At 44.7% G+C, this 144,179-nt stretch overlaps 2 protein-coding genes across 2 annotated transcripts; both read right to left on the bottom strand.

The window, feature by feature from the left end:
- Positions 1–50,615: 50,615 nt before the first annotated feature.
- LOC142210716 (sialate O-acetylesterase-like) lies at positions 50,616–67,459 on the bottom strand. The gene is made up of 10 exons (XM_075280082.1): positions 67,343–67,459; positions 61,044–61,205; positions 52,982–53,157; positions 52,765–52,903; positions 52,346–52,541; positions 52,071–52,183; positions 51,679–51,812; positions 51,448–51,599; positions 50,995–51,190; positions 50,616–50,840 (listed from the first exon to the last, which is right to left on the bottom strand). Exons 1-10 carry the CDS (start codon positions 67,359–67,361, stop codon positions 50,616–50,618), a joined length of 1,512 nt encoding a protein of 503 aa, XP_075136183.1. The 5' UTR covers positions 67,362–67,459.
- Positions 67,460–93,361: 25,902 nt separating this feature from the next.
- Positions 93,362–105,908, bottom strand: SIAE (sialic acid acetylesterase). Its single transcript, XM_075280081.1, has 10 exons — positions 105,818–105,908; positions 100,595–100,756; positions 99,147–99,322; positions 98,931–99,069; positions 98,435–98,630; positions 98,012–98,124; positions 97,615–97,748; positions 97,384–97,535; positions 96,930–97,125; positions 93,362–94,334 (listed from the first exon to the last, which is right to left on the bottom strand). Exons 1-10 carry the CDS (start codon positions 105,870–105,872, stop codon positions 94,110–94,112), a joined length of 1,548 nt encoding a protein of 515 aa, XP_075136182.1. The 5' UTR covers positions 105,873–105,908; the 3' UTR covers positions 93,362–94,109.
- Between the last annotated feature and the right edge of the window lie 38,271 nt (positions 105,909–144,179).

Below are 144,179 nucleotides of genomic sequence, written 5' to 3'. Positions count from 1 at the left end.
CCTACATCTGTTCCCACAATTTACCATAATAAAAACACTGATACTCACCTCTCCTCACTCCCCTGCTGCTCTATAGAGGTCTGTTCTCCTGAACTGTTCAGGGAGCTGCAGGTGCGATGTGAGTGACATATACACCTTCAGCTCCCAGGAACGGGACACACTGGGATGTGATTCACACACAATGGTGAAGTAGGAGCTATCTGTCAATGGCTCCTGGCTCACCATTGTATTTGATCCATTTGCATCTCAAGAGGACACAGATGAGCTGAAAGCGGGGCATAGTTTCCGCCAATCACGACAAAGGGACAGGACCCGAAATCTGGAACGGTTGGAATGTATGCGGCAGGGAAGACTACCCAAAAGTGTATTACTTTACCTATGAGCCTCATGGGGTTTTTTACCTTCCCCTGGATCAACACTGTAGGGATTGTAGGGTTATAGGTTGTACTTCATGGACTAATGTCTTTATCCAACCTCATCAACTATTTAACTATGTATGTGACTATGACCCTAGCTAGCAACAGAGTGTAACATGGCCACACCTGGCTATAAAAGGCACTGCAGCAGGGTGTCAGCTATATACTAACAGTGGCACCAGTACTCTGATTTTTATTATTTTTCATTGCAGCAAGTCAAACTTGTTCTTTACCCATATTTTCCAATTATAATCACAAAAGCAGAAATGTTCTGAAAAACATTTTTGGTTAAGGCCACACATTGAAGAAAAGCAGTTTTTTTTAACCAAAGGGTGGAATGGCAATGAGAATGGCAATGAGAAATATAAAGGAAGTTCTTCTCCCTTCTGTTAAATCTACTCTTGGCTTTGGTTCAAAAAGTCACAGCAAAATCTGCAAAAAACCACAGGTTTTCAGCAACATGTGGCCTTAGCCTTATTGACATGAGCAAGTTTCCATGAGTTGGCCGGAGAGGGACTCCTAGCATAATTTAGGAGTCCCTACTTCTCAGTGACATACTTCCCTGTACTGTATCGGTGTTGAACCACATGGTGACATGAATACCATACAGCCAGTAATTATATTTAACTGAAATTATTTGGTGTTTCATATAGGCTGGGTGTACACACCAATTTTTTATTGGAGAACTAGGTGTGGTATTTATTTGCAGTTATGAGTAGCTCATGTTATTGTGCAGCACACCTATATGCCAACAACCAGTAAACCAGGAATTTTCTGGCAGCTATCATACAGGTGGAATGTATAGCATGCATAGCATTTAACATGTGATACTCTTTACTGAAGCCACATCTAGGTACATTGTGCAGCACCACTCTTAGGCTAAGACCCACGTTGCGGAAAGGCAGCTTTTTTTGTTGCAGATTTTGATGTGCCAAGGCCCAGAGTGGATTGATCAGATAGGAGAAGTGTAAGAACTTCCTATGCATTTCCCATTCCCTTTGTAGTCACTCTTTGCTTTGGCTCAAAAAACCTGCATTTCCACAATGTGGGGCCTCAGCCTAAGGGAAAAATCGCAGCGTTTTACAGTATTCGCAAAGTGGATGGGACTCATGCGAATCCCATGCCCACTTTGCTTTTAAAACCGCAGCGCGGACACGGTACGATTTCCAAAACCAGCGTGGTTTTGGAAGTCGTGGCATGTCAATTATATCTACGGAAATGCCGGTGGCATTCCCCTTATATATAATGGTAACAGAAAGTCTGAGGAAGAAAACTCATTGAACTTTCTGTTCAGAGCGCTGCGGGAAGAACTGCGATGCGTTCCTGCCTCAGTTGTTCCCACAGCACTTTAGCGCTGCCAACCATCCCGTGGGGCCTTAGCCTAAGGCACCAAGTTGCAGAAAACCTGCTTTTTTGCTGTAGTTTTTTTAGCCAAAGTCAGGAGTGGATTGAGCAGAAGTGAGAAGTATAAGGCCTTGTTCACATCTACGTTTGTTAATCTGCTCGGGGAAACTACCGAACTACCGAATGCACTGGCAAGCGGTGTGCAGTGAAAGCACATGGACTATAATGGGATCCGTGTGTTTTATGCACGATGTCCGCATGGAACATGGAACCTCATTATAGTCTAACATATCACTGCGGTGATATGTTAGACGTTTTAAAGGCAATGGTTACACAGTTGGAGGGTAGGGTGCCTTCGGTGTATCCTCCAGGAGTGGTTGTGCCGCAGCCTGAGATGACTCACCCTTCTTCTGGGTTATTATTTAAGGATTCTTATTTTTGTGCAGTGGTTCCTTTGGGAACACATGTATCAGTTGACTGTAGGGAAAAGATAATTAAAGGGGAATTTGTGGATATATGGTCGCTGATATCCCAGGACCAGCTTACTGTCGATAAGGGTCAGACTTTTGGTAGAGGTGATGATAAAAAGCCGAAGGTGGCTAAAACATTCGCTAATTGGCTTCAGGCATTTTCTACCTTGTCTTGTAATTTGTGCCAGGCCAAGCCTTAGAAGTCAGCCGACCTTTTTGTTTATTTGGAAACTATTTTTTCGGCTCATAAGCCATATGGGGGTACCGCCTGGTGGAGATATGATGAGGAGTTCCAGCGGCGGTTGGCACATAGTCCGGAGGTCGGTTGGACAGCCAAGGCTACTGACATATGAATACAGCTCATGCTGACGCCAAAGCTGTCAGGGCCTCACTTTCCATCAGCAGCTCCTAGAGATGCAAGATTCCCTTCAGCAGCAGCCTGCAGGCCTGCTGGATGTATAACGAGGGGCACTGCCGGTTCAAAGGGATTCTATCATTAAAATGACTTTTTTTGTCCCTAACACGTAGGAATAGCCTTAAAGGGGCTCTATCATTGGGAAAAGTAATTTTTAACTAATCACATCCTTGCATAGCCTTTAGAAAGGCTATTCCACACCCTCTTTGCTATTGTTTCCTATGGCTGTAGACAGCATAGCCTGCTGCTGCTGCTGACTCAGCTTCCTGTTTGCACACATGCATAGGAGAAAATAGCAGGGACGAATGCTGCTGGGAACTTCCTGTGCTGGCTGGAAGCTCATTAGCATATGAATAAAAACGGACTTATTCAAAAACCACTGAGGCAATTTACATACTAAAGGAAAGTGTGGAATAGCTTTTCTAAAGGCTATGCAAGGATGTGATTAGTTAAAAATGACTTTTCCCAATGATACAGCCCCTTTAAGAAAGGCTATTCTTCTCCTACCTTTAGATGTCTTCTCTGCGCCGCTGTTCAGTAGAATTTCTTCGGTATGCAAATTAATTCTCTCACAGCACTGGGGCTGTCCCCAATGCTGTGAGAGAAATCTCCAGAGCTGCCTCTATCTTTTTCTGGAGTGGCCTCTCTCCGTGTCTTCTTCCGGTGCTGTGGTTCGCTTACCGAACGGCGACGTGGAGAAGACATCTAAAGGTAGGAGAAGAATAGCCATTCTTAAGGTTATTCCTACGTGTTAGGGACAAAAAAATGCCATTTTAATGACAGAATCCCTTTAAGCACGAGTGTTCCATATGTGGCAGAGCGCATTCAGCCTTGCGTTGTGCCAAGAGGGGTCGAACATCTAAACCCGGAGCGAGTAAACCAGAGGATGCCAGTCAGAGTAATAAGGATGTTTCCCTGGCTCAACCAGTACCCCAGGAGGCAGGAAGTCAAACTACTTCTTAATGGTTTTACGGTGGGCTTCTATATTCCCCATTTTACTAGTTCAGTTGTTGTGGTTGAGAACCTTCGTTCAGTTCAGAGAGATTTGGTTACAGCCCAAGAAAAGATTAATAAGGAAGTACAGTTGGGCCACATAGCTTTCCAAACTTCAGGGTGTCCCCTCTTGATTTGGTCCCTAAAAAAGAGGAAGGGAAATACAGACTGATCCATCACCTTTCCTTCCCTCTGGGTAAATCGGTGAATGATGGTATCCCCATGGAGGAAATAGTGGTGTCCTGCGTCTCATTTGATAGAGCTGTATCGCCGGGGGTTCGAGCTGATCGTGGCGCTCTACTAGCGAAGTCAGACATCGAGGTGGCTTTCTGCCTATTGCCAGTACACCCTGCTTGTTATCATTTTGTTGTCAGTTGTCAGTTTATGAGTTTGTCAGGTTGTCAGTTTATGAGTATGTTTCGTTATGATATGTGTTTGCCCATGGGTTGTTCCATTTCCTGCCGTTATTTTGAGATGTTTAGTACATTTTTGGAGTGGGTGATGGTTCCTCATCGGTAATTCATCATTTGGCTGATTTTCTGTTTCTTGGTTATGCTAATTCTGAACGTTGTGAATATTTGCTTAACATGTTCAGTTTCTTTGCAGGTTATTTTGGTGTCCCTTTATCTCGGGAAAAAACTGAAGGTCCTGTTATATCGCTCTCCTTCTTGGGCATTTTGATTGACATGGACATGGACGCTTCTTCAGCTTCTGCAGGATAAGTTGTCTCAGCTGCATGCGGATGTGGACTTCTGTTTGTCGGCCAGGAAGATTCCGTTGTCCTGGTTGTAATTGCTGCTGGGTCAGTTGACCGTCGCTTGTAAGGATTTTTCCTATAGGAAGAGTTTTCTCCCATCGTCTGGCTATAGCCACAGCGGTAGTTCGCATGCCGCAACATTACGTTCGGATAATTAGTGTTCTGTGGGATGACCTGAAGGTATGGAAGTCTTTCTTGTTAGATTACGCAGGTATATATGGTTTCCCGGAGAGAGAGATGAGTAACTCGGTCCTTCAGCTTTTCACGGACAAGGCTGATTTTGCGGGCTACGGGGTTGTTTTTAGTGAGCATTAATCCACTGCTCTGTGGGCTCAGAGCTGGGTCGTTTCTGGAATCACCAAGAATCTTACTTTGCTGGAGTTGTTTCCCATTGTGGTTGCCCTTGAATTGTGGGGCTCCACTATGGCAAAGAAGAGGATTTTATTTTAGTGTTACGAGAGTGCGGTGACGGCTATTAACTGCTTGTCATCTAGTTCTTTGCCCGTTATAACTTTGTTGCAGCACCTTGTGCTTTGGTGCCTTCAGTTTAACATAGTGTTTAAAGCTCGTCATGTTCCAGGGGTTGATAACGTTGTCACTGATGCTCTTCCTCATTTTCATTTGGATCGCTTAAGGGATTTTCACCTAAAGCGGATTCAGCTGCCTGTGCCCTCCTTCCCTTTGGGACATGGTTCAGCTGTTTTGACCCCTTTATTGAGGAATTCGGTTTCAGTGGCGACATGGTCCGCTCATGGTAAGGCGTGGTGTGCGTGGTTGTCTTTCGGTTCTCTGGAGAGGGTTTTGGATGTGGATTGTCGTCGGGAGTTGACTTATGCATTCCTTTCCCTTTTAAAATCAGAAGGTGTATCCGCGGCTACCGGGGTTAAGCGGGTGTCCCGTGTGTCCTTTGGGTTAAAACTCTTAGGCCTCTTGGAGGTTACTAAGGATTTCTCCTTCCAGTTAGTTCTCAGGGGATGGAAAAAAGCTGCAAAGACAGTTGATTTTCGTAGACTGATTTCTTTCCTACTCTTATGGCGTCTGATGGATGCCTCCAGGACTGCTTGCTCTTCGGAGTACGAGGCAGATTTATTGGGTTGTTCCTTTGTTTTAGCATTCTTTGGTGCATTTCGGATAGGTGAGTTGGTTGTACCGTCCCACGGTGCCGAGGATGGCGGAGGATGTAGTCATCCTTCCGGATGTCCTTCGGGTCAGGGTTCGACGTTTGAAGACCAATGTGTTAGGGCAAGGTACTTGGTTATCCATAGCTTGTTTCGAGGGCCCCTTGTGTCCAATGGAAACGGTATTCCGTCTTGCAGCTATCCGACCCTGGTCTGTTCAGTACCTGGTACACAGTGATGGCTCCTTTTTCACAAGATTTCAGTTCGAGACCTTGTTCAAAAGTTGCCTTGAGTTTGTGGGGGCTCCTCCCTCCAAGTTTGGGACCCATTCCTTACATATAGGGGCAGTCACTGCGACAGGTTTAACGGAGGAGGAGGTTAAGCATATAGGCAGATGGCGCTCAAATTGCTACAGACGTTATGTTAGGCTTGGTCTTCTTACTGTTTAGTGCTGCCAGTATTTTAAAAATAAAAAAATTAAAAAATTCTTCTGGCTAGCCCTTTTTTTTTTTTTCGCTTCTGTATTTATCTAATTTCTTTTCTTTTGTCTTTACTTAGGCATGTCTCTTTGGATTTTGGGCCACTCTTACATTTATTGGGTGGCACGTCATGCGGCGGTTCGGCAGTTAGGATTTGAGAACGCTGGATTGAGGTGGCACGGTGTGCGTGACTTGAGTTGGTTGCAGGTGTTGCCGCAAATCTTGTCAGCCAGCGGTTCCTCCCAGGCCCCTCTGGTGCTGGTGGTGCATGCCGGGGGAAATGAGTCAGGAGTGGTTCGGCTGTTGGAACTCATATCCTTGATACTCTCAGACTTTGATCGCTTTCCTGCCTATTTCCTTGCATTAGTGATGGTGTGATTGGTGATTGTTCCTAGGGCTCGGTGGTGCGACACCCATGACCCAGTGGCATTGGAGAGGGCGAGGCAGTTACTGAATATGTGCCATGTGCGGTCTCGGGATGGTGTGGTAGTTAGACACCGTCAACATGAAGAGGATAATCGCGGTTTGCTCCGCAGGGATAGGGTTCACTTGACTGACATCGGTTTGGACATTTTCTTGTTGGGCATTCAGGATGGAGTGGGAAGGGCTTTGTTCTTTCTTTTGGTTGGGATCAGACCCCAGTGTAGGTTTACACTGTGTTCCGGTGGCATATCTGCAGGACTTTGTCCCCCTTTCAGTGTAAAGAAGAGGACAGACACGTCACCCGTGGAACATCTGAAACAGGCACACAGCTGTCTGCAAGGAGACCTAAAACTGTGATGTCCCCATCAATGAAAAGAACCTGGAATGTGAGTTAGGGTTACCCTAATCCTGGTGGGCAAAATGACAAACAGTATTAACCCCTTAAATGCATTTTGCACCAGTAATCTATATGTTTCTGTTAGGAGGTGTGTGACTGCCAAGTAAAACATGGAACTGAAAGTGTTAAATGTTAACAACACAAAAGTAGTCCAATAATATGCCATGGTAATTATTCTAATTCATGATAATCCTATTAAATGATAGAGTGTATTAAAATTCTTAGGCTCTCACATCAGCGGTAAGAAGGGTTAACATGGATCAGGTGCTCTTCCTCATCTGTCACAAGACACCAGCTGTGATTTTTCCTCCACAAAAGCTGGGACTGATGATTTATAGAGATGAGCGAACAGTGTTCTATCGAACTCATGTTCGATCGGATATTAGGCTGTTCGGCATGTTCGAATCGAATCGAACACCGCGTGGTAAAGTGCGCCATTACTCGATTCCCCTCCCACCTTCCCTGGCGCCTTTTTTGCTCCAATAACAGCGCAGGGTAGGTGGGACAGGAACTACGACACCGGTGACGTTGAAAAAAGTAGGCAAAACCCATTGGCTGCCGAAAACATGTGACCTCTAATTTAAAAGAACAGCGCCGCCCAGGTTCGCGTCATTCTGAGCTTGCAATTCACCGAGGACGGAGGTTTCCGTCCAGCTAGCTAGGGCTTAGATTCTGGGTAGGCAGGGACAGGCTAGGATAGGAAGGAGAAGACAACCAACAGCTCTTGTAAGAGCTAAATTCCAGGGAGAAGCTTGTCAGTGTAACGTGGCACTGACGGGCTCAATCGCCGCAACCCAGCTTTCCCAGGATCCTGAATGGAATACACTGTCAGTGTATTCCCGTATACCCGATATATACCCCGATACCCGTTCCAACGGTGTGCCCCCCCACCTTCACCCCAGAAATACCCTGCAAGTCCCCTAGCAATAGAATTGGGGCTATATACACCCACAATTTTTACTACTGGTATACAGTGCCATTGTCTGACTGGGAATTCAAAGAATATATTGGGAATACAAATACCCTCATTTCTTGCTACTGCCATATAGTGCCAGTTTCTGACTGGTAATTCAAAGAATATATTGGGGTTACGTGCACCCACAATTTTTACTACTGGTATACAGTGCCATTGTCTGACTGGGAATTCAAAGAATATATTGGGAATACAAATACCCTCATTTCTTGCTACTGCCATATAGTGCCAGTGTCTGACTGGGAATTCAAAGAATATATTGGGGTTACGTGCACCCACAATTTTTACTACTGGTATACAGTGCCATTGTCTGACTGGGAATTCAAAGAATATATTGGGAATACAAATACCCTCATTTCTTGCTACTGCCATATAGTGCCAGTGTCTGACTGGGAATTCAAAGAATATATTGGGGTTACGTGCACCCACAATTTTTACTACTGGTATACAGTGCCATTGTCTGACTGGGAATTCAAAGAATATATTGGGAATACAAATACCCTCATTTCTTGCTACTGCCATATAGTGCCAGTGTCTGACTGGTAATTCAAAGAATATATTGGGGTTACGTGCACCCACAATTTTTACTACTGGTATACAGTGCCATTGTCTGACTGGGAATTCAAAGAATATATTGGGAATACAAATACCCTCATTTCTTGCTACTGCCATATAGTGCCAGTGTCTGACTGGGAATTCAAAGAATATATTGGGGTTACGTGCACCCACAATTTTTACTACTGGTATACAGTGCCATTGTCTGACTGGGAATTCAAAGAATATATTGGGGTTATAAATACCCTCATTTCTTGCTACTGCCATATAGTGCCAGTTTCTGACTGGTAATTCAAAGAATATATTGGGGTTACGTGCACCCACAATTTTTACTACTGGTATACAGTGCCATTGTCTGACTGGGAATTCAAAGAGTATATTGGGAATACAAATACCCTCATTTCTTGCTACTGCCATATAGTGCCAGTTTCTGACTGGTAATTCAAAGAATATATTGGGGTTACGTGCACCCACAATTTTTACTACTGGTATACAGTGCCATTGTCTGACTGGGAATTCAAAGAGTATATTGGGAATACAAATACCCTCATTTCTTGCTACTGCCATATAGTGCCAGTTTCTGACTGGTAATTCAAAGAATATATTGGGGTTACGTGCACCCACAATTTTTACTACTGGTATACAGTGCCATTGTCTGACTGGGAATTCAAAGAATATATTGGGGTTATAAATACCCTCATTTCTTGCTACTGCCATATAGTGCCAGTTTCTGACTGGTAATTCAAAGAATATATTGGGGTTACGTGCACCCACAATTTTTACTACTGGTATACAGTGCCATTGTTTGACTGGGAATTCAAAGAGTATATTGGGAATACAAATACCCTCATTTCTTGCTACTGCCATATAGTGCCAGTTTCTGACTGGGAATTCAAAGAATATATTGGGGTTACGTGCACCCACAATTTTTACTACTGGTATACAGTGCCATTGTCTGACTGGGAATTCAAAGAGTATATTGGGAATACAAATACCCTCATTTCTTGCTACTGCCATATAGTGCCAGTTTCTGACTGGTAATTCAAAGAATATATTGGGGTTACGTGCACCCACAATTTTTACTACTGGTATACAGTGCCATTGTCTGACTGGGAATTCAAAGAATATATTGGGGTTATAAATACCCTCATTTCTTGCTACTGCCATATAGTGCCAGTTTCTGACTGGTAATTCAAAGAATATATTGGGGTTACGTGCACCCACAATTTTTACTACTGGTATACAGTGCCATTGTCTGACTGGGAATTCAAAGAGTATATTGGGAATACAAATACCCTCATTTCTTGCTACTGCCATATAGTGCCAGTTTCTGACTGGGAATTCAAAGAATATATTGGGGTTACGTGCACCCACAATTTTTACTACTGGTATACAGTGCCATTGTCTGACTGGGAATTCAAAGAATATATTGGGGTTATAAATACCCTCATTTCTTGCTACTGCCATATAGTGCCAGTTTCTGACTGGTAATTCAAAGAATATATTGGGGTTACGTGCACCCACAATTTTTACTACTGGTATACAGTGCCATTGTCTGACTGGGAATTCAGAGTATATTGGGAATACAAATACCCTCATTTCTTGCTACTGCCATATAGTGCCAGTTTCTGACTGGTAATTCAAAGAATATATTGGGGTTACGTGCACCCACAATTTTTACTACTGGTATACAGTGCCATTGTCTGACTGGGAATTCAAAGAATATATTGGGGTTATAAATACCCTCATTTCTTGCTACTGCCATATAGTGCCAGTTTCTGACTGGTAATTCAAAGAATATATTGGGGTTACGTGCACCCACAATTTTTACTACTGGTATACAGTGCCATTGTCTGACTGGGAATTCAAAGAATATATTGGGGTTATAAATACCCTCATTTCTTGCTACTGCCATATAGTGCCAGTTTCTGACTGGTAATTCAAAGAATATATTGGGGTTATGTGCACCCACAATTTTTACTACTGGTATACAGTGCCATTGTCTGACTGGGAATTCAAAGAATATATTGGGGTTATAAATACCCTCATTTCTTGCTACTGCCATATAGTGCCAGTTTCTGACTGGTAATTCAAAGAATATATTGGGGTTACGTGCACCCACAATTTTTACTACTGGTATACAGTGCCATTGTCTGACTGGGAATTCAAAGAATATATTGGGGTTATAAATACCCTCATTTCTTGCTACTGCCATATAGTGCCAGTTTCTGACTGGTAATTCAAAGAATATATTGGGGTTACGTGCACCCACAATTTTTACTACTGGTATACAGTGCCATTGTCTGACTGGGAATTCAAAGAGTATATTGGGAATACAAATACCCTCATTTCTTGCTACTGCCATATAGTGCCAGTTTCTGACTGGGAATTCAAAGAATATATTGGGGTTACGTGCACCCACAATTTTTACTACTGGTATACAGTGCCATTGTCTGACTGGGAATTCAAAGAATATATTGGGGTTATAAATACCCTCATTTCTTGCTACTGCCATATAGTGCCAGTTTCTGACTGGTAATTCAAAGAATATATTGGGGTTACGTGCACCCACAATTTTTACTACTGGTATACAGTGCCATTGTCTGACTGGGAATTCAAAGAGTATATTGGGAATACAAATACCCTCATTTCTTGCTACTGCCATATAGTGCCAGTTTCTGACTGGGAATTCAAAGAATATATTGGGGTTACGTGCACCCACAATTTTTACTACTGGTATACAGTGCCATTGTCTGACTGGGAATTCAAAGAATATATTGGGGTTATAAATACCCTCATTTCTTGCTACTGCCATATAGTGCCAGTTTCTGACTGGTAATTCAAAGAATATATTGGGGTTACGTGCACCCACAATTTTTACTACTGGTATACAGTGCCATTGTCTGACTGGGAATTCAAAGAGTATATTGGGAATACAAATACCCTCATTTCTTGCTACTGCCATATAGTGCCAGTGTCTGACTGGGAATTCAAAGAATATATTGGGGTTACGTGCACCCACAATTTTTACTACTGGTATACAGTGTCAATTTCTAACTAGGAATTCAAAATGCGCAAGGCTCCCGGAAAGGGACGTGGACGAGGCCGTGGGCGAGGTCGGGGGAATGGTTCTGGGGAGCAAGGTAGCAGTGAAGCCACAGGGCGTCCCGTGCCTACTCCTGTGGGGCAGCAAGCATTGCGCCACTCCACAGTGCCAGGGTTGCTTGCCACATTAACTAAACTGCAGGGTACAAACCTTAGTAGGCCCGAGAACCAGGAACAGGTCTTGCAATGGCTGTCAGAGAACGCTTACAGCACATTGTCCAGCAGCCAGTCAGACTCTGCCTCCTCTCCTCCTATTACCCAACAGTCTTGTCTTCCTTCCTCCCAAAATTCCGAAGCTTTACAGAACAATAACCCAAACTGTCCCTGCTCCCCAGAGCTGTTCTCCGCTCCTTTCATTGTCCCTCAACCTGCCTCTCCACGTCACGATTCCACGAACCTAACAGAGGAGCATCTGTGTCCAGATGCTCAAACACTAGAGTCTCCTCCATCTCCGTTCGATTTGGTGGTGGATGACCAGCAACCCACCCTCATCGACGATGATGTGACGCAGTTGCCGTCAGGGCATCCAGTTGACCGGCGCATTGTGCGGGAGGAGGAGATGAGACAGGAGTTGGAAGAGGAAGTGGTGGATGATGAGGACACTGACCCGACCTGGACAGGGGGGATGTCAAGCGGGGAAAGTAGTGTGGATGTTGAGGCAGGTGCAGCACCAAAAAGGGTAGCTAGAGGCAGAGGCAGAGGTCAGCAGCTTAGGCGAAGCCAGGCCACACCCGGAATCTCCCAAGATGTTCCAGTTCGTACCCAGCCCCGAAAAACTCCCACCTCGAGGGCACGTTTCTCGAAGGTGTGGAGTTTTTTCAAGGAATGCGCCGAGGACAGATATAGTGTTGTCTGCACAATTTGCCTCTCGAAATTGATTAGGGGCTCTGAGAAGAGCAACCTGTCCACCACTTCAATGCGCCGTCATTTGGAATCCAAGCACTGGAATCAGTGGCAGGCAGCAACGGCAGGACAAAGGCCGCCTGCCGTTCACGCCACTGCCACTGCCTCTGCCACTGCCTCTGCCTCTGCCACTGCCACTGCTGACTGTGCTGGCGATGCACTCCAGAGGACGAGCCAGGACACCACTTCATCTGCCTCCACCACTTTGTTGACTTCTACCTCATCCTCCCCTGGTCCTGTCTTATCTCCTTCTCCTGCACCATCAAAGGCACCATCAGGCGTTTCTTTACAACAACCCACCATCTCTCAGACATTGGAGCGGCGGCAGAAATACACTGCTAACCACCCACACGCGCAAGCCTTGAACGCCAACATCGCTAAACTGCTGGCCCAGGAGATGTTGGCGTTCCGGCTTGTTGAAACTCCCGCCTTCCTGGACCTGATATCAACTGCGGCACCTCGCTATGCCGTCCCTAGCCGTCACTACTTCTCCCGGTGTGCCGTCCCCGCCTTGCACCAGCACGTGTCACTCAACATCAGGCGGGCCCTTAGTTCCGCGCTTTGCACAAAGGTCCACTTGACCACCGACGCGTGGACAAGTGCATGCGGACAGGGACGCTACATTTCACTGACGGCACACTGGGTGAATGTAGTTGAGGCTGGGACTGCTTCCCAAACTGGCCCGGTGTACCTCGTCTCCCCGCCTAACATTCCTGGCAGGGACACGAGAAGAACACCCCCCTCCTCCTCCTCCTCTACCGCCTCCTCCTCCGCCACCGCCTCCTCCTCCGCCACCGCCTCCTCCTCCGCTGTTAGATTGACCCCAGCTACGAGTTGGAAACGTTGCAGCACTGGCGTTGGTAGACGTCAGCAGGCTGTGCTGAAGCTGATCAGCTTGGGGGACAGACAGCACACTGCCTCCGAGGTGAGGGATGCCCTCCTCGATGAGACGGCAATATGGTTTGAGCCGCTGCACCTGGGCCCAGGCATGGTCGTTTGTGATAACGGCCGGAACCTGGTAGCAGCTCTGGAGCTTGCCGGACTCCAACATGTTCCATGCCTGGCCCACGTCTTCAACCTAGTGGTGCAACGTTTCCTAAAGAGCTACCCCAATGTTCCAGAGCTACTGGTGAAAGTGCGGCGCATGTGCGCCCACTTTCGCAAGTCGACAGTAGCCGCTGCTAGCTTAAAATCTCTCCAGCAACGCCTGCATGTGCCACAACACCGGCTTTTGTGCGACGTCCCCACACGCTGGAACTCAACGTTTCAGATGTTGAATAGAGTGGTTGAGCAGCAGAGACCTTTGATGGAATACCAGCTACAAAACCCTAGGGTGCCACAAAGTCAGCTGCCTCAGTTTCACATCCATGAGTGGCCATGGATGAGAGACCTTTGTGACATCCTACGGGTCTTTGAGGAGTCCACAAGGAGGGTGAGCTCTGAGGATGCGATGGTGAGCCTTACAATCCCGCTCTTGTGTGTTCTGAGAGAATCCCTGATTGACATCAGGGATAACTCAGATCACACAGAGGAGTTAGGGATAGCATCCGATCCGTCACAGCTGGAGAGTAGGTCCACACATCTGTCCGCTTCACTGCGTTTAATGGAGGAGGAGGAGGAGGAGGAGGAGGAAGAAGAGTTGTCCGATGATGTGATGGTGATACAGGAGGCTTCCGGGCAACTTCGAATCGTCCCATTGTTGCAGCGCGGATGGGTAGACATGGAGGATGAGGAGGAAATGGAGATTGAACTTTCCGGTGGGGCCAGAGGAGTCATGCCAACTAACACTGTGGCAGACATGGCTGAGTTCATGTTGGGGTGCTTTACAACCGACAAGCGTATTGTCAAAATCATGGAGGACAACCAGTACTGGATCTTTGCTATCCTTGACCCCCGGTATAAAAACAACATCTCGTCTTTTATTCCGGTAGAGGGGAGGGCCAATCGCATCAATGCTTGCCACAGGCAATTGGTGCAGAATATGATGGAGATGTTTCCAGCATGTGACGTTGGCGGCAGGGAGGGCAGTTCCTCCAGTAGGCAACCAAGTTCTCACCGGTCCACACAAACGAGGGGCACACTGTCTAAGGTCTGGGACACCTTGATGGCACCCCCTCGCCAAAGTGCCGCCACGGAGGGTCCTAGTGTCACCAGGCGTGAGAAGTATAGGCGCATGTTGCGGGAATACCTTTCCGACCACAGCCCTGTCCTCTCCGACCCCTCTGCGCCCTACACGTATTGGGTGTCGAAGTTGGACCTGTGGCTTGAACTTGCCCTATATGCCTTGGAGGTGCTGTCCTGTCCTGCCGCCAGCGTCCTATCTGAGAGGGTGTTCAGTGCAGCCGGTGGCATCATCACTGACAAGCGCACCCGTCTGTCAGCTGAGAGTGCCGACCGGCTCACTTTGATAAAAATGAACCACCACTGGATAGAGCCTTCATTTTTGTGCCCACCTGTGTAAAGCACCCCAACATGAAACTCCATGTCTGTACTCAACCTCTCCAATTCCTCCGCATCCTCATACTCATCCACCATAAGCGTTGCACAATTCTGCTAATACTAGGCTCCCTCCAACATGATTTCCCCCAACTCTGCTGGTTAGAGGCTCCCTCCACCCTGATTTCCACCAACTCTGCTGGTTAGAGGCTCCCTCCACCCTGCTTTCCCACAACTCTGCTGGTTAGAGGCTCCTTCCACCATGAATTTGCCCAAACTGGGCTGTTTAGAGGCTCCCTCCACCATGAATTGGTCCAAACTGGGCTGGTTAGAGGCTCCCTCCACCATTAATTGGTCCAAACTGGGCTGGTTAGAGGCTCCCTCCACCATGAATTTGCCCAAACTGGGCTGTTTAGAGGCTCCCTCCACCATGAATTTGCCCAAACTGGGCTGTTTAGAGGCTCCCTCCACCATGAATTGGTCCAAACTGGGTTTTTTAGAGGCTCCCTCCACCATGAATTGGTCCAAACTGGGCTGGTTAGAGGCTCCCTCCACCATGAATTGGTCCAAACTGGGGTGGTTAGAGGCTCCCTCCACCATTAATTGGTCCAAACTGGGCTGGTTAGAGGCTCCCTCCACCATTAATTGGTCCAAACTGGGCTGGTTAGAGGCTCCCTCCACCATGAATTTGCCCAAACTGGGCTGTTTAGAGGCTCCCTCCACCATGAATTGGTCCAAACTGGGTTTTTTAGAGGCTCCCTCCACCATGAATTGGTCCAAACTGGGCTGGTTAGAGGCTCCCTCCACCATGAATTGGTCCAAACTGGGGTGGTTAGAGGCTCCCTCCACCATGAATTGGTCCAAACTGGGTTTTTTAGAGGCTCCCTCCACCATGAATTTGCCCAAACTGGGCTGTTTAGAGGCTCCCTCCACCATGAATTGGTCCAAACTGGGCTGGTTAGAGGCTCCCTCCACCATGAATTTCCCAAAACTTGGCTGTTTAGAGGCTCCCTCCACCATTAATTGGTCCAAACTGGGCTGGTTAGAGGCTCCCTCCACCATGAATTGGTCCAAACTGGGGTTTTTAGAGGCTCCCTCCACCATGAATTGGTCCAAACTTGGCTGTTTAGAGGCTCCCTCCACCATGAATTGGTCCAAACTGGGGTGGTTAGAGGCTCCCTCCACCATTAATTGGTCCAAACTGGGCTGGTTAGAGGCTCCCTCCACCATTAATTGGTCCAAACTGGGCTGGTTAGAGGCTCCCTCCACCATGAATTTGCCCAAACTGGGCTGTTTAGAGGCTCCCTCCACCATGAATTTGCCCAAACTGGGCTGGTTAGAGGCTCCCTCCACTATGAATTGGTCCAAACGGGTTTTTAGAGGCTCCCTTCACCATGAATTGGTCCAAACTTGGCTGTTTAGAGGCTCCCTCCACCATGAATTGGTCCAAACTGGGGTGGTTAGAGGCTCCCTCCACCATTAATTGGTCCAAACTGGGCTGGTTAGAGGCTCCCTCCACCATTAATTGGTCCAAACTGGGCTGGTTAGAGGCTCCCTCCACCATGAATTGGTCCAAACTGGGGTTTTTAGAGGCTCCCTCCACCATGAATTGGTCCAAACTTGGCTGTTTAGAGGCTCCCTCCACCATTAATTGGTCCAAACTGGGCTGGTTAGAGGCTCCCTCCACCATGAATTGGTCCAAACTGGGTTTTTTAGAGGCTCCCTCCACCATGAATTTGCCCAAACTGGGCTGTTTAGAGGCTCCCTCCACCATGAATTGGTCCAAACTGGGTTTTTTAGAGGCTCCCTCCACCATGAATTGGTCCAAACTGAGCTGGTTAGAGGCTCCCTCCACCATGAATTGGTCCAAACTGGGGTGGTTAGAGGCTCCCTCCACCATTAATTGGTCCAAACTGGGCTGGTTAGAGGCTCCCTCCACCATTAATTGGTCCAAACTGGGCTGGTTAGAGGCTCCCTCCACCATTAATTGGTCCAAACTGGGCTGGTTAGAGGCTCCCTCCACCATGAATTTGCCCAAACTGGGCTGTTTAGAGGCTCCCTCCACCATGAATTTGCCCAAACTGGGCTGGTTAGAGGCTCCCTCCACCATGAATTGGTCCAAACTGGGGTTTTTAGAGGCTCCCTCCACCATGAATTGGTCCAAACTTGGCTGTTTAGAGGCTCCCTCCACCATTAATTGGTCCAAACTGGGCTGGTTAGAGGCTCCCTCCACCATGAATTGGTCCAAACTGGGTTTTTTAGAGGCTCCCTCCACCATGAATTTGCCCAAACTGGGCTGTTTAGAGGCTCCCTCCACCATGAATTGGTCCAAACTGGGGTGGTTAGAGGCTCCCTCCACCATTAATTGGTCCAAACTGGGCTGGTTAGAGGCTCCCTCCACCATTAATTGGTCCAAACTGGGCTGGTTAGAGGCTCCCTACACCATGAATTTGCCCAAACTGGGCTGGTTAGAGGCTCCCTCCACCATGAATTGGTCCAAACTGGGTTTTTTAGAGGCTCCCTCCACCATGAATTTGCCCAAACTGGGCTGGTTAGAGGCTCCCTCCACCATGAATTGGTCCAAACTGGGGTGTTTAGAGGCTCCCTCCACCATGAATTTGCCCAAACTCTGCTGGTTAGAGGCTCAATCCACCCTGATTTTCAAAACAAATGTTGGTGCCAACCTCAACTTACTACAAGGGCCAAATTCACTGCTGGTGACAAGCTCTCCTCACTGCAAGTGCCAAATACACATGTTTCAAGGTGTTTTCCTACTGTCAGAGAGGTGGTATTGAGTGTGTAAAGTGTGTAGTTGTTAGGCTGTGATGTTGGGGTAATAGAGGGTCTTTGGTGTGTTAGATGCCCCCAGACATGCTTCCCCTGCTGTCCCAGTGTCATTCCAGAGGTGTTGGCATCATTTCCTGGGGTGTCATAGTGGACTTGGTGACCCTCCAGACACGGATTTGGGTTTCCCCCTTAACGAGTATCTGTTCCCCATAGACTATAATGGGGTTCGAAACCCGTTCGAACACACGAACATTGAGCGGCTGTTCGAATCGAATTTCGAACCTCGAACATTTTAGTGTTCGCTCATCTCTAATGATTTATCAAGACATTGTATAAATCATTGAAACTTTCCATTTACTTAGCTCCTTCCTTCAGAAGAGCTTAGGGGCGTTCACACTTGTACTGCTGTCCGCCCGCCGTGATTCCGCTGAAATGGCAGGGAAAACAGGTTGTGGACGGCTTGCTGACGGTTAGTTTAAAAGCCCAATAATTTCTATAGGTTTTTAAAGCAAACCAACGGTGTCTGTATGCAGCTGCTGTGAAACCTTTTTTTTTGCAAGGACATGTAGGACTTTGTGTTCTGCTTGGGCGGATGCGGCACAAGTGTGAACGCTCCCTTACAATTTAAGATGCCCTCTCTTTGTCTGATGAGGAAACCCATATGCATTGTACTGTAACGTTCCTATGCACTGATTTCCTACTGCAGTCAAGGTTTGCCAGTGATCTAGATATCGCAGTTTTTCAGAGCTGTCAAACTACCACGCCTAACATGTCCCCACATGCTCATGTATATATAAGTTATAATAATGGATATATTCAGAATTCAGTACTGTGCTCCTGAACGAGCCCCAGACAACTACATGATCTGCTGTAATCCTGTATCATGTGGTTCAGCTACAGCAGGGGTAGGCAGCCTTCAGCACTCCAGCTATTGTAGAACTACAACTCCCAGCATGCATACTTGCTCTGTTGTTCTTGGAACTCCCATGGAAGTGAATGGAGCATGTTGGGAGTTGTATTTTCACAGCAGCTGGAGTGCCAAAGGTTTCTGACCTCTGTGCTACGATGTATTACCCAGGAAAGTGAGTGATGGGTTAGTACCTGCACTTGTGTACAGCAGCAGTCCTTGCAGAAGTAGCAGTCGACTCACAGTCATGTTGCCGCTATTGGAGTTTCACCAGGAAGTGCAGCTTATAAATATAGATAGGAGGTGGAGTCCTACACAGGGATGACACAGTCCAAGATGCTACGATACTATATCATACCTCCCAAAAAGAGGGGCAAAATGTGGGCATGCTGCGTCAAATTTAGCTCCACTCACTTTTAAATTGACTCCGCCCATTCCCATCCATTTCTCGTTGGGTACATCCTGCACCCCACCTCATAGTACACCCAAGCACTCCACATTTCACCCCCCACAGTATATCCATGCACCCAACACCTCTCCCCCCCACAGTTCACCCCTCAGTCAACCTTGCACCCCACATCCTCCCACAGTACACCCATGCACCCCACATTTCACCCCCCACATAACACCCATGCACCCAACACCTCTCCCCCCAAAGAACACCCATGCATCCCACATCTCTCTCCCCACCTACAGTCAACCTTGCACCCCACATTCCCCCACACTCCACCATGCACCCCACAGTATACCCTGAACCTCACAACTCTCCCCCACACACAGTTCACCCTGCATCTCACATTTCCCCCACACAGTCCACCCTGCACCCCACATCTCTCCCCCCCCCCCCACACACACACAGTCTACCCTGCATCTCACATTCCCCCACCCAGTACCTTACACCACACATCTCTCCATCTCTTCCAGCACTGCACGGGATACAAAGACACGGCTACCTAGTCACGTGATCATCTGATGTCACAGAGGCCCTTCTGAGTACAGTAGTCAAGCTTTCCCCCAATCACCATTTGCTCTTATCCCAGTTACAACCTTATTAACTGTTATAAGAGCGGGTAGTGATCAGGAGAAAGTTTGGGACATGCGGTAAGCTGTGCGGGACAGCAGTCTAAAATCGGGACTGTCCCGCGGGATGCGAGACAGTTGGGAGCTATGCAATGCATATGGGTTTCCACATCAGACACAGAGAGGGCATTTTAAATTGTAAGGGGGCGATCACACTTGTGCCGCGTCCACCTAAGCAGGACACAAAGTCCTGCATGTCCTTGCAAAAACACGGTTTCAGTGAGGCTGCATACAGATAACATTGGTTTGCTTTAAAAAACAATTGAAATGAATGGGGTTTTAAATTGACAGCAAGCCGTCCACAAGCTGTTTTTCCCGCCATTTCAGCAGAATCACGGTGGGCGGACAGCAGTTCAAGTATGAACGCCCCCTCAGCTCTTCTGAAGGGAGGAGCTAAGTAAATGGAAAGTTACAATGGTTTGTACAATGTCTTGATAAATCATCAGTCCCAGTCTTTGTGGAGGAAAAATCACAGCTGGTGTCTTGTGACATATGAGGAAGAGCACCTGATCCATGTTAACCCTTCTTACCGCTGATGTGAGAGCCTAAGAATTTTACTACACCCAATCATTAATCATTTAATACACTCTATCATTTAATAGGAGTATCATGAATTAGAATAATTAACATGGCATATTATTGGACTCCTTTTGTGTTTAACACTTTTAGTTCCATGCTTTACTTGGCAGTCACACACTTCCTAACAGAAACATATAGATCATGCCCAGTACAGGGGCAGATGACCAGTGTCCAGCCCATGTCCATCTGCAAGGGGCCTTATCCTCCAAGGAAATCAGGAGTTCACACAGTGTTACAGGTATAGACATGGTTGGCAGTGGCCCTTATGCTAAATACACTTCTGGCCTTAGCTCAAAAAAAAAAAAAAAACACAGTAAAATCTGCAACAAAAAATACAGCCTTTCTACAATATGTGGCCTTAGTTTAAGACTAAGGCCCCACATTCTGGAAAGCTACTTTTTTTTTTTTTTGAAGATTTTCCTACTTTGTTTCTTTTTTTGCCAAACATAGGAGTTGCTACAAAAGGAATCCTACTAATATTATAAATGTTTGGATGTTTGTTCCTCATCACACAAAAAATACTGAACAGAATTGAATGAAATTTGGCACATAGTTTATAACCTTGATTAAAACATAGGCTACTTTTGATCCCGGTAAATGACATGGTCTCATGACTGTTATGAATTTATGTTCACATACTATATTAAACTGCTGCTGCCAGCAGCTTATCTCAGGGAGATAACAGACCTGGCTTTATCAGAAGCTATGCGCAGGGCCAGTCTTAGAAAAAATGGGGCCCTGGGCAAAATTAAAAGTGGGGGCCCACTCGTACATACAACATAGTCACATTCTGTTAATTCAATGTGCCCAAATGCTTATCACTGGTATTTACAGGGATGTTCATAATGTAAATTTGTAAGGTTTTTTTTGCCTAGGCAAACTAGTTACTTCTGTGCCTTATTTTTAAAGATCAGGTGCAGAAGCAACAAGGCACATGCCCTTCCCCACACTAAAAAATATTTATATACATACATCGAGAGTTATCAAATAAGACCGCTATACAAGTCTAAATACTATCACATCACCCGCTGACCACTATGCAGGGACTAAATACTGTCACATCAGCCGCTGACCGCTATACCAGGACTAAATACTGTCACATCACATATTGACCGCTATACCAGGACTAAATATTGTCACGTCACCCACTGACCGCTATACAAGAACTAAATCCTGTCACCCACTGACCGCTATACCAGGACTAAATACTGTCACATCAGCCACTGACCGCTATACCAGGACTAAACACATTGAAACGTTTTATACATTGGTCTAGAACGAATTTAGGAACATCCCTAGGAGACGGTCCAACCAAAAAGGCAATGTCCGACTCTGTGTCCAGTTTAAAAAAAAAAAGTTTAGCCGGGAGAGCATAAAACACTCACCGGCACTCACAGCCGGACACTTTTCAAACCCATTCCCAAATGAATGGGTTTGAAACATACCTGCAGGTTTCCGTCTCCTGCCCAGGGCAGGAAACGGAAACCTGTATGAACGGAGACCGGGCACAGATGTGAACGAGTCCTTAGATATGTGACGTCAGAGGGGGCACCAGAGGATGGCTGAGGGAGTTGAAGGTGGTGAATAGCTGTTTGGGGTTGCAGGATAGGGCAGATATGAGTGTGCTTTGCAGAGGTGAGGTGAGTGTGAGCTGTCTCTTTGTTTTTGAGGAAGTCTTCCTGGGAGTGGCTTTTCTTCCAGAGGTGTTCTGCAACCTGCGAGGCACGTTTCAGTCTTTTAGTCAGGTCGGTGTGCCAGGGTATTCTATTGAATGGTCGGGTTCTAATGGTTGTGAAGGGGCCACAGAGTCAAGGGCAAGGGCTGAGGTTATGGTGGTATTATAGAAGGCAGCAGCGGCATCTGCATCCTGCAGTGAGGATATGTCACAAGTGGTAGGAGAGAGTCTGAGAGCGTAGGGATGTCAAGGCGGTTGAGGTTCCTGCGGGGGCGTGTTGGTCTAGAGGTTGGGGTGTCTATTAGAGAGGAGAGGGTCGAGAATGAAGCAGAGGTGGGTGTATATGAGGTCTAGTGTGTGCCCCTTTATGTGGGTGGCAGAGGAGGACCATTGGGAGAGACCAAAGGAAGCGGTGAGGGACAGGAGACTGGAAGCGGGGGGGTCTGTGTTAATGAGGTTGTTGAAATCGCCCATGATGGAGGGGGTGTCTGTGGATAGGAAGTGTGTGAGCCAGGTGGTGAAATGGTTGATGAAGGAAGCGGTAGGTCCTGACAGTCGATATATGATGGGCAGTTGGAGGTTGGAGGGTGAGTAGATACGAATAGAGTGCACTTCAAAGGAGGGGGAGTGAAGGCAGGTAGCACTTGGATAGGGGTGAATGAGCAATTGTCTGACTGGAGGACGCCTACAACTCCACCAGGTTTATATTTGGGGCGTGGAGTGTGCGAGAATTGCAGACCCCCATAGGAGAGGGCAGCGGGGGAGGCGGTGTCTGAGGGTGTCAGCCATGTTTCTGTGATACCAAGAAATGTAAATTAATTTGGAAATGAAAAGGTCGTGGATGTAGTCGAGTTTATTGCGTGTGGAGCTGGCTTTCTATAGTGCGGCGGAGAGGACAGGGGGAGGGGCAGGAGCGAGTGAGATAGGTTTAAGATTTGAGGGGTTCCGTGCGCTGATGCCAGGTGTGGGGAAAGTAGGGGTTTGCTGGGGGTGGTCCAGGATTAGGAGATATGTCTCCAGAAGTAAGGAGTAGCAGGGAGAGGGACAGCTGGTATAGGTAGGAGCGGGTGCAGGGGGGTTGTGTGTCTGGGGCGGAAAGCCTGCAGGTTTGTGAGTAGCTGTGCAGTGAAAGTCAGATGGTGGGGTAGGATAGATGGAGAGATGAGGATTTTGTTACTGACATGGCTGTTTTGGGGTGGTAAAGTGTTTTTCATAAGTATAGGAAAAACAACAGTGATTACATTGAGAAGCATTTCTGTTAGACAATAGATAAGTTTGAAGTAGTTGGTCTGTGTTCCCTTCTGTTCCCTTCTGGCCTAATTCTGAATGCATACTTAGATTCCACACTTTGATTGTACGCTTGGATTGCACAATGACCTAAGGCCACAATGACCTAAGCACTTACATTTATACAACCCAAGGTTTGTACATTTTCTTTGTCTATTTTAATAATATTTATTTATTCAATTTTTAATTGAACCGGCATGTTCGTTTTATGGTATGGACCATTTATTTATATATATTTATTAATTTTATATTAATTTATCCAGGTATTCATTTACATTTTAACCCCTTAGCGACCTTTGACATACTATTACGTCATGGACGCGAGGTACTTCGCGCACCATGAAGTAATAATACGTCATGGTTATAAACAGCCTCCGTGTCTCAAGACACGGAAACTGTAAGAAGGTTGCTGCTGTCCATGACAGCAGACAACTTTCTTTACATGAATCGGAAGATTTAACCCCCTCCCTGCCACGTGGATCGCTGCAATTGGACGATTGCTTCGCAATGTCCAATTGCAGCTTGCCGGCACAGATCCAATGATCTGTGCCGACAGATCGGTACAAAAGTGACAGTGATTGGAGCTACACCTTGCACCAATCCCTGTCGAGTGTTTGGGGGGCGTACAGTGGTGCGACCCCCTCCAGATGTTTTAATTGGTCAATCTGCCAGCATCATGGCAGATTGACCAATCAATGGCATGCAGGGCAGTGTAAACTTCGGGCATTGCTCTGCTTACATCACTCCCTCTGGGAATTGCGAGCAGAGCAGAACCCGTGCTGCCCTGTGAGCCCTGTGCGTGAGATTGCTGCGTTACCGCTGCGTCATACCTCGATCAGATTCTGCCAGACGTCCTAGGTCCTCTCCCAGCCAGCCCTCTACTGCCCATCTCTCCCCTCTGCCGTCTCCCGTCCCCCCTCCCATCTCCTCTCCACCCTTTCCTGACCGAGGCATCTGAGACTGTCTGGCTCCTCCAGCTTCTGGGTCCTAAACTCTGCATTCTGTGCAGAAAAGAGACTCACTTCCCTCCCCTTTTTGAGAAAGCCCTTTTCTCCAAATTTTTTTTTTTTTTTTTGTTAGGTTTTTTTGCATTTTTGCATTTTTTTTCCTTTTCTTTTTTTTTGTTTGTGCACAAGCTTTTTTTTTTTGTAAAACTCGCCACCGCAAATTGACCAGTAATAAAATATACGTTACTGGTCACATTTGTGATTTTGGGGGCAGTTTTTTTTTCTAGTAGGTAGAAAAGAGAATTTTGTTTGTGCACAAGCTTTTTTTTTTTGTAAAACTCGCCACCGCAAATTGACCAGTAATAAAATATACGTTATTGGTCACATTTGTGATTTTTGGCTCAGTTTTTTTTTCTAGTAGGTAGAAAAGAGAATTTTGTTTGTGCACAAGCTTTTTTTTTTGTAAAACTCGCCACCGCAAATTGACCAGTAATAAAATATACGTTATTGGTCACATTTGTGATTTTTGGCTCAGTTTTTTTTTCTAGTAGGTAGAAAAGAGAATTTTGTTTGTGCACAAGCTTTTTTTTTTGTAAAACTCGCCACCGCAAATTGACCAGTAATAAAATATACGTTATTGGTCACATTTGTGATTTTTGGCTCAGTTTTTTTTTCTAGTAGGTAGAAAAGAGAATTTTGTTTGTGCACAAGCTTTTTTTTTTGTAAAACTCGCCACCGCAAATTGACCAGTAATAAAATATACGTTATTGGTCACATTTGTGATTTTTGGCTCAGTTTTTTTTTCTAGTAGGTAGAAAAGAGAATTTTGTTTGTGCACAAGCTTTTTTTTTTGTAAAACTCGCCACCGCAAATTGACCAGTAATAAAATATACGTTATTGGTCACATTTGTGATTTTTGGCTCAGTTTTTTTTTCTAGTAGGTAGAAAAGAGAATTTTGTTTGTGCACAAGCTTTTTTTTTTGTAAAACTCGCCACCGCAAATTGACCAGTAATAAAATATACGTTATTGGTCACATTTGTGATTTTTGGCTCAGTTTTTTTTCAATCTATATACACTCACCGGCCACTTTATTGGGTACACCTGTCCAATTGCTCGTTAACACTTAATTTCTAATCAGCCAATCACATGGCGGCAACTCAGTGCATTTAGGCATGTAGACATGGTCAAGACAATCTCCTGCAGTTCAAACCGAGCATCAGTATGGGGAAGAAAGGTGATTTGAGTGCCTTTGAACGTGGCATGGTTGTTGGTGCCAGAAGGGCTGGTCTGAGTATTTCAGAAACTGCTGATCTACTGGGATTTTCACGCACAACCATCTCTAGGGTTTACAGAGAATGGTCCGAAAAAGAAAAAACATCCAGTGAGCGGCAGTTCTGTGGGCGGAAATGCGTTGTTGATGCCAGAGGTCAGAGGAGAATGGCCAGACTGGTTCGAGCTGATAGAAAGGCAACAGTGACTCAAATAGCCACCCGTTACAACCAAGGTAGCCAGAAGAGCATCTCTGAACGCACAGTACGTCGAACTTTGAGGCAGATGGGCTACAGCAGCAGAAGACCACACCGGGTGCCACTCCTTTCAGCTAAGAACAGGAAACTGAGGCTACAATTTGCACAAGATCATCGAAATTGGACAATTGAAGATTGGAAAAACGTTGCCTGGTCTGATGAGTCTCGATTTCTGCTGCGACATTCGGATGGTAGGGTCAGAATTTGGCGTCAACAACATGAAAGCATGGATCCATCCTGCCTTGTATCAACGGTTCAGGCTGGTGGTGGTGGTGTCATGGTGTGGGGAATATTTTCTTGGCACTCTTTGGGCCCCTTGGTACCAATTGAGCATCGTTGCAACGCCAAAGCCTACCTGAGTATTGTTGCTGACCATGTCCATCCCTTTATGACCACAATGTACCCAACATCTGATGGCTACTTTCAGCAGGATAATGCGCCATGTCATAAAGCTGGAATCATCTCAGACTGGTTTCTTGAACATGACAATGAGTTCACTGTACTCCAATGGCCTCTACAGACACCAGATCTCAATCCAATAGAGCATCTTTGGGATGTGGTGGAACGGGAGATTCGCATCATGGATGTGCAGCCGACAAATCTGCGGCAACTGTGTGATGCCATCATGTCAATATGGACCAAAATCTCTGAGGAATGCTTCCAGCACCTTGTTGAATCTATGCCACGAAGAATTGAGGCAGTTCTGAAGGCAAAAGGGGGTCCAACCCGTTACTAGCATGGTGTACCTAACCTTTTTGATAGAAGGGAAGGTTTTTTTTTTGGTTTTTTTTTTACATAAAATACACGTGTTAAAGCACAACACACACCCCACACTGAAAAAGTTTCAAAGAAATAAAGTTTCAAAGAAATAAAGTTTCAAGAAATAAAGTTTCAAGAAATAAAGTTTTATATACTCAAGTAAAACACCACACACACACAAAAATGTCCCAATCATCCCAAAGAAGGTTTTCAGTAGAAGAGGCGTACTCCATACTGGCCTCTGACACTGATACCGCCAGCGAGGGAGAAGAGGAAAATGCCCCATTCCTTTATTTTTCCTCTTCTTCCTCCTCCTCCTCCTCCAGTGATGAGAAACCCCAAAGGAGGCGCCCCAGAACAATTGCTGAGTTAGTTGCCCCACCTGTAGAGCCCATGTGGACCCCACCCCCAGAAAATTATGAGCCTCAGCTTCCTGACTTTGTTGCCCGGTCAGGAATACAAATTGAGACTGAGGGCTTCAGAGAAAATGACTTTTTCAAAATCTTTTTCTCTGATGAGTTTGTAGATCTTATGGTGGCCCAAACGAATTTGTACGCTGAACAATTTTTGGAACAAAATGCCACCTCTTCCTATGCCAGGCCACAGAACTGGACCCCAGTAAATGCAGCAGAAATGAAGATTTTCTGGGGTCTTATTCTGCATATGGGCATAGAGAAAAAACCTAAAATTCGTCAGTATTGGAGTACAGACGTCTTGCACAACACTCCAATCTATCGAATGGCTATGTCCAGGAAGCGGTTTGAAAGTATCCTAAAGTTCATTCATTATAATGATAATTCCCAGTGCCCGCCCCAAGATGCCCCAAATTTTGACCGCTTATACAAAGTTAGGCCAGTCATTGACCACTTTAGTTCCAAATTTGCAGAGTCCTACATCCCTGATCAGAACATTGCAATTGATGAGTCTCTGATCAGTTTCAAAGGGAGGCTAAAATTCCGCCAATACTTGCCCAGTAAGCGGGCACGGTATGGCATTAAAATGTATAAGCTATGTGAGAGCAGTTCAGGATACACTTATAAATTTAGGGTGTATGAAGGAAGGGACACAAGGATTGAGCCCCCAGACTGCCCCCCAATCCTAGGAGTTAGTGGGAAAATTGTGTGGGATTTGATGCACCCACTGCTGGACAAGGGTTATCACCTCTATGTGGATAACTTTTACACCAGCATCCCACTCTTTAGGTCCCTGAGTTCTAGAGGAACTGCAGCTTGTGGGACTGTGCGCAGAAATCAAAGAGGCCTCCCTAGGGCACATATTGAGCAGCGCCTCAGAAAGGGTGAGAGTAGTGCCGTCTGCAATGAGAATATGCTGCTGGTCAAGTATAGGGACAAGAGGGATGTCCTTGTACTGACCACAGCTAATGGCAGCGGCAGCACCTCTGTCCCTCTGCGTGGCACCAGTACCACTGTCTCCAAGCCAGACTGCATCCTGGCATACAATAAGTACATGGGAGGGGTTGATCTATCTGATCAAGTCCTAAAGCCCTACAGTGCCATGCGAAAAACAAGAGTGTGGTACAAAAAGCTGGTCGTGCACATGGTTCAGATGGCATTGTATAACTCTTACGTGCTATCACGATGTGCAGGCCACACAGGAACTTTCCTTGAGTTTCAGGAGGCAATTATCAAGTCCCTGATATTTGGGGACCTAGAAGTGCCAGGCCCCAGTACTTCTGAAACTCATGGTTCCCGTATTGTACCAGGGCAACATTTTCCCGGTGAAGTCCCCCAAACTGCTAAAAAAGGGAAAACTCAGAAAAGATGCAGAGTGTGTTACAAAAGAGGAATAAGGAGAGACACCATTTATCAGTGTGACACCTGTCCTGATAAACCTGGCCTGTGCATGAAGGAGTGCTTTAGATTGTACCACACTTCCATGGAATATTAATTTTAGAATTTATTTTCCATGGAATATCGCCTCCTTATACCATCACGTACTCTGCACACAATTACTTTCATCCGGTTATGCAGTAATTTCTGGATAATAAATTATTGCCATACAAGCTGCATCCAAATGTTTGCTATACTTCTTGGTAAATTTTTTAAGAGGTGTAATTTAACACTAACGTCACTGAAGTCAAGGGGTCTAGTTTCCAAAATGGGGTCACATTTTGGGGGTTTCCACTGTTTTGGCACTTCAAGGCCTCTACAAATGTGACATGGTAACTAAAACCAATTTCAGCCAAATCTACCCTCCAACTATTGTTCTATCCCACTGTGTGACCATACATCACTTTACGTCCACATGTGGGGCATTTCTGTAGTTGGGAGAAAATGCTTGACAATTTGTGGGGTGCATTTTCTCTTTTAACCCCTTGTGGAAATGCATAATTTGGGGTTAAAGCTATATTTTATAGCAAAAAAATGTCACTTTTCCTTTTGTTGGGCCAATTCTGTTACACTCCTGTAGGGTCAAAGGGCTCACTATACCCCTTGATAAATTCCTTGAGGGGTCTAGTTTCCAAAATGGGGTCACATTTTGGGGGTTTCCACTGTTTTGGCACCTTGGGGGCTCTGCAAAAGGAACATGGTGCCTGCAATCTATTTTAGCAAAATCTGGCCTACAAAATCCAATTAGCACTCCATCCGTTCTGAGAGCGACCGTGTGCCCGTACATTAGGGTACCAGCACATATGGGGTATTGCCGTGTTCGGGAGAAATTGCGTAACAAAATGTGGGGTGCAATTTCTCCTTTAACCCCTCGTGAAGATGAAAAATTTGGGGCTACAGTGACATTTTATTATAAAAAAAGTGATTTTTCATTTTCACTTCTCAATGGTAAAAAAATCTGTGAAGCACCTGTAGGGTTCAAGTGCTCACTATACCCCTTGATAAATTCCTTGAGGGGTCTAGTTTCCAAAATGGGGTCATTTTGGGGGGGTTTCTACTGTTCTGGCACTTCAGGGGCTCTCCAAATGCAACATGGTGCCTTGTACAAACTCAAGCTAAATTTGCCCTCCAAAATCCCAATAGCGCTCCTTCCGCTCTGGACCTTACAGCGTGCCCATAGATCACTTTACATCCACATGTGGGGCATTCCTGTTTTTGGGAGAAAATGCTTGACAACTTGTGGGGTGCATTTTCTCTTTTAACCCCTTGTGGAAATGCATAATTTGGGGTTAAAGCTACATTTTATAGCAAAAAATGTCACTTTTCCTTTTGTTGGGCCAATTCTGTTACACTCCTGTAGGGTCAAAGTGCTCACTATACCCCTTGATAAATTCCTTGAGGGGTCTAGTTTCCAAAATGGGGTCACATTTTGGGGGTTTCCACTGTTTTGGCACCTTGGGGGCTCTGCAAAAGGAACATGGTGCCTGCAATCTATTTTAGCAAAATCTGGCCTACAAAATCCAATTAGCGCTCCATCCGTTCTGAGAGCGACCGTGTGCCCGTACATTAGGGTACCAGCACATATGGGGTATTGCCGTGTTCGGGAGAAATTGCGTAACAAAATGTGGGGTGCAATTTCTCCTTTAACCCCTCGTGAAGATGAAAAATTTGGGGCTACAGTGACATTTTATTATAAAAAAAGTAATTTTTCATTTTCACTTCTCAATGGTAAAAAAATCTGTGAAGCACCTGTAGGGTTCAAGTGCTCACTATACCCCTTGATAAATTCCTTGAGGGGTCTAGTTTCCAAAATGGGGTCATTTTGGGGGGGTTTCTACTGTTCTGGCACTTCAGGGGCTCTCCAAATGCAACATGGTGCCTTGTACAAACTCAAGCTAAATTTGCCCTCCAAAATCCCAATAGCGCTCCTTCCGCTCTGGACCTTACAGCGTGCCCATAGATCACTTTACATCCACATGTGGGGCATTCCTGTTTTTGGGAGAAAATGCTTGACAACTTGTGGGGTGCATTTTCTCCTTTAACCCCTTGTGGAAATGCATAATTTGGGGTTAAAGCTACATTTTATAGCAAAAAATGTCACTTTTCCTTTTGTTGGGCCAATTCTGTTACACTCCTGTAGGGTCAAAGTGCTCACTATACCCCTTGATAAATTCCTTGAGGGGTCTAGTTTCCAAAATGGGGTCACATTTTGGGGGTTTCCACTGTTTTGGCACCTTGGGGGCTCTGCAAAAGGAACATGGTGCCTGCAATTTATTTTAGCAAAATCTGGCCTACAAAATCCAATTAGCGCTCCATCCGTTCTGAGAGCGACCGTGTGCCCGTACATTAGGGTACCAGCACATATGGGGTATTGCCGTGTTCGGGAGAAATTGCGTAACAAAATGTGGGGTGCAATTTCTCCTTTAACCCTTAGTAAATGTGTAAATTCTAGGGCTAAATGAATATATTAGTGATAGAAATTGAAAAATGTAAATTTGACCTCCATTTTGTTTTAATTGCTGTGAAATGCTGAAAGGGTTAAGAAACTTTCTAACTGCTGTTTTGGATTCTTTCAGGAGTGCAGTTTTGAGAATGGGGTGACTTATGGGGGTTTTTACAAGAGAGGCCTCTCAAGTTCCCTTCAAAACTGAACTGGTCCCTTGAAAAATGTGTTTTGGAAATTTTCTTGAAAATTTGGAAAATCACTGCTTGACTTGTAAGCCTTATAATATCTGAAAAAAATGAAAGGGTGATTAAAATTTGACTTCTACATAAATCAGAGACATGGTTAATTATATTTATCAAAAAATTTGGGTAGTATGGCTTTCTATTTGAAAGGCTTGCAATTTCAAAGTTTGAAAACTGCACTTTTTTTCCAAATTTTCATCAAATTTCCTATTTTTTCATAATCAAAGGCAAAAAATATCGACAAAAATTTTCTACTGACATGAAGTACAATATGTCACAAAAAAACAATCTCAGAATCACTTGTGTAAGTTAAAGCGTCTCAAAGCTATTGCCATTTAAAGTGACACATGTCAGTTTTGAAAAAAGAGGCCTGGTCCTTAAGTCACTTTTGGGCTGTGTCTCTAAGGGGTTAATGCCTATTTAATACATGTAGTACTCTTGAGTGAGATCCTTAACGTCAATAAATATTTTTTCACTCATGTAATCCTACCCTATATATGTATTTACTGTCTACTAAAGCTTTTTAATGTTGGTATACTGATTAACACCTCTTACACCATTTCTTTTATTCTGATAATTCAGTCTCTGAACTAAATTAATTTACTGTGCCGCATAGATATCCTTCAGTGAAGTGTGGCAACAAGTACATATCATTAAGACCTCTGGGACTCATAGCGGGCACTGGTGCGCATGCTGTGGTTTTTTGCAGATTTTGCTGTGACTTTTTGAACCAAAGCCAGGAGTAGATTTGACAGAAGGGAGAAGAACTTCCTTTAAATTTCCCAGGTTTGACTTTGCTGTAATGAAAAATAATTATAATCAGAGTACTGGTGTCAATGTTAGTATACAGCTGACACCCTGCTGCAGTGCCTTTTATTGCCAGGTGTGGCCATGTTACATTCTTCTGCCAGCTAGGGTCATAGTCACATAAGTAAAGCAATACACTTTTGGGTAGTCTTCCCTGCTGCATCATTCCAACCGTCCTGGATTTCGGGTCCTGTCCCGCTGTCCTGATCGGCAGGAGCTATGTCTCGCTTTCAGCTCATCTGTGTCCTCTCCGGACGAGATGGGTTAAATACAATGGTGAAGCAGGAGCCATCCACAGATAGCTACTACTTCACCATTGTGTGTGAATCACATCCCTGTGTGTCTGAGTTGTGGGAGCTGTAGGCGCATGATGACGTCACTCACATCGCACCTGCAGCAGTTCAGGAGAAGAGACCTCTACAGAGCAGCAGGGGAGTAAGGAGAGGTGAGTATCAGTGTCTTTATTATGTTATGTTATTATGTTAAATTGTGGGGAAGATGGAGGAGAGACATTAAACTGAGGGCAGATGAATGGTGACATTAAACTGGGGGCAGCTGGCGGGAAACATTAAATAATGGGGGTCGCTGGGGTCACACGGTTTAATGTTCCCCTAAAGATGCCCCAGTTTAATGTCCTGCTCTAGTTTCCCCCAGTTTAAACTGGGGCACCAAGAGAGGAACTTCATACTGTGGGACAATTGGAGGGAACATTACAGTGTGGACGCATATAATGTTAGGGTGACTGTAGGAGCATTATACTGTGTGGGAGCACAAAGAAAAATGGATGGGAATGGGGGAAACAATTTAGAAGTGGGTGGGGTTAAATTTGCCGCAACGTGTATAGCGCGCCGCACATACTATCCATCTTTCTTTTTCTTTTTTTTAAATGTAGATTGTGCATCCTATTATGGAGATCACATAATACTGGGGTTTATCACCTCGCACAACACTGGTGTGACCACATTCACATTAGACAGGACTACTAGTTTAGTATCACCAAGTATACTATCCGCGCTCCCCCCCAAAGTCCCCTGCCTTGTGGCCCCTTCCCCCACCCTAAACACACCACCCACGGCATAGGTTGCAGAGCTGGAACACCCGGCATACTGACAAAGTCTGTGTCTACGACACTGTGTGAGCTGGCAGACAGAGGCTGTATGGTCGCTCCATCCCGGAGTGTTGTGCAAACTCCGTAGGCCGCATCTGCCAGCAGCCGCTGTGACACAGCAGGCGGAACGGACGTTGCCGACAGCGGCGCAGGTGACCCCCACCCTGGCAGAGGTGGAACACTTCAGTCCCCCGGTGTGTGTACACAGCCAGCACAGCCGAGGAACTTCTCGCGTCCCCACACCACGGCCGCATGCTCCGGATGCTCTGAAGCTTGCAGTAGGCGCCATGTTCTCCAGCGTGTGCAACGTCCATAGCGTTGCCCACAGAATTCCACAGTCCTATTGGAAAGCGGCTCAAGAACAGTGGATGAAGTCATCTCGGCTCCGTTAGCCTTGCGGTACGGCGAATACAGGATTAGCGGTCGCAAAGTGCAAGCATTTACCAGCATAATATGTAGCCTTTGTTTCATTCCAGGTTCGAAGGTATGTATGTGCCAAATGTCAGCCGAATCCCTGCAGCCGTTTTTGCGTGATTGAGGAACAAACATCCAAACACACAAACCCACAAACTTTAATATTAGTAGGATTAGTAGGATAGGATAACCTTTATTAAAGCATCTAAAAATCCTAACGTCAAATAAAAAAAATGATGACCAACCCACTTATGTGATATACAGTAAGCTAGTGCATGTAGTTGCTGCTCTTTCAGTCCATAACACTCAATCTTTCGGATCCCTATATTATTTTGTGAACAAGATGAAATAAGCCCATCTGGACCCTAACCACGGTGACTGTATATTGGTTAAATATGCATCAGCACTAAATATCACATTGCTCAATTATACCTAATGTTCACAATCGTGGGTGTTAAACAAACAAAAGGAAGGGATAAACAAACTCTCCCAACCCTGCCCATGTTCAAAGTAAATGTTTAGATATAGCGGCTTCCTGATACTTTTGACCAATTACCTAAACAACGGTGGTTCAAATCTGATAAACGTACATGTGAGCATTGTGAAAGGACCAGGGTATAAATGAATGACCAGCCCTTGGCCTACACAGAGTGGATCAATGTATCAGAATATGGATCATTACCCTCTTATCCTATTAACCATAGCCTTAGCTAGCAGACACTGCTTACAGCCTGGCTGAAAGACTGAGATGGGGGAACCCTTTTACGGCACACAAACAATGCAAAAAAACGTTGCAGGCTCAAGAGTATACAGCTGTCTGTTGGCAATTTTTTAATTAAAAACAAAACAAAACATGTTTTCCAGCTTAAATTAATAAAGCCCTGCACTACATACAGGATCAGTGAATGGATGGGAAAGTCATGTGATCAACCAAATGTATCATGTGTTTAACCAGTGGTTAACAATGATTATTTTATTTTGTCTTTAAGGCCGGGGCTCCACGGGATGGAAATTCTGCGATTTGCCCGCGTTGCCGTCACAGTTTTTCCCACAGGACTGCTGCGGAAAGTCCCATGTAGCCTTAAACTAAAGGTTATATGTTGAGATGAGCGAACGCTGTTCGATCGAATAGGTATTCGATCGAATATCATGGCGTTCGATGTATTCGTTCACAATCGAATACAAGGCCGCATACGCAGTAAAAATTTGTGTCCCCTCCCACCTTCCTGGCACGTTTTTTGCACCAATAACTGCGCAGGGCAGGTGGGACAGGAACTACGACAACGGAGGCAGTGAAAAAAATTTAAAAAACCCATTGGCTACCGAAAACATGTGACCTCCCAATTCATTAGAATAGTGTCGGCCATCTTCGTCTCATTCTCGTTTTGGAGTGATAGGGAGAGCTTGGTCTAAGGGCGATACAGTGCTTTGGTTAGGCAGGAATTGGAAATAACAGCTCTTTTCAGAGCTCAATATAAAATCTATCTGCAAATCATGCAGCGTAGCAGCAGGGGACGTGGGCGAGGACGTGGACGTGCATACCCAGCTAGGTGTGTAGTCCACAGTCCAGGTACTGGAGAGGGGCTGCCAGCATTGCCTCTCGTCAGTAGCAGCAGGGTACGTGGGCGAGGACGTGCATACCCAGCTGTATATCCATCCCACAGTCCAGCTACTGGAGATGGGCTGCCAGCAGTGTCTCTCGTCAGTAGCAGCAGGGGACGTGGGCGAGGACGTGGATGTGCATACCCAGCTGGGTGTGTAGTCCACAGTCCAGGTACTGGAGAGGGGCTGCCAGCATTGCCTCTCGTCAGTAGCAGCAGGGGTCGTGGGCGAGGACGTGTATACCCAGCTGGGTGTGTAGTCCACAGTCCAGGTACTGGAGAGGGGCTGCCAGCATTGCCTCTCGTCAGTAGCAGCAGAGGATGTGGACGTGCATACCCAGCTGGGTGTCTAGTCCACAGTCCAGGTACTGGAGAGGGGCTGCCAGCAGCAGCAGGGGACATGGGTGAGGACGTGGATAACCAGCTGGGTATCCACTCCATAGCCCAGGTACTTGAGAGATTCAGTCAGCACACAATTTACTCTTCCTCATCCTTCTCATCCTCCTCCTTCTCCTCCTACAACCCCAGCCCCTAATTCTGCGTGTGAATTTATTTATTTATTTATTTATTTATGTTATGTAAAAAAAAAAAAAAAATCCCCATCACCTCCCCCCCCCCTCCCAAGGGGTTGCAACTCAATTTTTTTAGGGCTCACCCCTAAGGGGTTGAAATCTAATTTATTAGGGTTCCCCCAAGGGCCTGAAAATTAATGTTTTAGGACTCACCCCAAGGGCCTAAAAATTAAAGTTTTAGCTCTCACCCCCAAGGGCCTGAAATCTCATTTTTTAGGGGTCACCGCAAGGGCCAAAAAATGAAACACTGCTGCTGCATGGCTCTAGTCACCCCAAGGGCCAAAAAATAAAACACTGCTGCTTCATGGCTCTAGTCACCCCAAGAGCCAAAAAATGAAACACTGCTGCTGCATGGCTCTAGTCACCCCAAGGGCCAAAAATTGAAACACTGCTGCAGCATGGTTCTAGTCAACCCAAGGGCCAAAAAATAAAACACTGCTGCTGCATGGCTTTAGTCACCAAAAGGGCCAAAAAATAAAACACTGCTGCTGCATGGCTCTAGTCACCAAAATAGCATAAAACACTGCTTTTTAACCCCTTCCCGCCGATGTCATTTTTTGATTTTCGTTTTTCGTTTTTGACTCCCCTCCTTCTAAACCCCATAACTTTTTTATTTCTCCGCTCCAAGAGCCATATGAGGTCTTAATTTTTGCGGGACAAATTTTTCTTCATGATGCTACCATTAATTATTCTATATAATGTACTGGGAAGCAGGGAAAAAATTCAGAATGGGGTGGATTTGAAGAAAAAATGCATTTCTGTGACTTTCTTACGGGCTTTGGTTTTACGGCGTTCACTGTGCAGCCAAAATGACATGTCCCCTATATTCTGTGTTTTGGTACGGTTCCAGGGATACCAAATTTATATGGTTTTATTTACATTTTGACCCCTAAAAAAAATTCTAAAAGTCGCCATATTCCGACGGCCGTAACTTTTTTAAACGTAAGTGTACGGGGATGCATAGGGCGTATTTTTTTGCGGGGTCGGGTGTACTTTTTAGTTCTACCATTTTCGGGAAATGTTATTGCTTTGATAACTTTTTATTCAAATTTTTATCAGAATCAAAACAGTGAAAAAACGGTGGTTTGGCACTTTCGACTATTTTTCCCGCTACGGCGTTTACCGAACAGGAAAAATATTTTTATAGATTTGTAGAGCGGGCGATTTCGGACGCGGGGATACCTAACATGTATATGTTTCACAGTTTTTAACTACTTTTATATGTGTTCTAGGGAAAGGGGGGTGATTTGAACTTTTAATTCTTTTTATATTTTTTTATGGTTTTTTTTAACTTTTTTTTTATTTATTTTTTGCATTTATTAGACCCCCTAGGGGTGTTGAACCCCAGGGGGTCTGATCACTAATGTAATGCATTACAATGCTAATGCATTGCAATGCATTGCAAAAAAGCATCCTTTCTTTTGCAGGCTGCATAGACCAGCCTGCAAAAGAGAGGCTTTGCAGACAAGCCTGGGAGCCTGTATAAGGCTCCCGGCTGTCATGGCAATGGGACGTCAGCCCTGGAGCATGCTCCAGGAGCCGGCGATCCCGGCCAAAATGGCGGCGCCCATGCGCCGCCGGGAAAATGGCGCCTCCGGCGCCTTTGCCCGCGGTGCCGGAGGGGTTAATGCCTCCGATTGGTCCGGGGACCGATCGGAGGCATTAGAGCCGGTTGTCTTGTCTGGCTCCCATCCTGACACTTTCTGCTGGGACAATCTGCTAACTCTGTGAGTACTCCCTGCTGTTTTTTGGACTTTCTTACCCTCTTCAGAGACCTTTCTAGCAGGGAATTTTTTGTTGTCGTGGGCTGCAGTGGTGTGAAGGGAGTGCTGAGCCCCTACTCCACCATCAGGGGGGGCTCCTCACCTTCCTCCACTTGCTGTGTGTTATATGCTCTGCAGTGTATCCCCACGGAACTAGCACTTCTCCCATTGCTCCTTTTGCACCTCATGGGTACCGGGTTTGATTATGGAACTGTGTGACCGCCTCATGTAAGGCCTGGTGATACTGCGAGTGTACCTTCATTGCCTTCTCTGGTCGCTTCCCACTGTGATATGTCCAGAAGACGTCCTAACACCTCTACTGCTCCTTCCCGCATGCCAGGCCGCTCTCTTACTCACTCACCATCAATCTCTACCTTCCTGTCCCGATCTGGAACCTCGGCTACTGGGTCTGGCACTGATGACATGGCTCCTCCATCTCCTCCGCTTCGCCAATCGCAGCCACCTCCTTCAATGTCTGCCACCCCCCCTGGACATGACATGCAATCCTTGGATTCAGCCTCCCTTCCCTGCTCGGCAGCCCATATTGCCTCTGCGGACTTTCAGCTACTTCGGGACCTTATTCAAGCTTTGCCCACTAAACAAGATCTGGATGCTGTAGTTTCCCGAATGGAACAATCCCAAGCACAGGCCCTCAGTGCGATCCAGTCTGATGTGTCTCAACTTACTACTAGGGCTGACGCTACTGATCAAACACTGTCCTCTTTGGAACAACACCTGTCCGCGGTGGAGAGCAATCAAACCCACTCTGAGGCCCGCCTTCAACAAATTGCTTTGCTCCTGGATGACCAGGAGAACCGGGGTCGCAGAAATAATATTCGATTACGAGGAGTGCCAGAAAAAGGCCCTCAGGATGATCTGATCAGCTGTATTAATACCATTTTCAATATGGCGACTCAACGCCCGATGGATGCTACCTTCATGATGGACCGTGTGCATAGAGTCCAACGTTCTGGCCCGCTTGACCCTGCTAACCCTAGAGATGTTCTGTGTAGACTACATTACTTCACGGACAAGGAACATATCCTGAGGTGTGCCTGGGATATGGGATCGGTGCCTTTTGAGAATGCCTCTGTCAAGCTCTATCCTGACGTCTCATCGCGCACATTGGCTATGCGCCGTGCCCTTCAGCCGGTGTTGACTCTGATTAAGGACTGTGGAGGTTCCTACAGGTGGGGTCATCCCTTCCATTTGATTGTTCGTGCTGGCTCGTCTTCGATTGTTGTCTGTTCCCCGGCGGACTTGCCTGATTTGTTTGCCTCCCTGGATGTGCGCCCTGTCTCAGTCCCGAACTGGCTTGCTCTAGATTCCTCCCGCCCTACAATATCCAGGCGCGGCCGCGGTTCCAGGCGTTCTTCTTCGGCTGCTTCCAGAGAGAGACCTCGGCGAAACTCATCCCCACAACGTCTTCCAATACCGGATCCGCCTGGGTCTCCGCTCCGTCAACCAGATCTCTCAGCTCAGCTTCCCATTGAAGCATGATCCCTCATGCCGCCGGTCTTTGATCTGCCCACAGGACAGTGTTAATATCCTTTTATGTTGAGTGGTCTTGGACTTGTTTCGCGGTTGGTGGACATTTTCACTATGTTTATTTTATTTTGTTCTGTGACTACTCTGTTCCTCTTGATCCTGTTCCTGCTGGGCTTTATAGATGGCCCTTGTTGTTGATATTGCTGTGTTTTTATACAATGTTGTTATTTGGACCTTAGAGTCACTTTGTAGCCCTGTGCTTCCTATCCCTATACATTTTGTTGGGGGTGGGGGCATAGGGTCTTCCTTACCAGGTACACTCGTGGTGCTTGCGGGCCCACTTCTCCCCCCATCTTTTCTTACTCCCTCACTCTTTCCTGTCTGTTGTTGTGCCCCTGGCCCATTTGTCTAGGGGTAGTTAGATTTGTTCTACTCTTGGTTCTTTTTTCCCTTTCCTTTCTCCCCCCCCCCCCTCTTTCTTTACTGCTCTCCTTCCTCTACCTTGTTACTTTCCTCTCTTTTTTCTTTCCCTCCTCCTTTACCCTCTTCAATTCTTTGCCCTCTACCCTCCCTCCCCCCCTTTTTTTTTTTTCCTCTGTTCCTAGGGTGTGAGCTGGGAAGGCCCGTCTCCTTCCATGCCTCCGCTTGATCGCCTTTCCTCCATCGCCGTGGGCTCCCTCAATGTGAGAGGCCTTCATAGTCCAGAGAAGCGCTCCGTACTCTTCAATCTGCTTAAAGGTAAGCGCCTTCATGTTGTGTTCTTGCAGGAAACTCACCATTGCTCTACCAAGCCATACAAGTTGACTAATGCTTGGTTTCCTCATGCATATCATAGCTCTTCTCCTGACCCAAAATCCAGAGGGACTAGTATCTTGATTTCTCGCTCCCTGCCTTGGGAACATTTGGAGACTCGCACTGATTCTGAGGGGAGACTTGTTATGGTCAAGGGTCGTATCTCCTCTCAACTTTTTACTTTTGTTTCTTTGTATTTACCTAACTCGGGACAGGGTCGTGCCCTTAGTTCTTATTTGGGGCTGTTGGACGGCTTTGTGGAGGGCTTCCTGGTGGCGGGGGGGGGGGGGGATCTTAATCTGGTCCTAGACCCTTCATTGGACTCTTCTGCTGGCATCTCTTCTCACCCTTACTCGCTCATCAGGAGGGTTAAGAGGGACCTTCATTCCCACCAGCTTGTGGACTCCTGGAGGTTACTCCACCCTAGAGATGAGCGAACACTAAAATGTTCGAGGTTCGAAATTCGATTCGAACAGCCGCTCACTGTTCGAGTGTTCGAATGGGTTTCGAACCCCATTATAGTCTATGGGGAACATAAACTCGTTAAGGGGGAAACCCAAATTCGTGTCTGGAGGGTCACCAAGTCCACTATGACACCCCAGGAAATGATACCAACACCCTGGAATGACACTGGGACAGCAGGGGAAGCATGTCTGGGGGCATAAAAGTCACTTTATTTCATGGAAATCCCTGTCAGTTTGCGATTTTCGCAAGCTAACTTTTCCCCATAGAAATGCATTGGCCAGTGCTGATTGGCCAGAGTACGGAACTCGACCAATCAGCGCTGGCTCTGCTGGAGGAGGCGGAGTCTAAGATAGCTCCACACCAGTCTCCATTCAGGTCCGACCTTAGACTCCGCCTCCTCCGGCAGAGCCAGCGCTGATTGGCCGAAGGCTGGCCAATGCATTCCTATGCGAATGCAGACTTAGCAGTGCTGAGTCAGTTTTGCTCAACTACACATCTGATGCACACTCGGCACTGCTACATCAGATGTAGCAATCTGATGTAGCAGAGCCGAGGGTGCACTAGAACCCCTGTGCAAACTCAGTTCACGCTAATAGAATGCATTGGCCAGCGCTGATTGGCCAATGCATTCTATTAGCCCGATGAAGTAGAGCTGAATGTGTGTGCTAAGCACACACATTCAGCACTGCTTCATCAAGCCAATACAATGCATTAGCCAGTGCTGATTGGCCAGAGTACGGAATTCGGCCAATCAGCGCTGGCCAATGCATTCTATTAGCCCGATGAAGTAGAGCTGAATGTGTGTGCTAAGCACACACATTCAGCTCTACTTCATCGGGCTAATAGAATGCATTGGCCAGCGCTGATTGGCCAGAGTACGGAACTCGACCAATCAGCGCTGGCTCTGCTGGAGGAGGCGGAGTCTAAGGTCGGACCTGAATGGAGACTGGTGTGGAGCGATCTTAGACTCCGCCTCCTCCAGCAGAGCCAGCGCTGATTGGCCGAATTCCGTACTCTGGCCAATCAGCACTGGCTAATGCATTGTATTGGCGTGATGAAGCAGTGCTGAATGTGTGTGCTTAGCACACACATTCAGCTCTACTTCATCGGGCTAATAGAATGCATTGGCCAGCGCTGATTGGCCGAATTCCGTACTCTGGCCAATCAGTGCTGGCCAATGCATTCTATTAGCTTGATGAAGCAGAGTGTGCACAAGGGTTCAAGCGCACCCTCGGCTCTGATGTAGCAGAGCTGAGGGTGCACAAGGGTTCAAGTGCACCCTCGGCTCTCCTACATCAGAGCCGAGGGTGCGCTTGAACCCTTGTGCAGCCTCGGCTCTGCTACATCAGAGCCGAGGGTGCGCTTGAACCCTTGTGCACACTCTGCTTCATCAAGCTAATAGAATGCATTGGCCAGCACTGATTGGCCAGAGTACGGAATTCGGCCAATCAGCGCTGGCCAATGCATCCCTATGGGAAAAAGTTTATCTCACAAAAATCACAATTACACACCCGATAGAGCCCCAAAAAGTTATTTTTAATAACATTCCCCCCTAAATAAAGGTTATCCCTAGCTATCCCTGCCTGTACAGCTATCCCTGTCTCATAGTCACAAAGTTCACATTCTCATATGACCCGGATTTGAAATCCACTATTCGTCTAAAATGGAGGTCACCTGATTTCGGCAGCCAATGACTTTTTCCAATTTTTTTCAATGCCCCCAGTGTCGTAGTTCCTGTCCCACCTCCCCTGCGCTGTTATTGGTGCAAAAAAGGCGCCAGGGAAGGTGGGAGGGGAATCGAATTTTGGCGCACTTTACCACGTGGTGTTCGATTCGATTCGAACATGGCGAACACCCTGATATCCGATCGAACATGTGTTCGATAGAACACTGTTCGCTCATCTCTACTCCACCCATTAGATAGGGATTACTCCTATTACTCTCCGGTCCATCGCCGATACTCTCGTATTGATTACCTCTTTATCCGTCACCAACATCTCCATTCTTTGTTGGCTGCGGAAGTCGACAACATTACTTTTCTCCGACCATGCTTTGGTTACTTTGTCTGTTTCCTTGTCCTCTCCTATTCCCTTCCAGCGTCAGTGGAAACTTAACGCATCACTTCTTGATGACGTAACCATCCTGGATGACGTTAAGACCCGTTTGGGGGAATACTTTGAGAGGGAGGAATTGTCGGGGATTGCTCCTCCTATGGTGTGGGAGGCTCACAAATGTTTTATCCGGGGTATCCTGTTGCAACATGGTTCCCGCTTAAACAAGGAACGCCGGGCTTGTATTGAATCTCTGCTGCAGCGGATCCGCTCGTTGGAACTCCTTCATAAACGCCAAATCACTCCTGATATTTATTCCCAGCTTGCCAGTGCCCGAGAGGAATTGCATACGCTCGTCACTGATAGGGTGAAGGGTACTCTAGCTAAATGCAGACGTCATTTTTATGAGTTTGGAAATAAGAGCGGGCATTCCCTAGCTAGGGCCCTTCGGGTTCAGCAGTCCTCCACCTACGTTCCATGCATCGGTTCCGCCCAGGGTACTCGATCACACATGCCCCTTGATATTGCGGCTGCCTTTCGGGACTACTATGCCTCTTTGTATTCTGTAGACTCTGGCCCTTCTCCTCTCCCTGAAACGGAGTTCCGAGATCGCATTCGTTCTTATCTCTCCTCCTCTGGTCTCCCGTCGTTGTCTCTAGAGGACTTGACGGCCTTGGAATCTCCTATTGTTGAAGAGGAAATTTCTTTAGCTATCTCCAGTATGGCAACGGGTAAGGCCCCAGGTGCAGACGGCCTTACTTTGGTATACTATAAGAAACTTGGCCCTGAACTCCGCCCCAGACTGTTGAAAGTTTTCAATTCTCTCACCGATGGCTCAGCCCTTTGTCACGACTCCCTGCGTGCTCACATAGCGGTTATCCCCAAACCGGGAAAAGACCCTCTTCTGTGCTCTAACTACCGCCCCATTTCGCTAATCAATGTTGACCTAAAAATTTTAGCCAAGATCCTGGCGACCCGTTTATCGCCCTTGCTAGGAAATATTGTTCACCCGGATCAAGCTGGATTTTTACCTGGCCGTGAGGCTCGAGATAATACTACCAAAGCTATCAACCTCATGTATGGGGCTAAACAGTCGGGCTCTCCTCTCGTGCTTCTTTCAACTGACGCTGAGAAAGCCTTCGACAGGGTCAACTGGCGGTTCATGGAAGAGACCCTGTTACATATTGGTCTTGGACACCGCATGATGAGTTGGATCATGGCTCTATACTCTCTCCCCACAGCGATGGTCAGGGTGAACGGTTTATTGTCCCAGTCCTTCCCTATCCGAAATGGCACTAGGCAAGGATGCCCCCTTTCGCCTCTCATTTTCGTCTTGACTCTTGAACCCTTCCTCCGCCAGGTTCGAGCCGATCCGAACATCTCAGGTGCTGCTCATTCTTCCCGTTTATATAAAGTGGCGGCGTATGCAGATGACTTGCTATTTTTTCTCTCCTCCCCGCATGTCTCTCTTCCGGCTCTGATGCTCGCTTTTCAGGTTTACTCGACCCTTTCAAACTTTAAAATCAACTTTTCGAAGTCGGAAGCCCTTAATGTGACCCTTTCCTCCTCGGCGGCCACCTCATTGAGTCAATCTTTCCCTTTTCATTGGGCCCCCACTTCTCTCAAATATTTGGGGGTTTATCTTACTCCGGACCCGAAAGATCTCTTTCGTTGCAACTTCCCCCCACTTCTGGCGTCTATCAGGGCTGATTGTACTCGGTGGTCCACTGGAGCCTTTACCTGGTTCGGGAGATGCGCGATTTTTAAAATGAACATTCTCCCTCGTCTTCTCTACTTGATGCAGACGCTTCCCATTCACATCCCTCTGTCTTTTCTTAGATCCCTCACTTCCATCCAACTGAAGTTCATCTGGTCGGGCAGACCCGCCCGAGTGAGCAAGGCTTTTCTCTTTCGTCCCAAGAGTTGTGGTGGTTTATCGCTTCCGGACCTGAAGTCCTATTACTTGGCTACCCACCTGACTCGTGTCGTGGACTGGTGTAGGCATGCTGTTTCTAAACCTTGGGTCTACATCGAACAGGCATTCTCTCCGATCCCTTTGCAGGTTGCCCCATGGTTGGACTCCTCCTCATTGTCATCTCTCTTTTCTCACCCTACCCTTGGTCCCACGCTTCGGATTTGCTCCAGGGGCCTTGTTCGCTCCACTCTCCTCCCTAAGGATTCCGCTCTTTTTCCAGTGCTGGGCAATCCTGCCTTTCCACCTGGAATGTTTGACCGAGTTTTCCGTAATTGGCGCCGTCATGGGATTTTCCGTGCCTGTCACTTCCAGGACGCAGGGGGATGGAATACACTTCTGAACTCCCAGGCCCCTCCTGAGCTGCCCCCTTTGGATGCTTGGCGGGGGATGCAACTTCGTCACTTTTTACATTCTCTCCCTGCTCCTGCAGAGTTCCGTGTCGAACCTACCCCCTTGGAGAAGATTTGTGTTGGCGCTGGCCCCCTCCGCCACTCCCTCTCGCTCACTTACCAGATCCTGGTTGAACCTCCGGAGGACTTTGTTCCGCCGTTCTTGCTGAAATGGGAATCTGACTTATCCCTTTCCCTCTCTCAGGAACAGCGTAGGCGTATTTTTCGCCTTTCTCATACCGCCTCCATCAGCTCTCGCCACCAGGAGGCCAGCTACAAAATCTTGTCCCGATGGTATAGGGTTCCTACGAGACTCCATGCTATGTTTCCTCAGGTCTCCCCACTATGTTGGCGCTGTGGCGACGAGGAAGGCACGTTGCTACATGTTTTTTGGTCCTGTCCTGCCCTTTCGTCCTTCTGGGAGGGGGTCAAGCGGATAACCCTCCAGCTTACTGACACTTCTCACCATCTGGGCCCTGCCCTGTTCCTCCTTAATCATTGTGAGTCTTCTGTAAAGGTCTTTAAGCGTTCCCTGCTTAGATTCCTGATCCTCGCTGCCCGGGCTTGTATCCCCCTTTTTTGGAAACGAGTGGATCCTCCTCCTCTCTCCCTCTGGATTTCGAAGGTCAACGAGATAATGCACATGGAAAATCTCACGTCTTTCCTGCATGGTACGACTGAGGCGTACATCAAAACCTGGTTCTACTGGTTTAGGTTTCAACAGTCTGTAGAGTACTGGACGCTTCTGGGCTCTGACCCCTCCTCTGATTGATACTCTTGTTGTTCATCTCAAGTATTTGACCAGTGGTTGCTCCCGAGCCCTTCCTAACTGGCTGTAGTATGGATGACCTGGCGACGGAGGCGCTCTCACTGGTTTCCTGACTGCTCACACTCACCCCTACCTACCCTCTCACCCTCCATATTTAGTCCTCTCCCCCACCCACCTGTCCCACTAACCCCTCCCTCCTCCCCCCCCCCTTTTTTTTCTCTTCCCTTGTTTTTTTTTATGGCTTTTCAGCTCCTTTACTCCTGATCTTTCGGGCCTTCCTAATAGCGCCCCCTTTTTTTTTTTTTTTTTTCTATGTTGCTTTCTTTGTTTTTATTTTTTCTTGTGTTGCACTGTGTGCTTTTCTGTTCGCAGGGCGGGTGTTCGCCTTGTAACTTGTCATTGTCTTTTCTTATTGTATAAAAAAGAAAATTTTTCAATAAAAACTTGAGTTACAAAAAGAGCCGGTTGTCTACTGCTTAAAGCAGTAGACACCCGGCGGCTATGGCGGCCGCCCGGCTCCCGGGCGGTCGCCATAGTTACAGACCCGACATGTGCCGTACTATTACGGCGCATGTCGGGAAGGGGTTAAAGGCTGTACTCACTCCAAGGGCCAAAAGCACTGTATTTTAAAGGCTCTACTCACTCCAAGGGCCAAAAACACTGCTGGTGCGAGGCTTTTCTCACGCCAAGGGCCAAAAACACTGTATTTTAAAGGCTCTACTCACTCCAAGGGCCAAAAACACTGCTGGTGAAAGGCTCTACTCACTCCAAGGTCCAAAAACACTGCTTTCTAAAGGCTCTACTCATGCCAAGGGCCAAAAGCAATGTAGTTTAAAGGCTCCACTCACTCCAAGGGCCAAAAACACTGTTTTTTTAAGGCTCTACTCATGCCAAGAGCCAAAAAACACTGCTTTTTAAAGGCTCAACTCACCCAAAGGGCCAACAAATCTCTGCTGGTGCAAGGCTGAACTAAGTTAAAGGGCTTAAAACTCTGCAGGTAGAAGGCTGAAGTCACCTGAAGGGCCTCAATTTCTGCTGGTAGCTCAGCTTAAGGGCCTGTAACTTAATTTGTAAGGGCTCATGTTAAGGGCCTTAAAAGTGAATTTTGGAAGGTCTTACCACATCACACTCACACACATCCACAATGACAGTTCAGGGTGGGGACTGAAGGATTTCCCATTGCCTGTTCCATCTGTGGTTGTCATGGGGAACGTGATTTAAAGGGGTGCTTGTTAATGTTTTTTTTTTAGCTTAAATTGGGGTTTGTGTCCATCCACTTGGGGAGTAAAGAAGGTTTCCAGGTATTGTCCCACTTTGATAGAGGTTTTTTTGAATGTGTAAAGTGTGTAGTTGTTAGGCTGTGATAGTGGGGTAATAGAGGGACTTTGGTGTGTTAGATGCCCCCAGACATGCTTCCCCTGCTGTCCCAGTTGCATTTTAGAGGTGTTGGCATAATTTTCTGAGGTGTGATAGTGGACTTGGTGACCTTCCTGAGTCGAATGGTGGGATCCCCTGAAACGAAGCATTTACTCCCATAGACTATAATGGGGTTCGATATTCGTTTGAATAGTCGAATATTGAGATGCTATTCGTAACGAATAATGAACATCGAATATTTTACTGTTCGCTCATCTCTAGTTATATGCACTATTGTGATTGTAAGGTGGCAAAATGTTAAAAAGTTCAAGGGGTATCAATACTTTTGCAAGACACTGTATATCATTTGTATGCCTATCATTAAAAGGTTATCTTATCTTATCTTTGCATCAGAATATTGTTGGGTCTCCTGCACTGTTTGAAGTGGATGTCCAGCTGTGTTCTAAGAATCAGAAAACCACCAATCCATGGCTCATAACCAGGGCCAGCGTCAGCACCCGCCAAACCTAGGCAAGTGACGGGGCCCTAAGTTCTTGAGGGGGTCTACTAGCCTGACGGGTGCTGACTGCATTTTTCTTTTAATAGTCAGGGGGGAGCTTCCCCAGGTGCACCCTGGCACCACCAGTAATACATCTTTTACTTCAAACTAGATTGGTGTCTGCAGACACCTATCTAGATAAAATGCTTCCTGCAACTTGCCTGTCTTTTAAACCGCAAGCCTCATGAGGACTGCAGTTTACAAGACAATGAGAACGCAGACAGATGTCTGCTTCTCAGCACAGGCACCATCATATCATCGCGCCGCCTGTGCTGAAAAAGACGTCCTGCATGTGGACAGGGAGGAGGCGGCAGCTCTATTCATCTGGATTGCAGGTAGGTTAGTAGAACTTATTTTTTTGTTAAGGGTTGTTAAGAGGGGGAATTATAACTATAAGGGAGGGGGCGTCATGAACATAAGGGGGGTTCATTTATATAAGGGTTATTGGGGGTATTATGAATACAAGGGGAAGTTATTTATATTAGGGGGCATCATTTATATTAGGAAGCATTATGAACATAAGGGGTGGTCATTTATATAAGGAGTCATTAGAGATGCAGTATTTATGTCAGGGGAATCAGGGACATAATATATATTTAAAAACTCACAGATGGTATTGAACTTCCCCTAATTGCAAGAATTCACAGACTGGAAGAAAATTATAAAATATACCCTTTATTAAAAGCATCTAAAAATCCCAACGTCAAATAAAAAAATGATGACTAACCCACTTATGTGGTATACAGTAAGCTAGTGCATGTAGTTGCTGCTCTTTCAGTCCATAACACTCAAACTTCCGTATCCCTATATTATTTTGTGAACTAGATGAAATAAGCCCATCTGGATCTGGTGGATAGTCAGGAGCAGGGCCGCACCTCTAATGAGGCGAGGTGAGGCAGTGGCCTCAGGCGGCACTTTGGAGAGGGGGGCAGCCAGGGCAATTAGATTTTTTTTTTTCTTTTCTAACCTAGCGCAGGAGAGGGCTGCCCCGAAAACAAACCGAGTGGCTGGGCAGCCCTCTCCGTGCTAGTTTAGATCTCTGCGGCTCTCTTGACCAGTCTCTTCAGTCACAGCCGTATCTACCGCCTTCCGAGGCTCACATGCTGCAGCGTGATCCGAACACTTGCTTTCCTTGGATGGGACTGGGCTGCTGAGCCATTTCCTCTTGCAACCAGGGCATGCACTTGGTAAAGAAGTCAGTCCCATACAAGGAAGGCAAGGGTCCGGGTCACGTTGAAGCATGTGGCCAGTTCTGGTGCTGTGATACTCAGGACTAGATCGGCAGCAGATAAATCACTGGAAGATGCAGGGGCTGCGGATCGTTGCTTGTAAAAGTTTCCTGCACTGAGCAGCTTCCTGTGCCGCCCCTTCCCCTCAGCATCGGAGTGTGAGGGGAGACGTCCTGTGCGATTAGCTGCTTTCTCCACTGACAGACAGCGCTGTACATGAGCCTTCCCCCATGTCCTGTGCACCCAGCAAGTCACCCAAATGTGAGTATATATTCTTGGGTATAATATGTATAGATGTGTATATTTGTGTACATTATGTGTTTTATATACTGTGTGAGTCTTGTATGTGTGTAGATAGGTGTGTGTGTGTATATGTTGTATATGAATGTATGTGTGTGAATAGATGTGTATATGTGTAAGTATATACAGCATATTAATGTCTATCTATCTATCTATCTATCTATCTATCTATCTATCTATCTGTGTTTGCTTCCATACATGTGTACCATTATACATACTATTTTATACAATGTGATACTTAGGCCCGATTCCCATCTGTATTCTGGTTTCCGTTCGTGGAGTCTGCTTGGGGACCCCCAAATGGAAACCTATACGCATAGATGGCGCTGTACTGTGAGAGCGGTGAGGAACGCCCCCTCCCCTCCTGATAGTACTTTCCCCTCCCCTCTCACAGTACAGTGCTATAGACACTACTGTGAGGAAGGATGTTCCTGACTGACTATCAGAAATGCCATTCTGACAGTGAAGAGCTACGGCACCGGCACTGATAGCTCATCACTTTAGTAATCAGCAGTGATAGGCAGTGCAAGTACATCAATTTAACAATATGATTATGTAGTAGGTAAAATATTTAAACATTTTAATTTTGCCTAGGGCCCCACTTTGTCTAAAACCGGCCCTGTATATATGTCCCAAAGGAAGAGGAGCCACAGGGCGGTCCAAAGGGAAGTGACGGGAAATGTGGAAAGACGTTCTCCTGTAAGTATTACTGCACAACATATTACTGCATTGTATTCACTGTAATGTTATCACTATCCCCCCAACCCCCCCGCTGTCTGAGGCGGACGAAAAGATGAAACCCCCTTCCCCCCGGTATTCAGTCGGGGAGGGGTGTCTTTTGATCATCTGCCTCAGGCAGCAGGAAAGCTAGGTTCATCACTGGTCAGGAGTAAATGTGATCGAAGTAATGCACGGACTCTAATAGATACAGGAGGAAATACTTACGCTTTGGAGCTTGTATGCGCTGCTTGGTTAACACTGTTAACTACGGCGATGACGTGACGATACAGGTCATGTGACAGGAATGCTGACAGAGAAACGCCCCAGGGGAGGCTGATGGGCTGGTCCTACGGTGGGGTAGGATTGGCCGTTGGACGGCTGCATCAGCAATAGGAGGCGTGGTCTCATTGGTGCTGGCGGATATATATAGCCACTGGTTCCCAGACTCGGTGTCAGTCATTCTGAAGTACTGGGGCACACCACTAGTGTCCCAGGAACTGCAGTTGTTACTGCACTGCGATGTTTAGGTAGTTAGAATGAGTAAGGAACCATATCTGCTCATGTTGAGCCTGTAAATTAGGCAGGTGAAACTTGTCAAGCTTTTTATTGTGGGGGTATGAGCCTCTTCTTAGTGAACCTGAGTCACACTAAATATCAGTGGTTAATGTAGTGGCCACAAGTGTTGGATATCGGCACGCTAGAGTCTCTATATCTGGGACTGAGGGGTGTGGGGGAGCGCTGTCACTGGACAACAGCCAAAGGCTATCTGGGCTGTATGTCTATCGATTAGGAGTTACTGGGCCTCGTAGTTAGTGCCTTTAGTACCAGTAGACAGTGGAGCTTTTGGAATAGGACTAACTGTAGGGATGGTTACATAGTATTCAACTATAATTTACCCTACAGCTTGGTGGTTAAAAAAAAAACAACAACAATCGGTGAGGATAGTCACAGACAGGCAGAGATTCGTTTCCACAAATATTAGTGAGGTTTATCCACTCACTCTGTTTCTGGCCAAGCTTGTTTGGCACGAACCATATGTGCTATTATTGTACTCTGACGTCTCTTCAGACCCCAGAATATAGTAAGTAGAAGCCCAGGGGAGATGCTTCCACATAATAAACAGTTGTACTCAGCTTGTCTCACTTCTCATAGGTCCCACAATGTCCTCTTCTGGCCTCACGAATGACATCACAGCCAACATCATGACACTTTAACACAAGGGGCACGTGATGTCACCCAGAAGGATGTGCTTGTGGAATGTAATTTTATTGTAGTTGTGGAATACCATAATAGTGGTGTAAGTGATAGGATATCTATGGCTGCCTGTTAAACAGTCAATTTGCATATATGTCATTGTGTCCACCCATTGTTTCCAGCAGTTATATTGTTATTTCCAGTATTTGATGAAAAGCGGCGCTGGCAGTCTCTGGTTGGCACTGTATATTGGACACTCCTTGTATTTACAGGGCCACTCAGACCAGGCATAGCGGACTGCAGAGATGTGACTACATCCTTTAAATGAGACTGTGACCACTTTAGAGGACTGTAATTCTGCTGGAGCTGGGATCCAGGTGTATTGTCCTTCTCCATTCATGTCACCACTGCAAAATACCTGTAAACACAAATTGATAAATCCATTATTTGTCAGGTCAGTCCCCTCCATAAACAACTGGTTGGTGAATATCACTCATAGTATCTTCTGATATCAACATCCAAGCCTGACCCACACGTCAGATAGTTCAGTTTCCCTGCCCTCTCTTAGTTACCTCAAATATGTTGTCAAAAGTATGAGTGATGATCAGCTCCTGGTTGTAGGTTATGTTCATGTATGAATAGGTGAAATCAACATCAATACTGTCTGGAAATGGACCCTGGTAATGGACATGTCGATCACCGTATGCAATGGCTTGTGCCCCCAAGTACAGTCTGTATGCCACAGTCTGCTTATCTCGTGGGTGGACACTGAGAGAAGAGACCCAACATATAGTCATCATGTATAGCAAATCACATATACAGAATTATACAGAGCTCAACAGAACATTAACAATACATCATTGCTCTGGAGTTCAGGGGAATGTCACACTGGGGTTATAGTAACACCTGGCATATACAACAGAGAGACTTAGAGGACAAATCAATGACATAACAACAACAAATGGGGTACAGGACAATATCATATTCGTACTATATTACAAATAATCATGTCCTCTGGGGTTTACCTTGCATATGGAGACGTCTCATCTCCCAGGTCCATTGCCACAGCCATGAATGTATTTGGCATCTTAGGGTTTGGGACGTAACCATAGTCTGCTGTTTGATGCCATCTGATTACTGGATAATTGTCTTGACTGGTTTTCATGTGTGTGCTGAGCTGGACAAGAGAACCAGAATGTGAAGCTTATCACCAGTGCACACCTGCCCTTTCATTTCAAACTGTTAAAGGTTGCTACCTGGACAAATCCAAAGGGGAAGTTGGGATCTGTTTGTCCCCGAGACCCCTCATGGAAGGAGCGTCTCCAATCCTGGATAAGAGCTGGGAATGTGCAATTATAGAGGTCGAGGTTCATGAAGGTATTTGACTCACCTGAATACAAGAGGACACTCGCGTTAGAATATACAGGTGTATTAGTGTTGAGCATCCATCAGATGTAGCAGAGTGGTGTGCAGCATCTAACAGATGGAGCAATTGGGTGGAAATCTATGAGAGCTGACAGCTATGTGTTCTCCATCAGATATAGAAGAGAGTATGCAACATGGCACGTAACAGATGTGCCAAGTAGGTTAGGATATAGAGCACTGTGTTTAAGATGAACTGGAGAGGCGCACAGTCGCTATATTGTACCTTGATACCATATGGCGCCCTTTATCGTCATGTTCAGGAAAGGGTGGATCATGGCATTCCACAACACGGAGTAGTCACGTGGACCTGTATTTATATCTAAATATGCATAATTTCTGTAAGGAGATAGATAAAAAGTGTTTAAGTACGGACCCAGTGACAATTTTTCCTTGCACTAAAATTGAAACCATCACATAGAGGGAAAAGTTACACAACAAATAATGAAGTTGATGAATTTTTAAAATTTCATGTGAATCTGTATTATACACTTGAGTCACCTTAGCTTCGTCTTCGAAGGGGTGTCAGAAAGTCCACATTTGGACAGTGCAGTTTTTGATGACCAAGCTTCGACTGAAGACCCTCCCCTCGTTGATTCCACCAGCCCTATTGGATACTTTAACTTTTGAGCCAAGTGTCGTCCAAAGATCCAGCAGACTGCAGAAAAGTATGTGAAATCACCTTGGCCAAGGTTTTCTGTAAAAAAAATAAACAAATTACAATGAATTTTGTTACAGTTGTGTGTAGTCCGGACATAGACATAACATAAGAAAGATTTGTGCTGCTGGTGAGTTTAATTCACAAATGAGACTTATCCTTGGATTACATTTAAAACAAAAAAACAAACAAAAAGAAAAACAAAGAATCCAGCTCTACTAACACTAACATGGCATTTGTAGTTGAATGAGAAGGTACTTACTGGATGTTGGGACTGACCACGGCAGGGCCACCTTGGCGAGGTCCAGCAACTCTGTATCAGAGTACTCCAGGGAGGCAGTGAACAGTCGGACATATGGGTATTGAGCAGCTACTGCCAGCTCTTGACTGGCATTAAAAATCTGAAAAATCAGAAGTGAAGATGTTAGTGTAAAGAGCTGACATGCAAGGACCAGACATCTGTTTTAGGATCCATCTACCTGAGATACAGTCATCCTCATATTACTCTGTCCTCCACAGAACCAGACATCACCAAAAAGGACGTCATCCAGGTGGACACTCGTAATTTCTTGCATTAAAGTTTGTTGGGCAATCAAGTGATAAGGTCCACCATAATCCATAGGGTCCAGCACTACCTTCCAGACACCGACATCACCTGATGGCAAAATGACAGGCAGAATATTAACCCCTTGAAGGAAAAGTGTCTCCAGAAATTTACCCCTTGTTAAAAATCACATTTTCATTTTAAACATGTTTTCTAATAATTTTTGATTGTTATTTTCAATTTTCATTTTTTATTATGACACCGCTGACTGGCGCTCTGACTTACACCCCCAACTCTGCTTTAGCACACTTGACAGTACAACGTGTAGTGGGGCAACACGGTGGCTCAGTGGTTAGCACTGCAACCTTCCAGCGCTGGAGTCCTGAGCTCAAATCCTGCCAGGAACAACATCTGCAAGGAGCTTGTATATTCTCCCCATATGTGCGTGGATTTCCTCCCATTCTACAAAGACATACTAAGGCCGGGTTCACATGGAGTATTGTGGCTTGTCATTTTGTATGTACACGCCATGGGATCTTTTATGGGCCGTATACGCTCCCATTGTTTTCAATGGGAGCCGGTACCGTATACGCGGCGCTATTTTGCGGCCGTGATTTTGCGGCAGACGCAAAATAGCGCCGCGTATGCGGTACCGGCTCCCATTGAAAACAATGGGAGCGTATACGGCCCATAAAAGATCCCGTGGCGTGTACGTACCAAATGACGAGCCACAATACTCTGTGTGAACCCGGCCGTAAAGGAAAAAAAAAAGTACATTGTAATTCCTATACGGGGCTCACAAAATACATTAAAACAAAACAAAGTATAAGTATCATATCAGGCACCAAATCTAACTGTATTGATTGCTGAGGAACCTTGGGAGATAGAAAAAATTTCAACCCATTCTACTGATCTGTTTTTAACAGTTGTGTGCATGAAACCTAAAAAGTCATAATTTACAGTCCTATGAAAAAGTTTGGGCACCCCTATTAATCTTAATCATTTCTAGTTCTAAATATTTTGGTGTTTGCAGCAGTCATGTCAGTTTGATATATCTAATAACTGATGGACACAGTAATATTTCAGGATTGAAATGAGGTTTATTGTACTAACAGAAAATGTGCAATATGCATTAAACCAAAATTTGACCGGTGCAAAAGTATGGGCACCTCAACAGAAAAGTGACATTAATATTTAGTAGATCCTCCTTTTGCAAAGATAACAACCTGTAGTTGCTTCCTGTAGCTTTTAAGCAGCTCCTGGATCCTGGATGAAGGTATTTTGGACCATTCCTCTTTACAAAACAATTCAAGTTCAGTTAAGTTTGATGGTCGCCGAGCATGGACAGCCCGCTTCAAATCATCCCACAGATGTTCAATGTCTGGGGACTGGGATGGCCATTCCAGAACATTGTAATTGTTCCTCTGCATGAATGCCTGAGTCGATTTGGAGCGGTGTTTTGGATCATTGCCTTGCTGAAATATCCATCCCCGGCGTAACTTCAACTTCGTCACTGATTCTTGAACATTATTCTCAAGAATCTGCTGATACTAAGTGGAATCCATGCGACCCTCAACTTTAACAAGATTCCCGGTGCCGGCATTGGCCACACAGCCCCAAAGCATGATGGAACCTCCACCAAATTTTACAGTGGGTAGCAAGTGTTTTTCTTGGAATGCTGGTTTTTTTGGACGCCATGCATAACGCCTTTTTGTATGACCAAACAACTCAATCTTTGTTTCACCAGTCCACAGGACCTTCTTCCAAAATGAAGTTGGCTTGTCCAAATGTGCTTTTGCATACCTCAGGCAACTCTGTTTGTGGTGTGTTTGCAGAAACGGCTTCTTTCTCATCACTCTCCCATACAGCTTCTCCTTGTGCAAAGTGTGCTGTATTGTTGACCGATGCACAGTGACACCATCTGCAGTAAGATGATGCTGCAGCTCTTTGGAGGTGGTCTGTGGATTGTCCTTGACTGTTCTCACCATTCTTCTTCTCTGCCCTTCTGATATTTTTCTTGGCCTGCCACTTCTGGGCTTAACAAGTACTGTCCCTGTGGTCTTCCATTACCTTACTATGTTCCTCACAGTGGAAACTGACAGGTTAAATCTCTGAGACAACTTTTTGTATCCTTCCCCTGAACAACTATGTTGAACAATCTTTGTTTTCAGATCATATGAGAGCGGGCTGTCCATGCTCAGGGACCATCAAACTTAACTGAACTTGAATTGTTTTGTAAAGAGGAATGGTCCAAAACACCTTCATCCAGGATCCAGGAACTGATTAAAAGCTACAGGAAGCGACTAGAGGCTGTTATCTTTGCAAAAGGAGAATCTACTACATGTTATTGTCACTTTTCTGTTGAGGTGCCCATACTTTTGCACCGGTCAAATTTTGGTTAAATGCATATTGTACATTTTCTGTTAGTAATAATAATAATAATAATTAGAGATGAGCGAATACTAAAATGTTCGAGGTTCGAAATTCGATTCGAACAGCCGCTCACTGTTCGAGTGTTCGAATGGGTTTCGAACCCCATTATAGTCTATGGGGAACATAAACTCGTTAAGGGGGAAACCCAAATTCGTGTCTGGAGGGTCACCAAGTCCACTATGACACCCCAGGAAATGATGCCAACACCCTGGAATGACACTGGGACAGCAGGGGAAGCATGTCTGGGGGCATAAAAGTCACTTTATTTCATGGAAATCCCTGTCAGTTTGCGATTTTCGCAAGCTAACTTTTCCCCATAGAAATGCATTGGCCAGTGCTGATTGGCCAGAGTACGGAACTCGACCAATCAGCGCTGGCTCTGCTGGAGGAGGCGGAGTCTAAGATCGCTCCACACCAGTCTCCATTCAGGTCCGACCTTAGACTCCGCCTCCTCCGGCAGAGCCAGCGCTGATTGGCCGAAGGCTGGCCAATGCATTCCTATGCGAATGCAGAGACTTAGCAGTGCTGAGTCAGTTTTGCTCAACTACACATCTGATGCACACTCGGCACTGCTACATCAGATGTAGCAATCTGATGTAGCAGAGCCAAGGGTGCACTAGAACCCCTGTGCAAACTCAGTTCACGCTAATAGAATGCATTGGCCAGCGCTGATTGGCCAATGCATTCTATTAGCCCGATGAAGTAGAGCTGAATGTGTGTGCTAAGCACACACATTCAGCACTGCTTCATCACGCCAATACAATGCATTAGCCAGTGCTGATTGGCCAGAGTACGGAATTCGGCCAATCAGCGCTGGCTCTGCTGGAGGAGGCGGAGTCTAAGGTCGGACCTGAATGGAGACTGGTGTGGAGCGATCTTAGACTCCGCCTCCTCCAGCAGAGCCAGCGCTGATTGGCCGAATTCCGTACTCTGGCCAATCAGCGTTGGCCAATGCATTCTATTAGCCCGATGAAGTAGAGCTGAATGTGTGTGCTAAGCACACACATTCATCACTGCTTCATCACGCCAATACAATGCATTAGCCAGTGCTGATTGGCCAGAGTACGGAATTCGGCCAATCAGCGCTGGCTCTGCTGGAGGAGGCGGAGTCTAAGGTCGGACCTGAATGGAGACTGGTGTGGAGCGATCTTAGACTCCGCCTCCTCCAGCAGAGCCAGCGCTGATTGGCCGAATTCCGTACTCTGGCCAATCAGCGCTGGCCAATGCATTCTATTAGCTTGATGAAGCAGAGTGTGCACAAGGGTTCAAGCGCACCCTCGGCTCTGATGTAGCAGGGCCGAGGGTGCACAAGGGTTCAAGTGCACCCTCGGCTCTCCTACATCAGAGCCGAGGGTGCGCTTGAACCCTTGTGCAGCCTCGGCTCTGCTACATCAGAGCCGAGGGTGCGCTTGAACCTTTGTGCACACTCTGCTTCATCAAGCTAATAGAATGCATTGGCCAGCACTGATTGGCCAGAGTACGGAATTCGGCCAATCAGCGCTGGCCAATGCATCCCTATGGGAAAAAGTTTATCTCACAAAAATCATAATTACACACCCGATAGAGCCCCAAAAAGTTATTTTTAATAACATTCCCCCCTAAATAAAGGTTATCCCTAGCTATCCCTGCCTGTACAGCTATCCCTGTCTCATAGTCACAAAGTTCACATTCTCATATGACCCGGATTTGAAATCCACTATTCGTCTAAAATGGAGGTCACCTGATTTCGGCAGCCAATGACTTTTTCCAATTTTTTTCAATGCCCCCGGTGTCGTAGTTCCTGTCCCACCTCCCCTGCGCTGTTATTGGTGCAAAAAAGGCTCCAGGGAAGGTGGGAGGGGAATCGAATTTTGGCGCACTTTACCACGCGGTGTTCGATTCGATTCGAACATGGCGAACACCCTGATATCCGATCGAACATGTGTTCGATAGAACACTGTTCGCTCATCTCTAATAATAATACATTTTATTTATATAGCGCCAACATATTCCGCAGCGCTGTACAATTTATAGGGTTCAGATACAGACATACATAACAAAGAACGTCATTTCACACAATGGGACTGAGGGCCCTGCTCAAAAGAGCTTACAATCTATGAGGTAGAGGGGGTGACACAAGAGGTAGCAGGGGCGGCATTACTTATACAGTGTTCAGACAATTTTGTGCATTAGGAATTGTGATAGGCTTGTCTGAAAAGATGCGTCTTTAGTTTGCGTTTGAAACTGTAGAAGTTGGGAGTTAATCTTATTGTCCGGGGTAGAGCATTCCAGAGAAGTGGTGCAGCTCGGGAGAAGTCTTGTATACGAGCATGGGAGGTTCTGATAATAGAGGATGTAAGTGTTAGGTCATTGAGTGAGCGGAGAGCACGGGTTGGGCGGTAGACAGAGATGAGGGAAGAAATGTAGGGAGGTGCGGCATTATGGAGAGCCTTGTGGATGAGAGTAATAACTTTATATTTTATTCTATAATGAATAGGCAGCCAATGTAGTGACAGGCACAGACCGGAGGCATCGCTGTAGCGTCTAGCCTGATAGATGAGCCTGGCTGCTGCATTCAGAATAGATTGTAGAGGAGAGAGTTTAGTGAGGGGAAGACCGATTAGTAAGGAATTACAGTAGTCAAGGCGAGAATGAATCAGAGAGACAATAAGTGTCTTTAGTGTATCTCTGGCAAGGAAAGGGCGTATTCTGGAGATGTTTTTGAGGTGGAGGTGACATGAACGTGCAAGTGATTCAATATGAGGGGTGAAGGAAAGGTCTGCGTCAAATATGAACCCAAGGCAGCGGGCATGCTGCCTAGGAGTTATAGTAAGGCCTGAGACTGCAATGGATATATCAGGGACAGATCTGTTAGATGGTGGAAACAGTAGTAGTTCAGTCTTAGTACAATAAACCTCATTTCAATCCTGAAATATTACTGTGTCCATCAGTTATTAGATATATCAAACTGAAATGGCTGCTGCAAACACCAAAATATTTAGAACTACAAATGATTAAGATTAATAGGGGTGCCCAAACTTTTTCATAGGACTGTAACTTTATATTCCCTCTGACAGAGCTAGTTGAGGACTCCCATGACAGTATATCAGCACCTCCTGGTTGCTAATATAAGGGATCTAAGGGATCTAATCTGAGATATAGCCCTGGCACTGCAGCGGGGTGTCAGCTATACAGTAACATTAGCACCTGTACTCTGACTCTTAATTACACTGCTACACTGTAGCAAAAACTGTTGCTTGGTAAGCAACCTCATATGAATAAGGCGGCATTCATACTGCCCCGGGGTATCCGCTGTAAACCCCGGGGAAACCAGACAGCAGATGGCTTGCGAGTGGTCGGCTTTGAAACCCATTCATTTGAATGGTTTTTAAAAGGTGACCGCCCTTGAGCGTTTTCAGCCTCTCCGCCTGGAAACTATTTTTTTTTCAGCGGACACAAAATTCTGCATGTAGGACTTTGTGTCTGCTGAAAAAAAACTGGTTTTCAGGCGGAGAGGCTGAAAACGCTCATGGGCAATCACCTTTTAAAAAACTTTCAAATGAATGGGTTTTAACCTTTTCACTGCCAAGGGTCTCTGGACATTTTGCACCTCCAGTAGCCAGAGCAATTTTCACAGTTTTGAAATGGACAAATCAAATCTAAATTGCAACATTAAAAAAGCATCCAACCCCCCCATACCTATATGTGACCTGGACAATGGTAAACGTCTGGGTCACAGCACCAATAAACTTACTGGTTATGCTCAGAGGGTATAACATAAGAATACCCCTCTAGTAAAGCTCAGGGGGGAATTACATTATACCTGTATGTGACAGAGAGCAAAAGTATAGTATGCGCTCTGATAGGTGGGGGTAACAGGGACTGACCCCCCTCCTATCAATGGTATGGTATGTGTAATTCAATCTTCTCAGAGCACAGGGAACGTTTCCCCTGTGCTCCGAGCACACTCGTGTCATCTCTAATGTCCATTCCTCATGTCCCATTCCTGTGGACACCACCTTCTCTTCACTGCCGTTATTAGCAGTCTCTCGTCGGTGCAAATGAAATCTCAACATACAGCGCATGCGCCAGATTTTATTCACGCTGATGAGAAAGACTGCTGATGACAAGCAGTGAAGAGGAGAAGGAGGAGGTATTCACTGTGGAAGAAGGGGCGGTGAGGAACGTTGGTGATGATGAAGGTATGCTTGGAGCACAGGGGTAACGCCCCCATGCTTAAAGAAGATTGAATTGCATATACCAAAAACAGGGTTTTTTTTTTTGTGAAACGGGTATGTCGAGAATAGCCTTTCTAAAGGCTATATAATGTTGGCATTAGTTAAAAATAGAAAAAAAAAACAATGATAGACTCTCCGCACTGATACAAGGAGCACGAACACTGGTCTAAAATATGCCAGTCTTGATGAATTTCAGAACACTTGCACTACTTCAGTAATGTATATCATTTACAGCTAAAATTTAAGGGCTTGTCCAGGATATGCTTTTCTTTTGTTGTAAGAGATTCTATCAATCATTTAGAAAAGTCATTTTGAGATAAACATATGGCTGGATAGCAGTGGTGTAACTAGGAATGGCGGGGCCCCGTGGCGAACTTTTGACATGGGGCCCCCCCCGACCGACACCGATGACCTACGCATTCCTGCATGCTCTATGATGCCCCATAGTGGCCCCTGCACACAGTATTATACCCCATAGTGGCCCCTGCACACAGTATTATACCCCATAGTGGCTCCTGCACACAGTATTATACCCCATAGTGGCCCCTGCACACAGTATTATCCCCCATAGTGGCCCCTGCACACAGTATTGTACCCCATAGTGGCCCCTGCACACAGTATTATGTCCCACTGTGGACACCTATAAACAATTATTATACTCTGGGGTCAGACCCCAGAGTATAATAATCGGAGACCCAGGGGGAGAAAACCATAAAAAAAACCTTGTGTTACTCACCTATCTCCCAGCTCCTACGCTGTCGGCCTCCTAAGCAGTCCATCTTCAACCATGTCAGACGTCACATGACCCAGGACGCAGGCTGGGGTCATGAGACATCAGACGACTAGGCCGAAGCCTGCCCGGATCGTGGAGAGGTAAGTAACAGTGTTTTTTATGTTTCTTAACTCTCCCGGGCCGCTGATCATTATACTCGGGGGTCCGAAAAGACCCCCGAGTATAATGATAGCAGTGGTAGCGGCTCTCACCGGGCCCCTAATGTCCCGGGCCCTGTGGCAGCTGCCTCTGCTGCTACGGCGGTAGTTACACCACTGCTGGATAGCCTTTAAAAAGGCTATTCAGGTGCTGTCTCCAGTTCTGCCAAAGACCCCCCAGTTTTAAGTAAAAACGGGTAAATAGTATATGTAAATGTGGCTCACCGAGCACCCTGGGCATTCCCCAGGGCCAGCGAGCACCCCCACGCGTCATACCTTATCAAACGCCCCTCCATAGCTTGTGCTCAGTTATGCCCTCCTCTTCGAGACGTCCTTTACCACCCTGAATAACCACTTTAAAAGTTGGCAAGTAGCCCAGACCTAAAGTTGCCAGATCTAGCATTCTCATATCTTTACCTGTCACATTTACTGTCATGTTCGAGATGGTATCCATTCCTCGCAGAAGTGTCACTGTCACTATGGCCCCCACTTCTCCAAATCCCCAAACAACTGCCCGGGCCGGCCTCTGCTGCAAAACCATGTGATCGCCATAATAGGATGCAAATCTAAATGAAACATCTGAAACGAAGAGTGAATCATGTTATAACATCCCATCAGGGCCATATTCTCTAGTTTTACCACTTTTTGCACAGCAGCATACCTTCCAACTTTTAAAGAATATAAAGAGGGACAGTATGTGTGGCGCGCTATGCACGTTGCGGCAAAGTTAGCTCTACACACTTCTACTTTGATTCCACCCTTTCTCATCCCTTTTTCCTTGTGCCTCCACACAGTATAATGGTCCTACAGTCACCCTAACATTATATGCCCCCACACTGTAATGTTCCCTTCAATTGCCCCACAGTATGAAGTTCTTCTCTTGGTGCCCCAGTTTAAACTGGGGGAAACTAGAGGAGGATATTAAACTGGGGCAGTTGGATGGGGACATTAAACCGTGTGGGTAGCTGAAGGGGGGGACATTAAACTGGGGAAACTAGAGGCAGATATAGGCAAAAGAAGAGCTTCACACAGATGTATGTGCCAACCAATTAAACGTATTTATTGGTAGAGCTTAGTGGAGCAAACGTTTTCGGTCTGAATGGACCTTCCTCAGGCTCTACATAAAAAATGATATAACAAAAAGTAATACAATAATAAGATCCCAGACGATTACAATATATACAACAAAAATAACAAGCATATCTCCAAATCAAATATACAATATTTACAAAGAACCATGTTATAACCAGAATGTAGGTGTTATCTGTGAGAATATCCTGGAAATGTATGCAGACATCGAGTCAAGGTGAGTAACATGTCATATAGTAACATCATAGCATATAATAAATAACATCAAAGTTCATCCCTGACCGCACTACTAACATGTTCTGAATAACACTTTACCAGTAAGGTGCAACACGGGACAAAGTAGCATACATATAGAAGAGGATACTGAATATAAAGTATCAAATATCACAATACCTGTAAGATGTAGTAAAAAGTCGCAGGTAGCTATAGTCTGGAGGTAAGTAGGGCCAATTACCTAAGAATATCATGTGGTTCAAATTAGACCCAAATAGAATTCAAGGAGACAACATAAGACCATAGCACCAAAATGCTCGTTTCTAGGGGGTCCTTACCTCTGCCGACACCAATCCGAGGCCCGCTCTCTCCGTGGAGAAAAATGAATACACAAATGAAATATAGTGCGCGCACAGAAACCAGGCTGTCAGCCACAAGAAAACCCTTTTGGAGTTTGTTCATTATCTCAATAACATTTGGCCCGAGCTACAATTTACACGCCATTATGATTCAAACAAGATCAGCTTCCTTGATACACTCATTACCAAATCGGATGTAGGCACATTAAAATCTGACATTTACACCAAAGAGACTGATCACAATAGCATTTTACATTTCTCTAGTTGCCACCCAAAACCCACAAAAGGCTCACTCCCGAAATCCCAATTCCTTCGGGTTAAAAGAATTGTTCAGGAAGCTGAGACAAGGGAAGTCAGGTATAGAGAAATGGAGGAAAAATTTTCAACTCGGGGTTATCCTAAAAAAATCTTACAGGAAGCTCTGAAGGAGGCAAGACACGATGCCCCCATTCGTTCAACTTCATCCAGTCCATATCGGGAGGACAGAAGGATCACATTTGTACATTCCTACCACCCTTTCAGTTACAAAATACATAATATAATAAGGAGACACTGGCCCATGCTGACTAGAGCATATCCTGAGATCCCAGAATTCCAAAACACCTTTCGAGCCTGCTTCAAACAACCCAAAAATTTAAGGGACAGGTTGGTGAGAGCTGACCTTGGATCGGACATCAAAAAACCCTGCCAAACTTTTTTAAGCAGCCCACGGAACGGGTCTTTTGCATGCCTTAGCTGTCATCAATGTTCTAACATATTGAAAGGCGATAAAATTTACCATCCACATACAGGTCAGACTTTCCCCATTCGTGACTTTTTCACTTGCAATTCAAACTTCGTTGTTTATCTTATTAAATGTCCGTGCGGTCTCGCATACCTTGGGGAGACCACCCAACGTGTGCGAGACCGCATCAAACAACACAAATCTAACATCCGCTGTCGTAATTTACTTTTACCTATCCCATCACATTTCATTCAGGCAGGGCACAGTGTCTCCCAGCTCAGATTTCAAGTTCTTGAGCATGTGGAGAATCCACGAAGAGGCGGTAACAGAATTTCCCTCCTCAAAAAGAGGGAGGCATTCTGGATTCATAAACTGCAGACCATGGAGCCACGTGGTCTTAATAGGGATTACGAGATTCAGGCATATTTGTGAGCCAAGTGTTTCTATCTGTTTGGCATTCAACTAAGTTTTACATTTTCCTGTCATGTCATAATTATTACCTTATGTACCTGTATATTTTTCATTTCGCAGACTCGCTAGGCCACCATCTGACTGACTCCACCGGGCCCGCCCACCTCAGTATCCTTGCCAATTTCAGTATACTTTTTTCATTTTTTCTTATTTTTTTCATTTTTTCATATTTTTTATTTTATTTTTTATTTTTATTTTTTCTACTTTACATCTTTTTTTATATTATTATTATTATTTTTTTTTTTTTTATATATTTTTCAATTTTCATTTCCTATTAATTTTTTACCCTATATATTTTTTTTGACACTGTTTTCCTTTCCTATACTTCTTTTTCCTTATCTTTCTCACGTGGTTTTTATCTTATTGCAATCTCTATTCTTAATTCCGTTTTTCTTTTTGCTCTTATCATGTTCTATTCTAGTGTCTGGTCTCCTTTCTGCTTCGATTCTTCTCTCTACTTTATTTAGCCAAAGGCTGATTCCCAGGTCTTTCTTTGTGTCATTACATTCAGGACTTACTTACTGACTTGTCATGCACCTTGGTCATTGGGACGCTTTACCTTATCTATTGTTACTATTGCTGCTATCCATATCGCGCACGAACACAGCGCACACATGTGCCGTTCGTATCCTTTTCCCTTACTCCGTACAGTGCTTCTTACGCAATACGCGTACCCGTGCATGCGCACAGGCACTACACCCATACGGGTGATTGTGCGCATGCGCACACCGGACCAGTGACGTGTGGTCCGGCGCACTATTTGAAGACTTGAGAGGCACAGAACAGACACGCTTTCTTGTGGCTGACAGCCTGGTTTCTGTGCGTGCACTATATTTCATTTGTGTATTCATTTTTCTCCACGGAGAGAGCGGGCCTCGGATTGGTGTCGGCAGAGGTAAGGACCCCCTAGAAATGAGCATTTTGGTGCTATGGTCTTATGTTGTCTCCTTGAATTCTATTTGGGTCTAATTTGAACCACATGATATTCTTAGGTAATTGGCCCTACTTACCTCCAGACCATAGCTACCTGCGGCTTTTTACTACATCTTACAGGTATTGTGATATTTGATACTTTATATTCAGTATCCTCTTCTATATGTATGCTACTTTGTCCTGTGTTGCACCTTACTGGTAAAGTGTTATTCAGAACATGTTAGTAGTGCGGTCAGGGATGAACTTTGATGTTATTTATTATATGCTATGATGTTACTATATGACATGTTACTCACCTTGACTCGATGTCTGCATACATTTCCAGGATATTCTCACAGATAACACCTACATTCTGGTTATAACATGGTTCTTTGTAAATATTGTATATTTGATTTGGAGATATGCTTGTTATTTTTGTTGTATATATTGTAATCGTCTGGGATCTTATTATTGTATCACTTTTTTGTTATATCATTTTTTATGTAGAGCCTGAGGAAGGTCCATTCAGACCGAAAACGTTTGCTCCACTAAGCTCTACCAATAAATATGTTTCATTGGTTGGCACATACATCTGTGTGAAGCTCTTCTTTTGCCTATTGATACGGGGTGGGACCCTAGCTTCTACACTGGGACGAAGTCTGTATCCCTGCAACATAGAGGCAGATATGTCCCCCTCCAGCAACTCCCATGGATTAATGTCCCATTCCAACTTGCCCCCAGTTTAATATCTACCTCCAGCTGCCCCCATTTTAATGTCACCATTCATCTGATCTCAGTTTAATGTCTCCCCTCCATCTTCCCCCCTGTTTAATGCCCCCTTTCATCTGCCCTCAGTTTAAATGTGCCCCCTCCATCTGTTCCCACACAATTTAACATAATAAAAACACTGATACTCACCTCTCCTCACTCCCCTGCTGCTCTGTAGAGGTCTGTTCTCCTGAACTGTTCAGGGAGCTGCAGGTGTGATGTGAGTGACGTCATCATGCGCCTTCAGCTCCCAGGAATGGGGCAGACAGGGATGTGATTCACACACAATGGTGAAGTAGGAGCTATTTGTACATGGCTTCTGGTTCACCATTGTATTTAACCCATCTGCATCCGAAGAGAACACAGATGAGCTGAAAGTGGAGCATAGTTTCTGCCGATCAGGACAGCAGGACAGGACCCGAAATTTGGGACGCTTGGAATGTGTGCAGCAGGGAAGACTACCCAAAAGTGTATGCAAAGAAGAAAAAAATTGTCTCAGCCCGTATTACAAAAATGATAAATGTCTCTTACTGTTTATGCAGGAGTAGTAGATGCTTGTAGTCATCCGGATGCCCGGGACGTCATGTCCGGCACAGACACAATAGAAGCAGCAAATTGAAGTAGTCTCAGCATGCCGATGATTCGGTTTTTTTAAAAAAATTCCAAAATTTTATTGTGGAGACATGCTCCAAGTTAAAAATATATATTGTTCTTGGAAAAGCAACAGGTGGATATGTCCTTGTGCAGACGGGACAGAGGGACGTCTTACTCGTCCCTCTGTCCCATCTGCACAAGGACATATCCACCTGTTGCTTTTCCAAGAACAATATATATATATATATATATATTTTTAACTTGGAGCATGTCTCCACAATAAAATTTTGGAATTTTTTTTTAAAAAAACAAATCATCCGGCGTGCTGAGACTACCCAAAAGTGTATTGCTTTACCTATGTGACTATGACCCTAGATGGCAGCAGAATGTAACATGGCCACACTGTATACAGCTGTATACTAACATTGGCACCAGTACTTTGATTATAATTATTTTTCATGACAGCAAAGTCAAACCTGTTCTTTACCCTTATTTTCCAGTTATAATCACAAATGTTCTGAAAAACACTTTTTGTTTAAGGCCACACATTGCAGAAAAGCAGTTTGTTTGTTTTTTTTTTAACCAAAGGGTGGCTTGAATGGTAATGGGAAATATAAAGGAAGTTCTTCTCCCTTCTTTTAATTCTACTCTTGGTTTTGGTTCAAAATGTCACAGCAAAATCTGCAAAAAAAAAAACCCACACAGCTTTTCAGCAACACGTGGCCTTAGCCTTATTCACATAAGGGGGCATTCACACGGAGTAACGCCGGGCGTGTATCACAGCCGTACACGCCGGCGTTAGGGCAGACTGCCAAACACTTCCCATTCACTTCAATGGGAGCGCTTGTAAATGCCGCTGTTACGAGCGCTAGCATAATTTAGGAGTCTGTACTTCTCAGTGACATACTTCCCTGTACTGTATCGGTATTGAACCACATGGTGACATCAGTGCCGCACCTCCCATGAGGCGACCTGAAGCGAGCGCTTCAGGCGGCACTATGCCAGGGCCTCAGGGAGGGCGGCATTTTTGCTAACCTAAGCCAGTCCAGGACAAGCTGTCCTGGACTGGCTTATCACCGAGCAGTGGTTTGGGGAGGCCGCTGGAGCAGCGCTGCTCCAGCAGCCTCCCCGCACGCTCAGGCAGAGCACAGGCAGTCTCCGGGCCTACTCTCTGCCGGCGAACGGGGCTAAGCCCCGCTCCCTTCGCTCTGCCACGCCCCCGATCCACCGGCCACGCCCCCGATCCGCCCCCTCCTCCCGGTGGGGGGGGGGGGCGGCTTTCTGCAGTTAGCCTCGGGCGGCGAAAGGAGCAGGCTCACCCCTGGGTGACATGAATACCATACAGCCAGTAATTATATTTAGCTGAAATTATTTGCTGTTTCACATAGGCTGGGTGTACACACCAATTTTGCCAACAACCAGTAATCCAGGAATTTTCTGGCAGCTATTGTACAGGTGGATTGTATACAGTGGTGAACCTAGCCTCTCTGCTGCCTGAGGCGGACGACCGAAAGACGCCCCCCCCCCCCCCCAAAGACAGCAGGGGGGGGGGGACATTACAATACATACAATGCAGTAATACTCACAGGAGACGTCTCCACACATTTCCAGTCTCTTCCCTTTGGACCGCCATGACCACTTCTTTCAGCTGTGACTTGACTCTGTAAAGTTTGAAACATAGACATCTTTGACTCCTCAATTCTCCATGCACCCAACCCATATATACAGTCCTATGAAAAAGTTTGGGCACCCCTATTAATCTTAATCATTTTTAGTTCTAAATATTTTGGTATTTGCAACAGCCATTTCAGTTTGATATATCTAATAACTGATGGACACAGTAATATTTCAGGATTGAAATGAGGTTTATTGTACTAACAGAAAATGTGCAATATGAATTAAACCAAAATTTGACCGGTGCAAAAGTATGGGCACCTCAACAGAAAAGTGACATTAATATTTAGTAGATCCTCCTTTTGCAAAGATAACAGCCTCTAGTCGCTTCCTGTAGCTTTTAATCAGTTCCTGGATCCTGGATGAAGGTATTTTGGACAAACAATTCAAGTTCAGTTAAGTTAGATGGTCGCCGAGCATGGACAGCCCGCTTCAAATCATCCCACAGATGTTCAATGATATTCAGGTCTGGGGACTGGGATGGCCATTCCAGAACATTGTAATTGTTCCTCTGCATGAATGCCTGAGTTGATTTGGAGCAGTGTTTTGGATCATTGTCTTGCTGAAATATCCATCCCCGGCGTAACTTCAACTTCGTCACTGATTCTTGAACATTATTCTCAAGAATCTGCTGATACTGAGTGGATTCCATGCGACCCTCAAGTTTAACAAGATTCCCGGTGCCAGCATTGGCCACACAGCCCCAAAGCATGATGGAACCTCCACCAAATTTTACAGTGGGTAGCATGTGTTTTTCTTGGAATGCTGTTTCTTTTTGGACGCCATGCATAACGCCTTTTTTTATAACCAAACAACTCAATTTTTGTTTCCAAAATGAAGCTGCCTTGTCCAAATGTGCTTTTTCATACCTCAGGCAACTCTATTTGTGGCGTACGTGCAGAAACGGCTTCTTTCTCATCACTCTCCCATACAGCTTCTCCTTGTGCAAAGTGCGCTGTATTGCTGACTGATGCACAGTGACACCATCTGCAGCAAGATGATGCTGCAGCTCTTTGGAGGTGGTCTGTGGATTGTCCTTGACTGTTCTCACCATTCTTCTTCTCTGCCTTTCTGATATTTTTCTTGGCCTGCCACTTCTGGGCTTAACAAGAACTGTCCCTGTGGTCTTCCATTTCCTTACTATGTTCCCCACAGTGGAAACTGACAGGTTAAATCTCTGAGACAACGTTTTGTATCCTTCCCCTGAACAACTATGTTGAACAATCTTTGTTTTCAGATCATTTGAGAGCGGGCTGTCCATGTTCGGCGACCATCAAACTTAACTGAACTTGAATTGTTTTGTAGAAAGAAATGGTCCAAAATACCTTCATCCAGGATCCAGGAACTGATTAAAAGCTACAGGAAGCAACTAGAGGCTGTTATCTTTGCAAAAGGAGGATCTACTAAATATTAATGTCACTTTTCTGTTGAGGTGCCCATATTTTTGCACCGGTCAAATTTTGGTTTAATGCATATTGCGCATATTGCATATTTTCTGTTAGTACAATAAACCTCATTTCAATCCTGAAATATTACTGTGTCCATCAGTTATTAGATATATCAAACTGAAATGGCTGTTGCAAACACCAAAATATTTAGAACTAAAAATGATTAAGATTAATAGGGGTGCCCAAACTTTTTCATAGGACTGTATGTATCCCACAGTGGCCCCTGCAGCCTATATTATGCCCCACAGTGGCATAATAGAGGTTGCAGGGGGGGCTGCTGTGGGGTATAATAGAGGTTACAGGGGCCACAGTGGAACCTTCAAGCTCTATTATGCCCCACGGTTGCACACCCATGAACTATTATTATACTCAGGGGTCTTTTCAGACCCCCGAGTATAATAATCGGAGCCCCAGGGGAGATGAGGGAACATAATAAACACTGTTACTCACCTCTCCGGGACCCGATGTTAAAGAGGACCTTTCATGGGTTTGGGCACAGGCAGTTCTATATACTGCTGGAAAGCTGACAGTGCGCTGAATTCAGCGCACTGTTGGCTTTCCCGATCTGTGCCCCAGGTGAAGAGCTATTGGTGCCGATACCGTAACTCTTCACAGTCAGAAGGGCGTTCCTGACAGTCTGTCAGGAACGTCCTTCTTCCCAGCAGCGCCTATAGTGCTGTGTGAGCCCCCTCCCTCTGCTCGCAGTACTCGTCCATAGAAGAGCACTATCAGGAGGGGAGGGAGCGTTCCTCCCCGCTCACACTGTACAGCACTATAGGCGCTGCTGGGAAGAAGGACATTCCTGACAGACTGTCAGGAACGCCCTTCTGACTGTGAAGAGTTATGGTACCGGCACCGATAGCTCTTCACCCGGGGTACAGATCGGGAAAGCCGACAGTGCACTGAATTCAGTGCACTGTCAGCTTTCCAGCGGTATATAAAACTGCCTGTGCCCAAACCCATGAAAGGTCCTCTTTAATGCTGGCAGGCTTCGGGCCTATATGGTAATGCCCAGACATCACGTGGTCTGGGATATTACCATATAGGCCCGAAGCCTGACCTAGCAGTACCATACAGGCCAAAGCCGGTGTTAGCAGTAACAGGCTATTACTACTAGCACAGGCTTCGGGCCTATATGGTACTGCTAGGGCAGGCTTTGGGCCTATATGGTAATATTCCAGACCACGTGATGTCTGGGCATTACCATATAGGCCCGAAGCCTGCTAGGAGTAACATCGGATCCCGGAGAGGTAAGTAACATTGTTTATTATGTTCCCTCAGCTCCCCTGGGGCTCCGATTATTATACTCGTAGGTCTGAAAAGACCCCCGGGTATAATAATGGCGGTAGTGGGATCGCGGCCTGCCTGGGCCTACTCACTGCCGGCCTCCGCGGCCTATAGTACAAGGGGAAGCGGGGGCGGCAGTGAGCAGGTCTGGGGAGATAGATAAATAGGCCGCTACCTGCTGGAGATACTCCAGCAGGTAGCGGCCTATTATAAAACAAAAAAAGAAGTTTTATACTTACCGATCTTGTTGTTGCTCCCGCCGCCTCCCCGATCCTCTTCTCCTGCAGGTTGACGTCTGCGTAGGCGGCGTCACTAGGAAGCCTACGCACGCTGATACGTACTCAGACGTCTAGGTATCAGTGAGCATCATCACGTGATGACGCCGCCCACGCTGATACCTATACGTCTGAGTACGTATCAGCGTATCAGCCTAGTGACGCCGCCTATGCAGACGTCTGAACCAGAGCAGAGAGAAGCAGCTCTCCTGCGCTGGTTCAAAGTAAAAAAAAAAAAAGTCGCCCCTCACGAAGCGGCCGCCTCATGTCGCCTCATTAGAGGTGCGCCGCTGATATAGCATGCGCAGCATTTAACATGTGATACTCTTTACTGAAGCCACATCTAGGTACATTGTGCAGCACCACTCTTAGGCTAAGACCCCATAACTTTTTTATTTCTCCGCTCCCAGAGCTATATCAGGTCTTAACATTTTCTTCATGATGCCACCATTAATTGTTCTATCTAATTTACTGGGAAGCAGGAAAAAAATCCAGAATGGGGTGGATTTGAAGAAAAAATGCATTTCTGCGACTTTCTTACGGGCTTTGGTTTTACGGCATTCACTGTGCAGCCAAAATGACATGTCCCCTGTATTCTGTGTTTCGGTACAGTTCCAGGGATACCAAATTTATATGGTTTTATTTACATTTTGACCCCTTAAAGGGGCTCTATCAGCAAAATCATGCTGATAGAGCCCCACATATGCGTGCATAGCCTTTAAAAAGGCTATTCAGGCACTGTAAAAGTTAAATTAAACTACCCCCCCCGTTTTAAAATAATAACTTAAAAAAGAATGTTCTCTACTTACGGAACGTGCACCCTGGGCGGGCATTCAGGGTGTGTCTTCATCTTCTTCCCCGCCTCTTCTTCCTCCGATGTCTTCGGGTCCCGTCCTCCTCCGGCGCTTGCTCGCGGACACTGATAAAAAAAAATAGCCCGGGCGCATGCGCAGTAGCCGTAGTAGAAGCCGCGTGCTACTGCGCATGCGCCCGGGCTATTTTTTTTTATCAGTGTCCGCGAGCAAGCGCCGGAGGAGGACGGGACCCGAAGACGTCAGAGGAAGAAGAGGCGGGGAAGAAGAAGACGGCGCACCCTGAATGCCCGCCCAGGGTGCACGTTCCGTAAGTAGAGAACATTCTTTTTTAAGTTATTATTTTAAAATGGGGGGGTAGTTTAATTTAACTTTTACAGTGCCTGAATAGCCTTTTTAAAGGCTATGCACGCATATGTGGGGCTCTAGCAGCATGATTTTGCTGATAGAGCCCCTTTAAAAAAAATCCAAAACTGTGTTAAAAAATTTTTTTTCTAAGTCGCCATATTCCGACAGCCGTAACTTTTTTATACGTCTTGTATGGGGATGCATAGGGCGCCTTTTTTGCGGGGCCGGGTGTACTTATTAGTTCTACCATTTTCGGGAAATGTTATTGCTTTGATCACTTTTTATTCAAATTTTTATCAGAATCAAAACAGTGAAAAAACGGTGGTTTGGCACTTTTGACTATTTTTCCCGCTACGGCGTTTACCGAACAGGAAAAATATTTTTATAGCTTTGTAGAGCGGGCGATTTCAGACACGGGGATACCTAACATGTATGTGTTTCACAGTTTTTAACTACTTTTATATGTGTTCTAGGGAAAGGGGGGGGGGGTGATTTGAATTTTTAATACTTTTTATATTTTTTATATTTTTACTTTTTAAAAATTTTTTTTTGCATTTATTAGATCCCCTAGGGGTGTTGATCCCCAGGGGGTCTGATCACTAATGCAATGCATTACAATGCTAATGCATTGCAAAAAATCATCATTTCTTTTGCAGGCTGCATAGACCAGCCTGCAAAAGAAAGAATTTGCAGACAAGCCTAGCAGCCTTGTAAAGGCTCCCGGCTGTCATGCCAACATGACGTCGGCCCTGGAGCATGCTCCAGGAGCCGGCGATCTCCGACAAAATGGCGGCGCCCATGTGCCGCCGGAAAAATGGCGCCTCCGGGGACCGATCGGAGGCATTAGAGCTGGTTGTCTACTGCTTAAAGCTCCCGGGCGGTCGCCATAGTTACAAACCCGACATGCGCCGTACTATTACGGCGCATGTCGGGAAGGGGGTTAAGGGATTTTCACCCTAAAGCGGATTCAGCTGCCCGTGCCCTCCTTCTCTTTGGGACATGGTTCAGCCGTTTTGATCCCTTTCTTGAGGAATTCGGTTTCAGCGGTGACGTGGTCCACTCATGGTAAGGCATGGTGTGCGTGGTTGTCTTTCGGTTCTCCGGAGAGGGTTTTGGATGTGGGTTGTTGTCGGGAGTTGACTTATGCATTTCTTTCCCATTTAAAATCAGAAGGTGTATCCGCGGCTACCGGGGTTAAGCGGGTGTCCGGTGTGACCTTTGGGTTAAAACTCTTAGGCCTCCCGGATGTTACTGAGAATTTCTCCTTCCAGTTCGTTCTCAGGGGATGGAAAAAAGCTGCGAAGACAGTTGATTTTCATAGACTGGTTTCTTTCCTACTCTTACGGCATCTGATGGATGCCTCCAGGATAGTTTGCTCCTTGGAGTATGAGGCAGATTTATTGGGTTGTTCCTTTGTTTTAGCATTATTTGGTGCATTTTGGATAGGTGAGTTGGTTGTGCCATCACGCGGAGGATGTAGTCATCTTTCCGGGTGTCCTTCGGGTTAGGGTTCGACGTTTGAAGACCGATGTGTACGGGCAAGGTACTTGGTTATCCATAGCTTGTTTGGAGGGCCCCTTGTGTCCGATGGAAACGGTACTCCGTCTTGCGGCTATCCAACCCTGGTCTGATCAGTACCTGGTACACAGTGATGGCTTCTTTTTTACGAGATTTCAGTTCGAGACCTTGTTCAAATGTTGCCTTAAGTTTATGGGGGCTCCTCCCTCCGAGTTTGGGACCCATTCCTTACATATAGGGGCATCCACTGCGACGGATGCGGCAGGTTTAACGGAGGAGGAGGTTAACCCTATATTGTACAATTTTACTATTACCACCTTTCTATGAAGTAACCATGACACCTGTTAGTAAAGTTGTCGCTGATTGGCTATTATTTGAGTCCACAGTAGTCCAAAGATCTCAAAACTTATTATGAAGTTTGGTGCCTGAAAGCTACATCGGACATATTGACTATTTCTTAGTATGTTGCCTCAGGGCAACACTGTGCAATATAGGGTTAAGGATATAGGCAGATGGCGCTTGAATTGCTACAGACGTTATGTTAGGCTTGGTCTGTTTAGTGCTGTCAGTTGTTTAAAAATAAATAAATAAATAAATAAAAATTCTCCTGGCTAGCCTTGTTTTTTTTTTTTTCGCTTCTGTACTTCTAATTTGTTATCTTTTGTCTTTTCTTAGGCATGTCTCCGGTGGTTTGGATTTTGGGCCACTATTACATTTATTGGGCGGCACGTCATGCAGCGGTTCAGCCTGGAGGTTTACAGTTAGGATTTGAGAACGTGGAATTGAGGTGGCAAGGTGTGCGCGTCTTGAGTTGGTTGCAGATGTTGCCGCAAGTCCTGTCAGCCAGCGTTTCCTCCCAGGCCCCTATGGTGCTGGTGGTGCATGCCGGGGGAAATGACTCAGGAGTAGGGTTGAGCGATCAGGATTAGAGATGAGCGAACAGTGTTCTATCGAACACATGTTCGATCGGATATTAGGCTGTTCGATATGTTCGATTCGAATCGAACATCACGTGGCAAACTCCAAAAAAATTCGATTCCCCTCCCACCTTCCCTGGCGCTTTTTTTGCACCAATAACAGCGCAGGGGAGGTGGGACAGGAACTACGACACCGGAGGCATCGAAAAAAATCGGAAAAAGTCATTGGCTGCCGAAATCAGGTGACCCCCATTTTAGACGAATAGTGGATTTCAAATCCGGGTCATATGAGAATGTGAACTTTGTGACTATGAGACAGGGATAGCTGTACAGGCAGGGATAGCTAGGGATAACCTTTATTTAGGTAGGAATGTCATTAAAAATAACTTTTTGGGGCTCTATCTAGTGTGTAATTGTGATTTTTGTGAGATAAACTTTTTCCCATAGGAATGCATTGGATAGCGCTGATTGGCCAGAGTACGGAATTCGACCAATCAGCGCTGGCTCTGCTGGAGGAGGCGGAGTCTAAGATCGCTCCACACCAGACTCCATTCTGGTCCGACCTTAGACTCCGCCTCCTCCAGGAGAGCCAGCGCTGATTGGTAGAATTCCATACTCTGGCCAATGCATTCTATTGGCGTGATGAAGTAGAGCTGAATGTGTGTGCTTAGCTCAACTACGCCGGTGGAGTAGTTGAGCTAAGCACACACATTCAGCTCTGCTTCATCAGGCTAATAGAATGCATTGGCCAATCAGCGCTGGCCAATGCATTCTATTAGCGTGAGCTGAGTGTGAACAAGGGTTCCAGTGCACCCTCGGCTCTGCTACATCTGATGTAGCAGAGCCGAGTGTGCACAAGGGTTCTAGTGCACCCTCAGCTCTGATGTAGCAGAGCCGAGTGTGCACAAGGGTTCTAGTGCACCCTCGGCTCTGATGTAGCAGAGCCGAGTGTGCACAAGGGTTCTAGTGCACCCTCGGCTCTGATGTAGCAGAGCCGAGTGTGCACAAGGGTTCTAGCGCACCCTCGGCTCAGATGTAGCAGAGCTGAGGGTGCACAGGGGTTCTGCTGATTCTGTATACTGATTCTGTATACTGGCCAATCAATGCTGGCCAACGCCAGCGGTGATGCAGAGCTGAGTGTGTGCCGAGCTCGCACAGGCTGACCGGCACACGGTGTAGTTGAGCAGAACTGGCTCAACACTGCTGAGTCTCTGCATACCCATAGGAATGCATTGGCCAGCCTTCGGCCAATCAGCGCTGGCTCTGCCGGAGGAGGCGGAGTCTAAGGAGACTGGTGTGGAGCGATCTTAGACTCCGCCTCCTCCAGCAGAGCCAGCGCTGATTGGTCGAATTCCGTACTCTGGCTAATCAGCGCTGTCCAATGCATTCCTATGGGAAAAAGTTAACTTGCGAAAATCGCAAGCCGACAGGGATTTCCATGAAATAAAGTGACTTTTATGCCCCCAGACATGCTTCCCCTGCTGTCCCAGTGTCATTCCAGAGGTGTTGGTATCATTTCCTGGGGTGTCATAGTGGACTTGGTGACCCTCCTGAGACGGATTTGGGTTTCCCCCTTAACGAGTATATGTTCCCCATAGACTATAATGGGGTTCGAAACCCGTTCGAACACTCGAACAGTGAGCGGCTGTTCGAATCGGATTTCGAACCTCGAACATTTTAGTGTTCGCTCATCTCTAATCAGGATCGGAAAAGATCAGATTCCAATATGCGATCGAGTAAATTTCACGATCGGAATTCCAATCCCGATCTTTTTAGGCAGGATCGAGGTCATAGGTTATTTCCCACAATGCTTTGTTACTGGCCAAGCATTGTGGGAAAAGCTAACAATGTTAGCTACTAAAGATGAGCGAGTACTATTCGAAACTGCTGTTTCGAATAGCACGCTCCCATAGGAATGAATAGATGCAGCCAGCACACAGCTTGTGCTAGCGTCCGGCCGCTTAACCCCCTGCGTGTCGGCTGCGTCCATTCATTCCTACAGCATAGCAGGGAAGAAACAGAAGAGTAAATAGTTTCTACTATTCTGTTTCCTCCCTGCTGTGCCGTATACTGAACTCTGCTACATCTGCATTACTGTACATTGACTTGTCTATCTACTCTTCTGCTTCATCCCTGCTTTACCGTATACTCAGCTCTGCTACATCTGAGATGTAGCAGAGCCGAGTATACGGCACAGCAGGGAGGAACAGAAGAGTATAGTCCACTAGAAACAGAATAGTCCACTTACCTGCACAGATCCGCTGCTGCTGTCGCTCCCAGTTCTTCTCGGTCCGGTTCTCTCTCATTTACAGGCCTTCAGAGAGCCGTGCACGCCTCTAGCTCCCAGTTTAGTGTTACAAACCTAGGAAGAAGGCAGGGCTTGTGGCTTAGGAGAGTGTGTGCGGGTACTGGGAGGGGAGACGTGAGTGATGCACTCACGTCTCCCTGCCCTGTACCTGCCCACACTCTCCTAAGCCACAACAAGCCCTGCCTACCCCCGGAATCTCACTAGCCTAGGGAGGCGGGGGTGCGCACGGTGCTCTGAACAACGCAGAGTGGCAGGTAAGTGGACACCAGGGGGGACTAAGTAGCCAGAGGATTTTTTTTTTAATCACTACACAGCGTGAAGTCTAAAAATTAAACGTTCAATTTTTGGACTCCATGCTGGGTAGTGAATAGGATCGTTTCTAAAATCTGATCTTTGATTATTAAAAAAATCCCATTGACTTGGATTAGGATTGAAATTGGGATTGGAATCGGGTTCAAATGGAAAATAATCAGAAATCGGATTTTAAAAACGATCCTGAAATCTCAAGATCGGCTCAACCCTACTCAGGAGTGGTTTGGCTGTCGGAACCCATATCCTTGATACGCCCGGATTTGATCGCTTTCCTGCCTTTTTCCCTACATTAGTGATGGTTGGTGATTGTTCGTAGGGCTCGGTGGGTCGACACCCATGCCCCAGTGGTGTTTGAGAGGACGAGGCAGTTACTGAATATGTGCCATGTGCGGTCTCGGGGTGGTGTGGTGGTTAGACACCGTCAACTTGAAGGGGATAACCGCGGCTTGCTCCGCAGGGATGGGATTCACTTGACTGACATTGATTTGGACATTTTCTTGTTGGGCATTCAGGATGGGGTGGAAAGGGCTTTGTTCTTGCTTTTGGTTGGGGTCAGACCCCAGCGTAGGTTTATACCGTGTCCCGGTGGCATATCTGCAGGACTTTGTCCCCCTTTCAATGTAAAGAAGAGGACAGATGCGTCACCCGTGGAACATCTGAAACATGCACACCGCAAGCGGTGGTGGGGCATTTAGTGATGCGTCATAAAAGTCGTCATGGGGTAACAAGGTTCTGCTCATATGTTCATGTTTATTTAATAAAGCTGTGGCTGACCCCCACAATTTATCCAACATTTGGTCTGGTGTTTTCTTTATAATGTTAAGTCTAGGCTGAGGGAAGGAGGTTATACATATGGACTCAGTACAGTTGGTCTAAGGGCCACTGCCAACCACGTCTATACTTGTAACACTGTGTGAACTCCTGATTTCCTTGCAGGATAAGGCCCCTTGCAGATGGACATGGGCTGGACACTGGTCATCTGTGTGCAGCCCCTGAACTGGGCATGAATCTGCAGCCTCATTAATTCAATAAATAGGAGCTGCAGAACCATGGCCACAAAACCAGATAAGAATAGGACCTGTCTTGAGTTTTGCGGTCTGGACTGTCGGCCTGTACACTGCTCCATGTAATACACGGTCATGTGCGTGGACCTATAGAAATGAATGGGTCAGTGTGCTATCCAGGAAAAACCTGCACTGCACTCGCCCACAGCCATCTGCAAGGGGACTAAAACTGTGATGTCCCAATCAATGCAAAGGAACTGCAATGTGAGTTAGGGTTACCCTAAACCTAGTGGGCAAAATGACAAACCGTATTAACCCCTTAAATGCATTTTGTACCAGTAATCTATATGTTTCTGTTAGGAGGTGTGTGACTGCCAAGTAAAGCATGGAACTGAAAGTGTTAAATTTAAACAACACAAAAGGAGTCCAATAATATGCCATGTTAAATATTCTAATTCATGATAATCCTATTAAATGATAGAGTGTATTAAACGATTAAAGGGGCTCTATCATTGGGAAAAGTCATTTTTAACTAATCATATCCTTGCAAAGCCTTTAGAAATGCTATTCTACACCTACCTTTAATATGTAAATTGCCTCAGCGGTTTCTGAATAAGTCCGCTTTTATTCATATGCTCATTAGCTTCTAGCCAGCACAGGAAGTTCCCAGCAGCACTCATCTCTGCTATTATCTCCTATGTGTGTGTGCAAACAGGAAGCCGAGTCATCAGTGTAGTGTTGTAGTGAGGATGCAGGTCTTCTGGAATAAGTCCACTATGAGATGGTTACTCTTGTAGATCAGAACACTTTATTCCATGCTCCATCATGGCTCCCTGTCTAGCAACTCCTCCCCCTAAGCTCAGCTCCTCCTCCATTACTACCTCACTGTTGCTAGGCAGACAAAGCAGAATAAATAAGCAGAACAGAACATACAGAACATACTTATAACAACATCACAATCAGCAGCAGCAGCCTATGGTGTATACCCTCATAGGAACAATAGCAATAGCAATTAGTATATGAATAAAAACAGACTTATTCAAAAACCGCTGAGTCAATTTACATACTAAAGGATATTTATACTAAAAGAAAAAAGTCGGTGGCACTGCGGTAAGCCCAAATATAGATATTTTAAACAATGTCTTCAGGAACAACACACATATAACCGCAAATAATCAGATAGAGGTATATGTTGTTGAGAAAAAAATAGGATATACCTGTATGTGCCTATTTTAGGAGGTGCTCACACCCAAAAAACTCTTTTTCAACAGAATATATAAAGAAAAGAAAAAAATGTGGGCACTCACCAAGGCACTTTTTCATAAAAGAAATTCTTTATTCTATATTGTTTAAAAACATTGGGAGAGAAAGACGTTACAGCTGGGGGAAGAAAAAAGGCAACAGCTGTTTCGCGCTTGCAGCACTTTTTCAAGCCATGTAAATGTCCATCAAAAAGTAGCGTTTTTGCAGGTATATATAATTGAGTTAATCAGGAGAAGAGCCAATCACAAATTAGGTGTGGAATTGCCTTTCTATAGGCTATGCAATTATATAATTAGTTAAAAATGACTTTCTTTAATGATAGAGCCTCTTTAATTATAGAGTGTATTAAAATTCTTAGGCTCTCACATCAACAGTAAGAAGGGTTAACATGGATCAGGTGCTCTTCCTCATATGTCACAAGACACCAGCTGTTATTTTTCCTCCACAAAGGCTGGGACTGATGATTTATCAAGACATTGTACAAACCATTGAAACTTTCCATTTACTTAGCTCCTTCCTTCAGAAGAGTTTAGGGGGCGTTCACACTTGCACTGCTGTCCGCCCACCGTGATTCCGCTGAAATGGCAGGGAAAACAGCTTATGGACGGCTTGCGGACGCGGCACAAGTGTGAACGCCCCCTTACAATTTATGATGCCCTCTCTGTGTCTGATGAGGAAACCCATATGCATTGTACTGTAACGTTCCTATGCACCGATTCCATACTGCAGTCAAGGTTTGCCAGTGATCTAGATATCGCAGTTTTTCAGAGCTGTCAAACTACCACAAATAACATGTCCCCACATGCTCATGTATATAAAAAATTATAATAATGGATATATTCAGAATTCAGTACTGTGCTCCTGAAGGAGCCCCAGACAACTGCACGATCTGCTGTAATCCTGTATCAGGTGGCTTAGCTACAGCAGGGGTAGGCAGCCTTCAGCACTCCAGCTGTTGTGAAACTACAACTCCCTGGAGGTGAATGAAGTATGTTGGGAGTTGTAGTTTCACAGCAGCTGGAGTGCCAAAGGTTTCTGATCTCTGTGCTACTATGTGTCACACAGGAGAGTGAGTGATGGGTTAGTACCTGCACTTATGAACAGCAGCAGTCCTTGCAGGAGTAGCAGTCGTCTCATAGTCATGTTGCCGCTATTGGAGTTTCACCAGAAAGTGCAAGTTATAAATAGAGATAGGAGGTGGAGTCTTGTACAGGGATGGCACAGTCCACGATGCTACGATACTATATCATACCATGTAGCAACATTGTTGCCTTACCTGTTGTACATTTGATCGGAAGTCTAAACTTACCTCCGCCTTTGGGCCGAATGTGTACTGACCCACAAACTATTTATTGGTAAGTTGGTAAGTAGGGGGATTGTCTACAAAACCCCCGTGCGTGCTGGGAAAACAGGCCAGCATTCAACATGTTCACAACTAGAGATGGCGTCCTTCGTTACGGCACTCAAAAAAAAGTACACCATGTGCATGCGTTCAGCATCGAGGATATTAGTCAGTGCGTGACTTGCCCATAATGAGTGTGGATTCTAAAGTGCAAAATAAATCGGAGCTATTGGAGCTAAAAGCTCTTAATATAGGGCTATTCTAGCAATTGAAGCAGACATACTGCATATTGCTTGTCAATATAAATCAAATATCAACTGTCTTGGGGATATTTCATACATCCCTAAAGAATGTTAACTAAACAAACAGCAGATTCTAATATATAGATTGTGAATAAAACCACTTCAAGGAATAATGATAAATTACATTCAACATTGAACGATTGGACAATCAGTTCTTAATAACTTATTAGCAAGCACCATTAAAACGAGAAAAAGTGCGAAAAAATGCAATTTGGAGATATGGGTAAATTTAAAACTCTGGAGGATCAATTTAAAATTGAAACAAGAATCATACAAAACTAGCCTCCTGGACCACCCACAGGACTAATTTATGGCCCCCCAGAACAGTGGACAAATTAATCAGTCACATCCTCCAGTGCCTCATTGAGGCCTAGGGGGGACTAATGAATTAAGACGATAAATCCAGAACATTTCACAGCGGCGTAGTAGTTGAAACCTATTATGAAGATTGTCCGGAATATGATCCACTGGAATGACTGAAAACCCGTCAAATGATCCATTGTGTACAGTTGCAGTGTGTCTAGACACGCTGTGTTTCTGGAATTGATTTAAAACATTTGACCAGTGTTTGTTCAGACATTCACGGAGTGTTCTTATCGTGCGGCCAACGTACTGCAGGCAACATGGGCACTCTCCTAAACTGCCCATAATGCACATTAGCTTTCCACCTACGATAATGGAGACTCTCGTAGTCAAGCAGACTATTACAGTCTACCTTTTTTAAAAATGTCAATGCGAACACTCGGTCCCCTTCCCCTATAAGAGTAAGATCCAAATAATCAATACTGGATGGGCTAGATGTACCAGTAAATTTAAGCCCCCACGTATTCTGATTCAAATCTTCAACGAAACCACAGAAGTCGTTCTCAGTACCTTTTCATATTAGGATGAGGTCGTCTATATATCTTTAATAAAAAAAGAATTCTATTAGACCATTTCTCATTATTATGTATATGGACATCCTCAAACCCACCCATGAACAGGTTGGCATAGCTAGGTGCAAAACTTGTACCCATAGCCGTGCCCTTTATTTGCTTGAAGATCCCACCTTCGAACGCAAATAGATTATGTTAAGGAATAAATTGGATCCCCCTTACTATGAAGGACTTTTGGGATTCTGGCATTTTAGGATCCTGATTTAATATATGAATTATATTGGCCACGCCTTCTCTATGGGGAATATTACTGTATAAGGCTGTTATATCTAACGTTGCCCATCTAAATTCCATTCCCCAAGTGAATTCCAGCAAATGATTGATAAGATCTGGAGAGTTTTTAAAGTAAGACTTCAATTTGATCAAATAAGGCTGCAGCTGTACATCAATGTATTCCGATAAGTTCCTGCTAATAGAGTTAAGACCTGATATTATGGGTCTACCCGGTGGATCAACTAGAGACTTATGGATCTTGGGGAGGTGGTAATAGAATGCAATGGAGGGATTCTGGACCCAAAGATACTCCTTTTCTTTCTTCAAGAGAACCACTGTCCTCCTCTTCAATCAAAGCATAATACTCTATTAAATCCTCAGGGGTGGGGTCTGATGGAAGACGCAGATAATATGACTCATTGGATAAAATGCGATTAGCTACATCGACTCCATTTTCCGTGTATTGGTCTTCTGAGCATTTCTAGTTACACCCAAGGGGTGTCAGGAATGTTAGCAGCTGTTTTTCACCCAGAGAAGAGGCCCTCTGCATAAGTGGTCCCCATGCTTATATAGGAGTTGTGACCGTCCTCACAACCTCCCAAGGTGAGATATATATATCCCCTTTCTCTACCTGTTTTATCTACTTACTATACTATGAGTTGCCTCTTTTTTGTCTTTGAGTACTGATGGCAAGTGCGGCACCTCGCTATGCCGTCCCTAGCCGTCACTTCTCCCGATGTGCCGTCCCCGCCTTGCTCCAGCATGTGTCACGCAACATCAGGCAGGCCCTAAGTTCCGCGCTTTGCACACTTGACCACCGACGCGTGGACAAGTGAATGTGGACAGGGATGCTACATTTCACTGACGGTACACTGGGTGAATGTCAGCACTGGAGTGGGGAGACGTCAGCAGGCCGTGCTGAAGCTCATCAGCTTGGTGAACAGACAGAACACTGCCTCCGAGGTGAGGGATGCCCTCCTCGATGAGACGTCAATTTGTTTTTCACCGATGCACCTGGGCCCAGGCATGGTCATGTGTGATAGCGGCCGGAACCTGGTAGCGGCTCTGGAGCTTGCCAACTTCCAACACGTTCCACGTTTTCAATTTAGTGGTGCAACAGTTTTTAAAAACGTACCCCAATTTACACGAGCTACTGTTGAAAGTGCGGCGCTTGTGCACCCACTTTCACAAGTCTACAGTAGCCACTGCTAGCCTAAAAACACTCCAGCAACGCCTACATCTGCCTGAACACCGGCTGATGTGCGACGTCCGCACACACTGGAACTCAACGTACCACATGTTGAGCAGAGTGTGTGAGCAGCAGAGACCCCTGATGGAGTACCATGTCCAAAACCCAAGGGTTTCTCAAAGTCAGCTCCCACAGTTTCTGCACCATGAGTGGCCATGGATGGCAGACTTATGCAAGATCTTACGTGTCTTTGAGGAGTCCACCAAGAGGGTCAGCTGTGACGATGCACTAGTGAGTGTAACAATCCTGCTACTGTGTGTGATGCGAGAATCCCTCAGTGCCATCAGGGATAACGCATTGTACGCTGAGGAGTTGGGCATAGGAGCAGAACCATCCCAGCAGGATATTCATGGCACACTCCTGTCCGTTTCACAGCGTATAATGACGGAGGAAGAGGAGGAGGAGGATGACGAAGTGGCAGATGATCTCATTGTCATACAGGAGGCTAGCGGGGAAGTTCAGTGCATTCCATTGCTGCTGCGAGGATGGGGTAAAAGGGAGGAAGAGGAAGAAATGGAGAGTGACCATTCCGGTGGGGACAGCGAAGTCATGCCAAGTAACACTCTGGCACACATGGCTGAAATCATGTTGGGGTGCTTCTCAAGTGACAAACACATTGTCAAAATCCTGGAGAGCAACCAATACTGGATTTAAAAAAATAAATAAATAAAAATAATATCTCGACTTGACTTTTATTCTGGTAGATGGGAGGGCCAATCGCATTAATGATTGCCACAAGCAACTGGTGCAGAATATGATGGAGATGTTTCCATCAACTCTCGGTGGTGGCAGAGAGGAAAGTTCCTCTAAGAGGCTAACAACTGCCATCCGGTCCACACCCACCAGGTGAACACTCTCCAAGGTGTGGGACACATTAATGGCACCCCCTCGCCAAACTACCGCCACTGAGGGGCCTAGTGTCACCAGGGGGGAAAAGTATAGGTACATGTTGAATGAGTACCAGGACAACCACAGCCCTATCCTCTCCAATCCCTCTGCGCCCTACACGCATTGGGTGTCGAAGTTAGACCTGTGGCCCTTAAAGTTAGCCTTTTTGGTGGAACAGATTGTACACAAAGAGACACATCTGTCACTTGCTGAGCGACTCTTCTACTTGTAACTTCATAATTGAACCTGCGTGTGTATGTTTTCTTTTGAGTTCAAGTTTGATTTCTGTTTCCTATCTTGTCACAATTTTTGAAAAATGAAAACTGGTCAATGATTTACTGTAGTTATGTTTTCTCATTGTATGTTAGATTAACTATGGAATATGAATAGATTAGTTAGAGTTAGAATATCAATAAATCTGTATTTGATTTATTGAGAGTTGCTGAAGAATGGCATGTAGAAAAGTTTTTCTTCAAAGATAATTTTGGAATTTTTAAGAGATGGAGTTTTATAGTAAGTCTTCTCTTCTCCGAGCCCTTAGGCCCTTGGGGTGAGTTGAGCCTTGCACCAGCAGTGTTTAAATTTTGTGCCCCTTGGTGTGAGTTTAGCCTTGCACTAGCAGTTTTTAAATTTTTGCCCCTTGGTGTGAGTTGAGCTTTGCACCAGCAGTGTTTAACCCCTTAGTGACTGGCCTGTATTTGACCTTAATGACCAAGCCAAATTTTGGAAATTTGCCATGTGTGACTTTATCAGTGAATCATTCTGTAACAGTATAGCGCATCCAAGCAATTCTGATATTGTTTTTTCGTGACATGTTGTACTTTACTGAAAAGATAAAATTAGACTGATATAACTTGCGTAAATTTATTAATAAACTCACAAATGCTGAAAATTTTGAAAATTTTTCAATGTTTTCCATTTTCAGCTGCAATATCTCACATATACACAATAATACAGGGCAAAAAAGTTAGTAGTTCTATATTTCCAAATGTTCCTTTTGTGTTTCAAGCATATTTGAAATAATTTTAGCATATTTGAATAATTTAGACAATTTAGAAGTTTATCAAGTTTATAAGCAAATTTTGGAAATTTTGAGTATGTGATTTTTTCCTGTACCAAGCTATGTTTGCAGACAGGAATAGGTGGCATATGATAGAACCTCCCATTAAATGACCCAATTTTGAAAACCAGACCCCTTCAGATATTCTTTGAGGGGTATAGTGAGCATTTTGACCAAACCGTTATTGTTTTGCAAGAATTATTACAAATTATGAAAAAAATTACATTTTCATTTTCTTCGAATATGTGTCATTTTAAAGGGGCTCTATCAGCAAAATTATGCTAATAGAGCCCCACATATGCGTGAATAGCCTTTAAAAAGGCTATTCAGGCACCGTAAATGTTATATTAAACCCCGGTCCGGTTTTTAAATAAAAGCATAAAAACATATATGCAAATCTTACCGAATGTGCACTGGGGGCGGTGATGCATGATGCCGCGTCATCTTCGGGCACGCATACCTCTTCTTTCTTCTTGGAGCGACGCCCTCTGGTCCCGTCTCTTCTGCTGGCTTCCTATTGGTCTTCTTCCGGCTTGAGGTCTTCAAATCCCGCGCCTGCATAGTAGCGCTTCCCTCCGGAGCGCTACTACGCAGGCTCATTCGCCATTTTACTTAATGGCAGTTCGCAAGCGTGCAGTATGCTCGTGTAGTTCTACGGGGACTGGCAAGTGAGCCTGCGCAGTAGTGCTCCGGAGGGAAGCTGCTGCTTGGGTACACAGTAGGGCTCAGAAGGGAAGGAGCGCTGCGCTTTTTAGTTTTTGGGGTACAGATTTAGAGGGACTTTCTGGGCGCCATGTTGTTTTTGCAGAGCCCTGGAGTTGACAGCAAACTGGAATTCCCCAAGACGTGACCCCATTTTGAAGGGGCATTTTTAGGGTCTCTGCAAATGTGACATGGTGTCCAAAAACGAAGAATCTAAATCTACACTCCAAAAGCACATATCACTCCTTCACATCTACCCCCCGCTGTGTACCCAAATGGCAGTGTATGCCCATGTGTATGACACTGGTGTACCCCAGATAATGTACTTAATGCCATATGTGGGTAGAAACATCTGTCTGGGCATAGCCGGGCACAGAAGGGAAGGAGCGCTTTTTTTGGTTTCTGGAGAACAGTCTTGTTTTAGGACACCATGCCACTTTTTTAGTATTATTATTATTATTGTTTATTTATATAGCACCATTAATTCCATGGTGCTTTACATTTGGGGGTTACATACAATAAGGGGGGAACCTGCCCCTTTCGCCGCCCAAGGCGAACTACAGAAAGCCGCCCCCCTCCCCCGCCGGGAGGAGGGGGCGGAGCGGAGGGGCGTGGCGGAGTGGAAGGGGCGTGGCGAAGTGCAGGAGGCGGGGCTTAGCGCCGTTCGCCAGCAGAGAGCAGGCACGGAGACGACCTGCTCTCTGCCTGAGTGTGAGAGGAGGCTGCTGGAGCAGCACTGCTCCAATGACCTCCCCAAACCACCGCTCGATGCTAAGCCAGTCCAGGACAGCTTGTCCTGGACTGGCTTAGGTAACCAAAAATGCCGCCCTCCCTGAGGCCCTGGCATAGCGCCGCCTGAAGCGCTCGCTTCAGGTCGCCTCATGGGAGGTGCGGCACTGCATACAATACACAAAATATACAGGTAGATATAATACTAACAATGACCGACAGGCACAGTGGGTTAGAGGGCCCTGCCTGCAAGGGCTTACAATCTATGAGGGAAGGGGGCATAGAGACAGAAGGAGAGGGGGAGACAGTTCAGATGTCTGGTCCAGAGTGATATATTTGGGTGTCATCGGTATAGCAACAGTATTGAAAGCCATGAGATTCTATGAGTTGGCCTAGGCTGAGGGTGTAAATGGAGAACAGGAGGGGACCTAGGACGGAGCCTTGGGGACACCTACGGAGAGAGGGCATGGTGAAGAGATGGTATGCGAGTGGAGGCCCTGAATGTGCGGTCGGTGAGGTATGAGGAAATCTAGGAAAGGGACAGGTCTGAGATACAAAGGGATGAGAGAGTTCCTAGTAAGAGGGAGTGGTCGACTGTGTCAAAGGCAGAGGAGAGGTCAAGGAGGAGGAGGATAGAGTATTGACACTTGGCTTTGGCAGTTAGAAGGTCATTAGTGACTTTGGTTAGGGCAGTTTCAGTGGAGTGACAGGATCTGAAGCCTGACTGTAGTCTATCAAAGAGCAGGTTGGATGAGAGATACAGTGTTGGCCAAAAGTATTAGCACCCCTGCAATTCTGTCAGATAATACTCATTTTCTTCTAGAAAATGATTGCAATCACAAATTCTTTGGTATTATTATCTTCATTTAATTTGTCTTCAATGGAAAACCACAAAAATAATTGTCAAAAAGCCAAATTGGATAATAATTCCACACCAAACATAAAAAGGGGGTGGACAAAAGTATTGGCACTGTTTGAAAAATCATGTGATGCTTCCCTAATTTGTGTAATTAACAGCACCTGTTACTTACCTGAGGCACCTAACAGGTGGTGGCAATAACTAAATCACACTTGCAGCCAGTTGAAATGGATTAAAGTTGACTCAACCTCTGTCCTGTGTCCTTGTGTGTACCACATTGAGCATGGAGAAAAGAAAGAAGACCAAAGAACTGTCTGAGGACTTGAGAAGCAAGTTTCCTGGAGGCTCAGTAACATACAGAATTGGGGTGAGTGTGTGCATCCAGCAATCCAAAGACCTCACATTACCTGCTGTCCAGAAGGGGTATCTACCCAGTTGTACTTAAGCTCTGAGCTCCTGGAACCCAGGACCAGAGGAAATCTATTAGAGAGTTTGAGCAGCAGTGGAAGGCTGAATCATACTAGTGGTAAATGGGAAGACTGGAATCTCACTATACTGGAGCAAGGTGAATCCTGTAAAGACTGTTATCTCCTGCTGACTACAGAAGTAAACTGTAAGTGTTTGGTTAACGCCTGTCTGGACTGTATTCCTTTATTGATCATTGCTCCTCTGTTACTCCTGGAAATCTCCCCTTCTTCATCTATATCTGCATCACCACCTATTCCCAGAGGCCCTGTCTTCAGTGCCCGACTTCACCCCAAGCCGAAACCCCAACTGGCGTTACAACAAACTTTTATTTTTCTTTAATCCATTTTTGCTTAAAACTCCCCTTTTTCAAGGCGCTGCCACCCCTTGCCTGCTCACTCCGTGAATCCACAGAGGCCAGGGCGACTCAAGTGCATTCTTGCATATGAGAACTGCTTCTTTATAACTAAGGAAGTCTACCTGGGAATGGCTTTTCTTCCAGATGCGTTCTGCTCGGTTATACTCACTTATGTGTTCAACTCATCGGCATCCTCCGGACGCTGATGAGTTGAAACCGGGACATACCTCCCTCCGACCAGGACCGCAGGATAAGACACCGAATTCGAATGTCCCGCGGAATTCGGGACGGTTGGGAGGTATGGGTGTAGGTAGGAGAGGGTGCAGGGGGGTTGGGTGTGTCTGGGACGGAAAGCCTGCAGGTTTGTGAGTAGCTGTGCAGAGAAAGTCAGATGGTGGGGTAGGAGAGATGAGGACTTCCTTGCTGACATGGCTGGTTTGGGGTGGAAAAGTGTTTTTTACAAGTACAGGAAAAACAACAGTGATTATAGTGAGAAGCATTTCTGTTAGACAATAGATCACTTTGAAGTAGTTGGTTTGTGTTACCTTCTGTTCCCTTCTGGCCTAATTCTGAATGCATACTTAGATTCCACACTTTGATTGCATGCTTGGATTGCACAATGACCTAAGGCCACAATGACCTAAGCACTTACATTTATACAACCCAAGGTTTGTAAAATTGTGAATTGGGGTGTGGATATATGCAGAGATATCAAAGCTTATGTACTTACTAGAAAGTGCTTAACAACATACCAACAGAAATATAATGATAATAGCAGCAAGCAGAGATGGAGCAGAGCTGAGTTATGCTGGGAGCAGTAGTGAGGTGGATGGAGCAGAGTTGATTGTAGTAGGAGTGCTTTTAGATGATGAGTTCAGGTGGTGTGGACATACCAACAGAAATCTAATGATAATAGAAGCAAGCAGAGATGGAGCAGAGTTGAGTAAATTTGTGGTTTTCACAGGGGTGCCAATGTCTAGTGAAGGTAGTCCCCCCTTCCCCAAAACCATTTAATTGTTGTGGTCAGTATTAACTGTAGAATGCACAGGGTTATAAGTACAGCTGTCTCCAGCTTTTTGTGGGCCCTTGGGGGACAGAGTCTCAGTGGGCCTCTTTTGGCGCAACCCAGGCGCAATTGGATATTTATTTTGCTGAGGCCTACTGGCATGGAGTGTAATACGGTCCATTCCATACACGTGGATAGAAACTGTTCAGACATCAGAATGTAAAGAGGAATTTTTGGCAGACACTTGCCTCGAATTCCTTTATATCTCCCCCCTCCCCCCACCTGCTCAGCAGGCCCTTGCGGCTTTCCACCACTGATTAGGCCTAAATAAATGGGTATAATCAGGGGTGAGTCTCAAGCCCCAGCCTCCAAATCAGCTGCAGAATCCACAGCAAGATCCAGAAGGACACTTTTTTTTCCTAATTGTTTTCAATGAGAGGGTCGCCTCAACGCGTTTCACCAGACGGCTTCCTCAGGGTACCAGCAATTGTGGTGCATTTCTTACAGGGTGGTCATTGCAGGTTATGGTGGTCATTATGGCTACTTGTATTTAGTTATTCTTACTATCTTTACTACTTCAATGGCTTGTCATGCTGGTTAGTGGTGATTAGTCTAAGAGCTTTCAGCCTCATTTATTCTGAGTATATACCAGTTAGATTCACACTGTGGGGTTATATATTAACTCCTTGGCTATTGGCCTATTTCCATCTATTAGACTTTATTCTTATATTTTTTCCCCTTTTTTAGGGAATCTGATCTCTTTAACTATAAATGGAGTGAGCAATATTTCAGTGTGTCTATCTTACTTTTAGTAGGCTGTTTTCTCTTCACACTATGTATCCTCATACTCATTTGTCCAGCATTTAACTATTTAGACTGTGGATAGTTTGCGTATATATAGTTTGTAGCCTGGCATATCTGTAATTCTGTACTAATTTGTACGTTACTTTGCATGACATTTATTCATGATTGGACCTGCCCTGTATGTTCCCTGGTGTTGAACTGTTTGTTTTTTGTCTCTACCATCTGCTGCTATTTTATGAAATATTATTAATAAATATTTGGTATTTTACCTGATGTTGATTATACAGCCTAAGGGTCCATTCACACGATGTAACGCGGCGTTGATTCTGACACGTTAACTCATGTCAGAATCAGCTCTGCAAAACAGAATCCCATTGACTTCAATGGGTTCCGTTTAGCGCGCGTAACACATTGAAATCAATGGGAGGCTTTTTAACCCATTGACTGCGGGTGGGAGGAAGGATCTCCAATAACGCTCCTTCTCACACTTGGGGTGAAGCAGTCTGTCACTGACAGTACTGCCAAGTGCTGTCACAGTCTCATACATAGGTGACTGTTTTGGAAATCACTGTGCGGATTTTATTTTTACTGCAAAGTCGGGATGGGGCCCCATGTCGCAAAAACACCACAGAAAACCCCCCCCAGAATTTTACAATTCCTGCAAAGTGATTGGGATTTTACCAACTCCCATCCTCACATTGTGGAAAAATACGTGGGGTTTTGGAAATCACAGCATGTCAATTATACCTATGAAAACACCGGCAGTTTCCCTATAGGTATAATGGAAGCAGAAAGTCCACAGAGGAAACTTCTACGGACCTTCCATGAAAAGCACTGTGGGAAAAAACCCCAATGTGTTACTGCTGTGGTATTTTCTGCTCGGGTATTTTGTTGCAACTCGCAACCTGGGGCCTTAGTCTTAATAAAGCCCAAGTGCCACCCTAATTAAATTAATTGCGCCCTCATATTATGCCCCTGATTCCCCTGACATAAATACTGCATCTCTATTGACTCCTTTTATAAATGACCACCCCTTATGTTCATAATGCCTCCTAATATAAATTATGAATTCACAGACAGGAAGAAAATTATAAAATACTAGCATTTTCCTGTGACTTCGTCTGTGGGTTGGTGTTTGCGGCGACCTACGGAAATGTATGCAATTGGTGGTGGTGAGGTGCCGCATCCCGCCGCGCTGTATCTTTGCATATGTACAGTATGCCTGCCGTTCTGGGGGCCCCCGCCGTACCCGGTGCCCCCCACTTACCCACCCTGACCCGGGACCCCCTGCTCCCAACCACAAACCCTTCTCCTTAGGAGCCCCCCCTTCCCCAAAGTCCCCTTCCATGTGGCCCCCCTAAACACACCACCCATGGCATAGGTTGCAGATCTGAAACACCCGGCGTACTGACGAAGTCTGTGTCCGCGACACTGTGTGCACTGGCAGACAGAGGCTGCATGGTCGCTCCATCCCAGAGTGTCGTGCAGACTCCATAGGTCACAACTGCCAGCAAACGCAGCGGCACAGCAGGTGGAACTTGCCGACACTGGCGCAGTTGGCACCCTAGTCCTTTCACAATGCTCACATGTATGTTTATCAGATTTGAACCACCATTGTTTAGGTAATTGGTCAAGAGTATCAGGAAGCCGCTATATCTAAACATTTACTTTGAACATGGGCAGGGTTGGGAGAGTTTGTTTAACCCTTCCTTGTGTTTAACACCCACGATTGTGAACATTAGGTATAATTGAGCAGTGTAGTATCTAGTGCTGATGCATATTTATCCAATATACAGTCACCGTGGTTAGGATCCAGATGGGCTTATTTTATCTTGTTCACAAAATAATATAGGGATCCGAAAGATTGAGTGTTATGGACTGAAAGAGCAGCAGCTACATGCACTAGCTTACTGTATACCACATAAGTGGGTTGGTCATCGTTTTTTTATTTGACGTTGGGATTTTTAGATGCTTTAATAAAGGATATATTTTATAATTTTCTTCCAGTCTGTGAATTCTTGCAATTAAGTGGAAGTCCAATTACAAAGTCAGATAATACACTCAATATATTTGTTTTTACATTTCTCACTGATTACTCACTATTTGGGTGCTTGTTTTTGGGGTGGCCCCTGTCAGGGCATTTGCTACTAGAGCAACATCCCTGAGCTAGGCCTGTAGGGTCATATTCAGAATCGCACCCTGTCTAACGTATTTTTGTACTTTTTTATCTTTACTGTCCTTGTATTGTATAGCCTATCATTATTTTGAGGCTTCTCTCACTTTTGCTCCGGCTGGCAAAACACATTATACATCCTCCTATTATCCGGCTTCATCTTAAGTGGTGAGTAGGTCTTGTTTAATTTTCTTGGAGGCCGCCGTGCCTTGCCTTATGGATATATTTTCGTGTTACCTTTATATTGATATCTACCGGTCCATGTTGGTTTTTTGTTCTTATAGCGGGAGTATTTTTAAGGTTATTTAATAAAAGTTACATTTTATATATATTTCACAAGAATCTATTCAATTTGGACTTTTCAATTAGTGGAAGTTCAATACCTTCTGTGAGTTCTTTAATCTAAATTATGCCCCTGATTCCCCTGATATAAATACTGCATCTCTAATGACTCCTTATATAAATGACCACCCCCTTATGTTCATAATGCCTCCTAATATAAATGATGCCCTCTAATATAAATAACTTCCCCCTTGTATTCCTAATACTCCCAATAACCCTTATATAAATGAACCCCCCCTTATGTTCATGATGCTCCCTCCCTTATAGTTATAATTCCCCCTCCTAACAACTCCTTATACTATTAAAATACCCTCAAATAAGCTAAAACACAAACAAACAAAAATCCTGCAATCCTGATGAACAGAGCTGCCGCCTCCTCCCTGTCCAAGTGCAGGATGTTTGTTTCAGGACAGGCGGCGCGATGATATGATGGCGCCTGTGCTGAGAAGCAGACGTCTGTTTGCGTTCTCCTTGTCTTGTAAACTGCAGTCCTCATGAGGCTTGCGGTTTAAAAGACAGGCAAGTTGTAGGAAGCATTTTAACTAGATTGGTGTCTGGAGACACCGATCTAGTTAAAAGTATAAGATGTATTACTGGCGGCTCCAAGGTTCGCTTGGGAAAGCTGCCCCCTGACTATTATAAAAAAAAAATGCAGTCAGCACCCGTCAGGCTAGTGGATCCCCTCTTTCCTGCTTCCCAGTACATTATATAGAATAATTAATGGTGGCATCATGAAGAAAAATTTGTCCCGCCAAAATTAAGACCTCATATGGCTCTGGGAGCGGAGAAATAAAAAAGTTATGGGGTTTAGAAAGAGGGGAGTCAAAAACGAAAATCAAAAAATGCCATTGGCGGGAAAGGGTTGAATACAAAATGACACATGATACATTTGGTTGATCACATGACTTTCCCATCCATTCACTGACCCTGTATGTAGTGCAGGGCTTTATTAAATTAAGCTGGGAAACGTGTTGTTTTTTTTTGTTTATTTTTTTTAATAAATTGCCAACAGACAGCCGTATATTCTTCAGCCTGTAATGTTTTTTTACATTGTTTGTGTGCTGTAAAACGGTTCCCCCATCTCAGTCTTTCAGCCAGGCTGTAAGCAGTGTCTGCTAGCTAAGGCTATGGTAAAAAAAAAAAAAAAGGCAACAATCGGTGAGGATAGTCACAGACAGGCAGAAATTTGTTTCGACAAATATTAGTAAGGCTCATCCACTCACTCTGTTTCTGGCCAAACTTGTTCGGCACGAACCATATGTGCTATTATTGTACTCTGACGTCTCTTCAGACCCCAGAATATAGTAAGTAGAAGCCCAGGGGAGATGTTTCCACATAATAAACAGTTATACTCAGCTTGTCTCACTTCTCATAGGTCCCACAGTGTCCTCTTCTGGCCTCACGAATGACATCACAGACATCATGTCACTTTAACACAAGGGGCACGTGATGTCACCCAGAAGGATGTGCTTGTGGAATGTAATTTTATTGTAGTTGTGGAATACCATACTAGTGTGTAAATGACAGGATATCTATTGGACATGTCTATAACTGGTTGCCTGTTAAACAGTCTATTTGTATACTTGTCATTGTGTCCACCCATTGTTTCCAGCAGATCACCTGAAGTTTTCATTATTTCCCAAATTACACCTTCAATGAAAACAAAAATCACTGAAGAAAAATTAATTCACTGAGACCCAGAAAAGGAAAAAAAAAAAAAAAATATATATATATATATATATATTATATATATTAAATTGTCATTTAAAGTATTTGATGAAAAGCGGCGCTGGAAGTCTCTGGTTGGCACTGTATATTGGACACTGTTTGTATTCGCAGGGCCAGTCAGACCAGGCATAGCGGACTGCAGAGATGTGACTACATCCTTTAAATGAGACTGTGACCACTTTAGAGGACTGTAATTCTGCTGGAGCTGGGATCCAGGTGTATTGTCCTTCTCCATTCATGTCAGCACTGCAAAATACCTGTAAACACAAATTGATAAATCCGTTGTCAGGTCAATCCCCTCCATAAACAACTGGTTCCACCATCTAATAGATCTGTCCCTGATATATTCATTGCAGTCTCAGGCCTTACTATAACTCCTAGGCAGTATGCCCGCTGCCTTGGGGTCATGTTTGACGCAAACCTTTCCTTCACCCCTCATATTGAATCATTCGCACGTTCATGTCACCTCCACCTCAAAAACATCTCCAGAATACGCTCTTTCCTTACCAGAGATACACTAAAGACACTTATTGTCTCTCTGATTCATTCTCGCCTTGACTACTGTAACTCCTTACTAATCGGTCTTCCCCTCACTAAACTCTCCCCTCTACAATCTATTCTGAATGCAGCGGCCAGGCTCATCTATCAGGCTAGACCAGGGGTCTCAAACTCAATTTACACGGGGGCCGCTGGAGGTAGAGTCTGGGTGAGGGTGGGCCGCATCAGGTTTTCCACAAGCTATGCTTGCCGCAGCAAATTTAGCTCCACCCAATTTAATGATGACTCCACCCATTCTTATTTATTTTTCATGTGCCCCCACACAGTATAATCCTCCTACAGTCACCCGTACATTATATGTCACCACATTATAATGTTCCCTTCCAACTGCCCCACAGTATTAGGTCCCTCTCCTGGTGCCCCAGTTTAAACTGGGGGAAACTAGAGGGGACATGAAACTGGGCAGCTGGAGGGGGACATAAAACAGTGGGGGTAGTTGGAGGGGGGCAATAAATTAATGGCAGCTGAAGTGGGACATTAAACTGGGGGCAACTAGAGGGGGACATTAAACTCGGGCAGCTAGAAGCAGACATTAAACTGTAGGGGTAGGTGGACGGTGACAATAAACTGGGGACAACTAGAGGCAGACAGCTCCCCCTCCAGCTACTCCCACGGTTTAATGCCCCCTCCAGTTGTCCCCAGTTTAAGTGCCCCCATTCATCTACCCTCAGTTTCATCTCCCCCCACCATTTCTCCACCAGTTTGATATCCCCCTTCATTTGCCCCATTTTATGTCCCCCCTCCATCTGTCCCCAGTTTTATGTCATCCCTCCATCTGCCCCAGTTTCATGTGCCCCATCATCTGCCCCCAGTTTCATATTCCCCTCCATCTGCCCCAATTTCAGATACCCCCTTCATCTGCCCCCATTTTCATGCTCCCCCTTCCATCTGTGACCCCAGGTTCATGTCCCCCCCCCCCTCCATCTCTGCCCCTAGGTTACTGACACACACACACACACACTCCATCTCACATTCCTCTCAGTACTACATCTCTTCATCTTTCGGCCGGCACACTAAGACACGCCTCCAATAGTCACGTCACGTGACGTCTGACGTCACACACAGGTCCTTGAGTCTTAAACTTCAGCAGTACTAGCTTTCCACTGATCACCCATCACTTTTATTGCTGTTATAAGAGCGGGGGAGTGATCAGAGGAAAGTTTAACTGTTGTACTTAAACTTTCCTCCGATCACTCCTCCGCTCTTATAACAGCAATAGAAAGTGATGGGTGATCAGTGGAAAACTAGTACTGCTGAAGTTTAAGACTCAAGGACCTGTGTGTGACGTCAGACGTCACGTGACTATTGGAGGCGTGTCTTAGTGTGCCGGCTGAAAGATGACTATAGTGGGACATGCAGGGAGCTGCGCGGGGGCCGCAAACTTTCATCCCGAGGGCCGCAGTTGGCCTTCGGGCCGCAAGTTTGAGACCCCTGGGCTAGACGCTACAGCGATGCCTTCGGTCTGTGCCAGTCATTACATTGGCTGCCTATTCATTATAGAATAAAATATAAAGTTATCACCCTCATCCACAAGGCTCTCCATAATGCTGCACTTCCCTACATTTTCTCCCTCATCTCTGTCTACTGCCCAACCCGTGCTCTCCGCTCACTCAATGACCTAACACTGACATCCTCTATTATCAGAACCTCCCACGCTCATATACAAGACTTCTCCCGAGTTGCACCACTTATCTGGAATGCTCTACCCCGGACAATCAGATTAACTCCCAATTTCTACAGTTTCAAAAGCAAACTAAAGACACATCTTTTCAGACAGGCCTATCACAATTTCTAACGTAAACCCTTCCGTACCGTCATTAGAATCCCCAAAATTTAACCTTCCTCTGTCCCCGCTCCCACATGATATGATGTCTTTTCAGGCTAACTTTTTGTCCAAGCTCCATCCACATGTTACAGGACACCACTAGTGACGGCTCATAAAGTTTTGTTTGTGTAATGACAGTCACCTCTATTACAAAATTGTCTGAATACTGTATAAGCAATGCCGCCCCTGCTACCTCTTATGTCACCCCCTCTACCTCATAGATTGTAAGCTCTTGCGAGCAGGGCCTTCAGTCTCATTGTGTGAAATGACTTTCTTTGTTATGTATCTGTCTGTATTTGAACCCTACAAATTGTACAGTGCTGCGGAATATGTTGGTGCTATATAAATAAAATTTATTATTATTATTATAACTGGTTGGTGAATATCACTCATAGTATCTTCTGATATCAACATCCAAGCCTGACCTAACAATTCAGATAGTTCAGTTTTCCTGCCCTCCTTTAGTTACCTCAAATATGTTGTCACAGGTATGGGTGATGAGCAGCTCCTGGTTGTAGGTTATGTTCATGTATGAATAGGTGTAATAGACATCAATCCTGTCTGGAAATGGACCCTGGTAATGGACACGTCGATCACCGTATGCAATGGCTTGTGCCCCCAAGTACAGTCTGTATGCCACAGTCTGCTTATCTCGTGGATGGATACTGAGAGAAGAGACCCAACATATAGTCATTTATAGCAAATCACATATACAGAATTATACAGAGCTCAACAGAACATTAACAATACATCATTGCTCTGGAGCTCAGGGCAATGTCACACTGACTTTTGGGGTGACAGTGACATGTGCTGTATACAGCAAAGACACTCAGAGTACATATCAATGACATACTAACAACTGGGGTACAGGACAATATCATACTGGTACTATATTACAAATAATCATGTCCTCTGGGTTTTACCTTCCATATGGACACGTCTCATCTCCCAGGTCCATTGCCACAGCCATGAATGTATTGGGCATCTTAGGGTTTGGGACGTAACCATAGTCTGCTGTTTGATGCCATCTGATTACTGGAAAATTGTCTTGCTTGTTTTTCAGGTATGTGCTGAGCTGAACAAGAGAACCAGAATGTGAAGCTTATCACCAGTGCACACCTGCCCTTTAATTTCCAACTGTTAAAGGTTGCTACCTGGACAAATCCAAAGGGGAAGTTGGAATCTGTTTGTCCCAGAGACCCCTCGTGGAAGGAGCGTCTCCAATCCTGGATAAGAGCTGGGAATGTGCAATTATAGAGGTCGACATTCAATTGAGTATTCGCCTCACCTGAATACAAGAGGACACTAGAGTTAGAATATACAGGTGGATCAGTGTTGAGCATCCATTAGATGTAGCAGAGTGGTGTGCAGCACCTAACAGATGGAGCAGTTGGGTGGACATCTATCAGAGCAGACAGCTACAGTATGTGTTCTCCATCAGATATAGAAGAGAGTATGCAACATGGCACGTAACAGATGTGTCAAGTAGGTTAGGATGTAGAGCACTGTGTTTAAGATGAACTGAAGAGGCGCACAGTCGCTATATTGTACCTTGATACCATATGGCGCCCTTTATCGTCATGTTCAGGAAAGGGTGGATCATGGCATTCCACAACACTGAGTAGTCACATGGAGCCGCAGATATATCTATAAATGCATCATTTCTATAAGGAGATAGATAAAAAGTGTTTAAGCATGGAACCAGTGACAATTTTTCCTTGCACTAAAATTGGAACCATAACATTGAGGGAAAAGTTACACAACAAATAATGAAGTTGTTGAATTTTTAACCTTTTATGTGAAAAAAAAAAAAAAATCGCACGTATCACATTGAAAGCAATAGGTAAAAAAGCCTCCCGGCACCCATAGAAATCAATGGGATCTGTTTTAACGCCGCTCATTCTGAACGAGTTTATGTTCAGAATGAGCGGAGCGTTTAATCCGTGTGAAGGCTCCCTTATACTCTTAAGTCACCTCAGTATCATCCTCAGGGGGTTGTCAGAAAGCCCACATTTGGACAGTGCAGTTTTTGATGACCAAGCTTCCACTGGAGTCCCTCCCCACACTGATTCCACCAGCCCTATTGGATACTTTAACTTTCGTGCCAAGTGTCGTCCAAAGATCCAGCAGACTGCAGAAAAATATGTGAAATCACCTTGGCCAAGGTTTTCTGTAAAAAAAATAAATAAACAAATTACAATGAATTTTGTTACAGTTGTGTGTAGTCCGGACAATCTTCTGTGAAGTAAAAAGCCTGGACTGATGCATTTTATCTGCACTGCTACAATGTAACAAATGATCATAACATAAGAAAGATTTGTGCTGCCGGTGAGTTTAATTCACAAATGAGACTTATCCTTGGATTAGATTTAAATAAAAAAAATTAAAAAAAAAATACAAAAAGAAAAACAAAGAATCCAGCTCTACTCACACTAACATGGCATTTGTAGTTGAATGAGAAGGTACTTACTGGATGTTGGGACTGACCACGGCAGGTCCACCTTGGCGAGGTCCAGCAACTCTGTATCAGAGTACTCCAGGGAGGCAGTGAACAGTCGGACATATGGGTATTGAGCAGCTAGTGCCAGCTCTTGACTGGCATTGAAAATCTGAAAAACAGAACTGAAGAAGTTAGTGCAAAGAGCTGACATGCAGGGACCAGACAATCTGTTTAGGATCCATCTACCTGAGATACAGTCATTTCCATATTACTCTGTCCTCCACAGAACCAGACATCACCAAAAAGGACGTCATCCAGGTGGACACTCGTAATTTCTTGCTTTAAAATCTGTTGGGCAATCAAGTGATAAGGTCCCCCATACTCCATAGGGTCCAGCACTACCTTCCAGACACCGACATCACCTGATGGCAAAATGACAGGCAGAAAGGGTCTCCAAAAAATTACTCATTGTTAAAAATCACATTTTCATTTTAAACATGTTTTCTAACACTTTTTATTATGACACCGCTGACTGGAGCTCTGACTTACACCTCCAACTCTGCTGTAGCACACTTGACAGTACAAAGTATAAGTATCATATCAGGCACCAAAGCTAACTGTATTGATTGCTGAGAAACCTTGGGAGATAGAAAAAATTTCAACTGTGCTCTTGACTGTAAAATTTCAACCCATTCTACTGATCTGTTTTTAACAGTTGTGTGCGTGGGGCCTAAAAAGTCATAATTTAACTTTATATTCCCTTTGACAGAGCTAGTTGAGGACTCCCATGACAGTATATTAGCACCTCCTGGTTGCTGATATAAGGGATCTAAGGGATTAAAAGCCTGTAATCTGAGATATCTCTGTAGCCCAGGGCACTGCCCCTTCTTCCACTGTGGACACTGCCTCCTTTCCACTGCTGTCATCAGCAGTCTTCCTTGTCGGCTCAAATGAAATCTCAGTATACAGCGCATGCGCAAGATATTATTCACGCTGGTGAGAAAGACTGCTGATGACAGCAGTGAAGAGGAGAAGTAGGAGGTATGCACTGTGGAAGAAGGGGCTGTAAGGAACAAACGTTGGTGATGATGTGGGTGTGCTTGGAGCACAGGGGTGGCATGCTTCAAGAAGACTGAATTACATATACCAAAAATCGTTGGTTTTTTTTGGGGGGGTGGGGGTTAGTGAAACGGCAGTATTGATTTCTTTAGCACAGGTATGTCGAGAATAGCCTTTCTAAAGGCAATATAGTGATGGCATTAGTTAAAAACAGAAAAAAAACAATGATAGATTCCCCACACAAATAGAGGGGGCAAGAACACTGGTCTAAAATATACCAGTCTTGATGAATTTCCTCATAGTTTGTTAGACAGTTTATGAATACTTACACGACTTCAGTAATGTATATCATTTACAGCTAAAATTTAAGGGCTTGTCCAGGATATACTTTTTTTTTTTTTTTTTTTTAAAGATTAGTTGTATGATAGTAGGATAGCCCCAGTCCCTGTGTAGTGTCCTGGTGTAGGTACTACAGTTCAGCTTCCATGGAAATCAAGTCAACTGCTTCTGGCCTAGTGTTGTTTATAGAACATCTTAAGAATAGGCCATAAAAAATACACCCTGAATAACAACTTTAAAAGTTGGCATGTAGCCCAGACCTAAAGTTGCCAGATCAATCATTCTCTTATCTTTACCTTTCACGTTTACTGCCATCTTCGAGATGGTATCCATTCCTCGGAGAAGTGTCACCGTCACTATGGCCCCCACTTCTCCAAATCCCCAAACAACCGCCCGGGCCGGCCTCTGCTGCAAAACCATGTGATCTCCATAATAGGATGCAAATCTAAATGAGACATCTGAAACGAGGAGTGAATCATGTTATAACATCCCATCAGGGTCATATTCTCTGGTTTTAATACTTTTTGCACAGCAGCATACCTTCCAACTTTCAAAGAATAAAAAGACGGACAGTATGTGTGGCGCGCTATGCACGTTGCAGTAAATTTAGCCCCACCAACTTCTACATTGACTCCGCCCATTCTCATCCATTTTTCCATGTGCCTCCACACATTATAATGTTCTTATAGTTACGCTAAGATTAGATGCTCCCACACTGTAATGTTTCCTCCAATTGACCCACAGTATGAAGTCCCTCTGTTGGTGCCCCAGTTTAAACTGGGGGAAACTAGAGGAGGACATTAAACTGGGGCAGCTGGATGAGAACATTAAACCGTGTGGGTAGCTGAAGGGGGCCATTAAACTGGGGAAAACTAGAGGCAGACATGTCCCCCTCCAGCAACTCCTAAGGTTTAATGTCCCATTCCAACTTGCCCCCAGTTTAATGTCCCAGTGCAGTGACCCCCACTGTCTAATGTTTACCTCCAGCTGCCCCCAGTTTAATGTCACCATTTATCTGCCCTCCTTTTAATGTCTCCCCTCCATCTTCCCCCAGTTTAATGCCCCCCTTCATCTGTCCTCAGTTTAAATGTGCCCACTCAATCTGTTCCCACAATTTAACATAATAAAAACACTGATACTCACCTCTCCTCACTTCCCTGCTGCGCTATAGAAGTCTGTTCTCCCGAACTGCTCAGGGAGCTGCAGGTGTGATGTGAGTGACGTCATCATGTGCCTCCAACTCCCAGGACCGGGGCAGACAGGGATGTGATTCACACACAATGGTGAAGCAGGAGCTATCTGTCAATGGCTCCTGGCTCACCACTGTATTTAACCCATCTGCGTCCGGATAGGACGCAGATGAGCCGAAGAGTGGGACATAGCTCCCGTCGATCAGGACAACGGGACAAGACCTGGAATTGGGATGTGTGGAGCAGGGAAGATTACCCAAAAGTTTATTGCTTTACCTATGACCCTAGCTGGCAGCAGAGAGTAGCATGGCCACACCTGGCAATAAAAGGCATTGCAGCAGGGTGCAGCTGTATACTAACATTGACACCAGTTTGACTATAATTATTTTTCATTACAGCAAAGTCAAACCTGTTCTATAACCTTATTTGCCAATTATAATCACAAAGGCGGAAATGTTCTGAAAAACCCTTGGCTAAGGCCACACATTGCAGAAAAGCAGTTTGTTTTTGTTTGTTTTTTTAACCAAGGGGTGGCTTGAATGGCATTGGGAAATATAAAGGAAGTTCTTCTCCCTTCTGTTAAATCTACTCTTGGCTTTGGTTCAAAAAGTCACAGCAAAATCTGCAAAAAAAAAACCACAGGTTTTATGCAACATGTTGCCTTAGCCTTATTCACATAAGCGAGTTTCCATGTGTTGGCCGGAGAGGGACTCCTAGCATAATTTAGGAATCCCTACTTCTCAGCGACATACTTCCCTGTACTGTATTGGTATTGGACCACATGGTGACATGAATACCATACAACCAGTAATTATATTTAACTGAAATTAATTGGTGTTTCACATAGGCATGTGGTATACATGTGGTATTTATTTGCAGTTAGGAGTAGTTCATGTAACGGAGCCTTCACACGGAGTAAACACGCGTGTATTTTTGCAAAATACACATGTAAAAATACACATATAAAAATAAGACTCCCATTGACTTCAATGATATTTTTACACGTGTAAAAATACGCCTGTAAAAAATACGCCTGTAAAAAGTCATTGAAGTCAATGGGAGTCGTATTTTTACACATGTATTTTGCAAAAATACACACGCGTTTACTCCGTGTGAAGGCTCCCGCAGCTCACCTATATGCCAACAACCAGTAAACCAGGAGTTTTCAGTTTTCTGGCAGCTATCATACAGGTGGAATGGATAGCATGCATAGCATTTAAAGAGGACCTTTCACCATATCCGGGCACAGGCAGTTCTATATACTGCCAGAAAGCTGACAGTGCGCTGAATTCAGCGCACTGTCGGCTTTCCCGATCTGTGCCCGGTGTGAAGAGCTTACGGTCCGGTACCGTAGCTCTTCTATGGTCAGAAGGGCGTTTCTGACCATTAGCCAGAGACGTCCTTCTGCCTCGCGGCGCCAATCGCGCTGTGCTGTGGAGCCGGGAGGAACGCCCCCTCCCTCTGCTCACACAGCTTGTCCGTAGACTAGCATTATCAGGAGAGGGAAGGGGCGTTCCTCTCTGCTCCACAGCACATCGCGATAGGCGCCGCGAGGCAGAAGGACGTCTCTGGCTAATGGTCAGAAACGCCCTTCTGACTGTAAAGCGCTACGGTACCGGGACCGATAGCGCTTTACACCGGGCACGGATCGGGAAAGCCGACAGTGCGCTGAATTCAGCGCACTGTCAGCTTTCTGGCAGTATATAACACTGCCTGTGCCCAGATATGGTGAAAGGTCCTCTTTAACATGCTCTTTACTGAAGCCACATCTAGGTACATTGTGCAGCACCACTCTAAGGCTAAGGCCCCGCAGGCTGGAAACACAGCGATTCACACGCCGCGAAAACGCTACGGGAAAGATCGCGGCATTATACATTACTTGCAAAGTGGATGGGATTCATACGAATCCCATGCCCACTTTGCGGTAAAGTGCGGACACGCTGAGATTTCCAAAATCGGCGCAGTTTTGAAAATCGCAGCATGTTAATTATTTCTACGGAGACGCCGGTGGCTTCCCTGTAGACATGATTGTAACAGACAGTCGGCGAAGGAAAACTTTGTGAACTTTCTGTTTAAAGCGCTGCGGGAAGAACCGCAATGCATTGCCGCCGCGTTTATCCTGCAGCGCTTTAGAGCTGTGGAATGTCTCATGGGTCTTAGCCTTAGGCTGAGGCCCCATGTTACAGAAATGCAGCGTTTTTTGAGCCAAAGCCAAAAACTATAATGGGGTCCATGTGTTTTTCACACGGTGTCCGTACGGAACATGTGGACAGAAAAGTATTTCACAATCTACTTTCCTGTCCACATGACTCGTGCAGAGACAGTGTGGAAAGCACATGGACCCTATTATAGTCCTCGTGCTTTCACTGCACACCACTTGCCAATGCGTTTGGTAGTCCGTTTAGGGAGGTACCCATGCGGACTCCCCAAACAGATTACCGAACGCAGATGTGAACCGGGCCAAAGAGCTTCTTTTATATTTTCTATTCCTTTTGTAGATACTCCTAGGTTTGGCAAAAAAGAAACAAAGCAGGAAGATCTGCAAAAAAACCGAAAAACAGCTTTCCACAACTTGGGGCCTTAGTCTTAAACTAAGATCATATCTTGCAGAAAGGCTTTGTTTTTTGTTGCAGATTTTTGCTGTGTTTTTTTGAGCTAAGGCCAGAAATGTATTTAGCATAAGGGCCACTGCCAGCCTTGGAATATGTGGACAGAAAAGTACTTCACAATCTACTTTCCTGTCCGCATGACTTGTGTGTAGACCACGTGGAAAGCACAAGGACCCCATTATAATCTATGGGGGCTGTGTGCTTTCCTTGCTCACCGCTTGCCAATACGTTTGGTAGTCCGTTGGGGGGGGGGTCCCCATGCGGATTCCCCTAAACGGATTACTGAACGCAGATGTGAACTGGGCCTCGGGCCCCTTGCAGATGGCCATGGGCTGGACGCTGGCTGTAATTATGTCATCTGTGTGCTGCCCCTGTACTGGGCATGATTCTGTGGCCCAATTCATTCAATGAATAAGAGCTGCGGAACCATGGCCACAAAACACAGGAATAGGACCTGTCCTGAGTTTTGTGGTCTGGACTGTCAACCTGTATATTTCTCTGTGTAATACACGGCCATATGCATGGGCCTATAGAAATGAATGGGAAAGTGTGCTATCCAAGAAGAACCTGGATAGCACAGTGCACTCGTGCCATCTTCAAGGGGCCTAAAACTGTGATGTCCCCATCAATGCAAGGAACCTGCAATTTGAGTTAGGGTTACCCTAATCCTGGTGGGCAAAATGACAAACAGTATTAACCCCTTAAATGCATTTTGCACTTGTAATCTCTATGTTTCTGTAAGGAGGTGTCTGAATGTCAAGTAACGCATGGAACTGAAAGTGTTATGCTTAAGCAACAAGAGGAGGCCAATGATATGCCATGTTAAATATTCTATTGCATAATGTCCTAGTAAAAGGTAATGATTGGGTGTATTAAAATTCTTAGGCTTTCACATCAGCAGTAAGAAGGGTTAACATGGATCAGGTGCTCTTCCTCATCTGTCACAAGACACCACTTGTGACTTTTCCTCCGCAAAGACTCGGACTGATGATTTATGAAAACATTGTATAAACTATTTACTTAGCTCCTTCCTTCAGAAGAGCTTAGGGGGGGTGTTCACACTTGTGCCGCTGTTTGCCCGCCGTGATTCTGCTGCAATGGTAGGAAAAACAGGTTGGGGACAGCTTGCCGGTGGTCAGTGTAAAACCCCATTCATTTCAATCAGTTTTTAAAGCAATCCTCTTTGCTGTGAAACTGTTTTTTTTTTCACGGACATGCAGGACTTTTTATACTGCATGCAAGTGGTCGCGATGCAAGTGTGAACGCCCCCTTATAATTTAAGATTCCTTCTCTGTGTCTGATGAGAAAACCCATATGCATTGTACTGTAAAGTTCCTATGCACCAATTCCCTACTGCAGTCAAGGTTTGCCAGTGATCTAGATATCGCACCTTTTCAGAGCTGTCAAACTACCACCTAACATGTATATATAAAAGTTATAATGGATATATTCAGAATTCAGTACTGTGCTCCTAAAGGAGCCCCAGACAACCACATGATCTGCTGTAATCCTGTATCATGTGGTTCAGCTACCGCAGGGTTAGGCAGCCTTCAGCACTCCAGCTGTTGTGAAACTACAACTCCCTGCATGCATACTTGCTCTGCTGTTCTTGGAACTCCCATGGAAGTGAATGGAGCATGTTGAGAGTTGTAGTTTCACAGCAGCTGGCGTGCGGGAGGTTTCTGACCACTGTGCTACAATGTGAGTGATGGGTTAGTACCTGCACTTGTGAACAGCAGCAGTCCTTGCAGGAGTAGCAGTTGTCGCACAGTCATGTTGCCGCTATTGGAGTTTCACCAGGAAGTGCAGCTTATAAACAGAGATAGGAGGTGGAGTCCTGCATAGGGAAGACACAGTTCAAGACGCTACAATACTATATCACTCTTCTAAGCTGTTTTTCTCCACTGCTGATACTGGCACACAGTCATGTCCTCCCTCTCATCTGCATACAATAGCAGAGTTCTAGAATTTAAAGGGACACTAACTCAGCACTCTGTCACTTGTCCTTGTGCCGGGTAACATAATATAATCTCTTGTCCTAGTAATAGACCTTTTCAGTCGGAGGAGAGTCTGACTATAGGACAAGTGAATACAGGACAAGACATAAGCAAGATAAAGAATAAAAAATGCTACATATTTCTAAAAATATAAAGAGTTTCTTGTGTTGTGCAAATATGGAGAAAGCAGGTTATATGTGAAAAAGACAGTGGAATGAGCACATATTCTATATGTACAGGCATGTAAGAAATTCCCTGTTTTCTAGGCATCTGATGAACAGGTTATATGTGTAGGTCCCAATGTTTCCTAGACATGGAACGAATATGAATATATGAAGATTGCACATATACAGGCATATCGTAAACTCCCTCTGTTTCCTAGATATGGAATGAACAGGTTGTATATGCAGTTTGTAGTGGAATGAACACAAATTCTACATATACAAGTACCTAATAAATGCCCCATACTTCCTATACACTATGGTGGGAATTAATTACGTCTGTTGATCCTTACCTCAATCTTAATTCAATCTTCATTAGTTGCACATATTGCTAGGATTAGTAAAAGGTTCCAGCCTGCCTGGGTGTGAGCCCCACTAGTTAGTGATTGGCGTAGATTGGTGCCACCTAGATTCCTGTCTGGCTCTGCTTTGCATCTAGAAAAGTGGCAAGAGGTAATGATGTGTCAGTGTGCCAAGTTGATGTACATTTTTGACCACTTTACAAGGGCATCCGCATTAGTAAATGTAGGTCTATATGTGTAGTATATAGAGGAAGTAATCCATATTCCACTTATACATGCATGTAGAGAATTCTCTGTACTTTCTTGACATGGAATGAACAGGTTATATACTGTATACAGTTCATAGTGGAATAAACACAAATATCTCCTCCATACATCTTATTCTTTATAGAACGGGTTATGGGTGTCTTAGTGGTATCTCAGATATTTCAAAGGGAAACAACTATAATACTCACAACTGCGGTTATTAAGTATATGGTGAGTGAGCAGTGAAGTGCCTGGCATGTAAACAATTCTGGGAGCTTCTTGTTCTGAGAAAGAGCTGATCTGCAGGAGTCCTAATAGTCTAAGGCTGTGGTCACATTAGCATTTGGTGACCCTTTGGGTACTCCGTCCCCTATTCCACTTAGGGTAAGTTCACACAGGGTTTTTGGTGAGGATTTTGAGGCCTTATATGTCTCAAAATCCTCACCAAAAAGACGGCTCCCATTGAAATCAATGGGAGCCGGTCAGTTCTTTTTTCCGGGCATGCTCATTCTTTCAGGCAGATTCGCCTTGCGACATTCCCCTGAAGACACTCCCTCCCGACTAGGCCCATTCATTTGAGCCTAATTTGGAGCGGAGTGCAGTGCGCGATTGGATTCACTGCAGCGGCATCCAGTCGCAACTACCCGTATTTTGGTCCGGAACCTACCCTTAAAATAAGCAGAGAGAAAAAGACTATGAGGTCTGCGGGTAACCGCTTTTTAAACAGATGGGGTTTCTGTTTTTCGGGTCCATTTGGGTAATGGAAACACAAACACTAGTCTGAACCTAGAATAATAGATCTAACAGCTCAGTGGAGGTCCCACACCCGGCACCTCTGCTGATCACCTGGGGTTTTTTATGTAGAGTGTGAGCCCCACACAGAGCTCACAATGTAAATTTTTCCCCTATCAGTATGTATTTTTTTTGGAATATAGGATGGAAATCCATGCTAACACAGGTAGAACATACAGACTCCTTGGAAATGTTTTTTTGCCCGTGGCAGGATTTGAACATCAGGACTCTAGCGCCAGGGGTGAACCAGCCCCTTTCGCTGCCCGAGGCGAACTACAGAAAGCCCCCCCCCCCCGCCGGGGAGGGGCGGATCGGGGGCGTGGCTTAGAGGAGGGGGCGTGGCGACTCATAGGGGGCGGGGCTTAGCGCCGTTCGCCGGCAGAGAGCAGGCCCGGAGACTGCCTGAGCGCTGCTCCAGTGGCCTCCCCAAACCACCACTCGGTGCTAAGCCAGTCCAGGACAGCTTGTCCTGGACTGGCTTAGGTTAGCAAAAATGCTGCCCTCCCTGAGGCCCTGGCATAGCGCCGCCTGAAGCGCTCGCTTCAGGTCGCCTCATGGGAGGTGCGGCACTGTCTAGCGCTGCAAGGCTGCAGTGCTAACCACTGAGCCACACAGCTGTTTGAAGGGACATTCATGCTTTTGCGAGGGCCGTGACTCCTTCACTATTTACATTGCACAGTATCTGTTTTATAGTGACCGTGCAATGTAATTACAGCTTGTAATAATAGTACACAGCTTCTATAAAACAGATACTGTGCAATGTAAATAGCGAAGGGGTCCCACACAGTATAAATATGTTCCCTATAACCAGTATCATGCTCTACAGTGGCTCCACAAAGTGTAATATGCTTCCCACAGTGGCCCCTACACAGTATAATATACTCCCCAGATCCCCCTACAGTATAATGCTCCAGAGTGACCTCACACAGTATAATATGTTCCCCAGAGGCCTCCCCCCATTGTAATGCTCCACAGCATCCTTATACAGTATAATATGCTCCACAGAGCTCCCTCACGGTATAATGCTGCACCGGATCCCCCCCAGTATAATATGCTCTGGAAGCCTTATGCAGCTTCAGGCTAACCCCACGAAATATGTTTTGACGAATATTCATGAGGTTCAGTCTTCCGGTTTGTTTTGAGCTCATTATTGTACTCTGGGGTCTCAGGAGACCCTAGAGTATAATAAGTTGATGGAGGTGAGTAAAAATAACACTTAGACTCAACTTCTCTCACCTGTCTTGATGATCTTCACTGAATCCGGCTCTCCAGCACTTTCTTCGGGCCTCTCCAGTCTGCGACTGACATCACCTGACCTGGGAGTTGCTGCCGGCGTCTGTGATTGGGCCTCAGCAGTCACGAAAGGTGCACTGACATAATGACGTCAGTGAAACCCATGTGACCATAAGGCCTGTGATTTCCCCCGGGGTGCGTGACTTCAGTCGTAGCCAGGAAGAGTCCTAAAGAAGAGGCTGGGGACAACTGAAACTCCAGGAGAGGTATTTGTTATTTTTATTCAAATCCCTTGGGTAGGCTTCTATTAGAAAGGAGTCTGGCAGCATATACATACATCGCATAATGCCAGGCCCAGGGAGGTAACTAGCAAACATCTCCTGGACCTCCACTCATTACACACTGAAGAGACCCCAGAAGAGATTCCAAAATCTTTGGGTCCAGCTGAACCTGAATTTTTTTTTTTAATTTGTAATGAGAACCTTAGAACCTACTATGGGGCATTATACTGTATGAATGAGCAACTAGGAGATACTATACTGTGTGGAGGCACTACTGTAGGATATTGTACTGGGGGGGGGGGATGCCCATGATGGGACATTATATAGTATGGAGGCCACTATACTGTGTGGAAAGGCCACTGTGGGACATTATACTATGTGAGGGCCACTATAGGATATTATACTATAATATTCCATAGAGGGCTCACAATCTACATTTTTTCCTATCAGTATGTCTTTGGAGCATGGGAGGAAATCCACGCAAACCAGGGAGAACATACAAACACCTTGCAGATATTGTCTTTGGTAGGATTTCAAACCAGAACTCCAGCACTGCAAGACTGCGTTGTTAACCACTGAGCCACTGTGATGCCCCGTATGGAATATTATACTACGTGAGGGCCACTGTGGGACATTCTACTGTGTGCATTGTGGACACTATTCTTAAATGGGGTTGTCCAGGAATTGGACAAGCTTTGGAGGGCCTCAGGGCAGGTGTAACATAAAAAAAAAAACATATTCATTAGTTCCAGCCCATTCAGATGTGCACTGTACCTCTGACCCTGGAAGCCATTTTCCCCCACGTGACCACTCTGGTGGTCACTGGAGAGGGACCTATAGTGTGATTCACATAAATCACCATTCCCTCTCCAGTGACCACTGAAGCTGCTGTTTGACATCAGTGATCACATAGGGTGCAGGGCTTCAAAGGCCAAAAGGGCTGCGGCAATGGACAGTGGAGTGCCAGAGACAGGTACTGAGCAGGTTTTGTTTTTCTTATTTAACACCTGTCCTCCTGTGTCCTTCAGGAGTATGTCCAGTTCCTGGACAACCCCGTCATGCTGAGCACTGAAGATAGGTGTATGTCTCTGGCTTATATTAATCATTATGCATGCCTTGAGGGCTTGGTGACATCTCTCAGTAAGGTGTCTTCAGTGTTGAGTGGTGCGTAAGCACAATAGTAGTCAGGCCTAATTTTCCAAGGCTGGCTTCACACTATTTAAATTTTCTCCTTAGGCAGTAATAAAGCTAGAATTGGCCCTGAAGCCAGGCAAATACAAATTGCCCTTTATCATTTCAGGCCAAAGAGAGGCTGACTGAATGACAAGTGCATATGTCCCAACTTTTGAAGAATAGTAAGAAGGACAAAATGTGTGGTGCGCATAAGAAATTGAACTATTCTAGAGGGCCATGGCAAATTTAGCTCCACCCACTTTTATGTTGACTCCACCCATTCTCCTTCTTTTTTCATGTGCCCCTACACAGTATAATCCTCCTAGAGTCACCCCATACATTATATGCCCCCATATTATAATGTTCCTTTCCAACTGCCCCACAGTATTAAGTCCCTCTCCTGGTGCCCCAGTTTAACCTGGGGGAAACTAAAGGGGACATGAAACTGGGGCCGCTGGAGGGGGGTATTAAACAGTGGGTGTAGTTGGAGGGGGCAAAAAATTAATGGTAGCTGAAGTGGGACATTAAACTGGGGGCAAATAGAAGGGGAGATTAAACTCAGGCAGCTAGAAGCAGACATTAAACTGTAGGGGTAGCTGGACGGTGACAATAAACTGGGGACAACTAGAGGCAGACAGGTCCCCTCCAGCTACTCCCATGGTTTAATGCCCCCTCCAGTTGTCCCCAGTTTAAGTGCCCCCCTTCATCTACCCACAGTTACATGTCCCTCCTCCATTTCTCCCTCAGTTTCATATTCCCCTCCATCTGTCCCCAGTTTCCTCTACCCCTCCATCTCTCCCCCAGTTTCATATCCACCTTTATCTGCCCCTGTTTCATGCCCCCCCTCCATCTGCCCCCAGTTTCATGTCCCCCTCATCTCTGTCCTCAGTATAACGTTCCCCTTCCATCTCTGCCCCTAGGTTACTGTTAACACACACACACCTTTACTGCTAGTCACATCCAAAGCAGCATATACATGTCTTACACTAGTCACATCCAGAGCTGGATTCACATGTCATACACTAGTCACATCCAAAGCAGCATATACATGTTTTACACTAGTCACATCCAGAGCTGTATTCACAGGCCTTGCACTAGTCATATACATAGTGGCATTCCCTTGACATGTCTTACCCTAGTCCAGTGGTTCTTAACCTTGTTTGAGGTACCGAACCCACCAGTTTCATATGCACATTCACTGAATCCTTCTTTAGTGATAAATCAAATATGATTTTTTTCCAAATTCAAGACATAGGTATATGTTTTTTTACTGGTATACAAAATGAACCATGCATATGGCCTAGGGTTTGATCGAACCCTGGTTAAGAACCAGTGCCCTAGTCTCATCCAGAGCTGGATTCACATGTTATACATTAGTCACATCCAGAGCAGCATTTTCATATCTCACACTAGTCACATCCCGAGCAGCATTTACATATCATACACTAGTCACATTTAGAGCTGCAGTCAGATATGTTACACTAATCACATGTAGAACAGCATTAATTTATCTTATACTAATAATATCCAAAGTTGTATTAACGTACACATGCACACACACTCTCCACCCTGCATCTCACATCCCCCCCTGCCCTCTCAGTACCTTTAGATGACACATCTGTCCTTCTCTTCCAGCATTGCACAGGATAGTAAGACATGCCCACTAGTCACGTGACGTCTGATGTCACACAAGGTCCTTCAGATTACACTAGTATAAGCTTTCTCCCGATATCCCCCGGCTCTTATCCCAGTTACAACCTTGTATCTGTTATAAGAGCCGGGGGTGATCGGGGAAAGCATATTAATAAGTAAAAAACCTCGGAGCAGAGCGAGACATGGGAGAAGCTGTGCGGGACCGGAGCTTAAAATCGTGAATGTCCCGCAGAAATCAGGACAATTGGGAGGTATGCAATTGAATATAGTGCATTTTCCTCTGTTTTCAGCCATTTCAGGCGAAGGAGAGTATGAGTGTAAAACAGGGGAATACAATTATTGTTCCCTGTTATGAGTGATTTCAGACGAAGGAGAATGTAGGACAGGTGAATGCATGTTATCAGCCATTTCAGACTTGACAGAGCCCGACTGCAGGACAGATAAATGCAGTCTAATACTGTATATACCATGTACAGCAGTGCTGGACTATACCATATATTATGTACAGTAGTGCTGGATTCAGTATTTAGAATATATAGCAGTATACTGTGTAACGTACAAAACACAAAAAACATGGCCAGAGTGTTGACCCAACCCTGCATGTTACTTCTCTAATAGATGGGGTTAGGACAGACTTGGGCAATGTACGGCCCACGGGCCATATCCAGCCCTCTGACTGATTCAGTCCGGCCTGCATAGCTTGACTTGGGAGGTGTGTCTTAGTGCCGGCAGGACAGTTCAAGAAGATGGAGACGTGTGGTGTGTGTCCTAAGGTACTGAGAGGGGAGGGAGGGGGGATGTGAGATGTAGGGTGGAGAGTGTGTGTGTGTGTGTGTGTGTGTGTGTGTGTGTGTGTATCTGTCTGTGTCTCTGTGTGTCTGTCTGTGTGTCTGTCTGTCTCAGTAACCCAGGAGCAAAGATGGAAGGGCAATGTTATACTGGGGCAGAGATGAAGGGGGGGGGGGGGGACATGAAACTTGGGGAGAAATGGAGGGGGGACATGAAACTGGAGGTAGATGAAGGGGGACATGAAACTGGGGGAGAAATGGAGGGGGGGACATGAAACTTGGGGAGAAATGGAGGGGGGACATGAAACTGGAGGTAGATGAAGGGGGACATGAAACTGGGGGAGAAATGGAGGGGGGACATGAAACTGGGGGTAGATGAAGGGGGATATGAAACTGGGGGAGAAATGGAGGGGGGGGGACATAAAACTGGGGGTAGATGAAGGGGGCACTTAAACGGGGGGGACATTAAACTGGGGACAACTGGAGGGGACATTAAACTGTGGATGTAGCTGGAGGTGGGCCTGTCTGCCTCTAGTTGGCCCCAGTGTAATGTCCCTCTCCAGCTCTCCCTACGGTTTAATGTCTGCTTCCAGCTGCCCGAGTTTAATGTGCCCCTCTAGTTGTCCCCCGTTTAATGTCCCACTTTATCTGCCATTAATTTATTGTTCCCCTCCAACTACCCCCATTGCTAATGTCCCTCTCCAGCTGCTCCAGTTTCATGTCTACTAGTAGTTTCCTCCGGTTTAAACTGGGGCACCAGGAGAGGGACTTAATACTGTGGGGCAGTTGGAAGGGGACATTATAATGTTTGGACACAACGTAAATTTGCCACGGCCCTCTAGAATAGTTTCAATTTCTTATGCAGCCCCATGGGAAAATTAATTGCCCACCCCTGGGTTAGAGGAGCAATCATACGTACCCTACCAAAGATGCGTACCTCACAGAATATAAGGAAAGCAATCCAGTACACACAAACATTAAACCAGACGTCAATTAAACCAGACGTACTCAGAATGAAAACACCATTTTAGCAAATAAAAGATGATAAACGTTATCAATACTTTTAAAATACCACAAGACAAGATAACACAGTAAAAAAGCTAAAGTGCCAGGCAAGTGGAATCCACCAAAAATGGGCCTGATAATATTATATCTACAATTGTCTATAATAGTAATGCTACACATAAACAGACAGGCACAGTAGTGCTGTATTACATTGTATGTACAGTAATACAGGGATATACTGTGTGTATATTTTACAGTATAGCTGGATATATGTAATAAACAGTGTTGTATTATACAGCATAGTTGTACAGTATTGCTGGATTATAATATGAAATATACAATATTACTGGATTATAATGTGCAATGTGCAGTATTGATGGATGAGACTGTATCTATAATATACACTATTGCTAGATTATACTATATATAAAATTTACAGCAATGATATAAGCAGGAACATGTTACAACCTGAATGCGAAGCAGTCTGTACAAAGCCTTTCTGAGCACTGTCACACCCCGTACATTTGCCATGTGAGTGCCTCGTTGCCACGGAAACGGACTGTAACAAGGAAGACACTTGCAACTGAATAGCTGAACAGAGTGAAGGATCCGAGGAGCAGGTACTGGGAGCCCCTTACCATGTATACAGTATAGTCTGATATATAACACTACAGTATAGCATATGTGACAGTGTACTAATATATTACCTGGTAGTTGCTAATCTGAGGTCATCTAATGATATATTATACTAGTTACATTCCATTATCATGTTACCATTATTATATATACAGTAGAGATCAGTAATTGTAATATGTGTTACTGTTATTATATATGCACAAATTGTTACAATAGTTATATTTTTATATACTGTAGTGTGATATTGTTATAATATTATATACACATTATAGTTTACTGTATGGTTATATTGTACCTACATGTTATTTCTTATTAGTATGTATTATATAAACATTACTACTTTGTAAGTAGGGCTCTGTCTGTTGCTTATATGTGATATATTTGCTATACATGCATTTATACAAACCCATGTAACTGTAGGTACACAGTACAAAGCGATCCTTGTTTATTAAAATGAAAAGTAAAATTTGAAGATTCCAGGTCTCTTCCCTTATCTCCCTCCTTCAGTATGGTTATGTCTTACCATAGTAGGAGACCATTGTGGGATGTATTGTTCACCAGTAAAGGCTTCTATGTGAGGGGCTATCCTTAGACTACAGCTGCAATGTAAGTCCCACGTTGCGGAAACACAGCATTTTTTTTGTTGCAGATTTCGCTGCGGCTTTTTGACCCAAAATCAGGAGTAAATTAGTAGAAGTATAAGAACTTCCTATATATTTGCCATTCTTTTTGTAGCCATTCTTGGATTTGGATAAAAAAAACGCAGCAAAATATACAACAAAAAAAGTGGTGTTTCTGCAATATGGTGCCTTAGCCTAAAGCATGAGGGAGGTGCAGTGCTAAGTCACAACACAGCCCAGCCGGGCAACATAGCTTTTGTATTAAAGAAGCAAAGCAAAAAAGCATACAGCTGATAAAACTTTGCTCCAGAAGTTGTCAGAATTTATAATTAAAGCTTTGCAGCTTCCTAATATACAGGGTGTTGCACGTTCTGGAGACACATTTTAATTAAATTTGGTCAAATATACATTACTCAGTGTGAAATAGGATCTCCTCATGAACATGAAAGTGTCTGTGGCTAAGCATATATGAACCTGATACTCCATATTGCCATATGTAATGCTGGTCATTGCTGATGTGCATGTCTGGTGTGACCGCTGCAGTTTCTTGCATGATGATCTTTCAGGATAGTTCATGGCTTATAACATGCTATAGCTAATAACATTTGCCTTTAGTTTGCCAGCCACATGAGAAATGGAGCATCGTTATAATGACTTCTAATTGCATAGTAATGATGGAGAGTACAGCTCTGACAATACCATACACAGAGTCTGTAAAGTATATACATGCTGTTAGATACAGTGACATGTGAAGGTGTGGGCAGTCACGTATGATAGTTACATTGGTGCTTCAGCATATCCAAGCTCTGCCTATTCTTATAGGAATGAAGGTTATAGCTGTACAATGGAGTGGCCACATATAAACACCATAAGGCTGAGGCCCCACATTGCGGAAACGCAGCTTTTTTTTGTTGCAGATTTTGTTGCGGTTATTTTGAGCCAAAGCCAGGACTAGATTGAGCAGAAGTTTGACGTATAAGAGCTTCTTTTATATTCCCCATTCCATTTGTAGCCATTCTTGGCTTTGGCTAAAAAAAAAACGCAACAAAATCTGCAACAAAAGAAGCTGCGTTTCCACAACGTGGGGCCTCAGCCTAAGGCTGAGACCACACAATGCAGAAAAGGACTTTTCTTTCCTACGATTTTAGATGGAATCTGTGGTGGTGTGTCCTATGCAAACTCCAAGGCAGATGTGAACCTAGCCGTAGGAACAGTGCTGCAGTAGGGAAGAAGCCTTGGAGATGTCAAGGGTTTTTTTTATAAATGAGTACACCGGAAAGTTGTCAGTCACTTAGCTGTCTCATGCTCAAATATTGATATGAAACTTGACCTAAAGAGGTTGACAGATGCCTATTTTATTGGAGATTTTTAGGAGGTTTTGTGTGTGATTTAGGTGATTACTTGCAGTACGTCTAGAGACCACTAGATGGTGACATCTCACCAAGTTTACACATTTTCCTTTTTTCTGTCATAGATGTATCTCTCCTAATTGTAAGCCCCTATAATAACTCTCCTATCAGTCCCTACATCTAGAGCTCCTGTCAGCCACCTTCCAACCGAGACTTGAACTTCCTACAAGTAGAACTCTTATAAACCTCCCACAACTAGAGCTTCTGATAGCCCCCTATAACTAGAACTCCTGTCATCCCTTAACAACTGGAGATCCTATCAGCATCCTTCATCGAACAGTGCAGACCGCCTCTACCACTAAAACTCCTGCCAGCACCCTATAAAAAGAATTACTGTTAGCTCCCTACAATAAGAGCTCATCTCAGTCCCTTAGCCTATACAACTAAAGTTCCTATCAGTCCCCTACAACTAAAGTTCCTATCAGTCCCCTACAACTAGAGTTCCTATCAGGCCTCTGCAGCTAATGCTCCTGTTGGCCTCCTAGATCTAGAGCTTTTATCAGCCTTCTTCAACTAGAGCTTCTTTCAGCTCCCTAAAGCTAGAGCATCTGTCAGCCGACTTCCAATTAGATCTCCTTTCAACCCAATAAAAGAAGATCTGTTATTAGCCCCCACAACTCAGACTCACAATGTTCTACTACTAACAGTCTTGTCAGCCCAACAGCATGAGCCCCTATTAGTTCTCTAGAACAAGAGCTCCCATTATTCACTTACAACTTGAGCTCATGTCTGCCTTCCACTACTAAAACTCTTGACAGTTCTCTACAACTAGAGGTCCTACTGGTTCTGTAGAAGTTCCTATAAGCCCCTTAGAAGTAGCGCTCAAATTTTTTCCCCTACAAATAGAGCTGTTGTCAGCTTTCTTTCAACTAGACCTCTTATTATCTCTTGGCAGCTATGGCTCTTATCAGCATTTACAACTAATGTTCCTGTATGCCCCCTACAACAAGACCTTCTGTCAGCCCCTACAACTAGAGCTCTTGTCAGGCTATGCATCTAAAGGTCTTGTCAGTGATAAGGTTAGAGTCGCATTTATGACTAATTGACCAATAATCCTGGGTAACTGTCGTCGTCCTAATTAATTAGGCTGAGTGCCAAGCGGTAAAGAAGTCACACCACTCTGTGTTGGTATTCATTCTTCTCTCAGCAAAAGAATATGTGCTGATGCACTTTTTTATTAAAACATGGGGGTTAAATAGTAGCAGAGAAAGGAAGTGATATAACAACAATGTAAGCTTTCATATACATTCCTGATTGGTATGGTATATGTCAATCAAACAGAAAAAGCAGTTCCATATATGCCAGCTACTCCTGGTTTTGTGTGGTAACCTTGGGGAGCTGTCTTCTGGTAACAAGCCAAGCATTTGTTTTTCTTGCACACGTCGTGGATGCAGGCGCCATCTTATCATATAACATTGTACCAGTTTCAAGCATAAGCAACTACATCTAGAATTCAACTTTTAAGGATAACAATGTTTTTCATACATGATTATAAACTTCACATCAGCACCCTACTATTAGAACTCCTGTCAGCTCCCTAATGCTAGAGCATGTGTCAGCCATCTTCCATTAGAGCTCATGTTAGTTCTCTACAACCATTAGCCAAATAGAAGACGAGCTTTTATTAGAACTTACAACTTGAACTTTGTCAGGCCTCTACAAACTAGAGCTTCGGTCAGCCTCCTATTACTAAACTTCTTATTAGACCCCTACACCTACAGCTTCCATCAGCTCACTGCAACTAGATTTCTAATTAGTTATCTACAACTAGAGCTCCTATTATTTGTCAAAAATTAGAGCTCCTGTTAGTCCCCTACAACTAAATCTTTTGTTAGCCCTCATTTAGAGCTCACGTTTGTCTATTCTTTATGGTTGCCATGACAACTTGGGGAAGCTTTTGTGTTGTATTCTTCCATGCCTTTGCCAATTAGTAGCTGAAGAGGCCTATATAAGACCATTCCCTTCTGATACATGTGCCGACTAATTTAGTTTGCTTCCTAGTTTGGCTCTCTTGTCTGTGAATACCTGTTTGATTACTGACCTCTGGCTTGATTCCTGGATTCCTTTCTGCCTCCTGATTGTTACCAGTTGGATTTGTGACCCTTGGATTGTTTCACGGATATTGCTTTTGTCTCCTGTTTTTGCGTATTACGTCCTCTCCTGGTTTTTGACGCAGTTGGTACGACTTTTCTTGTCTCCACACCACTTTGTAAGTTTTAGTGGAGTTTGTGTTGGCTTCTGCATCAATACATTTATTACTAGTACATTTATCTGTTTGGTGATAATTCAGATTCCCAGTCCATCTCTCTTTGCGGTGAACTCTGGTGAAGGCGTCTGTGGATCTGTCTTAGCTCACAGTGGTGTGTGTTATGGTCTGGGTATCTCTAACCATGGACTGGCTCCTGACTGATAACCTCTCAGTCAAGTTTAAGGAAAAACACAAAAGAAAAAACAAGAGCAGTTTGTAATATTTAGTGTGTGATACTCTTAATCCCTGCCTTCCACACTAGAAGTAGCCGTGGGCCCAACTAACTAACCTGAGCGGGCGTGAACACAGCCGGAGAAATAACTCACCTACAAGTGAAACAGAAATTATTTTTTTTTGTAGATTGTGAGCCCCATATAGGGATCACAATGTACTTTTTTTTTTTTCCTATCAGTATGTCTATGTAGAATGGGAGGAAATCCACATAAACACGGGTAGAACATACAAACTCCTTGCAGATGTTGTTCCTGGTGGGATTTGAACCCAGGACTCTATCACTGCAAGGCTGCAGTGCTAACCACTGAGCCACTGTATTGCCCCAAAACAGAAACCCTGACTAGTTTCACATTTATGAAGGAAAGGCAAGATACAGAAAAAGCCTCCCACAGCCGTCTGACTGGACTAACGGTGAATGTGAGGAAACACAAAGTATAGAGGAGAAAATAAATGTGAAACACAGCAAAACTGACACTATGCAAAGGGATAGGATAAACTGAACTTATTATCACCACACCAGAAATCCTACAAAAAGTCCATACATCCAAGCAGTTAAAGGCTAGGGTTCACTGCACCCGGAACAACTATGCTTGGATCAAAATGCTGAATACTTAGCCAAAATCCAGATAGTATGAATAGGCAGCAAGGAAGGCTGAATGGGCCAGGACTCAGACACAGATGACTAAGCCGTTTCAGGCAGACAGACCATTTCTGCAATACAGGAAACTGAAGTATAAGACCGGCATCTGACAGCATGCAAAGCGGAATTAAATAGTAAAGAGCAGGAGTAAGCAGAGAGGGGATTGGAAGCTGCACTCAGAACCGCCCGCAGCCTGTTATTAGCTCTCAGCACTGCAGAGGACTTAACCCTTCAGAAGCAAAGACACACTAAGGCACCGACCCACAAAGCAACTCATCATGTGATCCATGCATGAGTATTCCCCTGCAGCGCATCAGATGATTCATGTGCCAAATGCTGTTCAGACACTCCGCGCCTGAAACTAACAGGCTGAGACCACAAAGACCGGGTCATAACAAGGTGCTAGTTTTAGATAGCTGTCCTTACTGCTCGCAGTTACCAGCCAATTCCCTGCTATTGCTTTTATTGTGGCCTTGCATATAACCATAACATTGTCAGCCTTGTACTACCAAAGTTCCTGTCAGCCCTCTATAGCTACAGTCTTATCAGCTCCCTAAACCAGTGCGCCTATTATTTCCCTGACTAGAGCTTCTGTATGTTTCCTAGAACTAGCACTCCTGTTATCTGTTATTTATCTAGAATTAGAGTTTCTATAAATCCCCTATAACTAAGGGCTCATTCACACGGGGCAAGAGGGGGAGGATTTTGGCGCTGAATCCATGTCAGAATCCGCACCCTCACAATAGAGGTCTATGTAGACCGCTAGCTTACTTTTTTCTACTTTTTTCTGTGAGCGGCATATTCCCGCTCACGGAAAAAAGAAGCGAGTTGCCCTTTCTTTAGGCGGATTCCGCATTTGATTCAGCCCCAGCGTCCGCCTCGCGGCAGCACCCTCCGTGCTAGGCCCATTCATTTGGGTCTACTCCGGAGTGGGAAGCCGCAACTGTTGGAAGCCGCAACAGTCACAGCAGGTGCATTTTGGTCCTATTCTGACGCTGCTTTCCAGAAACGGAACATCACTAATACTCCCTCCCTCCACCCCATCATGCTTACCTGTCTTCCTTCCTATCTTCCTTCCAGACTTGTTCCTGTGAGACGGCTCCTCCCTCTTTTCTGACTCTGCCGGCACGCACAGTAGTCCCTGCACTGCTCTGTGCTCTGCAGCTGGCAATCCACCTCTATTGTGCAGGTGTGGGAACAGTAGAGGAGGATTGCCAGCTGCAGAACACAGAGCAGTGCAGGGACTATTGTGTGCGCCAGCAGAGTCAGAAAAGAGGGAGGATCCATCTCACAGGAGGAAGTCTGGAGGGAAGATCGGTAAGTATGATGGGGTAGAGGAGTGAGCTGAGTTAGTTGGGAAGGGCTAGTAGTGGGCAGGATAGCTAGAAAGACAGGGAGAGGGAGGTAGTGAGTGGGAGATAGTATGAGTCAGCCTACCATGATGAATTAGATAAAACACCATGAAGCTACACCCCTAAATAAATGCAGAAGATACCAGGAGCTTCCAGAGACACCAATAAATCACTCAAGCCATTGCTAAAGGTATTTGGGTGCACTTATTAACCTATTAATAGCACTGAGACTTTTTTTAAAAAAAAAACAAAAAAAAAAACATTTTTTGCCTGGAAAATCCCTTTAATGTTAAATGCAAATTACTTACTTTTCATTTCTCCATACAGAACACAAATAAATCTAAACAAGTTTTTACAATAATCACTCTTCCTTTCATATTTGAAGACCAAAATCACTGAGATTTTAGAATTTATAGATAGACCGTAAAAAATTAAGATAACCCATGTAATATACCACTCTAATGCCCCACGCCATGTCCTTCCCCCATAGCCCCCATCACTGCCCCACATAATAAATTGACCCCATACGGGACAGGTCACGAACAAGAGTGGGATAAGTTTCTTGTGTTTTTTTTGTAGATTGTGAGCCCCATATAGGGATCACAATGTACTTTTTTCCCCTATCAGTATGTCTTTCGTAGAATAGGAGGAAATCCACGCAAACACGGGGAGAACATACAAACTCCTTGCAGATGTTGTTCCTGGCTGGATAGATAGGTAAGTTAACAGAGACTGTTCCCGGACCTCCACTGCCTATTAAAAAACCAGTGGGGGTCTGATAGCATCCCCTAAAGGCCCGGGTTCTACCAGGGTATTCACCAGTATCCTGATGGGTCAGTCGAGCCTGCTGTGGTTAACAGTGCTGTTGGGTCGCATATTATTGACTATATGACAGAGGCTGCAGGCCGGTGGAAATTTGAACATGGGTTGCAATTGGCCCTCGGGCTGGATTTTGGACATGCCTGATCTAGCTGTATGTGGACAAGTGGGAACATCTTCATTCAGTTCCAAAGTCACTGAATAGATGCCATTGTTATACTGTAAACTCCTGTATTTAATTAATAAAATGTCATTGGTGCAAAATTTTCACTGTAAAAAAATAGGAATTAGCTAAAGCAGCAGTTTTGTATTTTCAATGTTTTTTCTTGGCTTTGCATTTTCTGTGGCATCTTCCATGACATTCCATGTTTGATATTTTGTATTTACAGGTGTATTCACAACATTTAGAAGATGTCAATTCCTTTCTCGAACACAAATTATCGTATCCCACGAGGATTTGCCAATCTCCTGGAAGGACTGACCAGAGAGGTGCTGAGGGAGCAGCCAGAGAATATTCCACACTTTGCTGCCAGATATTTTGCAGAACTTCTTAAAAAGAGAGAGGGTAAGCCATGCTAAAAATTTACTGTGCCACAAAAACAATGGTTGCAAAATATTCTTACTGCAAATCTACTACTCGTAACCTGTCATTAACCAACAGGGCAACCACCAATGTGGTATAAGCCAATTACTTTCTTTGTAGCCATTAAAGGGGCGTTCCAGGCTAAATGGCTGATGACCTATCCTTAGGATAGGTCATCAATTAAAGATTGGCAAGGGTTGAGACTGATGAACGTGATGTCACATGACCTGTGAAGCTGAAGCAAGTGCTGCTGTTGCTGCTTTAAACTGTTGATCTATGGGGGGGTCCCAGGTGTCAAATACCCAGGGGTCTTCAAGTGATGACCTATCCCAAAAATAGGTTAGCAATTAAAAAGTCTCAGAAACCTCCTTTAATATCTAATATCTTCATGTAAGTGGTTGTTATTGTACATAGTTGGCAGTATAACAGCATTTATATAATTGTTCTTATAACGCTACATTTACTTATATACTAATATATGTACTTATATACTTGTACATAATTTTGTAATAGTTATATTGTTGTACATAGGGGCAATGTATAGTAATAGGCAGTACTTGTATTCTTGTAAATAGGATGTAGTATTATAGTACTCATAGTGTTGTACATACAGTAGGGGGCAGTATTAAAGTAGTTACAGTGAAACCAATCTTTAAACCAACCACGTAAGTTTGCACAGAAAAATAGTCTTTATAGGGGTGGTCCTCTCAAAGAGAAAATCATACAGAATGTAGGCTAAAGTATCTAATGGAGTCAGCCAGCATGTACAGACCTCCAAAACACCAAATAGTGATCAGAGAGCCACAAATCATGTATTTTGTACTTCAGCACATTATCCAGACATAAGTATTATATCACCATATTAAACAGAAGCAGGTCTCACATCAGTATATTAGACAGAACAAAGTATCACATCAATGTGTTACACAGAAGCAGGTATCACATAAGCGTATAACACAGATCCAGGCCTAGACTGGAACTAGTAAACCAGCCACACAAGGCGCTCCAGCCCACACAGATATCCTCGGCCTGACTCTTTCCTAGTCCCCTGCTGACCTGCACATTTCCTAGTTCAAAATGGGCCATCATTCTGGCTCCCCAACCTGGCATCTTGCTAAATCTTGGTCCCTAGCGTGACTTTCCTCTCATTCCTATTCGCTAGCATATGTCCCCTCTCATTCCAGGCTGGTCCCTGCATGGTAGCCCTTTAAATCATGGGCCTCAGCATGCTTTCGCTTTAATTTCTAGGCCCATTCCTGGTATCTAGAGATGAGCGAGTACTGTTCGGATCAGCCGATCCGAACAGCACGCTCCATAGAAATGAATGGATGCACCTGGTACTTCCGCTTTGATGGCGGCCGGCCGCTTAATCCCCCACGTGCCGGCTACGTCCATTCATTTCTATGTGAGCGTGCTGTTCGGATAGGCTGATCCAAACAGTACTGGCTCATCTCTACGGGCCTTTAAAGTGTGGTCTTTTGCATGGTTCCCCTATAAATCCCAGTCACCAGCACAATATCCCTTTAAGCCTGGGTCCTTAGCATGGTCCCTTTCCTGGACCACAGCATGGCTAGCTCTTTCATTTCTGGTTCCAATAAATACTCTTTTCTTAATCCTAGACCCCAGCATAGTTCTCCTTTCCATATACCTCCTTCACTGCTAACCTTAAGGGTCCATTCACACTGAGGAAAATGGTGAGTAATTTGGTGTGGAATTTTCCACGCTGAAAAAAAAGCCTCCCATTGATTTCAATGGGTTCTGCTATCTTTTTTTTAAGGTATCGGCAGAGAAATAAGGTGCTCACACGGTCAAAGACTCAGCAGTAAGAAAGCATTCTTATTGCAAACATCCATGGGACACATTTCAGATGTCTCCTATGCTAAGTTCTGCCCTCCATACTGCTCAGCTCAGAGGAACTCCCAAAATTGCATGCAAAGTAATGTTCACTTTGTAGGCGATGTCAAGGCATCTTCCAGGCAGTGTTGGAGTGGGAATTGACATAAACATTGACAGCGTGTATCGCTGCTTTCTGCAACAAATCTTGGTGTCATTTGCAAATTCTTAATTGCATTGGCAACCATTTTGGTCGCCATCTGGAGACCTGGTAAAGTATGGTAAAAATTTGCCACAGAAAAAAAAATTGGTCATTAAATGGGGGTTTTCCTGCTGTATATTATTGAACATCGTACATTCTTTTAAATAGGAAATACAATTTAAGTTCTTGTACCTTTGGGCAGAATGTTAGTTGTATTCTTAATTCTTGTAATTCTTATACATAGGGCAGCATTATAGTAGTTATAGTTGTGGACATAGATCAGTGTTATAGTAGTTATACTTTTGTACATGGGGACAGTATTATAGTATTTATATTCTTGTATGTATGGGGACAGTATTATACTACTTACTGGGTGACTGACTAGTCTAGCTTTATGTGTATTGCCCAAATTACTGTAAATTGTAAATATATAGTACTTTGCAAATGTTTTAGGCAGGTGTGGAAACAATTCTGCAAAATAAGTAAGTGCTATCAAAAATAGAAGTGTTAATTGTTTGTTCTGTCACTAAATATTAAGTAAATGAACAAAAAAAAGAAATCTAAATCAAATCAATATTTAGTGTGACCATTTTTTGGAGGAGAAGTCCTGGAACTGATGATATAGCCCCTACAGAGCTCTCTGGTCTCATCATCATTAAGTCTATGTGCAGGTGTACCTATAAGAATTGATGAGGCTTTGAAGGTAAAGGATGGTCACACCAAATAACATCACAAGTAATCATGGGGCACCTTAGCAATACTAGTAATGGGGCCCCACTCTATGTGACATTATACTGTGTAGAGGGGCCACTATCTCACATTATACTGTGTGAAGGGCCTACTGTGTGACATTATATTGTGTGGAGGGCCACTTTTAGGTCATTATACTGAGTTGAAGGAGCCGCTATGGGACATTATACTGTGTGGAGTGGCCTCTGTGGGACATTATATTGAGTGAAGGGGCCTCTATGGGACATTATACTGTGTGGAGGTGCACCTATGGGATATTATACTGTGTGAAAGGGCTGATATGGGACATTATACTGTGTTGAGAGGACACTATGGGACATTATACTGTGTGAAGGGGCCTCTATGGGACATTATACTGTGTGGAGTGGCAGTTATGGAACATTATATTGTGTGGAGTGGCCTATGTGGGACATTTTACTGTGTGCAAGGGTGCTTATGTGACATTGTACTGTGTGGAGGGGCCACTGTGGGACATTATATTGTGTGTGTGGGGGGGGGCATTGTAGGACATTATACTGAGTGAAGGGGCCTCTATGGGACATTATACTGTGTGGAGGGGACACAATGGGACATTATATTGTGTGGAGGGGACACTATGGGACATTATACTGTGTGGAGGGGACACTATGGGACATTATACTGTTTGTAGGGAACACTATGGGACATTATACTGTGTGTAGGGGACACTATGGGACATTATACTGTGTGTAGGGGACACTGTGGGACATTATAATGTGTGGAGGGGCGGCTATGTGAGTCTTGATCATGAGACTTCATTACACCTAGACGTGTCGGTGTTGTGAGGCCCTTTTATATCAGTCATAATTGCAGTTGCAGTTTTGTCTCGGGCTTGTTAGGCAGGAAACATCTTATCCTTCAGCTGTCATTTTAGTTCTAGTGAAGAGAAAGCATGCACTTTCATGATTTATGGGTTAGCAAACAAGATGACCGCCTACACATGGCGTAGGTGACAGACTTATTGAAATGCAGTTTTCATAATTTTTGCTAATGATAGAAAAAGCTTTATCACAGAACCTGCTTCCCGTGTCTACAATTCTGAATTATTTCTCAGAGACGGGAAATGAGTCATTAGTAATCACTTTAGGCAGTTAGGGCTGAGAGCGTTATTTAGGATTTTAGTAGTATGTTGGTTTGGCATTTCCAGCAGAATGGTATCAAAAGTATCCTCATTTCTCATGGAGAGACTACATTAGCCACTACTAGTTACATATTTTTTTATTGCTACAGAGTCAGGCTGGGATCCAGCAGAATGGGGTGCTGCCTTAGAAGACAGGTACTACAACAACCACTCATTTCAGGTAAGTAGTCCTCATACAGTAACAGGACAGTAATATACTGGGTGCTAAAGTAAATTGGGCTTTTGGACTGAGCCCAGTACCTTGCAGTAAGCTAGTTGGCTATAGAGCTTAAATATAACATAATGGAACTGTACCTTTAAAGTGAAGATCCACCTGGGGGGGGGGTTTATTTTATGAATACATTATACAAGTATTAGGCTCATCTCATTGCATAAATGCATAAGTATTATTGAATCAAGCTGTCCTGAGTATTTAGAAAAATATAATGCCACCAAAGGCAGTAGTAGATTTGCATGTTGACCGTTTCAGTATAACCCCCACATATGTCGTATTAGGTTATAATTTGGAAGTGATAGGGTCACCATCCTCTGTTAGTCAGAATATAGAACTGCTACAGATTTGCAGGCAGGCGGATCACTGATGAATTACTTTGAGACAAATATCTGCATTCAGGAGTCTCAGAAATGCAGCCCCAACCTGATATCTGCTGGAAGGTGGAGAATCTGCAGATTTCTTGTGGTGTTCCTAAAACAAGCAGAACCCTGACATATGTCACCAAACGTGCTGCCCCCTCCCCGCTCCCAGCACAGCAGGAAGACAGTTTGCATCCGTCGCTCCTGCTGAAAAATGACAAGAAAAAAGAAGATAAAACTCCTCTAAAGAGCTGACAGTAAAATTAGAACTAATTCTATTAACTCTCCATGTTCCTAACAGGTAAAGTAGTTACAAGGAGTTACAAGCGCCAATTCACAAACAATTGGTTAAGTCCAGACTGAACTAAATTCTCATTGTACAACAGCTGTCATTGTACAAAAGTTTCTTCTCCTGCAGGGCTGTAGCGGCGCATTGTTGTTGTATTATTGCCAATGATGGATTTTAGAAACACTGAGTGTTGCCTCTAATGTTTTTTGCAAAAGGAGACATCAACCTTCAGGGTTGATACATGTATTATAATATCACAACTGTCTTATTACTATCAGAATACTTGGTTACAAAGCAGAGGGTGGTGAATTATGCAATGGATAGATACACTCACCGGCCACTTTATTAGGTACACCTGTCCAACTGCTCGTTAACACTTAATTTCTAATCAGCCAATCACATGGCGGCAACTCAGTGCATTTAGGCATGTAGACATGGTCAAGACAATCTCCTGCAGTTCAAACCGAGCATCAGTATGGGGAAGAAAGCTGATTTGAGTGCCTTTGAACGTGGCATGGTTGTTGGTGCCAGAAGGGCTGGTCTGAGTATTTCAGAAACTGCTGATCTACTGGGATTTTCACGCACAACCATCTCTAGGGTTTACAGAGAATGGTCCGAAAAAGAAAAAACATCCAGTGAGCGGCAGTTCTGTGGGCGGAAATGCGTTGTTGATGCCAGAGGTCAGAGGAGAATGGCCAGACTGGTTCGAGCTGATAGAAAGGCAACAGTGACTCAAATAGCCACCCGTTACAACCAAGGTAGCCAGAAGAGCATCTCTGAACGCACAGTACGTCGAACTTTGAGGCAGATGGGCTACAGCAGCAGAAGACCACACCGGGTGCCACTCCTTTCAGCTAAGAACAGGAAACTGAGGCTACAATTTGCACAAGCTCATCGAAATTGGACAATTGAAGATTGGAAAAACGTTGCCTGGTCTGATGAGTCTCGATTTCTGCTGCGACATTCGGATGGTAGGGTCAGAATTTGGCGTCAACAACATGAAAGCATGGATCCATCCTGCCTTGTATCAATGGTTCAGGCTGGTGGTGGTGGTGTCATGGTGTGGGGAATATTTTCTTGGCACTCTTTGGGCCCCTTGGTACCAATTGAGCATCGTTGCAACGCCAAAGCCTACCTGAGTATTGTTGCTGACCATGTCCATCCCTTTATGACCACAATGTACCCAACATCTGATGGCTACTTTCAGCAGGATAATGCGCCATGTCATAAAGCTGGAATCATCTCAGACTGGTTTCTTGAACATGACAATGAGTTCACTGTACTCCAATGGCCTCCACAGTCACCAGATCTCAATCCAATAGAGCATCTTTGGGATGTGGTGGAACGGGAGATTCGCATCATGGATGTGCAGCCGACAAATCTGCGGCAACTGTGTGATGCCATCATGTCAATATGGACCAAAATCTCTGAGAAATGCTTCCAGCACCTTGTTGAATCTATGCCACGAAGAATTGAGGCAGTTCTGAAGGCAAAAGGGGGTCCAACCCGTTACTAGCATGGTGTACCTAATAAAGTGGCCGGTGAGTGTATATATAGTTCACATTTTGACTGGTATGTTTTCCCACATTTCTCACATAGTTGCACCATTTTTCAATGCAATTGATGAAAGTATGAAGTCTTTATAGGGTTTTGTTCTTATATACTGTATGCATTATTTGGCATAACTGATATAAGGATGGAATAGTGTTTGTATTGTCTGTACACATCCCCAGAGTCTTATCACCAGTCCAATGAGAATATACTGAAACAAAAGGAAATGTTCCATCACACCTATAGCCTCTGAGAATTCAGCATCCTGTTGTGTCTGTGTCACCTTTAGGTGAATATGTCCTGTGTGGAAAATACTGGATTATTGCAGTAATGACGCTTTGTTTTGATTGTAGCATGCAGAAGATAAAACGTTCACTGGTCACACAGAAGACATTTTCTCCAAGACAGGGGATGTACGACTGTCACAAGTTCTCACCTCATCCAACCAAGAAAAAGAGGAGGATGAACATAAGGTAACCTAGCAGGCAGCCAGTAACCTAGCCAATTTTCTAAAAAGTCAACCTCCAGTACAAGTGAATATTCTGGAGTGTTATTCTCTAGAACAGGTCAATGCTCTATAGTATTCTCTAGTACAGGTCAGTGATCTGTCTGCCTATAGTATAGGCCAGTGATCATGAGTGTCAGCCTTTAGTACAGGGCAGTGATCCTGACTGTCAGCCTCTAGTAAAGGGCAGTGATCCTGAATGTCTGCCTCTAGTATAGGCCAGTGATCGTGAGTGTCAAGCTCTAGTATAGGTCAGTGATCCTGAGTGTCAGTCTCTAGTATAGGTTAGTGATCCTGAGTGTCAGCCTCTAGTATAGGTCAGTGATCCTGAGTGTATGTCTCTAGTATACATCAATGATCCTGAGTGTCTGCCTCTAGTACAGGGCTGTGATCCTGAGTGTCAAACTTTTGTACAGGCCAAAGATCCTGAATGTCAGCCCCTATTATATGTCAATGATCCTGAGTATCAGTCTCTAGTACAGGCCAGTGATCCTGAGTGTCAGTCTCTAGTACAGGCCAATGATCCTGAGTGTCAGCCTCTAGTATAGGTCAGTGATCCTGAGAGTCAGCCTCTAGTACAGGCCAGTGATCCTGAGTGTCTGCCTCTAGTACAAGGCTGTGATCCTGAGTGTCAAACTTTTGTACAGGCCAAAGATCCTGAATGTCAGCCCCTATTATATGTCAATGATCCTGAGTGTCAGCCTCTAGTATAGGTCAGTGATCCTGAGAGTCAGCCTCTAGTACAGGCCAGTGATCCTGAGTGTCAGTCTCTAGTACAGGCCAATGATCCTGAGTGTCAGCCTCTAGTATAGGTCAGTGATCCTGAGAGTCAGCCTCTAGTACAGGGCAGTGATCCTGAGTGTCAGCCTCTAGTACAGGGCAGTGATCCTGAGTGTCAGTTTCTAGTACAGGCCAATGATCCTGAGTGTCAGCCTCTAGTATAGGTCAGTGATCCTGAGAGTCAGCCTCTAGTACAGGCCAGTGATCCTGAGTGTCAGTCTGTAGAATAGCTTGTTAGTGTCAGCCTAAATGAGTGTCAGTCTCTAGTACAGATCCATATTCTTGTATCTGCCTCCAGTGCAGGTGGGATGATTCTACATGTCTTATTTTGAAGGTAATCATGGTTTGCATTGATTTTTAGCTTGTTGAGGAGAGCACCTTCCCTGCCCACACTGAAGATGTTACTGACAGAAGAGAAAGTATCCCAGTCCTGGACAACTCAGAGGACACTCCTGAGCCACATAATCGCCCATCATCCTCCCAGTTAGCAGAGGTAGAAAACAAGGTATAAGATATGTGGAGCTGATGTCCATAGGTGCCTGTTATGTTGAAGATCACATAAAAAATCTATACTCGCTGGCTGTATACATATCTCTGTTATTTATGCATAGAATTACAAGGGTTTTTTTTCCATAGATTTCACACACTCTCCCATACAGATAGCTGAATGCTATGAAATGTAGAATTATTGAAGAGCAAATGATGGAACTTTGCTATATAGACAGTTGTGCTATGACATTTTAAGCTCAGATAAGGAAGAAAAGTAAACTAGTAATAGGAATCGAAAAGTCACAATAAGAAAATTCTGAAAATCTTCTCCAACAGAGTCGTACAAATGCAAAGTCACCAGAGCTCCAGATCTCCTCCTCTCGTACCTGAAAACGTCACCAGATTGGGAACAAACTTTTATTCTCCATAATGGATTTTACAAGTCTCGCACTCAGTGATCCTTCTCTAATGTCATTGCAGTTTAATGAAATGCACTTTCTAGCTCCTCATGAAATATGAATGGCGCTGGCTGAATTAGACATCTTGAGATATGCGTTTTTCATATGCACAAATTATATCAAGATGCAAAATTGGATTTTGTCCTTAAAAAAGGACTACTTAAAGGGACAGTAACATACAAATATGGCTTCATTCCATGTAGAATCTGCTGGCCAGAGACATGACATTCTGCTTCATTTTAATTGGATCCACAGTCATCATTATCAGTATTAGTTATCCAAGAAGAAAAAAACACATGGACCGCACATCAGAATCTTATACATTGATTTTGTGTTTCTCAGCAAGTTCTACAATACTGAACATGAGGTTCTTAATATACATATTGATCAAAGTGTAGAAGCCCATTAGCCACTTCACGGCGACCTCTTTATAGTGGGTCCCTACTCTACTGGGTGCGGCACTGAGCAGCAACTGCCACCAACATCCCTGCTGCCAGGCTAAGCCCCCAGGCTCTGGGCTACATCGCCCCATAAGCAATACACCACAGCAATGGCAGACACCACACAGCACTGCACCATGTGAACAAAAAAGTCCACCTTACCATATGGTGTTGGTCAAAAGACTCAACGGACATCACAGACTCAAAGACCCTTTCCTTGATCTCTTCATACCTCACCAACCTCACATTCAGCGTCTCTCACTCGTGCACCATCTCCTTGCCACGCCCTCTTTCTGTCGGTGTCCCCAAAGGCTGCATCCTAGGACCCCTCCTCTTCTCCATCAACACCCTCAGCCGTGGCCAACTCATAGAATCTTGTGGTTTTCAATACCTTTGCTATGCTGACGACATTCAAATATATTTCTCTTTGTCCAGAGTTCCAGAGTGTCTAGCAGCTGTAGCCTCCTTTCTCTCCTCCCGCTTTCTCGAACTCAATGTGGAAAAAATGGAGTTCATCATCTTTGTGCCACCTCAAACAGCCCCCCTACTTGATCAATCTATCTAAATTAATGGAACTACACATACCCTAGTCCCATGGGTCTGCTGCATTGGGATAACCTTGAACTCTGACCTATCCTGCAAGCTGCACATCGAAACCCTCAACACCTTCTGCCGTCTTCAACTCAAGAACATCCATTGAATCTGCTCCTTCCTCACCCCTGAAACTATAAAGATGCTAATCCATACCCTCATAATCTCCTGCTTAGACTACTGTAATAAACTTTTTTCATCGCCTCCCAGCGAATGCTCTCGCCACCCTCCAGTCCACCTTAAACTGTGGTGCTTGCTTAATACATCTCTCCCCCCGTTCTTCATCGGCTGCTCCCCTCTACCAATCCCTTCACTGGTTACCTGTTGCCTACCGAATAGAGTTCAAAATACTAACACTGACATATAAAGCCACTCACAACCTGTCCCCTCCATATCTCTCTGACCTAATCTCCCGCTATCTGCCCGCACGTAACTTCCGATCCTCCAAAGACCAACTACTCCGATCTGCTCCTGTCCGCTCTTCACACAACCATCTCCAAGATTTCTCCCGTGCATCCCCCATACTCTGGAACAGGCTTCAAGAAGGCCCTGAAGACTCACCTATTCAGGAAGGCCTACAACCTCCAATAACACTACTGTCACCACACCACCATCTGTACAGCCTCTCCCCTCACCTTCTGTCTCTACCCCCATTCCCTCATAGATTGTAAGCCCTTGCGGGCAGGGCCCTCTACCCCACTGTACCAGTCGGTCACTGTTAGTATTGTATTTGTTTTGTATATTTTGTGTGCTGTATGTAAACCCTCTATTGTAAAGTACCATGGAATTAATATAATAATGTACAGCAGCATAAAATTAATATAATGTATATCAGCATGGAATTAATATAAATATGTACATCAGCATGGAATTAATAGTGCTCTATAAATAAATAATAATGATGGTCTCAGTCAGAGGACTGGGCAGTAGAAGGCTCCCTTAATTTAAAAAAACCTGGGCCGAATGGGAGGAGTGCTGGTACCAAGGCAAAACCAAAAAAATTTGAAACGACAGAAATGCTATGCATAAAATATTCAAGAAGTAAAAAATGGACCGCACATCCCAATCCTATACATTGATCCACCGTTAAGTGGCTGCTGGGCTTATGGACCTTGATCAATATGTATACTAATAAACTTCATTTTTTTTTAATTTAGCTGAGACGCATTAGATCAAGGTATAAAGGTATAAGATTAGGATGTGCAGTCCGTGTCTTTTTTTTCCTCCATAAATGTATTATCAGTATTAATATAATTTCTCATTGGATGAAACAAGGTATCTTATCCCATATTTCTGTATTAAAATGACACGCCAAACTAAATGTTCCTGTTTATGCGAGATGATGCACTGTTGTTTGACTGACAGCCCTCACCTCTCTATAGACAGTTTTCCTTCTTAAACTAGGACACAACAAGAGGGATGTATCCGATCTCGCCGCTTGTAATTAATCATATTAATTGTCCTCAGCAGTTAATTAGTCAGCTTTCAGGACTTGTACGATGACACACTAAATCTCACATTTTGCATCATATGCTATTAATATATCTTTTGATCCAGAGTCTGATGATAAAATGGACCTGTCTTTTTTCTGTTTGGGTCTTGGGTGGATGAATAACATGAAAGACTCCATACCTGTAGATCTAGTATATCACCCAGCAAAAGACAGGTAGGATTCCTGGTCTTCTCTGAGAGGAGATTATACATGTCAGGCAGACACCATCGTATACAGATATAGCTCTGCATACATATTGGTTCTGGTGTACTTATCTACAGCTGCTTATCTGATGTTGTGAGGATCTGCGTTAATTAGTTAATTACTCGTCTAGTTTTTATATTTGCAGCAGGAGGAGAAGAGCGTCACAGACAATCTGCTGCATGAACAGTCCGCCACTGTAATACAAGCAGCGTTCCGAGGTCACCAGGTCAGAGAAGAAGTCCGGAAACTGAAGGAAACTGAGCCTGGAAAAAAGTGAGTTTAGTGTGAAGATTGACGTAAGGACTGTGAAGAGCAGGAATGAGAGATCTTCCTATTACTATATTACTGCTAGTAGATGCTGCAAACTTCAAATAAAATTTCTTTCTTTCTGAAATACTTACTTGTGCTTCTATTCATTCACACTTCACGTCACCTTGTTGTCTCCTTAAAGGGAAACTCCAGCCTAAATAAAAACTTCTGTCCTCTCTGTACTCTACCTGTGTTCCTTCTTTGCACATTGATGATGCTTTATGCTTTCTTTAGTGACTGTGCTATTTTGTGGTTGTTATCTACATGGCACTTACTTTCCACAATAGTATATAGGCCAAGTCCACCTTTTATTGTTATTTTTCTTTCCTATGTGCTTTCCTGCTCCATGTGATAAATAATCTAAATGTAAGATGCCAAAGATTTATTCTAAAAGTGATACATTAAGACTACAATAGCCAGGGACAGATTGAGGTAACTTTTTTTCAAGTTACTGTAGCTGCTGTTTCTTGGGGTATTCCTAAGCAGCATACATACCTGCCTGCTTCTGCCATCCTAATCTAATACGTAGTCTGGCATGGTTAGTTGCTTGTCTTAGTGCATGTCTTCTGATATTGCTCTACAGATGAATACACCATATGTATATACCCCGCCTAAGTAAAATATGCCTGAAATAGACAATTCTGTGGGCCAAATTTATTAGGTGTTTTAGATGACTTGCTAAAGGGAGATGTTTAAAGCAGTTGTCTAATACTTAATATTTATGGCTTATCTTTAATGTAGGTTATTAATATAAGATCGGGGGGGACCATAATACTATATGCAGACACATGTTTCTCCCCTATGTGTCCCCATATAGTGTATTACGCCACATGTTCTCCTATATAGTGTCAGGGTCTGGGGTTGCTAGGTGGGGTGGCATAGACACAAAAGTCCAGGTTCTTTAGTCCAAAACAAAGGTAGAGTTTATTTTCTCTCAAAAAGGTAGTGCAGCAACAAAAGGAAACAATACAAAAATAAATACCTGCCCGGCTAGGCTCTAACTAAACATAGAATAGAATACCTCACCTAGAATAACAGAAATCAAAAGCCAGTAGAATAATTCAGAACACAACTCCAAAAATATGACCTCTCTGTTAGCTCTCCAGTAGAGATGAGCGAACACTGTTCGGATCAGCCGATCCGAACAGCACGCACCCATAGAAATGAATGGAAACACCTGTGACGCCGGCCGCCGGCAAAGTCAGCGTCACAGGTGCTTCCATTCATTTCTATGGGTGCGTGCTGTTCGGATCGGCTGATCCGAACAGTGTTCGCTCATCTCTACTCTCCAGCCAAACTCTGCCCAAAGTCTGACGCTGGAGCTGACTTCTTAAGCAGACTCTCTGCAGCTGAGTTGCTGCCGGAACATCCCCAAAGTGTGGACTGGAGGGGGGTGGAATGACAGGTCCCACTACCAACCTACCTGCCATTCCTAAAAATCCAGCCCAATACTGAGCATTTACTAAAATGCTCAGCAGACGAAAGTTGTCTGCTGAGAACAAATATTCCTTCTGGAGTTTTCTCATCTCACCCACCTTAGTAGTCTGGGTGAGATGTACACCCCCTCCATTACCTGACCAGCCATCTGCTTACAATAGTTACTTACAGAACTTTTCTCTCTGCTGGCGATTTCTGCAGTGGAGAACAGTGCAGATGGGAACTTAGTCTAAGGTTTGCCTGTTTGCCAATGACACAAAAGTATGCAATAGGGTTAGTAAACCTTGAGAAGTTTGTAAATAGAAAAATACCTATTTTCCTGGACAAATAGTCCAAACAATGGAAACTGCAGTTAAATGTTTCCAAATGTAAGATAATGTACTTACCCTTGGTTCACATCTGCGTTTGGTAATCCATTTGGGGAGTCTGCATGGGGACCCCCCAAACGGACTACTGAACGGATTTGCAAGCAGTGTGCAGTGAAAGCACACAAACCCCATAGACTATAATGGGGCCCGAGTGCTTACCGCGAGATCTCCGCACGAGTCATGCGGACAGAAAAGTAGATTGTGAAGTACTATCCTGTCGACATGTTCCTGCGGACTCCCTCGAACGGATTACCAACCCTCTATCTGAGTATTGTATTGGCAGTTCTGCGTTAGTCAGGACTTCAGAAGAAAAGGTGCTAGGGATCCTGATATCAGAGAGCTTAAAAATAAGTGCACAATGCAGCCAGGCAGTGTTTTTAATAAAAATGGCTGAAAAATCTATGGTAAGTGAATTTAAGCATTACTGGGATAAACATGTCCATCCTAACATAAAAGGAAATCATATAATGGCAGACTAGAAGGACCATGTGGTCTTTTCTGCTGTCAATCTTCTATATTTCTAGGATGCCGGTTTCATATATTTTTAGCTTTGTTCACAGGCTTATTGCATGACTTTTATTGCATTATTTCTGCAAGATGAAGCCTGCAGATCATTGGATGGGAAACATAGAACATTAAACTTATCAATTTCAGGCTGTTGGTATGGCACATATTTGCAGGTCAGCTTTTGCAGGGCATTTGTGTGTCAGCCAAAGTCTGCTCATATATTCGTTGTTCCGGTAGATAATTAGGACAAGCAAACAAATGTAGTAAAAAAAACAAAAAAAAAACAACCCCAGAATGTTAAATATTGACAGTGAGACAATAGTAACCATTGAGCAGCTGTTCACAAAAAAAAACTAAAAAGTCAGGTATTTCTCTACAGTTAGATTTATTTATTTCTCTTGGGCAAGGTTCACACCTGCACCTGGATTCTGTTTGGGGTTTCCGTCCCCGAATCCGCTTAAAAAAACGCAGAGAGAAAAGTCCTGCCAGCAAACATTATAGTCTATGGGGTCCACAGGTTTCTGCAGATAAAATCTTTTTAAGGTTTCCATTCTATTCTGACCCAAAGAACGGAAACCCAGACACAGGTGTGAAGCTAGCATTACTTATTTGGCACCATCATATTTTGTAGCGCTTTATGGAGATATTGGCAGTAAATTTCCTTTCAATATATCTAATGTCCCTGCCTATTCGGGTCTCTGCGCCACCCTCCGCGGAGCAGGAGGCGGGCTCCTTTTGATACTTTGTTAGAAATTTTCATTGCACTGTGTGAATACTGCTCTATCTTTGTAATTGAATTTCCACCACACCCATCTCCTGCACATTGTTTCTCTCTGATCATCAAATGGTTAATTCTAGCCTTGCTTGTGTGACTGACAGGCTGTCTTCCAATCAAGCCTAGGGCGGGTATTTGGCTTCCTATATACAGGCCATCAGCCCACAAAGGCTTGTTGGCTATTGTGACTCTGTCCTTAGACTTTGTCCCTGCTAAGCTCCTCTTTCTTCTACTAGTGTATTACTGACCCTTGGCTTCCTTTGTCACTGTTCTTTTGGATTTTGATTCTGTACTGCATTGCTTGACTGTTACCAGACCCTTGGCTAGCTGACCTCCCTTTGTTGTTTGTCTTGTCTGCGTTCTGTGTTGTCACATATATAGGAAGGGCCTGTCGACCAGTTGTCACCTATCGCTTAGAATAGGACTGGCAAGCAGGAAGGGACAGAGGGGGGTTTCAGCTTAGGGCTTACTGTCTATTGTACCCCTCCCCCAGGGTTCACCAGCAGCTTCTGTTCCCTTACAATATCTTTGGAGTGTGGGAGGAGACCCAGTCAAACATGGAGAGAACACAACTCCATGCTGATGTTGTCCTTGGCTTGATTCAAACGCAGGACTCCAGCACTGAAGGGCAACACTGCTAACCACTGAGCGCCTGTGCGGCCCCATTTATATAAGCCTGTAATTACATAGAATGCTTTTCACTCTCGATCCCTGGAGTTTCTGCCGCATAGGACGAGGCCAGTACTATAGTTGGCCTTTTACAAATTTGAGTCTATTGTACATATAAACCTAATTTTTGATTTAGCATTCCTCCCATAGATTCAGCATGGAGACTACTACATGTGTACAGTCTTCCTTTGTTGACTAGAGACTTCACAATTACCACAGGCTTCATGTTGCCTAGCAACAACAGAAACAATTACTTAGCAGACTGTACCACTGTTAACAGTAAAGGGGTTTCCAAGATCTAGTATTAGTCTAGCGATTGCCTAGCAACAGAACCGAGAGTACATTCGCTAACTGTACGATTTTTATCTTGTGGAGAGGGGTTCTACATCTCCAACAGCAAAACGTTGCATGGTGCTGAAATAATGGCCATTCCTTTGTGGGCTGTACTATTATCCTCAATCTCACCTGTGCCTATGAGCAGCACATTTCATTTGCTGACTGTACCATTGCCATATGGGGGAGAGGTGATATATTTCGCTAACCAACAATTCATGGAACCATGGTATTGATACTTATATAGAGAGGTGATCTATAGTGTCCTTCAACTGCCCATGAAAAACACAGTATGTGACCATACCTTTGTACCTGAGGAACAATGTTGTAAATCTCCCCAGCAGGGTTGAGCCGATCCTGACTTTTCAGGATTGATTTTAAAATCCGATTTCCGATCATTTTTCAATCGAACCCGATCTCGATCCCAATTCCGATCCCAATACAAGTCAATGGGATTTTTTTATTAATCAGAGATCGAATTTTAAAAGCAATCCTATTCACTGTACAGCATGGAATCTAAGAAATGTTAGAATCCACGCTGTGTAGTGAATCACTAAGTAGCCAGAGGATTTTTTTTAAATCCTCTGGCTACTTAGTCCCCCCTGGTGTCCACTTACCTCCAGAGATGGCTGCTCCGCTGTTCTTCGCCTCGCTGCCGCTCCAGCTGCAGTCTTCTTTGCCTCGCTGCCCCCTCCCTGCCAGGTTAGGAGAGTGTGGGCGGGTACTGGGAGGGGAGACGTCACGTCTCCCTGCCCTGTACCCGCCCACACTCTCCTAACCCGCCCACACTCTCCTAACCTAGGGGGCAGCGAGGCGAAGAAGACTGCAGCTGGAGCGGCAGCGAGGCGAAGAGCAGCAGAGCAGCCATCTCTGGAGGTAAGTAGCTACTATAGATGTTACTTTAATCTCCCATTAGAATGAATGGAGGCAGCCGGCACGCAGGGGGTTAAGGCTGTGTGCCGGCTGCTTCCATTCATTCCTATGGAATCGCAGCGGAGCCTTCACACTGAGTATACACTATATACTCAATGTGAAGGCATTATGGGAAATACTATCTCAATCCCACCTAAAAAGATCGTGTTTGGAATTCTGATTGCGATTGTGAAATTTTCTCGATCGCCGATCGGAATCCAATTTTTTCCGAACACGATCGCTCAACCCTACTCCCCAGTCTTGTCTACCAACATCATAGATTGGCCAAATAATCCTACCTTCGGAATGGAGTATATTTATATATCATATGCTACTCCTATTAACATCACAGGTAACAAACAATAGTGAATTGTCACATAAGAATAGCTGAAAATAAGAATTAAGACTCTTCTGTCTTCTCTGCTGCTCTTTTGCTAACTGCATGACTTTGAAATGTCTTACCTACTCCAATGGTTTTGCATGCATTGTGGGAGATGTAATATATAACAGTCTCTAGTAGTGATGGCTCAGAATTATTTTTTTTAAATCTCACAGAACACATTTCAGCAAAGTATACTATATTATAGGAGCAAAGCTTCTAAGGGTGTGCCTGTCAGCACAGTGCTGATAATTTTCAAGCATCAGGTCTGTCCATGTCTTAATGTATTATTTTATTTCATTTCAGTAAGAGGTTACCTCTTCAAGAATATCCAGCTTCAGAAGAAGCAGACCAACTTCAAGACAAGGATCAAAGGTTGGAAGAAACAGGTCCGGATCATGCGGAAGGCATGCAATCACAGTCAGCAGAGCTGCCTCAAGAAGTCAACATTCCGCTGAGACCTCATGACAGCAATATAGAAACAAGTTCATTATCAGATGACACTGCAACTATGGAGGACCTTGCTGGTGGAGAAACCATCCTGGGTGAAGACATGGAAGCTCAAGCTGAACAAGCACCAGATCCTCAGGATGAGAAAGAGGAACAGAAGGAAGACCACCAAGAAAACCCAGTCATTAAAGACGAGGATGCAGATCATGATGGAAAACAGACGCAAGGTGAAGAAGACAACTTGGTCATAAAAGAAGATTTTGAAGGTCATGACAGTCAGCAAACTCACAATGAAGAACCCAGAGAAGACGACTTAGATAACAACAAAGAAGATACTGTGAACCATAGAGCAGAAGACATGGCTATAGAAGATGATGGGGAAGGTCCTGAAGTTCATGGAGGAGAAGAACAGGTCATGATGGAATCTCAGGAACCTGAGGCTGCAGAAGGCCTATCTACTATTGAGGAACCAGATACCAGCTTGACACAGGAGGTCCAGAGCCCTGAAGCTGAGACAACTCAAGGACAACAAGAATCATCAAATATTCAGAATGCTGATGCTGAGGATCAAGTAGAGGATATAGGGGTAGAGTCTGCTGACACCACATCCAATATTGCTGGAGAGCAGCAAACAGACAGAGAAGACTCAGAAGAGGTAACATCATAGAATATTCTTATCACCTTGTCCTTAAAGGAGCTGTCACTTACCCAGAAGAAAGTGATCAAGTTATTAGAACACAGTTCACAAGTGACCACTGATAGAACATTGCACAATATAAATCCTTGAGTCGTCTTCTGCACCATTCTGCATGAAAAACTTGGTGACAATCGACATAGCCACCATTACAGCTCTCACAGAGGACGACTCAAGGCCTTAGGTCTACTGTGATTTATTTAGAGAGGAAAGTTTATTATAATAATTATATTTATCTATATTTATCTATATTAAATATCTATCTGTCTGTCTATCTCCCTATCTTTTTTCCTACCATACTGTTTTTCTACTTGTTTCTGTAGCTTATACATGTTCATTTCCAAGAACGTTACTATTTAGATTATTTTTACAAAATACATATTTACAAAGCTATCCCTCAGTCCCTCCAGTGTTATATACACACAGTACTTCTCATGTATACTACTACTGTACCATTCATATTCTGCTGTCCATCTGAAAATCAGGGGTCCCGATCAGTATGAGGTTACAGAGGCAGCACCAGCTCATTCCCTATTCGGCACTAATTCCTTCAGCTCTGTAAGACTTGCCGGTTTCTCACTTCTCGTCAGTTATGTAACAGTCAATATGTTGCTTGAGGTTTAGGGAGGCAGCAGAGTTGCATTTCCCGGTTATTAATTTAATTGGCAGCAGTGGGAATTGAAGCAGTGAGAGACGCTAAATTTGGGAGCGTGTTACATGATTGTAGATGTTTGTTGGGAACATATTGAGGGTGGAAGTGACAAGCTGTCAGTCATCAAGAAGTTACAGGAATGGAAGGAGGGGGGAGATGAAATACATGGGGGCAAGTTTACTCTTTTCTCATGGCTTCTTTTCCCTTAAAATCCCTAAACTACGGCAGCACAGAAAGATTGTATTATTGTGGCACATTATAGTTTGCATAATTGCTTTGTATTGATAAATATAGCACAAAATGTTCATGAGAGTAGAGGTGGGGACGGAGATTCTTGTTGCTTCAAATCTTGAATTTATAACTTATAACCTGTATCATGATGAGGTTTCTTATGACCCATGAAAGTTGCTGAACTATGAACCAAAAAATTCAACCCCTACCATGACTTTTTAGAACAGGGGTTTCTAGAAATTTGTGTGTTATGACTCTTCTCCAAGCAGGTGAGTGGCAGAAGGGGCTCACAGCTGGAAAGGTTTTGTGTTGGAAAGACCCTGATGCTAAGGCCCCACACAGCATCCCCAGCAAAAAAGTGCTGCCGGAAAAACCGCAGCGGCAACACACCACGGTTCTTCTCACAGCGCTTTAGACAGAAAGTTTGCAGAGGTTTCCTCTGCAAACTTTGCTTCAATTATACCTATGAGGAAACCGCCTGCGTTTCCATAGGTATAATTGACATGCTGCAATTTCCCAAACCGCGTCGGTTTGTACCGCAAAGTGGGCATACAATTCACTAGTATCCCATCCACTTTGCCCTGACTGTAAAATGCTGTGATTTTTCCACCACAGGCAAATCACTGCGTTTACCCAAGTGGGGCCCTGGCCTAATGGGCAAAACTGGGAGCAGTCTGATGGTTACACTCGTGCCCTCTAATCTAGCATTATTAAGCTGTATGAAGGATCATATCACAGTTTGTGGTTCGGCCTATTATCTGAGTTTTCAGGATAGAATTATCATCTTCATGAAAATACAGGTTACAGGGTTCTTGCCCTTCATTTCTAACTGCATCATTTTTGGATTCATCAATTTTGGAAATTACAGATGCAGCAAAGGCAGAAAAAGATGATTATTCCAACTAGATGCAGCAGCCTGCAACTTATATCTACAGAAGTTCATAGAACTTTCTTCTATGTGTCCCTGGGACAAGGAACATTTTTAATAAGACAATGGCCACATGAAAAAAAAATTGATATTCATAAATGCTTTCCCTCTTGAGGCAGCTTCATTCATCTTCTCCAAAAGTTCTTTAGAAAAACATAATACATATGAAAGCAACTACAGTAAAATTCTGTTAACGCTAGCAGAGTAGAGAGCAGGGGAAGTTTATTAAGACTGGAGTAGAAAAAGTGTGTCACAATAAAGACCATGCCTGGCACAACACATGTCTGATCTATCAAGAGGCTCCGGTCTCTTAATACATCAGGTGGGCTCCTGGAAATCTATGGCAGTCAGGAACTGACATCAATTTTCTATGTAACTCATGCCAGTTTTATGGTGTTCATTATAATGTACTTATACTAATTACAATATTTCTCAGACTAAGGCTTCCCTGTCACTTATATATGGTACTGTCAGGTGATAACCTGAGGTGCACAGTCCCCGAGAACAGCCACAATATTAGAACAGACGGACTACCCAGTCCCTAATCAAAAGAAATATAAAAAACATATTGCTAAAAAAGGACATAATTTACAAAAACATATCACAGAAAAAGGCCACACTTACCCAATACCATATGTTACATGGCTTTTTTTTAGCAATATGTTTTTTTAAAATTTCTTTGGTTAGGGACTCGCAATGCATGAGGAAGCTTGACGTTGGTTTACGAGCTTGTGTATTTTGGCCAAAATATTGACTAATACTTTATGGTTATATAATCTTTTTCAGGGTGTGGCCAGGCCCTTTATTTTTGCAGGGTGCTGCTACGGTTGTGGTGCACGTATTGAGGTGCTGGGCAGCCCGTGTGTTCAGCCTGTGACCTATAGGCTGCTCTTTGGCGCTGTGCACCTCACATTATCATGTGCCATGTATAAGTTGTATTTGTGTGCATTTGAAGTGCTGGCATACTCCCCCCCTTCATGGATTCTAGGTAGGTGAGTGAATATTTTGTTAGCATTATGCACCATCTTACAATGGGGGCTGGTCTGCATCCTGCACCGCCATGTATTATATGGTATTAAGTAAGTGTGGCCTTTATCTGTGATATTTTTTCTACATAGTAGTGCTGTATAGGGGTCTTTAATGGGAGCAGAAACATATCTTTGGGGCCACTAGCTAATGACAATGTAGAAATAGTCGTCATTTATATGTAAATCAGCCAACAAGTGCCTACCTACAGCCTACAGGCAGCTGTAACACAGACCGAGGCCGAAAATGTCATTCATAGCTACAGATGGGGTGTTGTTAGGAGTCGATTCCAATGGAATTTAGAGATTTAGGGAAATCTGGCACGCCGGACCCTTCCCTAATGCATTTGTGGGCTGATTTACCCTACTAAAATGTTCTGAATTGTTTTGTAGCCACAAAGTATAGATTTGCTCCTATTAAAGGCCCCTACACACAGCATTATTTTGCTGCTTTTGACCTCTTAAGTATTGCATCGATTTGTCAAAGCATATACGTGTATTATCCACAAAAGACCCGGGTACAACCAAAGAAAATTCCTTGAAACACTATTGCTCTACCTTCGCCACCCTAGACTATTTTTTAAATAATTCATACTGCCAAAGTCTGAGCCATAAGCACGGACCAAGTGAAATCTGGATTTAGCTGACTAGTCTATGTTTTTCCACTGCTTAGTGATCCCATTTTTGCGCTTTCTTGCTCACTTGAGTCTTGCCTTTCTATTGCCCTAAGTTATGACACTATTTACCTGCTGTTATAGTCTTTTTTTTTTTTTTTTTTATGTAGATTGTGAGTCCCACATAGAGCTCACAATGCACATTTTCCCCTATCAGTATGTCTTTGGAATGGAAATCCATGCAAACACGG

This window comes from Leptodactylus fuscus, chromosome 6, assembly GCF_031893055.1.
Source record: "Leptodactylus fuscus isolate aLepFus1 chromosome 6, aLepFus1.hap2, whole genome shotgun sequence".
NCBI lineage: Eukaryota > Metazoa > Chordata > Amphibia > Anura > Leptodactylidae > Leptodactylus > Leptodactylus fuscus.
The sequence above is the reverse complement of the archived record's forward strand: the minus strand, read 5'-3'. Positions and strand labels throughout refer to the sequence as shown.

Bases quoted from the DNA above. Each gene is read 5' to 3' on its own strand.
- SIAE (XM_075280081.1), bottom strand. From the start codon at position 105,872: ATGACTGTGCGACAACTGCTACTCCTGCAAGGACTGCTGCTGTTCACA. The intron at 99,070-99,146 runs GTAGATGGATCC...TCTGTTTTTCAG, and splicing joins TGGAAATGACTGTATCTCAG to ATTTTCAATGCCAGTCAAGA. The intron at 94,335-96,929 runs GTAACTAAAGGA...TTGTGTTTACAG, and splicing joins CCTGTGACAACATATTTGAG to GTATTTTGCAGTGCTGACAT.
- LOC142210716 (XM_075280082.1), bottom strand. The intron at 53,158-61,043 runs GTAAAGATATGA...TTTTGCCATCAG, and splicing joins CATGACAGTAAATGTGACAG to GTGATGTCGGTGTCTGGAAG. The intron at 51,191-51,447 runs GTAAACCCCAGA...CTCTTCTCTCAG, and splicing joins GAGACGTCTCCATATGCAAG to TGTCCACCCACGAGATAAGC.